Consider the following 139,690-nt stretch of genomic DNA (forward strand, 5'->3'; position numbering starts at 1 on the left):
CTCTCGCCAGGTAGACTGGTCAGACTCTATCCTGCGTGATTTGGGAGGTATAAGAGCTCAGTTGGTGACAAAAGAAATTCCCAAATATTTCTTTCTCTTACACAGCCTGGAAACAGGCCAAACATGTAGGAGTGGAAACTCTCTCCAGATAATTAATTATTGCAGATAGACAATTTGTTAAGCAAGAGAGGCTTTTAATTTGTAAGAGCTCATCTATTCTTATTGTAGCTTTTAAACTGAAGGAAGTAGGGTTGATCAAAATAGATTTGGAATAGAAGATTTTAATTTAGGGGCTATGTTTGATGCACTGAGAAAAATAGGAAACAGCCTTCTGAGAATAGCATGCTCTCCCCATAAGCCAACTGGAGTCTGCAGGGACTGCTCAAGAACAATTCAATTCATTACAAATATGCTTGAAAATCTTTTAGCAAAATTCAGCTGGACTTGTTCTGAAAAGGCAGAACTGTCCCTGTTTCTAATCACTGCCCAGGTGCTGATTCCCTGCCTGTGGGGCTCTCACTGTCGCAGCATGGGATGCTTGGCATGGAGTCAGGATGGCCAAGGTTTGGGACAGGGCAGGTGGTGGAGAGCTACAGCAGCTCCCAACAGTGCTGACTCCACTCCTATCTCTTTGCCATCCATGTCCCTGCTGGATACAGCCTTTGACTTTGTCTAGATTTCTGAGGTGAGACCTTTCTTTTTATTCTGTGCTTGTACAACATCCCACAGAGGATCCCGCTCCTGGCATGGGAGTTTGACAACGCAGATGACGCTCCCCAATTCAGGATGCTCCAGCTGGCTGGTGTGGGGAAAGCCCAAAGCTGCTTGTGCAGTGTTGCCGGTCACGATGTCATCAGAGTCCTGTTTCATGTGTATGAAACCAACTCTTATCTGTAAAGAGTAATGAACCTGCAGGCATAAATCTGGACCCAGACAAAATATTCTGCTTCCTCAGAAGCCCTGAAGCTGAGGAAGTCAGGTCAGTCTCTTAGCAAGAGAAAGGTTGCTAAATGTAAGTGTACCTTGTGCTTCCATAGTCCCGCTGGAGAAACCACAGTTGCGTGACCCGTCAAATTTGGGTTATGCAAAGGATGGTAGAAAGGAAGGTGCAACTGCAGCAGTGGCATGGCAGGAGATGGCGCGCACGCTGGTGCAGGGTGCCGACCAGCCTGCCCTGCTGTGTGTCCCCGCAGCCTGGCATAGCATCTTCTTTTGCCTTGGCCTATGCCTGGGCCCCACGGCTGGCCCCCAACGTACGAGGTGCTCAGCGAGGGAAGAGTAAGAGAGCCCAGGAAAGACACTCTGACAAAACTCTCGTGTTTTTCCCGGTGCTGAGTTGAGCGCAGAGATTTGAGGACTGCCGTTCGTGGTGGAGAGCAAGCAGCACTGGCAGAGAGCAAGCTGCAGCAGCGGGCATCAGTGCCAGGGGCAAGTCCTGTGCCCGTCCGGAAGTGTGTGCCCCAGAAGTGGCTGGACTTGAACAGCGGACGGAGCTGATTCCTGTGCATTGCTTTTGCAAACACCCAGGCTCAAGGTCACCCCTGCACTGCTTGTGTCCTGTTTTTGCAATGTGACGTGCAGAAGGGGCAGTGGCTCCCCGCAGCATCTCCCTGTGCGACTCTTGCCCAGGGCTGCCACAGCTCTGGTCTGTGCCGAGACGGGCACAGCACACGTGCCCCGCTGCTCTGCCAAGGGGAGGCCATCCTAGGGCTCATCGTGTCCTGCATTAACTTGGGAGGGTGCATGGGGCATGCCCGGCCCTGCTGCCCTGGTCAGCCATGTAGCCGCCGGCAGAGGAGCTGGAGCTCACATAACTGAGGAAATCGCACAGGAAACATTTCCACTTTAGCATCTTCTCATCAGAAAAACACAGGTTCCTCAAAGCTGACAGCCTGTGTAGAAAAGGATACGTTTTGACCGGATTTCCTTATTGCACTTGTTCTTTTGAGGTATCTATATTTAGAAATCTTTGTGAAGTCTCACACTGGCACTTTTCAAAGTAGAATGGTTCATTTTTTGCTTTGAAACAACTTATTTAGAAATTTGTGCTCATCTGCAGCATAACAAGTAGGTTGAGCGATAGAAAAGGCTGGAAACGGAAGTGAAATGACCCCTCCTGTCATTAAGAATACCTAATTTGCAAAATACATTGATATCCCAACTTTTTATCCCAGTTCAAGATGGGAATCACTTTTTTTATGGCTGTGCATGGAAGCCATTTCTCGTCTAGTTTAAAAACGACATGAAATAGTCACTAACTAGAAAGTAAATGCTGCTTTCTTTACAAGATGAGAGACTTTCCCAGAATGATGCATTGCTCCCCAGAGACTGCAGGTCTGTTGAGAATAAGCTTGTTGTGAAGATGGTATCAGAAGTCTTGAGGAGAGGAGCCAGCCCTTGGGCAATTCAATTGGAAGCAGAATCAACTTTGTTTACTTCAGTTTAAAAAATAATAATCTGCAATGAAGTGAAGACAAAAGGGAAAATGGATAGAGATTGAATTAGAGCTGTGCTTGTTCCAGTACTCCCCTGCGGCTCTCTACATGCTGAACCCCCAGCCAGGCCCAGCCTGCTTCCCTGCCACATCTGCAGCTGCCCTTGCAAGGCAGAGATGGGTGTTGGGGGGGGGGATTAGTGCTATGGGGGTGCAGGTTTCTTGGAAGGAGGCTGAGACATTCAAAATTAATTTGCTCCAAATAAACAAAACAGCACCATGGCTGGAATATGCAGCAACTGCCTGTTAGCAATGGGAGCTGTGTGTGCTGGCTCTGCGTACTGGCATTAGATTAGCATAGCTGATTAGGCACATTGCGGTCTCGGCTTTCGGCTTAATGGAGCTGGGGATTTTCCTAGAAATGTCTAGAAATCAGATGGCAAATCAAGCGCTTCAGTTATGGAAAGGAGAATTAACACTCACGCATACTCCAAAGGCAGGAAGGAGCTGAAGGGAATGGGATGTTTCTTAAGCATTTTTGGCTGGGACCAAAACTGGTCCCAAGTCATGAAGCTGGGATGCTCGCACAGTGGCACTCGAAGGCTCTTGCTTCAGGTGGGGTGGAGATGGCAATGCCCCTGTGCAGTAGGGGCATGCACAGCGGTCAGACCATGCCCATCCCCACTGGCACCGCTGGGGCTACATCCGCCCATCACAGGTGAGGGAGCTGCCACAGGGTTATTCCACCTTCTACCCTTTTTGCCATCCTAGGCAGGCAGAGGACTGCTGCATCCCCTTCAGTGGGGTCTGGGCACGTGAGACCCTTCCTTGACTCTGCCCCAGCATCATTCCTTTCAGTGGGGTATTGAGGTCTCAGCCACACGGTCCCAGGGCAGACATGTGGGCTGAGAGCAAGCCATGAACCAGGCATGACGATGGGAGCTGGGCTGACCAAGCACAGGTTGAAGGGGTCGACTGGATTTGTATTTTGCTGTGTTGAACGTCCTCTCTTTCTACTACACAGATCCTCAAGTCACCTGTTTTTTCTTGTATGAGATCCAGATCTCCATTTGCCTGGGACACTTCAGGCCAGCAAACATGCTGAGCACAGTCCTATTTTTGTGCCGAGATCATTCATGAAAATCTTTCCCAAGGCAGGTCTTAGACTCTGCTGTAGCCTTCCCAGCCCAGGCGCTGGCCATTGGCAGTGCTCTGTCCTGCTCCCTCCAGCAACACGTGGATCTGCCTCGCAGCCCTTGGACTGATCCCCATCTCTCCCAGGTTATCGGAGAGCTACTGGTGCGGCGCTCTAGTAAATGTTTTGCTGCAGTAGGGGTAGATTAGACCTCCTTCATTCCTCCCATTTACTGAGGCAGGTATCTTATCTGAGAACAGTATTAGGCTGTATCTGGCACTCTGGTGGTAATGGAAAACGGGCTGATATGCCCCAGAGCTCCAACTGCCCCTTTCCTTGGACTTTGCTCTGAGCCTGGCATGTGACATGGGACATCACAGTGGTCTGTAGCTGATCAAGTGGCATTTTGCCCTCTCTTGAGTCAAGGTGCTATGTTTTCTGTTCTCCTTTCCCTGTGCTTTGTGAGCACTTCCACGGGCAGATTTGCAGTTGTAAGGGTCAGTTTTCCAGCACGGGGGAATAGAAACCAGCCATCCCCCATGACTTGAGCTTGCTGCCCTCTGACTCTCGATCCCAGTGGGGATGTGACATTTTCCACTTCCATCTCCCCCTTCCTGTTACCTTTGTGCCCTCTGCACACCAACGGGACATTAGAAAGAGCTGTATCACACTTAGACTGACTTTAATCTGTACCCTACCAAATCTCTATTTCTTCTTTCCTTCTTTTCCTCTGAGGTATACGGCTAAAACTTCTCTTGTAATTTGTTTTACCATTTACCAGCCAATTCAGCCTGACCTTTGCCAGTTCTCACTTTATGTCTTGGGTGTCTCAAAACATAAGGGTAGTCTGTTTTTTCTTTGCAGTACAGTCCTTTTTTCCCCATTTCTTATCAGCTCTCTCTGTCCTTTTATGTAGTTATTTCCTCAGCCAGCACAAGAGTCCTTTCTGGGCTTAATATATATGTTTCAGAGATCAAAGGTGCAAAACCACTAAAAGAGACTCCAAGCTGTCTCTGTGTGTAAGTGCCTGGACTTGCAGCCCGCCCTGTTTCCATACTTGAGGCTGCACCATGACGGAGTCCATCTGAAGGGCAGCCCTGGGCATGGCGCTGGGCCAGGGCCAAGCAGCTGCACAGGGGTGGAAGAAGGACCACAGTGAAGGAAGCCCCTTACTTGGGACAGGATGAGAGACAATCCCAGTGGTCTATATTTATCTAGTTCTCTTCTATTTCTGGGGAGCCTCTGTGCACCAAGTGAGGCTCAGAGCTGCAGCTTGGCTACTGTTCTGTTTTTGTCCATCCACAGGCTTTGCCCTACCTTTGCATTGAAGGAGGGAACAAGAAGAAAGATCACCTGCCCTTCCTTGTATTGCTTTTTTTTTAAAGCTTGGAAATCTAACATAAAAATCAGCCATGGCCATCTCACAGGGCAGAACGAGAGCATGAGAGCTGTGCTGGATTTGGGGCATGCACATCCCAGAAGATTCATTAGGGAAGGAATGGTAACGCAAGGCTGAAGGCAGCTGGACAGCACTGTTTTCTTTGGACACATGCTAATGATAAAAAAAAAAGAAAAGTCCAAAGCTTTTGTCCAGACACCACCAGGGTTTCAGGAAGGCCAGCTCTGGGATTTGGAGCTGTGTCCTAACAGTTCATTAGTGAACCACCTGGGATCTCTTCTCTTTATAGCCAGAGGATAGTTTTCAGTTAACGCTACTGAGAGCACGCCAGGGTCTTCTTAAAAAGCCCACACCTGGTTGGATGTGTTGGTGGCTCAGAGCAGGGGCAGTGCTTCTTCTGAAGAGCTTCCCTCCTGGCTGTGAGATCAAAGTGGCTCCTGTGGCTTCCTTGGTGCTGAGGAGACTCGGGAGAGCCCTCTGCCGTGTGGACATGGCTAGAGAGGAGAGGCTGGCCAGGCCAGGAGGGATGGCAGGGACTCCTTGACAGCAACTCCAGCCTACCAGCAGCTGGCACACAGACTTGGCTCCAGCGTGGGTGGGAGGAAAATAGAGCCAGTTGGTTCGTCAGTGTTTATATTTGAAATGAAATCACTGGTGAGTTATTTTGATAATCAAAACAGTTGAACTAAAAAATTCTTAAAACTAAAGGAAATCATAATAATAAAAGTTTCATGCTGGAAAAGTCAAATGTTTCCTTTAGAAAATGTTGAAACTAGCTCACATGCATCGCTCTGAACTGCTCCTATGCAGTCACTGCTCCAAAAGAAGTTGCTCCAGAAGGGAATGGAGTTGATGGATCCCCCTGTTCACGGGGTATGTGGGACAGAGGGGCTGCAGCGGTGGGATGTGATATCTAGCCTTTGCTCTCAGGCAGCTGGGTCCTGGGAGTGATTTCCTAGGGGGTTTTGGGGCCGCCATCCCCTGGGGAGCTGAAGATGAAGCTGGAGAGGGCTTACTGAGATAGGGTGCTTCCAGCTCTCCTCTCCTAGGAGGGAGCAGGGCTGTGGACCTTCTCCGGCTGCACTGTCCCTGCTGCAGGATGGCTAGAGCCCTTCACCACTGCCCAGGCCATCACGAAATCCCTTTGCAACAGTGTCTCCTCCCTCCTGGGCTGGTCTGCTGCTGGCATCTGGCTCGCTCAGCTAACTCAGGCCTGTGAAGGGTGAGCTCCTTTCCTACAGCTGCTTCTCGTGCCTGTACTGGAGGCTAAATGCATCCATGGCAATGGAGAGATCTGCATGGGGTAAACTGGATCCTAGATGCCATGCAGAAAAAACCTTTGGCAGGAAAGCAAACAGCTGCTCTTTTCCTCCCATATCCTGGGCCTAGGGCTCTTTTCCAATTTTGAGCATGGTCATGGGCAGACAGAAGTTTCATTCTGGCCTGAGTCACCTGGAGCAAACTTCTAATTCTGGCATTTGTGCCAGGTGTCTGCAGATCCTCTCTCACCTCATCAGGCAGCTCTTGACTTTCATAGCCCAGCTTTAAAAATAACCCCTACATTGCCAAATGAGACCACTGCTGTCAAGCTGCACCCCAGGAAAGCAGTGGCTGCGGCCGTTGTGGTGTGCTGGAGCAGCCGATTCTCAGCCTGACCCCCTTGGCACTCCTCTGTTCCCCCAGCTCTGCAGAGAGAAGTGACAACTTAACGTTTGCTGCCTTCACATAAACTTCTCTTCCAGGCCCTTCTCATAGGAGTCGCTGGCTTTGACTCTCATCCTGTTGTCGGGGCTGTTCTTACTGAGTGCAAAGATCTTGGACAAGAAATTGCTGGAGTACCATGGGGTAGGAGACATGTTCCATCTGCCTTGAATCAGGCGACACAGCCACAGAGGCCAAAGGCTGCTCCAGCAAACAGGAGTCTTTCACTTTGCTGCCAGCATAACTGTTTTTTCAAGGCGTAACTGTTGCCAGAAATCTGTGGAGTCAAGACCTCGTATTTCTCCACTTCTAAATAGCACATACCCCGGTTTGCTTTCTGCCAAGGAGAAAAGCTCTTGGCTCAAAGAATAAAATCAGGCAGAAAGAGAGCCCTATGGTTTCCTCTCCTATTTGGTAATGATAAACTGGAGGAAGAATTACCTTGCAGCAGTTGGGAGGCTGGGGCATGGCTTGGATGTGCTCTGGTCTACACATGGGAGCCTAATCCATGCTTGCAAGGTGTTTCCAACCTGACTGCCCTTCTGAAGAGGCTAGGCTCCTTCCCCTGGTGCCTTAAGCATCGCTAACAGCATGAAGGGCTCGCTGCCACACTGCCTTTGCAGCTCAACACAGCGCTCATGCATAAAATCCCCCGGTAATTTACCCTAGTGGGATCCTGTGATTTGCTGACATTCCTCATAAACTGAAATGAACATAAAAGAAATGAATGCAGACTTGCTAATTTGGAAACTCATTTTGAATAACTTCTCACTGATGTGGTAACGGTTAGCAGGGAGCCTCAGTGATAAATAAGAGTAGCTGAAATACTGAATTGGCTGTAAATTGGCATGAAGAAGCGGAAACCCGTGTGTGAGGCTCTGCTCACTGAGTTACTCCACACGGCACTGTCATCAGCAGCCACAGGTGAAGACAGAGATTGCTTCGGCTGTATCGGGTCTTAGTAGCAGATGTCCTGACACACGCAGACTACAAGATCATGTGCATCCTCAAACACCGGGTCTGCTTTACATCGCTTACGCTTCTGGGAGCTGTAGGGCTTAACACCAGCAGATTATCTGCCTCCCTTCTCTGCCAGGCACTCCTCTATTCTAGCTGCTTGCTCTAATTGCTTATATAGTGGGAAGATCCCAAAGGGATCGTTACTTTTCTGCACAGAATGCTTTTCTTACTCATGTTTCACATCATGTCCTGAAGGCATCCCTGAGACCAAGCGCTGCTCCCTTACAGGGCATGGTAGTTTGCACCGCTTGCACGGCTGCTGCAGCAGTAGCAGGAGGAGAGCTGCCGTGGCCAAGGGCGATGCCAGATGGGATGTGATGTTTGATACCTTCGTGGTGGTACCTCCATGGCTGGACTGCCGGCTACTGTTACTGCAGGGGATGTGAGATGAGCTGACTCTGAGCAAACGCTAAAGGAGGCAGAGGGCTAGGTGCTGCGTTATAAGCAGCCAAAGGAGCCTCGCATCTCTTCAGAGGACATCAGAAAAAATAAACGTCATTAGGATAACAAAGCACCTAGTGGAGAGAAAACACCTTAGATAGTAGACTCTAGAAAATCTCTCCACACGTCTAATTTCTGATGCCCAGATCTTTATGGGGACGTTCCCTCTCACAGGAGAAGCTAGTTCACAAGCCTGGTCCATGGTGGGTGTCTGCCTTTCTCAGCCAGACGTGAGAGGGAGGAAGGCAACCGGGAGGCTGAGGGATGTGTAAATGCCGATGGTGAGAGCAAAGCGTGGACTCAGGCTTTCTCTGCCGAGCATGACTGTTTTTGGAAGCCATGAGTCTGAGCTGTAACGAGGATGAAATTAAGTTTCTTTTCATGACATTTTGTCTTTCAAAAGAGCTGCTGCTGCTGCTCACAGGTGGGTATGGTTGCAGCAACGTGCTTACAGAGCACAGGCCTTGCTTGTCGGGAGGGGAAACTGTGCTGTCAACACCATGAGTTTTGTTGATATAGGTAGCTAGTACATGACTCACCAACAACTTGCAAAGTTGTCTCCTTGGCGAGGACCTCAGCAAGGACCAAAGGCAGCCTCCACCAACGCTATCCTGCAAAGCTGTTGCAGTAGCAGACTGCAATTCTTTGTCACCAAAAACTTTGAAAAATAACATCTGTCTTTCAAAACCTTGTCCCCGCAGTGGTCAGGTGCTGTGTGTGCTGGGGATAACTCAGGACTCAGAGGACTGTTCAGCTTTCCAGGTAATGATCTGGCCACTGAGAAATCTGACTCAGCCCTATAAGTTAAGGCTCTCTCTTGAATTTCTTCTCTCTGTGGGACCTCAGGCAGCCCCATCCACTGAGAAGGTGAAAGCCTGGTTTTGTTTATCTGAAAAGGAAATTGTTGTACAGATTGTGAACTGTGGCAGTGAGACCACAAAAGCTAGGCAGCTCGTCTGGCACAGAGATATAGCAGGTCTTGCTTGACTATATGTGTGCTCAAGAAGGATGTATGGGAATTCAAGATTTCCTTTGGCTAAGGATGTTCTGAATTTGCCAAGTCCTTTGATTTATTGTGGCATCCTAATTGTGCGGTTTTGGCCCCATTAGACTAACCATACCAGCTGTGAGAAACCAATAGCTAGACTCCCCCCAGCATGTATTTTCTCCACATTGAGCTATTTCTAGGAGTGTGTTAAATCATAAAGGTTTCTTCTTTCTGCTCCTTCCCAGATAACGGGGGCTAGACCCCAGCAGAGACTGTGACTGATAATACACTTGCTGATAAACTATATGATAAACATCCTTGAAATATGTTACTCTAAGTGACTCCAGGGAGATAAACCTTGCTTCAGGGAGGTAGCTTTTGGCTGCACATCCTTCGAAAGGCACGACATGCTGTCTAAGAAACATCCCACATTAGGCAAACCGTTCATGGGCTGATGACATCCGACAGCAGCCAAAGATGAATGTTTCATGCACCAGAAGATATAAATATCATCTTAATCCTGCCTGTCTTGTGACCAGCTTGCTCTGTGCTGGCTCGTTGCAGTATCCTCTGGGTGCATCCCTCGCCACTTGCTGGGGAAGGAGGGTTGCACTCTCTTGCTCCGCACGAGTGGAGGGCTTCCGGCTTCCCCGTGCCCGAGGAAGCTCCCACAGGCTGGGGCAGAGGCAGATAGGGAAATGCTGATGGGGAAGGAGGGCAGCTGTGTGGCTGGCAGGTGCTGCACCCAGGACGGAGGCATGAATTCCCATGTGCTGCTGGGAGTGGAGTGACCCATTTCCCACAGCCTCCAGCTCTCCGAAGAGCAAAGGCAGTGGGAAGCTAAGCTCATGAGAGCTATGGTGTGGGACAGGGGGCTTCCAGCTCAAATAGACATTGTGAGGGGATACTGAATCCTCCTCTGACTGGAAGATCTTTATATTCCTTCTCCATGCTGGGTGGGTCCCCTTATCTGGGATTTTGGTATCTGTAAATTCAGCCAGCTATGAGCGATGCAGCTGTGAATATCACTGACTTGACCTTTCCAGACACTTTTCTTCCTAGAGCTGGAGCTGGAGCACAGCTCTCCAAGCCAGAAGGCTGATGTTAGGATTGCTTCATGCAACAATGTTAGGAATGGCTAATAAGCACCACTAAGAGCTTGTTAATGGCTCTAATTAGACTGCAGCTGATGCTTTATAAGTGGTTCTCTTGCCCCCTCCATCCCTTCCTTGCAGCTATTTCCTGGTGGAGTTCAGGAAGGTGAGATAGATTAATGATACTCTGGGAGACAAGCAAAAGCCCCAGCTGCAGAATTGCATTATCCTCTTGGCTTTGTTGCAGCAGGGTCTGGTAGAGGTTTCTCAGGACAGCTGTCTGCTTTTACCTAGACTGGGCACGGCTGGCTGAGATGCAGAAGGTGCACTGTCCTGGCGGCGTGGCACTGGCAGCAAGCCTAATTTGGGAGTTTGATAGAGATGCCAGAGATGGAATGAAAATGCAGCTCTGAAGAGCTATCCACACTGCTGCTGGGACCTTTCCTGGCTACCAGAGAATCAGCAAACTGTTTCCGGAAATGCATTAACACCTTCCCCCTGCTTTGGACCAAAGAAATTGTGAAAAAAGGGTCTGAAGTAGGAGTTAATTTAAAAAAATAAAGTTTGTCATGGCACATTTTGTTCTGTTTTTTAACATGGGAGTGCTTCCTGCTACAGGAGGAATCTGCATCTCAAGGATCTCTTGCTGTCCTATAGCATGCTGGACTGTTTCAAACTTCTGCTTTTTCTGGGCTAAGGATCCTGACCATGAAGGCCCGGGGGATGTCTAGCACCATTCAACATCTATTGCCAGCTACTTCGAAGTGGAGGTATGGGGCGCAAGATCCTGGGGCTCCCTCCTGGTCCTGATCCAGGGGTTGTGTTGCCTAAAACATGCAATGAGAAGTTCTCAGCCCTTGCCCTGGAGCATCCTGTGCTACGTTTCTCACCCAGCTCCTCTATTTACTGACCCTGGATTTCTTCTGTGGGCCTAAATTGCAGAATTACATGGGCTTCTACTGCAGCTTCCTGGAAAACACCATTCACTTCGTTATCAAACAAGGTTGATTTTAAAGTTGGGGATGGAGGCAGCAAAGCTGTGGGGTTCTGCATTCCTTGACTTGAGAATCCTAATTCTGGCACCTTTCTCCCGTGCCTTTGAGTCCAATTCCTATAATGCATATGAATACATGCTGTGCAACTTCCCTTCTTGGGGATTCATGTGCATGTTTTGAAAGCATCTTTACTTCAAACCCTCGCAAAAATCAAACCAAACATGCTTCAAATAAAACCGCTGAGCAGATGACTTGGAAATGGCTCTTGCATAGTGCTGGCATTGCATGCAGGCATATGTCCCCTGATTCTGTGGACTTAAAAGCAATCGAACACAGTGATCAAATTCGCAGATCTTGTTTCCTTCTTGTAGAGATCAAAGCAAGGAGCAGGCTGGATACTTGTGGCAGAGATGGCTTTTTGAGAGCTGCCCTCACTGAGGCCTCTTATGGAAAAAAACCCACACATCTGCAGCGCAGGAAAAGAAATAAACACTTCTCTTTCCACAGCCCTGAACAGTCACTTGCAAAATAGGGATTTGTTGTGCGCGTGCCTTGAGCTGAGGGGCAGGATCTCCCCATAGGTAATGTCTGAGAAGGAACCAGACCATTGCACCTAGTTAGCACCGCAAAATAAAGCCTGTGAGCATGGGAGACAGCATCTGCTGCTGTGTTTTTAAGCCTGTGCTGAGGTCTGGGGAGGTGGAGGAGGAGGCAAGACAAACACCTCGGGGCCTTGGGGGCAGCGAGATGCAGGTGTGAGGCTGGTGACCTGCTATCTGCTAGTTCAGCTGCAGTTGCTAAATTGCTACTTGTCAGAGGTGAGGAAGGTAGGCTAGGGCTGCAAGAGCAGGGAGCTGCATGCCTGCTACTGGGCTGCCTGCTTGGGCCAGCTCACCCATCCTAGCTTAGCTTGAAGCGGGGGGTTGTTTCAATCTCAATATCTCTCTGGCATGCAAGCGGTCTCCAACGGTAAGTATATTTCTCATGGTCCAAGGGAGGTGTGCAAAGAGGAAAAAGGAAGCTGTCTGACCAGCAGGACAGTGTTTTTGGGCAGGGATTTAGCCAGGTCTAGGACTAATACAGGATGACTGAAACCAGCCTAAGCTTTTTCTGCAATGGCAGGGCTAGGAACTTCAGGATTACTTTGGTTTCTAAGGAACATCAAAATCTTCACACTCAGCTTTTGGGACTCATGGGAAAAACATCCTTTAAAATATAGCCAGGCTCCTGGCACATGGCATGCTGATGACAGCACTGCTGAATGCAGTGGATCTGAGCGCGCCTTGTTCCTGGTATCCCTTCCTGCATTTCCCTGCTGGTGATGGTAGTGCAAAAGCTGCGTGGAGCTCAGCAAATGCTGTGTGTCAGTGCCTGGAAGATATCAGCTTTATTTGGAAACTCAGGGAAGTTCCCTGTGCTTCCTGGAAACCACGCCTCTGTGGCAGCCTGCCCTGCGTGTCCTTCCTGCGCCAGAGAGGCTGGGCCGCGATGGGGCAATTCCCAAATACCCAAGGATGCGTGCAGTTTGCTGGTAGTTTTATATGTCCAAAACCCTATCTATGCTAGGGGAAGTGAGTCTGCAGGTGTCAGCTGAGATGTTTCAGCAGCCACTTTCTGGAAAAGTTGGATATGGCAGGCAGAGGGATTTTGCAACATTCACTCCTTGTCCCTGAGACTGTGGAGGGATCTAAAATGCCCTGGCCCTGTGTCATGTCTACTGTGAAACAAGGAAGGTGGCCTGCACTGCACGAGTCTGGAGAAACGAGTGCTTCCTTCTGCATTTTGCACCAAATAAGCTGTCAGAAACATGGCTGATAGAGCGACTGTACTGACTTTAGGTGGAAAAAAAAACCCCACAAAATGGAAAGAGCAAGTTGATACATGAAACGGATGAAGCTTTTTAAAGTAAATACCAGGGAAAAAAGAGCACAGGGTGTGCTGTAAGTCATGTGCCTGCCTCCTGAGGTCTGGACCCATGCTGTCAGGAAAGGTCTTTGCTAGTGTGCAGAAACCCTACCCAGCTGCCACGTTTTGGGTTTCTTGCACCAGGTTTGCATTTCCCAGGAAGCCTATGCGTTGCACACGCTGGGCCAGACGCTGGTAGCACGACCTGGGAACTGATATCTGGCCCTTGAACGTTCCTACTATTAAAAATCGGTTTCAAGAGCCTCAGGAGAGCTCTCTGGAAACAAACGGAGCAGTTCAGTGCTGCTCCTGAATGGGTGCAAGGGGACACATCCGGGGCACATTGGCAGGCAGCCCTGCCACCATGCTCCCCTCCTGAACACAGTGAGGAGCTGAGCTCTCGGGGAAGGGGCTTCTCTTTCCCCTCCTTGGCCATGTGCTTTGCTCCCCTCTGGGTACCGTGAAGGGAAGAAAGAAGCGTTATGCAGGCTGTCTGTGGAGGCAGCGAGCTCCCGGCGCAGCCCCGGGTTCACTTCCTGCTCCTGCAAGGCCTGCAGGTGGGTTAGCTGGCTGTGTGCAGAGGGAGATGGGGTGCCCTCGGGACTCCTCCTGCGGGAACAGCGTCACCCTGTCTGGAAGGAGCTGCGGCAAGCAGCCAGCGTTTCCCTCCTGGCACCGACCCTCTGCCGGCTCGCTCCCAGAGTGCGGTTCTTTGCTCTTTGCTTGTCCTGTGCAGGGAGAGGCATTGCTCGGTGGCGCTGCTCGGAGGCCCCCAGGGTCCCTACGTGTGTTTGGGGACCTTCCAGCTTGATTTTCCAGGACTCTGAGATCTTTTGCCTTAAGGAATCCCGGCAGCCTGTGACGGTTTTAGAAATTGTCCTTTGCCCAACTCCTCAGCATCGAGATCCCCAAAGGGCCTGCTGCTTCCAGCCTTCCCAGGGCAGCAGTCTCAGTGGGTTGGGAGATTTGGCAGGGTGTCTTGCGTTGGAAAGCTTCAGTGTTTAATTTCACCATCTGCTTTCACTCGTCTAATGTTTTCTTGAAGGCTTTGGAAATGCAAACAAGGCCAAACGTTACAAATCCTCTGGAGCAATCCACATGAGTAAGCACTGCAAGAACAAGTTTTAGGATCATTGCAACTTCTGTGCTGCAAGTGCATAAAATAGTGTTCATGGACAGACTGCTTCAAAGTGCTGCCCTACATGTGCAGGGCAAATAGTTTGAGGGGTGTCTTTGGACATTTAGAAACAGAGCTACCATGCATGTTGTGCTGTGCCAGAGCAGCAGAGGAGCTGGGACACCTTCTGGTGGGAGATCTGGCGTGTCGATGTGTGTTTGGTGTGAAACGTCAGGAAATGTCGCGTGTTAGAACTTTCTGTGAAGTTCTTAAAAAGGAAAACCCAGACACCATTGACTGAGCCAACAGAACTGCTTACTTTAAAGAAATCTGGAATGTTTTGCTCTTACTCTTGACTTTTAAAATCTTTTAATTTATAGTACTGGTGAAATACATGACAGAATAATTTTGAAATGGAAAGCTCATGGGGAAAATTGATTTTTATGAACAAATTTCCGGGTAATTTCATGAAAAAAGTAATCAAAGCATTTCTATAGGAAAAGCTCTATTTCAATAAAATAGCTTTTCTGATGGAAAGACCTGCAGCTAGGGTCCTTCTGGGGGGGATGAGTCTGCAGGGTTTGCTACCAGACAAAGGGACATTTGGAAGGAGATGCTTTCATTGACATGTGACAGCTGAACTGCCATAAATCACAGCCCTACATTTTGCATCATGAAATCCTCTCTGTACATTTTAGACCAGAAGCAAACCAAATGAAAGGGGCTGGTTGAATTTTCCACCATTGTTCAAATGCCACCTTGTCAAAATCCCTTTGGATGCTTTGCTTTGTAGCTCAGATCACGTCCTTGCATGGGAGGGCTGCTCTCTTCCAGAGCCCCTTGCAGTGGGTTCTGGTATTAGAGGTGATGTCTGTTTTGCCTGGCACCAGCCAGGCCTGTCTGGTAATTTGGAGGAGAATTAGATGGCAGCGCTGAGCAATAGATATTAAGCTGGGCACCTGCGGATCCTGCTCAATATGCCTATGCGCTACAAGCCTGCACAGGTTTCCACAGTGTCTAATAACAGCAGGCAATATTGGTGTCATACCTTGGACTTGGACTTGGACAACCTAATTATCTTTAAACCCCACCCTCCTACCGCAGTGCAATTTCCTGCCAGTGTTGCATTAGCAAAAGAGAGGAGAAAAAAAAAAAAAAAGGCAGCAATGTTTCCAGTGTACAGATAGAGAGATGTTTGTATGGCAGTTGTGTCTGGTGTAATTTTGGTTATTAGACAGCTCTAAGTGGGGTTTAAAACAAAGATGCCCAAACAAATAGCAATGAGAGGTACAGCTCACTTCAAACTCTTGGTTCAGGAAATATTTTGCCTGGTTTGCCATCTGTTGGCAGTGCTAGACACGGGATAATGGGTATGGACCCTGAAAAGATACACGACCAGTGAACGGGCCAGTGCCAGATTTCAAGTATAGCACAAGATAGGCTTTTAAAGCAGATGTGTCTGCTGAGTGTTTCCTTGTCTGTTGGGGCTTGGACTTCACCCCATTTAGTGCCCACCGCAAAGAGAACATTCGGCCTTATGCTTTGAGCCTGGTGATCCAGCCGATTTTTCACTTATGTGTCCAATGAGCTAGAAAAAAATGACCTCAAAGCACTGATCTTTAGATTTTTATTTTTGGTTGATTGGGTGGCTGGTTTCTGTGCTTGATGTTTTTTTCCCAGAGAAGGAGCTTTGCCCTGTAATCAGCATTTCCACCTAAAGCTGGCAAGTACCAATGAAGAATCAGAGAAGTCCGTTCACCTTCTGTCCTGGCCCACCGGGCCTGGGCTATCATGATCCCCAAGCATCCAGGGGACCTGCTCCTTCCTGGAAACTGAGGTTTAAAGGTTGGGCTGCCGGATCCGAGATGCTATTCACCTCTGCCAGGCATACAGGCGGCAAGCAAGCTGCATTTCCAACAGCGCCGTGTTTCTCCCTTGTGGTCCCAGCGTGGACACTAGTAAGAGGGTGCACGGCCGCCGGGAGAAGGGGCCCGACGAAGGCAGTCAGAGGCAGGTGATGTCAGCGGAAGGACAAAGATATTTCCTATTCCAGTGAAGTCTGAAAAATGTGACCTGATTGCACGTCTCCCCGCCTCTTCTGGGAATAGACGCCCCTCTGCTGTCTCCAGCAGTGGCACATGTGATGTTCAACAGAGAAAGCCTTAATTGCATAAACTGCTGCCCTATGGAGCATGAACTTTCCCAAGGTTACGCAAAAACGGCTGGTCTTTGTCAGCGAAGGGCTGACAAGTAAAACAGAAGGTCCAGGGCCAGCTGGTTTATGTATTTTTGTTAAGTCATTCTGCCGCCAGTAAAGCTCTAATTGGCCAAGTCCTGCGTTGGGAGCCTCGACTGCGCAGGGGGCAGCTCCTTCCAGCCAGTCATTTGCCTTGGCTCCCACCTGTCTGCTGGAGCTGTTTTCTCTCCCACTCTCTTTCTGATAATTGTATTTTTGCCCTTGTGATTATTTATTCACTTAATTCCTAAAGAGAAAAGAACCCAAATGAGAAAGTTGGATGGAAAAGTGAAGAGCCTCTTCTGTACCAGTGATCATCAGGAATTAATTTCTGACATCCCCTCCTTGGTGCCGTCCAGCCTTCATGAGAGCATTTGCAAAGCTCCTCCTGGCAGCCAAGTGTGCAGCCGAATAATTTGCGTCTCCCTGTAGATGGAACCACTATCTGCCTCTGGGTTCAGGTGGGCTCATTTAGGAAATGATTGTGTTGCTTGCTGCTGCTCGGAAGGGACTCTTTGTACTATTTTTTGCATAACAAAACTGAGTAGCAACAGCATGCACCTTCAGCAGGGCACAGAGCAGCAAACCAGCTGAGGAGGCAGGGACTCCCCGCTGTGATTTGCTGAATAGATGGAGAAGTGGAGCAGGAAGGCAATGGGACAGTGCTCATGTCTGTAAAAATAGGATGTGACCTTAGTGCTTGTGTCTCTCTCATGAAGAGAATGATGCAATTCTTTCTGGAGCTGGACGTACAGCTGACTTTATCCTTAAATGGGCTGCGTGCACACACACACACAAACACACATGTGCACACACACATGTACACGTGCACGCTACCCTCGCAGGCCAGTGTCTTCCTTCTGTGTGTGATGCAGTGCTGCGATTACCAAAGGGGCCAAAGGCTGCAAAGTCGGGTTTTCTGTTCTTCATCAGACACACGGACGAGTTAGAGTTGCAGCAAAATAGCTGTGACTATCTGACCTGGGAAAACGTCTTTCTGCAAATGCATCCTGCTGCCAGCCATGTGTGCTCCCCCAGGAAGCAGCAGGGTTGAGGCACACGAACATGTGATTTAATTTCGTTTTCATTAAAAAAGGTGGGAGCCTGTTTGGCTCTCCAGAGATTGGCAAGATCAGCCAATCCTAATACACATTTCCAGGAATTTAGGTCTTCTGTGTCTCTTGAATGGATAATGCACTGGCGGGGTGGGTAATTACCTGCTAAAATTATACTGCAGTAAAATTTGTTCTAGTTTTGGTAATTATAGGAAGCACTTAATACATAGGCTTAATCTGGACTGATGACTAGAACATTCAGCTGAATAGTGAGGGATGGAGAGGACGGACAACTGACCAAATATGTTGCTGGAAACTTATATTTTCGGTCTGCAGCACACTGTGATCTTTAACCCTTTCAGCTCTGCTCTGGGAGAGCACAGATGGTCTCACTCGAGCATGCATGGAGTCCTGCAGTATTAGACGTGGCATTATTCTCACTTACACGTACGTAATTATATGTAGCAACTTATTTTAAATAGTTCAAGGCAATGTAATGACTGTAATTAGGCTGCCACATACTACAAAAAAAGAAAAAAAATCCCCCCAACACAGAACACAGTGAGCTGGGGCTTTATTAGTATGGGAATAAAGTTTAAAAAAACTGAGCATTTACCACATGTGCTTATAAAGCAATTGTCCAGGACTGGCTGTTTGTTTCCGCTTGTTCTGGGCATAGATGCCCCCCTATGCTGTCAGTGGTGCAGACGTGCAGGGTGCTGGGACTGTGGACGCCCCGTCCCAATCTTGCGGTCCGTCCCGGTCTCGCAGCCCCGGCGCGGCCTCTGCTGCGGAGAGCAGGAGTCAAGGCCACCTTGGTGTGGGGTGCTGCAGGAGTAACTGTGTATTCAGGGAAGGCATCTCGGCTGATGCTGTTGAAAGCCAGCCAAATTTTCTTCTTGAGCTCAAGCCTTTCTGCAGGGCAGCCTCGCTCTTCAGGCCAAATAAAATAAAATAAAATAAAACAAAATAAAATAAACAGTACACACAGTGGCACAGAAGTCTGCAAAGTGAGCACGCACGAGCTTCCCTGTCCCCTTTACCTCCTGCAGAGCAGCATGCTACTGCCCAGCTAAGTGCGGCAGCTAGTGCAGGCTTTAGCAAACCCTGCCTCCTGCACGCTGTTTATGCCGGAGTTCCCATAGTGCTGCACTCCCTGAGCACCCTCTTGTGCCCTGCTCTTGTTGGCATTTGATCCTCTTGAATGACTTACTGTCTGTGAGAGTACTGCTGAGTATTTAGAAATAGCTTAATTCCTATTTCAGTGGCCCTACGCCATAATGGAAACAGGAACATTAGTGAATCTTTAAGTAAACAGTCAGGAACCGGAGAAAGGAAGGCTATAAAAAATTTTGAAGTATAATGACTAAAAAGTCAGACATTTATTATTAAGCCAGTCTTGATGCTGACAGCTGAGACCATAAAAGCATTCTTGATCAAAAAAAAACCCCAAAATAAACAAAGATAAATCTGATTCTTAAATATCCCGGTTGTTCTTTTTGGCCTAGTTTTAAAATTCCTAAGAAGGAAGTAGAAGTTTAGGAAATATATATGGATATTAGAAATGCAGGCTTCTCCCCATGGCTGGTGTCTTCACAGGTCTGCAGAGAGGCAAGGATAATTTTTAAAGAACAGGAGGGCAAATGAATTCTGACATCTTCTTTGCAGGTGTATTGTCAATCTTAGAAGGCAAAACATGTGTCATTAGAGCCAGAAGAGCAAGAAGTCACCAGGACTGTGTGTGAGGCTTTCAGGAGCTCTGAAGGTTTAAAAATGGACAAAGTGTGAAAAGAGTATTTGTGAGTGAGACCATAGTTTGACAGACTGTGCTGTGAGCTACTAAGGTGAAATGATTGGTACTGTGCTGTTTGTCTGTGAAGTAGAAATACCAAAGAACTGTTACGAATAATGCATGATCTTTTCAGGTCAAAGTCTCCTATAAGAAGGATGGTAGAAAAGGCTCAACTGAGCTTGACCTAAGATGCAGCAATAGATCTCACGTTGGGATTAGGATAAGAATAGAGGACAGCAGTAGAAATAGTGAGAGAGAAAGAAAATATGAGCTAGCAGGAAAGACTGAAAGAAAGAAAATTGTTTACTGAAGAGTGAGGCAAAATAAGAGAAGAGTGAAGCTCTTCAAATGTGTGAAAGGCTACTGAAAAAAGGAAGAAAATGTTTTCTTCTCTCTGTCTCTTGTGGCTAGGACAAGATGTCATTAGCTTAGATCAAACCAGAAAGACACAGACACTGGGAAATGGTTTCTTGAGAGCAGAAATTCCATTAATGGAGGTCTTTGAAAAGAAGCTGTAAAAACATCTGATAGAGCCAATCGTAGTATGACCTCCTTAGGCTCTTTCAAGCCTTATTTTCTACGAATGCATTAATTTATGGTTATTAATATGATATTAGAGTGATTAATGGCACAGCTGTTCACAGCATTTTTGGAAGGATTGAGCTCCAGAGCTACAGCGTAGGATACTGCTAAAACCAGTTCTGAGGGCAAAATCCAGAGCTAAAATCACAGACTTTGGTGGCTGAGTGTTGACTAGAAAAGAAAAGTGAAGCTGTGAACAGAGAAAATATATCTCTTGCTATTTTACGCTCTTTGTAAATAAGCAGAAGCACACCAGAAACTTCACCACTTTCCCCTTTCCAAGAACAACCCAGGTGGCCATGGGATGCTGCTGACTCCTGGGTTCAGGAGGCATCACAGAGCGTGACCGAGGCCTCCAGTTCAGCTGAAATGATCCAGATGGGTCTCTGGGGACAGTTGAGCTCTTCTGCATTCAGCTATACAGATGGGGAAGTAATCCCCAGGCAGCGGCTCCATGTTGGAGATAACTCCCGCCTGGCTCTGCTGACGGGGCCGGGGTTCTCCCCTAATCTGTCCATCTGACACGACAGCGTTAGCCGAGACCTCGCATTTGGGCTGTTTGAGTAGTTCTGCTGGTGGATGGCAGTCGCTCATGCGGTAATTCACATTTCTTTGCATCTCTCATTTTCATAGTCCCCCAGGGAATTTGAAACATCTGCAGAACTATGTTCTCCTGATGAAGGACACGCTGTGCTGGAAGCACAGTACTTGGCTTTTGGGCCTAGAAGAGCAATCCTGTGTCCTTATTTAAATTTCACTGATTTTATGAAGAATTATGTCTCCCTTGATAGCCTAGAAATAAAAGCTCTTGCCCCAGCCTGGTGCACCAGCCAGATTTCTACATATTGACAAGGCGGTTTTCACACTCTGTTTTGACACAGGAAAGATATTCCTCAACATGCTGGATCGGAGAAAGAGAAAATTACATTTATGCACCTCCTGCTGCTTCTTGCTACATTTCCCCTCCTGGCTTTCCAGGGGCAGGTATTCGTGTGAGATCTGACCTGCGGTGTAGAGCTGAGAGGGGTCTAGCCAGTGAGTTACAGTTTTCACAGGAAAATCTCCTCCTGATGTGGGCAGTGCCCAATTAGGCTTATTGCCAGAGTACAAGTTTGCAGTGGTATTTTTAGTCTTTGACGTTTCTTTTTTGTCTCTAGATTTATCTTTGCAGAAAGAAAATAGTTTGCGTGGCTCTCCTTTGCACCCTAGTCCGATTTCCAGATTATTTCATCCAAATGCGTGAGGAGTAAGTTAGGGCACGATGTCGCACTGAGCCTTTTGTGCAGAGCTCACACATGCGAGGCCAGCAATCTAGAGTCAAGGGACTTACTCCACCCGCAGAAAGATTCCCAAACTCAACAGCTTTTAATAGCAGCAGCAGAGAGGGAGCCTGATGACCCACAGCTGTATTACCACAGGCTGGTTAGGCTCTCTGCTGATAGTGCCACAAATGAGGCCGTTTTCTACCTTTCACTTTGGTCAGGACCTTTCTGGCCGTTATGCGTGTTTTATATGCTATTGTACTTATGGCTCTGGATTTTGGATTAGGGAACCTTCCTAGGTTTCAGGATGGCAACCACACTGTTGTCAGCACAGATGGTCTCCAGCTGTGATCTTTGAGGAACATGTTCTGGAGCTCTTTTCTGCTGATATCTGTTTCCTCCTTGTATTGCGGTAGGTCATCCAGGCAGTGTTTTCCAGGGACATTTAAGAATTACAGACTTAGATTAGCCGCAAGGTGCTGGAAGTCATATATTATGTCACTCCTGGAAGCTGTACATACCATCCGCCATCCGCATTAATGGGAACTTGTTTGCATGAGAAGCTGCTGCTGTCAGGACTCGTTACTAAAGGAGATCTTACTCTCAAGAGCCTTACTTCTGAGACTGGTAGTTCAACTATGCAACTCTAAATATATGTTTCCTGGTCCAAATGCCCTATTTAGGCCAAAGCCTGCGCTTTGCCCATAAGAGAGCAAGAAAAGCATGGATTTGCTATTGCAGTGAATTAGCTGCCTCATAGGGAGGAATTGTCTTTAAAAGGAGCTGGATCACGGTGGGGGAAACGTGCCAGAGCTGAAGCCAGAAGACAATTGTGAGCTCTGATTCCTGTAAAGGTGAATTGAACTTTTCTTAATAGCTTCTTGGGAAGTTAGGTCATAGCCAGATAGCTTTTTAAATTGGCCAAGAACTTAGTGATATTTCTGACTCTGGAAACAGCAGAAACAATGGAGCCACGTATCCACTGAGTCCATTTGTCTTTAATCTTTTATCTAGTTTTCCAGAGAAAGACCTTGGCCTTGAAATCTTGCTTTGTTTATTTGCTATCATCACTCTTCACTTTTGAGGCGCACCCCCATGGTTGTGCGAGGAGCTCCATGCCCAGACAGGCGAGGCGCATTAGTGATTACTTCTGAGCCCCAAAATAAATTAGAAACTGCTTTTGAAGGGGGTGGCTGAGCTCAAAGCATGAGGGCTGTCAGTGGCAGGGGAAGGATTAGGGGGCAGAAATGTGGGGCTCTGTCCAAGGCTGGTTTTACCTGGTTTGCTTTAAGACACCCTGGCCTGAGCTGCACTTTCACTGAAGCTTTCCAGGCACTGTGGAAACCTGCGCTGTCCCATAAAACATTCAGCCTACACCAGCAGGGTCAGACCTTCGCGTCCCCCCTGCATTTCATCCGCTCGGTCTCTCCTGCCACTCAGAGGAGAGGAGCTAAACTCTGAAAAAGATGTTTTGCTGCATCGCGGCATTGCTGCTACCTGGCAGCATCCCTAATCAGCCAGAAAGGAGGCAAGGAACGCCACAGTCTAGGCAGCCTCTTGTTTCTGACAACAGGCGCTGAGTAATTCCTCTGGTTAACAAATTCCTGTGTGTTTGTGACTGAGAGCAGGGTGAAGAAAGAGGAATAACTCAGGCTTAAGTGATGGGGCAACCAGAAATGCTTTCAGCCCAATGTTAACTGCAGAGATGCTGCTGCAGCTGTATTTAGTGTCTTGCTGGGGCTGGATCCAAAATCCCACAGGACTCACTGGTTTCAGCGTGCTTTGAATTAGGTATTTGTGCCATCCCCCTGCCCCACGCATCAGCTTGTCCCCAGCTTCTGAGCCAGCACACCGCCAGCAATGCAAGGGCTCCTGAGCTCCTCTCACTGCCCCGGTTCTGCCTTAGCTACTGCTCCAGTCATGCCCCACCTCCTGGGCTCCTTCTCCCCACCCTGTCTCAGTCCCTGATGGGCCAAGCTCAAGGTCTCCTCACTGGCTGTAGCTTTCAGGACTTGGCATTTCATCCCTGGACTTAAACACCATCTGTGCCCATGAGGATCTCAGTGGGGACGTGTGCCCCAAAGTGTGCTGCTGGGAATATCTGCCCTCCCCAGGGAAGGCTGTTGTCCCTTCCCCTGTACCGATGCTGCCTTCAGGAAGCAAGGCTGGTAGGAGATCTGTGATTAATACATCACATCTAGTTCCCCTGAGAGCGACATTTACCACCTACAAGCTGGAGGTTTGCACTGACCTTGTGTCTTTGTGGCTTGAAGCCGCATTAGCACTGCCTGCCAGCAGAGGAGAGCTTCCTGGCTCGCGGTACAGCAGGCTTGGGGTGGGCATCCGACGCTGCTGTGCCAAGGTGGAATGGAAAGGACCTGACTTTCCCCCAGAGACCAGCAGCCCTTTTTGGGATTTGTGTCGCACATGTGGTTTCCTATTTGTGTTATTTCACTTTTAGTAATGAGCTTAAGTTTTCAGAAGGAGCCTGCAATCCGACCCTGCTGAACAATGTTACGACAACAGGTTATTGTTCAGCCTGAGGAGAAGGAAACGCTCCCTGCTTGGGAGCTTTCCAGGGGTTGTTGTGCTTAGCTGGGAGGAAGCAGAACTCTTCAGCATCGAATCTGTCTGCAGCGCTACTGCTGACTGCCGCAGCGGGATGTCCCTGACAGCACACACAGCACGAGGAATCCAGCTTCAGGCTCAGGCACCATGTAGAGCTGGTGCTTCCAGCCCCTCCTGTCTTATGTTATAAGCGGAGTGTGTCTGATGCAGGATGAAGGCCAGGAAACCAATGTAGAAACATTGGCAGGGCTGCCTTGCTGCTGCTCTGGCTTCAGAGTGCTTGGGATGCTCTGGAGTCCTGGAAGATTACTGGCTTTTCATCGGGAGAAATACAAACTGTTACTGTCATTTGACCAGTCTGTAACAGCTCAGAGACAGTACAAGGCAAAAACCAAGATACTGCTTCAAATTTGCAGCTCTTGTTCTGGACAGTTGCTCTGAGTGTTGCGTGTCTCTGAGTCTCTGAGTGAGCGACAGGTCTGCCAGCGAGAAGTGTCCACCCTCTAGTTAGTGATACCTGCAGCCGTATTGACAGCCTGGCTGCAGGTGTATTCGTTCACAGCGGCTCAGATGGCTACAGCTCATTCCCATACATTTGCCAAGGACAGCTTTTCTCCTGGATAGCCTGAGCTGTGGTTTAGATGACCACAGGGAATCCGCAGTTTAAAAGCACCCTTCTGTTTCAGTGAGGCTTTTGCCTTGCAGAGAATTAACACCACCACTTCCGGCTCAGGTGGGTCCATTCAGTACCTCCTTGCCTGACCTCAGGCTTGTCCGTGCAGCCCTCTAGGACAGTTTTGTGGCTGTGGTTTTCTAGGTAGCTGTCTCCTCATGATGACCTGGTGAAAAAATTGTTTGTATTTCCTACCTACGCTGCACAGCTGATATCTCTTGTTGAGGCTGTCACAGCAACAGAAGCGGTCATGGAAAAAACCTTAGTGTAGATTTAACTCCTAATGGAAAGCACACTCCATACCTCTGCTCTGCATCTGGGCCCGAGGACGCTGCTGTCTGCACCCTTTGCGAAAGCAAACGTGCTTTGCTCGGATTCACATCCCTCAGCCCCACGTCCCGGCAGCGGGGCCGGGCGCAAGGCCGGGTGCGGGATGTGGCGGGTGGCAGCATCGCTAACACGCACAGTGCCTTTCGCTGGGAGCAGGCAGGCTCCCACGAGGCGTCTGCCGAGCCGAGGAAGCATGGGGAGGCGGCGATCAGGAGCTCTCTTTGCCAGCTCCCTGAACTGGGTTTAATTTAGCTCCCCAAAAGAAAAGGTCACCTGGAACCGAACGCACCGCACAGAAAGTGCCCTCTGGCAGCAGCAGCGGATCCAAGGAAAGCTCTGCTTATTTTCAGGCAAGGAAAAACAAATCTGATGTTGCAAATGTGGTTTAAATAGAAGCCTTCTTAGTGGAGAGAGACTGGAGAAGGCTGCAGCAGGCCAAGAGGGTGCCAAGGCTGCCTCTTCCAGACGGGCCTGGAAGTAGGAACCATATGAAGCTTCCAAGAAAACAGAGCTTCTGTTCAACTGAGGCTTTACATTTCACTAAAATACCTCAGTCCAGCTTGAATCCTGACTTTGCAATTTATTATCATGACATTATAAAGTAAAATGCCATCAGTGATGAAACTAAATGTTCCCTCTCAGGCAGCAGCCTCAATAAGATGTTCCAGGACACTGAATGGGGAGGGCTCCCCCCAGCTGAATTTTGCCAGATTTTTGGCAGGCAAAAAACTTTCAGTCTTAAAGACACACGGTTTTCTGATCGGAAATCGCTCCCCTGTGACATTCCTGAGGTTTGGCAGCAGCCATGGGCTTCGGAGGCACCAAGCAGGGTATGGTCCTATCATGTGAAGAGTGAAACCTGAGTACATGCAGGAGAGAAGTCCCCCAGGGCAGGGGGAGGATGGTGAGGGAGAGGAGGATGACTTTAGACTCGCCCACGGTCCCTGGCGCTCGCCGGCAAGCAGTGGGTGCATGCTGGGCTCTGCTCGGCTGCCCGCTCTGCGCCGAGGAGAGGTGGCTGCAGCTGGCACCGTTTTTTCGGCATCTCCCCCTTTGTTGCTCAAACATGTATTATTCAGAGCAGCGTGGTGGGGCAGGCGCTGTGTTGCTCTGCACCCGCTCTCCGCCTGGCAGAGCTGGGAAAGGGAGTCTGCGGGGGACGCCGAGGCCCTCGGCTCACACCCTCCTCGCCCGTGGGGCAGCTGCAGACCCCACGGCCTTGCCCATCCACCCGGCTGAGCCCTCTGGAGCAGCCAGAAGGGGAGGAGGAGGAAGGCTGAGGGCTGAGCCCTTCCTGTGGCTTGACGAGTCCTGTTTGTCCCCATTTGCATCGTTCAAAACGCATTCAGGGCTCTCCCAAACACCTCTTGCCCTTGCAACACGGCACGAGAGGCTGCAGTGATTTAGGCAAGCAAAGAAAAGAAAACAAGAAGCTGTTCCTCGCCCTTCCTTCACGCTCCCTTTCTCCCTCCCTGTGCCAGCTCGCCAGCACTGGGGACAGCAGCAGGGAGAGGCGGAGGAGCAAGCCGGCGTGGCGGGGAAGCCGGCCTGTCCGCCGAGCGGTGCCAAGCAGCGCGCAGGGCCGGCGGCCGCCAGGAGCTGAGCTGAAGCGCTCCCTCCCTCGGCTCCGTGAGGGAGGAACCACTGCGGGGGCAGGAGACTGCATTTTGGGGATGTTTCCAATAAATAAACGGCTTGTTTAATCCCAAACTGCAATAGGGACAGGAGCTGTTCCCTCCTGGAAACTTGCCACTGAGCTTGCCTGTTGCGTTCCTGCTGTACGGTGCCCAGGCTGCGGTCCCTGACCCTCCGCTTCCCATAATCACGAGCCTCATAGGGATCTTGCTGCAGAACGGATGTGGGTGACATTTAGCAGGAATCCTAATTCTCATCAGAACAGCGCCTGGGGAGATGCAGCCCGTGCTCAGCCCGTGCTTGGCCATCCATTCAGCGTGACCTGCTGTTTTGCAGGCTTGGTCAGCACCTCAGTTCACTGAAAAATGCTCTTGGCTAGTTCTGGGCGATGTTTCCCAGAAACAGCAGGGGCAGGAAAAACGTTTTGCTTGGCATAAGCTGGCCTCAGTGCGAGCCCTCTGGCGTTGTCAAGGTGAAAGGGACCAATCTGCATTTCGCCGTGCCACAAAGCCCCGGAGCAGGCAGCGAGCTGCGCGAGGGGGCTCAGGCTCCCCTCCTGCCGCCCCAGCTGCGGAGACCCCTCCTGTTAGACAATACGCTCCGTTTCCTGTGATGCAGCAAAATGAGGAATATCGCAGTTATGGGAAGCGCACAGCCCATATCCCTTTTGTTCAAAGATGTCAAAGCAATCTACATTCACAGGCCCGTTTTTGGGGGGGGGGGTATAACCTTTATCACATTCATTTTAGATATGGGCAAAGAGAGAGGTTTTGCATCTCTCCCCCGACCACAGACTTGTTGGCAGACCTGGGAAGAGCAGCCAGTGCTGCTCCCCTTTTCCCAGCTGCGTGAGGCTGCGTTTGAAGTGTCGGGTGAACACCAGAGCTTTTTCTCAACTTGATCACACGTTTTTTGCGTAGCAGCTGCTTCTTCAGGGAATGCAGAGGCAGCAACCTCAGACACGTTTCTAACCAGAGTGAGGTTCAGGCTTCACTAAGAATGAAGCTGTTGGTTTTCCCAAAATACAAATTATTCCTTACTCAAGGGCTACAATAAAAAGTCGGGGAGCAGCCCAGAATACTGCTTTGGTAAATTGAGACATAAATTGAAACTCTTCTCCTGTTCGACGTCTACCTGAGGGTTTTGGGGCAGAACGATGCGCATCGTCATTGTCCCGTGGCAGGAGCAAAACCCCTCTCCGCCATCGCCCTGCCTACGCGCTCGAACCGCGCCGTCACGGGGAGCCCCAGCCCGCTGCGCCCCCCGCCCCGACCTCCGCTGCCTGCCCTCTTGCAAGCACTGCTCCGACCTGCTTTCCAAAGCCTGTCGGAGAACTGCTCTCGGTGGAGACAGGTATCTAAGAGCTGTTCCTGTTGCCAGCCGTAGCGGACGGCAATTTTCTCCGCCCGGAAGACTTGCATGGGATCTGCATTGCAGCTGGCCATCTCACAGCTTCTTAAAGGTATTGTCTGAAAACGCGAGGGAGACGCTGCGAGCAGGGCCGGCGCGGGCGCGTTGCCGGACCCCAGCGAGCCTCGGCCTCGGCGCGCCGGCGAGACCGCAGCTGCCCAACGCTCGCTGCCGGCACGGGGGGCAGCGGCACCCGGCTCTGCATGGCTGCGGGAGGGAAACGCTCCCCGTCCGGGCTGCGTTTGGGACGACTCGCTGCGGTCCTTTGGCCAAAGCAGCCGGGACGCCCCGCTCCCTCCGTGGGGAGACGCGGCCACTCGGATATGCCGTTTCAGCAGGGTTTATCCCCCTTGCAGGGCTGGAAAGAGAAGCCCTGAGCTCTTGCTGGCAGCCCAGGAACACCTGGCTCTGCTCCCCACCAGCCCCTGCCCGGCTGCGGGCTCTGGCGCCGGCCCCGGCTCCGACGGAGCAACAGCGGCCTCCAGTGCCTAAACCTCCTCCCTCTCTCCATCCAGGGAGCCGGCACCCTCGTCCTCCGCTGCTCCCGCTGCCGGACCTCACCCCGAGCAGGCCTGGCCCGGGGTCCCTGCCCCAAAGGAGAGCCTCAAAGAAGCTCTCCGAGGAAAAGAGAGGAGGCAGGAGGTCCTTCAGACCGGGCGGAAAGGCTGGACTCTTCCTGCCGGCAAGCAGCCTGGAGCATCGGCGCTCGTGCCCGGTACACTGAAAGTCATGAGGAGACCCACCTCCTGCTGCACCGGTGCTGGAAGTTTAGGAAAAGAAAACAAAATTCTCTGTGCAAAGCAGGGTCCCCTTGTTGTGCCAGAGCCTGGCTTTTTCCTTGGGAACGTCCCAACCTTTTTCCCTGGGGCTCTCTTAATAATTTGCTCACAGCTGTTTATGAATGTTACAAAAACAGCCCATATTTTACTGGAAGGTATTTTAAATGTCAGGGAAGGCAGGGGTGGGGAGGGACGGGGGTGGTATGTGAGAAATCCCAGTGCAAGATATTGAAATGCTTCCATTTTATTAGAGGTTTAATATAGGCTAAAGACATCTTTGTGCTGTCTTCTCCAGCACAGTGGTGGATTTTTAGTTTTGAGTGGAGTCGGAACGTGGGGAAGGCTCTTGACACGTTCCCCTTCTCTTTATGCGCACATTAGTTTTCCTTTGCCTAGAAAAGAGGTTAAAAATGCTAGAGAGTGCCTTAAAGTCCCTGATACACAGAGAAGCCTGACTCAGGTGATAAAGAAGGAATGGTAAACAGTATTAGTCGTAAGGAAGCCCATGCATTTTTGACAGCCAGCTCGGGGTTACCTTGCACATGAGTTAATTAATTCCAATAAGCCCAGGAGCTAGCACTTCCTGACACCTCCTGGCAGAATAATTCACCTCTTTGCTGTATGGCAGTTGCAAGACACCGCTAATGCTTGTCTGGCTGCAGATGATAAAAGTTATGACTTTGTTTGCGTGGGCTTTTACAGACAAATGCCACTATTGTGTCCCACTTAGGCTTGCCCTCAGCTTCCCTTCCTCACTGCTTCTGCCTCACTGCTCTTTTGTAGCCCCAAACCTTCCCTCCCACCACCACTGACATCTCCCTTCCGCTTTGGAGGCGTGCTCCTCTCCGGGGGACGCGGGGATTCCTCGTCCCTTCACCCTGCGGCCCAATGCCACCTTGCTCCCTGTGCACCTACTCCGAATGCTTCCTTGCTCTCCTTAACCAGCTCTTGGTTCCTGGACAAAGCCATGATGCTGCCAGGGCTGCTGCACCTCCAGCCCCATCTGTCACACGATGCAGGTGGCAGCTGGCATGGGGGTGCTCCCTGCGTGGCATTCCCTCCACCTGGTGCTGCGCGGGTTGCTGGCTGTGCTATCTTCTCTTGGGACACCCCTCTCAACACCTGGCTGCCGAACAGCATCCTCTTTGGCCTTAAAATGTAAAATTAGCCTTTGAACAGTCCAGAAGCAGAGTATGGGGCAGAAGCCTGCATTAACCTGGAAACGTGGATTAACGGAGGAAAGAGAGGATAGCCAGACCACGAATTGGTTTCCAGGGTTCTTTTTTGGTGACCCAGGCTCTGCTCTTTGTTACTCCAGCGCTAGCTTGGACTGACTCCTCCTAAAGGCAGAATTTGGCTCCACAATTCCTCCAGGAACAGGAAACCTGGAATTTCAGTGCCCATCGGAGATGTCTCTGCTGACGGCAGATGGGCACTCACACTACTGACAGCCTGATCACCAGAAAACCCTGCCTCCGCCAGGCAATATGAAGGGTAAAACTCCTTTAGCCCCCATAGACTGCAGTATCTGGTTACAGATCAGATTCAACCTTTCCAACAGAGATTTTTGAACCACTTAATAGCATTGAGTTGGAAGGAATTCCTTTGCTTGCCTGACACGAAGCACTTGCAGTGTAAAAATATATTCAGAATCACCTACAGCCCAAACCAGAGAAAATGAATCAAGTCTTGCCAGATATTTTGCTAGCATTTGGACCTGGCCTTCTGCTAAGGCGGTGGAATCTGGCATTAGCACAGACTAAACGAAAGATTCATTCGTAAAAATACCCAGAGAAAAAAATGACCTTGCATATCCAGAGAAAACTGAAAGCAGAGCTCAGCTGTGAACTCCCTGTCTGAAAACTATAGTTTTTCCTCAGCACCACGCATCTGAGGTCACCTGGAAGAATCTTTTTCTGCCTGGATCTGCTAGATCTGGGCAGATTGTGAGGATTTTGCCACTTGTCCAAGTTTCTGGCCACCCTCCAGTGCAGTCTCTGCACTTGCTACAGCATGGCTGTAAGTATTTGGAAATTTTGGCCATGCGGTCCCTGCTTGTGGGCAGATCAGTGCTGCATCCCATGTGCCATGAGTCAAACACAACAGACCTGTTTTGCAGATGGGTGCCACGTGCTCAGAGCAGCGGTTGCAGCAGCTGTGTGGGAGGCCAAATTTGTGCCAGATGTGCTGGGCTCGATGCCCACCCTCCACCCAGCTGCATGTGAACATCTTTCTTTCTAGGAATTCCCAGGCATACCTCATAGCCCTAGTCTGCATGGTATTTATACTTGCACAGGATCCAGATATCCAGATACTCACAGGTTCTGAAAGCACAACAAACACTCATTGCTGTATAAGATGTTGTCCGTGCCACAAACGGGGTCAAAGATCTTTGCACAGCCTTTCTTTAGGTCATAATTGCTGCAAGCTGCCTGGAGAAAGAAAAGGGTAATGAAAATATTAAATATTAAACACACCTGCAACTTACCAAAGGACCTTTGCCTTCACAGGGATGTGTATATTTTTGTATGTCTGGGTAACACATCTCAGTTTCCTTGGAGCTCTGCTATGAACTCTTGGAAACATTGGGATGCCTGTCATCACGTTGTCCCTCCACCAGCTAAATCCCACCTAGTGCTCCTGTGCGCCCTTAGGAGAGACAACGTTGAGCGGGTAACACTCCGTGGACACTGTCTGATCATGTTCTCCCCAGCTTTTATTTTCCATGGCCACAGGTATCCCTGGGGAGCGAGCTGCCCTCACATTTGCCCGCCACAAGGTGATGGGAGCTCTAATCTTGATTGCCTTTAACTTGGCATGCAACAGCAATAGTCAGCTCTTGTCTATCAGTTTTTCTCCACTGAGCGTGGGGAAATCCAAAGGGCATTTTACTGGGATTAGTAAAATCACTGGGATTTTACTGTGGCACAACAGGTGGAAGGATGTTCCCAGGCACCTGGCTCTCTGGACAGCCGACCCAGCAGCTCATATTCCTTGAGCAACACTGGCTCCCCAGTGTATAGGTTGGTGCTGTCTCACCAAAGCTGAGTATACCCTTGCACTGCATAGAAATAGGAGCCTTCACCTCTGTTCCTGTGTCAGCAGCACTATCCGGTTCAGCATTTCCTAGAATGGAGAGAAGAAAAAGACTTCTTAGCGTCTTTCACACAGGCTGCCTTGAAGAGACACCCAGACTAAAGATGCTTTAGGCTGAGGATTGTATGTCTTGGCTCACACAGCTTGGTCCTTTCAGGGGCCCAGCAAATAACTGCAGCTCTTTCTTGCTTGCACCTCTCCTGTCTTGCAGCAGTGTCCCTCACCTCTGCCGGGCCAGCCCCACTGCACCTGGCTCTTTCCCCAGCGGAAGCACCATGCCCGGTGGAAGCCTCTGCCAAGGCCAGGTGCACCCTAGTGACTTGCCCTGCCGCACATTCCAGCTGCCAGGGAGCAAAGGTGGCTTTCTTTATCTCTTATCACTCGTTCGCGGGTAACTGAAAAACTCCCGCTGGTGCTGGACTGATGCTTGTATAAGCCGAGGGTGATTGTTCTGGTCTCTGTGGGTGTATACCACAGAGAAGCAGAGCAAAAGACAAGTTCCCGAAGGCCTCTAAAAAAAGCAGAAATGGGGTATGTCTGTGCAGATCCTAAGGTTTCACACCAAAGCTGGTGGGAGTGAGCCCGGCATTGATGGACTTCTTGTCCATGGAAGAGCTGGCCCTGAACTGACAGCTGGGATCAGCATGGGCTGAACATGTGATGGCATATTTTGAAAAACAGTCTGAATTTTCTCAGCCAACAGCAGCACAGAAGAGAAGAGCTTAGGTTCCCTGTAGGTCCGAGAGTGATCTACAAGGAAGATTTAGGCTGCATCTACATTACCAGGCAGTGCGGCCCCAAGAGAAGTGGGTCTGTAGAGTGAAGCAGTTTGGTGCAAAGGACGTGATATCCACACTAGTCATGTTTCAGGGATTCTACTTTGGACTAGCTGTGGTCTGGTCCCAGGGATGAATACCCAAAAGCAGCTGTAGCTCACTGCATGCTTAGTCCATCTAAAAGGAATTCAGATTTTGCACTCAGAGTGTCTGCAACGGCAACTGCAGCACAGTAAATAGGATGACAGAGGACTTGCTTCAAAAGTGCCCTTCTGTCCTGAACAAATCCACTAATGCCGGCGCCTCCAGGGAGCAGGAAGTAAGACAGCATTAGCTCATGGTCTTATCCTTCTGCACCATATGGGATCTTGAAAACACAGTTAGCTTAAATATTGACTCTGGTAACAAAAGCTTCATTTTCCTCTCTGTAGGTATGTTTCATGTCTTCTTGGGTTTGTGTTTTTTTAATCCAGTATGCCATCTATTCGCCCTAGAAGAATTGGACTGTCCAAGAAATAACCGGCTCCCAGGCAGAATTCCAGCCCTGAAGGAAGAATGTCAGTCCGGGTCTGTTCATTTTGGTAGCAGGTGCAAAGCACCCTTTAAAAGCCGTTGCTTTAGGTCTGCTCACAGATGGCTGGTTTAATGCATACTGGCTTTGCAGCACTCTCCGGGGAGCGCTCCATTCTCCTGCCCAGGTCTCAGCAGCCAGGTGGCCTGTTCCCAGGCTCACTTTCCTCCATGGCAGATCCAGGAGTTTTAGCGAAGAGCTTCTAAGCAAAACGTAGCACTCACCTGGGTAGCTGCAGAGTGCCAGGCAGAGGAGCAGGAAAACACCAGTTGCTTTCATGGTAAAGGTGATGCTTTAGTAGGGTCAGCAGGACTCTTCTCTGACTTTCAGAGACCCCATTTCTGATGGTCCACATGAAGACCTTTATAGCTTTCCCCATCTCTGGCGCCACCCTGCACGGCCAGCTCCACCCTGGAATCTTGTGATGACAACATTCAAAATATGGGGATAACGCCAGGTGGCAAATGGCTCATTTGTGTGCGCAAGGATAAAAGCCTCTCAGAAGCCAGTGGAGGTAACCGCCCTTATCACTGGCAAGGGCTGGAGCTTTATCTCACAGATGGGAGACAGCCTTGGGTCTGCCCTGCAAAGCTGGGAAAATGGGGCTTTGTGCAAGAAGCAAATTGAAGAAAAAGGCTGGATGGCAAGCAAAATACATGCCTGAGCTGGCCTCCCCTCTAGCACAAGCAAACCTGATTTGCATAATTACCCTGCCACTGCCGTTCACCGGGCTCTGGGTGAAAATGGCCTCTGTCCACATGCATCCTTCCTAGCATGATTGACAGAGCAGAGCTAGGGTGTCACCGTCCCGAGGGCTCCCCTTCCCGCTCTGGACAGGGAGGCACAGCAGCCAGGACTCCTGGTGGGAGCAGGGGCCCGGCTGTGCCTTGGGCTTGCTTATGGCCACGTGTTGCCTGCTGTTATTTTGACTGCAATCTTTGTGACGGCAGGAAGGCCACTGAAATGGACTCACTGGGTCGGATGCTGCTCTCTTCCCCTCTCCCTGCCTCCAGCTTGGAGTAAGCTCTGGGGATTGCCTGCGTTTACTCCGCAGCGCCAACGGTGTGCTGTGGAGAGTGGATCTGTCCCTTGGGTATTACAGGGATTAATTAATGTTTCTAAAGCACTTTGATATCTCATCCATAAATCGCTGGAGAAATGCAAAGCAAATTATTACTAATGGGGGCTTATGACTCAAAGACAGATTTTTAATTAGCTGAACAGGAAGAAGTCAATGCCAACAGCAATTCAAGGAGGTGTTTGCGAGACTCAAATCTCAGTTCAAACTGGCAACTGCTCTGCCGTCCGCGGGAGACCCCAGCCCATGTGTGGCTCTTGCAGGATGCTGCCCTGGCAGAAGCAGCCCTCCTCCTCTCAGGCTGGCTTCGGTGGCAACGGAGACTTTCCCTGGTCCCCTAGTCTCATTTCCCTTTTGCTCTTTGCCCACTTCCCAAGCGCTCCGGAGCCACCTGCAACTCGAGGCTAGAAGAAATGCTTTTAATAGTGTCTTTCATTTTAATAACTTGGAGAGCAAAGGAAGGTTTGTGCATGACCCATGCAGCAGCCGTGAATACCTGGGTTAAGCCCTCTGACTTCTCTGGGAGGAAGAGTCAGGCGCTGTTATCACCCTCTGAGGAGCAAGGGAAGGAGGTATGATCATTTTTTATAGCTGAGCGAGGTTCACCTCAATCCAGCACTGTCCCTATTGCTCTTCCAACACACTGTTAGGTTACAGCACGAGTAAAGCAGGGAGTGCCAAAAGCTGCTTTGGTCTCACCCCTCAAAGCAAGCAGGAGCCTTAGCAATGACATTTTATGGTTATTTGCCAGCCCGGTTTGGGAAAAGATTTTCCTCTTCAATCTATAACACATGTAAAGAGAGCAGAAGAGGCAGTGCTGGAAAGAGTTTGTCCGACTACCCCTTGTCTAGGATGTGCCTACTCCTGTTAAAACACATTTGCATGTTTTCCGGTTTAGAGATCCTCACCAGAGCCAGGAAACGTGATGGGTTTTATTGTCCGGAAGCAGAAACGTCTTTACTCAGATTCCTTGGAAACATCCAGGCATATCTCCAAACTTGAGGTTGATGGGTAAATCCTCAGCGTTTATGGGAAACGCGCTGGCTCCTGGGACGTTTCAAGTGTGTACAATGCCATGATTTCTCACTTTTCCTTCCTCTGAAGTCAGAGACACCGAAGCCAAGACAGGCTGCCGACCGCCCCCTGCCTGCTGGACACTTCTCTCTTCATCTTTTATCACTTTGGCTCCTGTTAGGTTTACACTGCCTTCTTTCCATGTTCCTAAGCCCTCCCAGAGCTGTATGAGTTTGTTTAGGTGCTTTACTCCTGAAACAAGTTGAAGAAACTCCAGAATAAGCAGTATACAAGCTGAACTTAATGAATTGAGCCAAACCCACTGATTCAAAGGCGGTGTCATCTCTGCCAAAAGAGGACTCCAACACAGCCCGCTACTGGTGGAGCTCAACAGCAGCTGCAGTAGGTTTTTAACACAGTTTATCCGTCAGTAATTCCTCCTCCTTCCCCAGTGCCTCTGCTGACACCTGTCTGGTTATGAGACACCTTCCAAAGGAGGATTTCATGGGCTCCTCTATCCTGATTGACGTCTACTCTATGTCCTTCAGCAAAATTGGACAGAAATGCTTGGGGCTTCTCTGACTGGGGAGGAATAAAAAAGAGCCTTGAGCTCCTCTTGCACTGGGTAGAAAGGAGCAGGAAGATTTCCTCAGCAGTGGGGGCTTTCTTGGGATGTGTCACCTTGTCGAAGCAGCATGTTCCTCTGAACACATCAGCTGGAGGAGTAGGGAGAAATGACTCAGGCAGCTCTGCCAGCAAAAAGCAAAGCAAAAAAAACCCCACAAACCTCCACTTCTATCAGTCTCCATGAGGTAGCATCCTGCAAAGCCCCTGAGGCCTGAGCAGGTCAAGTGGCTCCTGTTACCTTTAAATGGAAACGCTGAAGGAGGAGAGCAAGCAACCGTGCGATAAGGTGAGAGGCATGCTGAACCCACATGTCTGCCTCTAGGTGGGTCAGTGGGGAGAGGTGCTCCTTCTCCTGCAGGAGAAACGTTTGCACCATCTTCGGGCCAAACCTGAACGCTTTAGCGTTTGTCATATTTTCTGAGAAGTAGTAAAATATCTCAAGGTAATGAAAACTTTAGGAAGTTAGCTACCTTCCTGCCATGGCCCAGCCAATATCCATAACAGGATGGAGGAGCACTTGTCCTACTAGGGCTGGGATTTGCTGTTTTTGAGGGCTTGATGAATGGGGAAAAGCTACCAGTGCCCCAGGGAAACTTCAACAGAGTCGTCAGTGAAAACCATTCAAAGATCACAAACCAGGCCCAGATGATCATGAATAACAGCTTTGAAAGCGCAAATGGTCCTTAAGCCGCTTCAGAATAATGGCACTTACCAACAGACTTGTTTGGAGTGGTTCCCAGGCCCTTAGGGAGTCCAAAGACACATTTTCCAGTCTCCTGATGAACCAAAGCAGAGCTACTCTCACAGACCCTGCTGCCAGGGAACAGGGCGATAAAAGGGAGACGTTGCAACTTTTGGCATTAGCTCATGCAAGCCAGTGATGCCGGGGCTGTGGGAAAGGCTGCATGGGAGCAAGTCTCCTGGGGTGGGTGAGCAAGAGGAGACACCGGAATTGGAGAAAGGCTGTTGCAAATAGGAAGCACAAGGATGTTATAGGAGATGTTTCTCACACATGGCCAAAGCCTTCTTGGGTCCAAAGTGCTGCCCATGTTGGATTTAAAGGCTAAAAATCCTTAGCACCCTGTTACCTCTGGGATGGCCAGCCCTGGAGGTGGTGCATGTGTCCAGCCAGCCTTGGCTGTGGTGTGCAGGATGGGTCCGAAAGAAATCAGGCTCGTTCCCCTTTCAGTGCAGCCCATGCAAGCCAGCTGAAGCAGCATGCCCCGGCAGGGAGGAGGCCACCTGGGCACAGGGACACAGTGGTGGTGATTCTGTCTAGGATTATTTCTCATTGACATTGGGAAAACTTTTTTGTTGCTCTGGATGCATGGAAGATACCAGCATTCAGGTGGTTTAGGAAAAGGGATCCTGTGACTATAGCTGGTGTGAAAACATCACTATTTTTTCCCTCTATAAGAGACACTTTGGAGCCCAGGACCGTATGTCAATCTGTTTTGTCTTCTTTCCTGCAAAAGTTGTCCCTGAGGCCTCTGGTTTGTGGGGAAGATGCTGAACATAGCCACAGGAGAGAATTAACAAATGATCATTTCCACTTTTATCAAAGCTTCTGTCTGTTATCCTTCAACAAGGGCAGTGCGGCCATGGTAGTGACCTTTGGAAATTGGCAGTCATCGGCAGCTTCGCCTGGGGACGGGGATGGCTGACAACAGTGTCTGAAAACAAAGCTGTCACATAAATCATAGCTTGGTGGCTTGTTCAGGGGAGGCAGTGCCAGTCAGATGCTTCCTGAGGAGGATGAACGTTCTGGGACAGGTGATGTGTTTGCAAGATTGCTGGATGCAACTGCCTGGGGGCAATTGCACAACTCCCTGGGGTGATGCTAAGCTCGCATGGTCAGCTCCTGGCCTATTCGTCTGCACTCTCCCACCACTGCGGTGACACCAAATCCGATGGACTCAGCCCCTGGAAACTTCCTCCTCGTGTTGTATTTGCTGGGTGAGAGCTCGTGGCTGGTGGAAATACCTCCATGGTGTGGTCACCTCTGGTCACACCGATGGTCCTAGCTCCAGTCTGGGCAGATATGACAGAGCAGAGACCTGGGCACCGGGGAGGGACCCCAGCTTGGGGACAGCACAGGGGGCTCCAGCTCCCAGCAAGGGTCTGCTTGCCCATGGCTTGTGCCCTCCTCCTTGGTCCTATGCAGGAACTCTGTGTTGCTCCTGGGCCGTTGGGAGCATGTGGTCACTTGCCAAGATGCTGAAACGGGGCGCTCTGCTGCTGTTCTTTTCCCTGGCTTTACTAGAGAGAAAGCGTCATTTCCTCCCTCTTATAGAAAATATGAAAAGCAAATTGCCTTACAAAGTTGCTTTTTATTAAACCCTACACATATATTTTTAATTTAAACCCTATTTATTACACCCTAAGGACTGCCTTTCTTGCTGAACTAAAAGCAGCCTCCCCTGCCCACTCCTTTCACACAGCTGAACAACACAGGAAGGCTCTGGTATATACCTTCCTTTAGGGGCCACAGAATCTCAAGATTATGATCTATCTGCTTGCCTCTATTGTTGCTCTTAGGCCCCTTTTTGCCAGGTAACTTGGAAATCATTATATCTGAAAACTGACTTTTTAGAGAAGTTAGATAAAGTCCAGATGAACTCTGACCAGCAAGTGGGAGGCAGCTGCTGTTGGTGCCAGACTGGGGAAGGGAAATCTGGCTGGAGAGCTGGCACCAAGTGGGTGAAAAATTGTCTGAGATGCCAGGAGAAGATGGAGACCGACCCCTGCTGGATCTGCCTGGTGAAAGAATGAGAGGCAATGGGCACAAACTGCAGGAGGAGTAATGCCAGCTGGATATAAGGAAAAAAATTCTCACCATGAGGATGGCCAAACATTGGCAAGGGGACCAGAAAAGCTGTGGAGGCCCCTGCCTTGGAGAGGTTTGTAACTCAGCTGAGCAAGTTGATATGGTCCACAGAAGCTTTCCAAAACCATCAGACGAGCATCCCTTCTGGGGTCCTTATGTGACCCAATGACTCCAAGACCAGGAGCTTTTTTAGGCAGTTTTCAATGGAGGTTTTAAACACAGAATATTTTCACGTTTTTCTTAATTTCTTGAGGCCAATTTGTCAAAGTTTTTGTCAAGTTTTTGTACTGATTTCAATCACTTTGCAAGCCTGCTGATAAAAAAAATTGCAAATGACTTTTATCCCAATCCCAGAAATATTTGGCATTTCTAGCTGTTTCCGTGGGTTCTGTTGGCAGTGCTAACCACTATTGAGACATGGCCTGCTCCCTGGCCCAGGGCTCAGAAAAAACATGTTGTACTTCTGATTGCAATGAAATATGTGGCTAGAGAGAGCTGAAGTTGTTAGGTCTGTCTCCCTGTACCGTTTCAGACGATTAGACGAGACGAGGCTTTTCTAGCAGAGAGCTCTCAGCCTGCTCAGCTCCTTGGGAAAGACTGACTGTTAAACAGAAAGGAAGATGCAGAAAGGAAGGAAAAAAGTATTTGAAATACAAACTGTGAAATAAGGCTTTCCTTTCTTACATTTCTTCCTCCCATTAGCTATGAAGAGATTTTAAAATGTGAGGTGCTCTTTTTACAGGCTGACAGAAATGAGGTTTTGGGAGGAAAGAGAAGGAAGGAGTGGATGTGGGTGAGAGCTGGCGATACTGTTCCTGTTGCTGCACTCTGATCTTGATCGTGCTGTAAAAGGGAAAGAAAGCTCAGCAGAGGACGGAAACACTGTGCCATTTGTGGAGAAGGCTTCTCCTCGAAGCCTCACCACCATGAGGTGCCACGAGGCCGGTGTTATTTCCAAAGAAGATTAATAAATTTGGATGTTACACGTTTTGAGCTCTTACCCTGCCAGCATCTAGCGCTAGCTCTGGTCTAGCCACAATAAGTGTGAGTTTATCACTGTGCTGACTGTTTGTATCTGGCCTTTGGCATGGGAAGACTGCGCTCCCTGACCTCTCCTTTGCGTCAGCGTGCCACACACCTGTCTGGGCAAACTCTCCCCAAAGCTGGCAAATGCTGATTAAACACTGCCGATAAACCTCGGCTAACTGCTGTTGACCTTGGGGTTGGCCTGAGATTAGATAAGACCCAATTAACTCTTTCTCCTTTTCCTAATGACTGCTCAAGCTCAATGACAGGAGCTGAAATTTTAAGGCAGCTAGAACAGGGGCACGGTGGCATGCTTTGGGCCTTAAGTGGTTGCTCATGCTTATTGTCCCCCAAAATTGTGCTTTTTTGGTGTCCTGGGAGCTGCTGTGCCAGGTGGCACTGGGAGGCTCAGACAGGGGTGTTGGAAGGGATGAGCTGCTGGAGCACAGCAGCACCCTCACCAGCGGCCCTGCTGCGATGGGAAACGTTGCAGCATTGCTGGCGGCACTGTGTGCTTTCTGCTTTGGTCAACGGCCTTGATTAAAGAGGGATTTTTGTCTTTGATTTAGAGAGTCTTTGAACATAGCGGCTAAACGTTGCCTTTCAATCAAGGGTTTCCCTTTGATTTCTGTGCGCAGACAGCTCCGTATGTCCCTCGGTGAGCTTTGCACTCAAATTGCTTCCCTAATAAATGTGACGTTACTTTTGATGCCACGTGCATTTTTAGTCTGGTTGTGACAGTGAGATGCTTTGCAGTGAAAGCACCATCTTCAGCCCGTTGGGGATGAGGGGCAGTCCTTCTGCTCTAGTAATGGAGATGAAATAAGCCACTGCTGAACCTCCATTTCCCAAGCAGGTTTTAACGCTGGGTGTTTTCCCCTGTGTGAGGAAGTGGCTGCCAAAGCCAGTGGCTGCTGCTTGCAGCGTGCTTTTCCTTCTTATCCTTATTCATCCCCCCTAGAGTCTTCCTTTCTTCGTTTCTTTCCTACTTTCTGAGCTTCTGGAGGCCCCTGGCTCATAGTTTCAAGCCTCCCTTTCACAAGAAATTTGTTTTTACTGCAAAAGGCAAGCTGAGATTCTCACGCTATGCTGCGTTATTCCCTTAGGAAATACGTGGAGATGTTGCATACCAAATTATTCCCTCTGTGCTTTACAAAGGGAGGAACTCAGCCTGCTTGCAAGCTCAAGGTAGTGCTGCAGTGCACAGGCCAGGGAATCTCTCTCCTCCAGCTCTGCAAGACACTGCCAGGGAGCCGACCTTGGCTGGCACGCTGGAGCAGCTGGTGACGCTGGTCACGCCGTCCCCCATCCGCCTACTTAGCCAGGAGGTCTCTGAGCTTCAGGCTTTGCTAGTGTCCTCATCAGATTGAGCTGCAGAGCTACCTCTTGGTAAAGCGGGCTTCAGGCAGCAATTGCCAGAGATCACGGTCCCCCTAAGCATCAGGGAATACTAAACAGAGGGTGATGAGACACTGCTGGCAAGGCTCTGCATGCAGCCGCCTTGCAGAGAGCCGGAGGGAGGTATGCCAGATGCCTGTGTCCCTCAACTGGGATACTCCGCTCTGCCACTCTCGTGGTGTCAGGGTATTGCCCATCTAGGGGCTCAGATCCAGAGACCTCCAACAGGTCATTTCCGTCGAGGGGCAGGCACAGACCTTCAGCTGCTACGAGTCCCTTTGACTGCAGGAACTACACTTCTACCCGCTGGAAAAAGTGCCTATTGCCTCAGTTTTTCATCTTGTGACCCTTTGACATTCATCTCCTTTAACCTGACCTGGTATTTTGTTGGTTAGGAGCAGCCTATCTCACTGTGTCCAGGTTCTGTAGCGTCCAGGATCCTATAATTTTAGTTTTCAGCCATACAGATCTCTGGGATTTTTTAAGGATGTGGAATAAAGATGCACAAATGACATAGCCTCTACAGAAGCAGCCAGTGCAGATCGGAAGTGTAAATCTTAAATAATTATCAAGATACCCAGCTATGTTATCTATCATATTATATTATTATAAACTAGAATTAATATCATGAGGCTTAGAAATATCAGCAGTGGACTAGAGAGGTAGAAAGGTCAGAGGAACTCCCTGGGTCCCTACTGAAGATGGGGTACTGGACTAGATGACCGTGCTCTCAGAGTGACTGTTTCTATGCTCTTCCACTATATTAATGTTTAAATCAGGGATTAAAACACCGATGACACCTAAAAGCATTACTGCGTGTATTTTACTGTGATGCAGGTCTTGCTCTGACCGTGCACATGCACTTAGCTCCGAGGAGAACAAAGGTGTTTCATCTTGTTAGTGCGTGCCACATCACCTATGTGTTCATTAGTGGAAAGCAAGGTAGCCATTGCCAAATAAAACTGCCCTGATATCCCTGGACTTCCAAATGCAAGTGCAGTGCCTGCCTTGCTGGTTCCTGCAGGTGGACGAGCCCAGAGGGAACCGGGTACCAGGTCAGCTCACAAGGGCCAGAGCTAGGCTCCATCTTCCCCTTCCCAGCCCTGCTGCAGACTCAAAAGATGGGTCAGATGCTGACGCCAGTGGACAGCCTTGGCCTGGAGATCCTTGTTTCTCCTTCTTAGCCAGCAATGCCAATTCGCAGGGTCTGAGAGCAGAGCCAGGAGCCCTCCTGGGGTCAGCGTGACCATCCCTCTCATGAGTCTGTGCTGCTTGGAGCCATCCTCATTCAAAGAGCAGTTTCGGATCTTGGAGCCTGGAGCCCAGACAAGCTCTGGAGCGGAGTCCAATCGTCCTGTTGACCCCGGTCATGAGGCGCTATGGACTTATGCCTGCAGCATGTGTGATGGGGTGCATTTGATGAGAGAAGCTCTCAGAAGCGGCATTGCTTTTGAGAGAGAACTGGCCCTTAACTCCAGCTACTGAGCCCCTGTGGAGACTGCACAAAGCATCCCTGCCACCTCCCGTGTACCCAGCCTCCGCATGCTGTGGAGCTTACACCAAGTGTCGCAACGTCACCCTTTTAATACTCCATTCCCAGGAAGCAGGGACAGTGAGAGGAGCTCGGCTTTGCCTTTAGCCTGTTCTTTCTCTCAGGGTTCACAAGGAGGCTGGAAAATGTGAACCACTCCAAACAAGTTTATTGGTGAGTGTCATTATTTTGAAGAGGCTTAAGGACCATTTGTGGTTTCCAAGCTGTGATTCATGATCATCTGGGCCTATTTTGTGATCTTTGAATGGTTTTCACTGGTGACTCTGTTGCAATTTCTCTGGGGCGGTGGCAGAGCATGCTGCTTCTTGCCTTTCTCTGGACTTCAAAACATTCAAGTCCTTGACAAAAGTAAATCCTAGCCAGCTGATGAGGACTTGGGCAGCTTTTTGTTGTGCAGATACCACCGTGGCTGGAGAGGAATTGCAGGCACCAGCCTCAGTGTTTTCCACTGGCAGCCCTCCTGCCCCTTTTCCATTTTCTTTAGTGGATGCATCATCTGCTGGCGCTGCAGTGGCTGCTGTGCCTGGCATCGGCCACTCACTGCGGCACACATGGCCCAGCAAGGGGAAGCCCTGCGGCTCCTGGCAGCAGCTCCACTCGTCGCTGGGAAACGTGCTCTGCCCCTCCACAGACGCGTGCCCTAGCGAGTTCCCAGCTCCACTGTGGCGCACATAGCCCACGGCGCTGCCAGCTTTCTTTTGTAAGGTAACACAGGAGAGAAAAGCTCAGGAGGCCCAAGAAGGCCACAAAGAACATGAAGCAATGCGTGGTGTGACTGCAGCTGACATCAGATGCAGCCTTTGCAGCTGTTTTATCCAGCATTTTACTGGGCTCATCCCTTCTTCCCCAGGATGCTTAACAAACAGGCATCAGATGGGCTACAATGCAGCACAGCGAGCATCTGCAAGTCCTTCTACAAGGCCAGCAGCTTGCGGCCCCTCCAGGCTCACCTGGACAGTAGAGGTGCCTTGGTGGACGCAACACACTGTGCATCTCAAGGGCCAGCCTCAGTGAGCCACTGCCATGTGTCTCCATGCTGGGTGGAGGTGCCTGGCATTGGGGCAGTGTCACCCTGTGCCACAACTGTGTCCCTTTCTTTGTAGCATCACATGCTGGGCAGCAGCAAATACACACTTGAAACGTCCCAGGAGCCAGCGCGTTTCCCATAAACGCTGAGGATTTACCCATCAACCTCAAGTTTGGAGATATGCCTGGATGTTTCCAAGGAATCTGAGTAAAGACGTTTCTGCTTCCGGACAATAAAACCCATCACGTTTCCTGGCTCTGGTGAGGATCTCTAAACCGGAAAACATGCAAATGTGTTTTAACAGGAGTAGGCACATCCTAGACAAGGGGTAGTCGGACAAACTCTTTCCAGCACTGCCTCTTCTGCTCTCTTTACATGTGTTATAGATTGAAGAGGAAAATCTTTTCCCAAACCGGGCTGGCAAATAACCATAAAATGTCATTGCTAAGGCTCCTGCTTGCTTTGAGGGGTGAGACCAAAGCAGCTTTTGGCACTCCCTGCTTTACTCGTGCTGTAACCTAACAGTGTGTTGGAAGAGCAATAGGGACAGTGCTGGATTGAGGTGAACCTCGCTCAGCTATAAAAAATGATCATACCTCCTTCCCTTGCTCCTCAGAGGGTGATAACAGCGCCTGACTCTTCCTCCCAGAGAAGTCAGAGGGCTTAACCCAGGTATTCACGGCTGCTGCATGGGTCATGCACAAACCTTCCTTTGCTCTCCAAGTTATTAAAATGAAAGACACTATTAAAAGCATTTCTTCTAGCCCTGAGTTGCAGGTGGCTCCGGAGCGCTTGGGAAGTGGGCAAAGAGCAAAAGGGAAATGAGACTAGGGGACCAGGGAAAGTCTCCGTTGCCACCGAAGCCAGCCTGAGAGGAGGAGGGCTGCTTCTGCCAGGGCAGCATCCTGCAAGAGCCACACAAAGGCCAAGGGCACACCTGTGGAAATCAATGCAACTTACACCCTCATCTCACCCAGTCCCAGTGCATCTGGGCTTAACCCTTGATTGCATCAGGCAAGAGCTGTCCTGTGTCCCTGAAAAGTCCCAGGGACCTTTGGAAATTGGCAGTCATCGGCAATTTCTCCTCGGAAATAAAAAGCCTCTGACATCACCTGCTTCTTATCTTGCTGCAGTGATATGTAGTTTCTTTCCAGACCTGAAGAGCTCAACTATTACTCCAATCTGGGCTTAATTGCCACTAATTCTGTTAACTGAATTGGGTTCTCCTGCACTACTTAGCACTCTGACTTTAAAGGAGGGAGGCAGAGGAAAAAAAAAAGTGGGAAACTTTTTATGGCAAAGCTCAGCTGATCCAAGGCATGTGACTTCTCCAGATGATATAAATGTGTGTTGGTGTTTTTTTTTGTTTTTGTTTTTTTTTTTTTTTTTTTGGGGGGGGGGGCGTGACAGTGGCTCTGGAGGGGTTGTGGGGTTTGTATGGTGGTTGGATGATAAGGAAAGGAAGCAAAGAGAGAGAGGTAGGAAGTGTTCTGGTGTGCTGCCTTGGAAAGATGCAGATCCTGGAGTAGCTGCTGATCTAGGCCTTGAGGGCTCTATAGGCTGCATGCTATTTCTGAAATTAAAATGACTTCTTTGTAATAGGTAGACTTGGGGAAGGAAGGGACTGAGTGTGCTCACAGGAAAGATCTAGCTCCTGCAAGGCTTTATCTGAAAGCTGATAGTATTTTTGGTTTAAAGACAAACACTTCTTTGGGCAGAAAAGGTGATTTTTTTTTTTTTTTTGAATAGGTAGTTCCCACCTGGAGGGGGACCTCTCTCTGATGGCTGAGAGGAACAAGTTCCTATGTCAGAGGTGTGCCTGCAGCTCCCTTTGCTTGTGGGCTGGTGGGTTTTAGCACAGTGATGGTACATGCCATCTCTTTGAGGGGACCTGCTGTGCTGGCACCTGCACTGGTTTCTGTGTCTGCTAATAAGTTGTGCCGCAAGAGAGGCAGAGCTAGGTTTTCAGAAATCAGTTGCTTTTTTTTCTTCCTTTTTGTGTTGCTAGTGTTTCTGGTTAAGCTAGGACTTTGAGAAGGAGTTCCTGGGCGACAGGATCCCTTCCCTTTTGCAAATGTAATCTGCCAAATCTCTGTAGTGTTTGGGGGTTTTGTTCACTCTGAGGCATGCAGAGACTGGCTGCAATCTCCAGCTGAATACTACATGGTGGGGTAGCAGTGGAAAGGTCTGGATGTTTTCCCAGTTTCCTGTTTGGGACCAGCCCATTGGCTAAATCCTTGGGTATCCCACCTGTGCTCGAGTCAGGGCAGGGCAATGTGTTCTGCTGGGTGCAGGCAGGCTGCGGCCGTGTGATGTGGCGGCTGCTTTTGTAGGAGAGGTCCTTGTTGTAGCTCTTGCCCTGTGTCATGTTCCTGAGGGCTGTTGATTGCTGGGCTGAGGCTAGAGGCAAAACAGGGTGTATTTGGGGGAGTGCTGTCCCCCAGCAGTGCTTTGTAGTAAGGATCACATAAGCCGAAGCTAGGGAGCTGAGGTGAGTCAGAGATTGAATTTAATTAGATCTAGAGCTGGAGAAAAGTCTCTGTAAGTGGGAGGTGGCAGAGGGGTTTGGGGATATGCTTTATAAGTGAGTTATGCAGGGTAGGCTGGTGCTGTTTATACACACTGACAACATAGTCTCGTGGGCTTTAATGTATTTAATAATCATGTTTTATATGCAGATTTAGTTGCACATCTCAGTACTGGCATTTACTTAGGTTGGTTGATTCCACATGAGAATGATACTTTCTTGTCTTTTCTTCTATCTCTTTATAGTTTCTGCGCAAGGAGGTTTATGTTTTAACGTGTGCGTTATCTAGGACCTGTACAGTGGTGCTAGGGCTTGTAGTAGCTGCTGCAGTGTAAATAATTAGTCATAATGGTAGTTCATGCATGAAGAATGTACCAACACTTTTATTCCTGGACATTTTTCCCTTTTTTAAATTTAGACTGGTTTATGAGAAAAGTTTAAATATCTGTCCTAGTGAAACACTAGTGAGAGCACTTGTTAAATAAAGCAGGTGAAGATTGATTGAACTATTGGTCAAGGAATGAAATAAAATGTAACCTGAGGGTCTTGTGGCCAATTAGTGGAGGAGCAAGTTCAGGCTTACAGGCTTATGAAATAGTTTTTTTTGAGGGGGTGTTTCTAATTTACAGCCATATATAGCTAAAAGATGAGTGGGTTAAAGACTTGTAAGTTTGTGAAAATGATAGAATCCAGCCATTAAGGAATGTCTTGTGATGCAAGTCAACAGCAGACCCATATCAAGCTGGGCTCCTAGGTTGTGCTGTTATCCAAGAGGTGGATTTGCCATGTTTTTTTTTTTTTTTTTTTTTTCTGGCTTGTCCCATGCTGTAAATGCTGCCTGGAGAAGTTCATAGGTGTTTTGTGGAGTGTTGCATCACTATAGGGTTAAGCTAAAACTTGCAAGCGTTAGCGAAGCGGTTTCAGCTGCTTGGATGTGTTGTCTGTTTGCAGTATCCAAATGCACCATCTAACCAGGGTGTGTGAATAGGGTGGGGGTGGTCTCCCTGCTTGTTCCCAAGGTGGTGCTGGGCGGCTCAGGCTCAGGAATAGGTGCTGACAATACTTGGGAAAGATATCTAAGAAAAAGGATTACAGCTGGGAAGTGCCCAGAGAAGGGAAGATGAAAGCACATCCAGAAATTGCTAGTTGCTGTAACCCACTGCAGGTGCCTGTTTTCTCCTCCCCTCACTGAAGAACAGACTGGACCTGTGGCAACAAATCCTGTGCTACAGTGACAGTGTTGGCCCAGGCGGCCCACGGCATGGGAGATCGGCATCTGTCCTGCACACCCACGCACAGAGAGGGAACGGCTCAAGGACCTGGAAAGGTCAAGAATATTATACAGAACTATTGCTCCTTTGGAGGTTTGACTAACATGTGAGATTTAAGTGTGTGGCTAGGCCTGGCTAAGGCTTTTTTTTTTTTTTTTTTTTGAAGTCTGCTAGTGCTCGTGTAAAAGCTTTGCTGAAACATTGGCTAGTGGAGGCCCTATAGATGCTTTGACTGATGGTTAAGCTCATTATATGGACTTATATGTGCCAAGGAGGTCAGAGGAATCCTGTCAACCGAGCAAGGAAGGAAGTTGGTTTGTTAAGCAGAGGATGGCCCATATCTGTGTGATGAAGATGGGGGATATGTCTGAGATCGGTCTGCAAACCAGCAATGAGGCGCAAAAATTTTGTTGCGATTACTGTGTAAAGGAGAGGCAGAAGCTAGGTAACTTTGCATTGGCCCAAGGAAAAGTTGGGATGTGTAGGCTATCTGACCCACTGGGAGGGCTGTGTTTGGGCTATGCCTTTGCTGTTGAAGTGACCTGAGGTGGAGTTCCCCACTGCCTTTGGCTCCTAGGAAATGAGGGATAATCTGGGATGCATTTCACATGGTGATGTCACCTAGACCCGTTTGCCATCACTGCAGACTTCCTGCTCGGGAGCAGGGGGCTTGCGAGATGCATGCAACAGCAGCAGCTTGGATGCTGCACATAGTGCAAGCGGGTGGCAGGGACCCTAAATCGTGAGCTCCTCAGTCGTGTTCCTGCCAGGCTGCAAACATTTCAGCCCTGGACCTCTTCTGCTACAAGGTCCCCACTGGGAGGTCAGGCCAGCCTGGCGGGAAGGGTCAGGGTGTCAGCAGGTGGCACTGTCTGCTGCAAGCCAGGCCAAAGGCACTGCTAGCACCTCTGGGTGCTGCGGCATAGCAGCCCGGCCAAGAGCTGGGAGAGCCCAAGCTTTGCCTCCCCTCTGAGGATGGTTTGCATCCAAACTGTTGGGGCAGGTGTGGCATCTCCTGTGTGGGTGGGCAGATCTGCTGTTTAAAGGTGCTAGTGTGGCTTAAGGTCTGTGCTTAGCAATAAATTTAAAGGCAAGCTGTATGTACTGTTTTTAACATGTATTCAGAGTGATTCTTGACATTGATAAGCATTCCCCTGGGACGGTATTGCATCTGTAATGGATGTAAGGTTTCTACCCCCGCTGCCTCCAAGCACTGCAGTGGAAGAACTGTCTTATCTGCCTGAAATTCTCCTGCTACTTCAGAGAGACACTGGACTAATTTCAGTTTTCTGATATTGATCTGATGTTGCTGTGTGTTGTTTAACAGCTGCCCCTTTCCATCCGAAAGGCTTTGTGAGCCCTACATCTTCACAGGGTTTAGTGAGCAATTTGGGACCTCGAGATGAGTGGTCATGCATAACTGTCAGTGATTAGGACTGGGATGCAGTCCTTGGAAATGATGAGAAAAATGCACCAGAGTTTCCTTGTGAGTGCTGCAATTGTGGGTTCTTCCTCACTGCCAGAATAGCACACAGGGGAGCAGGCATCCTGCTCTAGGTCGGTGGTGTTGCAAAAGCAGAAATACTCTCACTCACTTACTCAAAGAGAAACCGTGATGACAGAAATTGCTACTGAAGTAAAAGGGAGCTGGAAGCAATCTCCCAGCCCTGCCGGGTCTGTCCCAAGATGTCACAGGAAGAGCTGACATGCTCCTGTTCTAGCAGGTTGTTGGCCTGGGCAAATAGTTTAGTCCATGAAAAGGACATAAAAGTTCAGCAGCTCTGCCCTGGTGTGCAACTCCTCCTTGCATGCTGTGCAACCCCTTTTCCCTCTCTGCAGCCCCCTGGCACTCGGGGCTATTTCTCCCCTTCCCAGGGAGTGACCAGGGTGTTTTCCTCTTTCCTCGCAAGCAGGCCTGGACCTCCTGGTGCTGGAGAGTTCTAGCTTACTTGAGTTGTGGGTGAAGGTGTGCTTAAGTTTTAAGACTTCTGTACAGTCTTCAACAAAAATATTCATTTCAAAGGGGAATGTGGAAGTTTACCATAGGTGAAAGGGGTGACAGGGTCACAGCCCACAGTTATGCTGTAAAAAGAGTGAGCAGGGAGGGGGCGCTCTCTCTGGGTGACAACAAAAAACTACTTGGGTTGGCTGCGACCTGGAGGAGCTATGTGATGGACCTGGGATCTTGTACTGCTGTGAATGTGAGGCTGTGCTTGCTGCAGGGATTGGCTGGGTCCTGCCAGACGTGAAGGATGAGTGGAGGCATCTCTGCAGGTTCTATCCTGGGTGAGCCACTGCCATGTTGGTGTAACACACTGCCTTCTGCACGCTCTTGTTAGGAGGCTGGGACCCTTTCCCGCTCTGCCCTGGCTCATGGCTCACCAAGGCTGTGGTGTTCCCTAGCCCAAGTCCTGCCTGAGCTGAAGAAAATCCTTCTGGAGGGAAGAAAAAGTGCAATTTTGAGTGCAGAGTGTGCTGGGAGAGAGTCTACCCCAGATCTCAGCAGAAGTTAAGCACTGCTAACAGCTTATGTCATGCATGTCTGTCAGTCTAGCTTCAGTCTTGTTGAAGTTGGTCCATGCACCCTGGTACCATCCCCACTGGCCTGCACTTTTTACTGCAGAATATTGGACTTTTGGCCTATTAAAAACACTTACTGCTTGCATGCCCCCGGGTAGCCAGCTGATCCCAACTGCTCTCATTGGTGGCCTGCTCTGTCACTTGTGTCTTGGATCATTTTCCTTCCAGGTCATTGACTGGAATGATGAGCAGAAGATGCCCAAGAAGCCATTTCATACAGGGCATGAAGTAAAACAAAAGCACTTGGTGATGGCTCTGCTTAGCCAGCTGTAACTCTTGATGTGGCATTTCTACCATTTCAGGTGTACTGTGTTTATCTAATGGACTGAGCCTGGGGCTGGGAGTCAAACAGCACTCAGCTGTGTAGTCAGTGGAGGATGGCCTTGGGAGAGGCACTTAACTCTCTCCTTCTGACTGATGGGGAAATGGATAAAAATAAAAATGCACCACCCTCACAGGGAGGTGAGAAAATTAATTGGTTAATGTTTGTGAAGCGCTTTGAAGTTGAAATAGAGCAGATGAATGCTAACCATGATTGCGAAAGCTAGATGTGTCATGTGGTGGTAAAGGCTGTGCTGAGAAGGCTCTGTGAGCCTCAAACCTTCTGTCATTCAGGTGTCAGGAGCTTTGCTGCTTGACCTGTGCTCAGAAGCCCTCAAGTACAGGGATTAGAGGAATCTGTTAATGGCAGTTGCAACACCGAGGCCTTTCCCTCCCCACTGAGTCCTGGGCTCAACTGTTCTCCTGCTCTCAGAAATGGGCTTGCTGTGACTTGGACGACCTGGCAGGATGCAGCATGGCTCTTGCTGTAATGGCAGCCCTGTCCTGTAGTGTCACTAGGACAGAGCTGTGTGGGTGAAAACAACCGGCACGTTTTGTGATGAGTGAAATCTGGTTCCGGGTTCAGAGTAGGGGAAACCAGAGCTAGAGCAGGGCAGGCAGCATGCACGGTTGTGCAACTAGATGCCCTCCCAGGGAGGGGTGTGAGAAGCAGTGCACCCAAAGCAAGAATGTTTGGTGACATGGGTAAGCCATAGCAGATGAGGGTGACGTTACTGGAATTGTTTAGCCTGGGTGTGTGTCCTCCCACTTGTGGTTGCTCAACAGGCTGGAGGAGGAGGAGGCGGCAATGTTTGCTCAGCTGCTTACAGTGGTATGCACCTGCCCTTGGGCTGAGCATGGTGGGGAGGCCTAGCAGTGACAGGGCATCGTATCCCTAGGGAAAGGGGAGCTGCAGTGGGGCTGTGGGGTGACCAGCACTTTGGGTTTGGAGCAGAGCACTCCTGGAGGTCTGCATCTCAGTCCTTGGGGAACAAACCCTCCAGATGCTATGCATGGGGTATACATATTACGTTCAGGGCATCCATACTGGACAAAGGAGTTCCAAAAAAAAAAATTTTTCTTACTAAAATAGTGGACAGGGCAAGATAGGTCTTGTCCAGCAGGATGAGGAGCACCTGCCAAAGCCAGCAAGAAAGCTGGTGTCAGCACCTCGGAGAAGGCACCCCAGAGCTGTACTGAACGAAGCCGGAAGACTTGGGACTTGCTCCAGATGGACAGTGTGTGGAGGTGGGCTAGCTTTTATCTGCTACCTCTTGTGGACCCTGTTGTCTAGCTCTAGCGGCACAAAGTTGCTGGGAGATTGCTGGATGTGGTGTGGTGTGAGTCTGGCCTCCATTATCCCATTTCTCCACAGCTTATTGTCCTTGCAGGCAGACCTCCTCTGTGGTCCTCCTAGTTTCATCCCCTTGCAGGACAGATGTAGAGAGAACTGGTGATGGAGCTGGCCTCTGGGGATGGTTTGGGTTGCAAATGTGGCATTTAGGGGGCTGGCAGGTGGGGCAAGGCTAGTGCTGGGATGGGCAGACCTGTGGACCTCTGGATGTTTGTGAAAAAGCAAGGGAAGACCAAGCCCAGGCCACCTGGCCCTGTGGTAGCACAGAACTAAGCTGCAGCCTGTGATAATTGGCTGCAATATATGGGCAGCCAGGGCCTCCTGGAGTGGGCTGGATTTTGGCAAGAAGATCAAGGGATTGGAGTGGGAGAGGATAAAACAGCCTCCTGGGGAGCAGGAGCAGCCTGGCAGGGAAGAGGAAGGCTAGGCAGCATGGTAGTGTCTGGAGGTGGCACAAGTATCTTTCACTTTCATTAGCTTTTCCTACAAACCTGTGACGGCAAGCCGGGAGGCAGCACTGTGGCCAGGCACCATGATCTTTGCAAGGACCTGCTGCTTCCCCCTTGCCTCAGAGGGTAGATGAGAGAGCTCTGTTCATGCTTGCTCTGGTCCTTGGTGTGGGCTGTGTGTGCTGCTCACCCAGGGGTTACCTGTGGCTTCTCTGCACTGCTCCTACCCTCCCAGGAAGGATCAAACTGCTGTGGCAGACTGTGAATAGCATGCCTCCAAGTGGGGAAGAGTCTGGGTCGAACAAATGTAAATGGCTTGTCTACAAAGATTTCTGCTCTGGTTCCTCTGTCTCGAGTATGATAGCCCCTGAGGAGGCTGCTTTTTGCTTTGGTTACTGTACCCTGCTGAGGATTCAGCACACACAGACAGTTTTGGGCTCTCCAAGGTTTCTTCAAGAAACCAGCTAAATGTTTGTTTTTATGGACACTGTCATAGTGCGTATGGGCTTCCCAAGGAACAGGTGAACTGAAAAAACTGAGGAACTCTTCCTCTGAGTTGACTCACATTTATTGCTTGGAACGGATTGTTTATTTATCATGTGCTCATTATTGCCTGGGGCCTGCTTAGCTCTATGCTCAGTAAAGTCTTTTGGCCTAAACAGCATCAATGCAGAGCTGTTGAGCCCCTGTTTGCTGTTGCCGTATGTGCCTTCACTTCAAAGGTCTGGGATCATGCAGGAGCTAACTAACTTTCTTCTCTGTAGAAAATGTTGTTCCTGGACAGCCCTACCCAGCCTAGACAGAGTAACCCTCCCTCCCAGCAGAAAAACTATAGTACAAAGTTAAATGGGATGTGAATACGATGATTCTTATTTTTAGGTCTTTGTAAGTGCTGGTAACAAAGGGGAAGCTCGAAGTTTTGTCTACAAGGCTTTGTCCAGAGCATTAGCTGGATGGAGGATGATTAAACGAGCAAAACTCTTCTTGTTTGAATTTGGCGATTGCACATTTTCCAGAGCTGCTGTTGCCTGTGAACAAGCACTCCCTTGCATGGATCCTGCATGCTCTCTGTAACCTAGAAAGCTAGCTTCTCCAGGGGTCTGCAGTGCCTGGTGCAGGATGTGGGCAAGGTGCTGGAGATGGCAATGCTGTCTGAGTTACGCTGCTTGGAAGCCAGCCATGCCATTAGGGCTTTTCCACTAAGCCCATCTAGAGAGTCATCAGAATCACTGCACAGGTATCCACTGTGGGGTCAAGAGGTCCTGAAGGAGGAAAAACTAGCAGTCCTAGCCCTGGGACAGGCAGACCTGCAGAGATCCTTCTTAGTGAGAGATGGTGGATGGGCAGAAAAATGTCAAGGGCTCCTGAGGAGCCATAATGACCAATCTGCTACAGTACACCTGAAATGCTGGAACTGGAGTTTTTGGACTAGGAATTTCTATCAGCGAAACCTCCTTGTTACAGAAATAATATCCAGTGAAGAGACTAAACTTACTGGAGCAGAGTGAAATAACCGTGCAGTGTAAACTCTCCCTCGCCTCCCAGACGTCAGTGTTATTGCCAGCCTCAGCAGCATATGAAGTCATGTACTGAGAGATAATGGATGGTGGAATGAACCCCAGGCACAGCTCCAGGATATGTCACGAGTTAATCTTGCCTTAGCCACTGACTCATTCTGTGGCCAATGGCAAATCTCTCCTTTCTCCATAGCCCAGCTGATGAGGAAAGGATATTGCTCCCAGGTCAGCTTTTTCAGGCTATTGTAAGAATTATTCAGTGGGTGTACAGCCCTTGGGAGGTGATGGTCAAACTGTTATATCAAGGGCAGATATTTTCTGCCCTAGGGAAAGGGACTGCACCTGGGACTATGGGTGGAAAGCTGGTCAGGGAGCACGGCCCCAGCCTAGCCTTTAACAGGAGGCTTGGCTTAATTCCAAAACCAACTGCTCAAACAGAAGCCAGAGGAACAAGGCAGTGCAAAACAGCATTTTGGGGGTGTGATGCTTGGGGTTAAGACAATTGACAAAGGACAGGTCACTTCTGTTTTCTTGCCACTAAATTTCTTATATCCTCTGCTCACCAAGTGTGCCCTCTTGTCTGCAAAGCAAATGGCCTAGTTTGAATGGATAAGTTAAATCTTTGAGCTATGGTGCTGAATTGCAACATAATCTAAGATGGAGCAAAGCATTTTTCACTTACCTCCACTTAAATTAAGTGCTGAGGCTAAACGTGAAAAAATAAAACCCATAATAGAAAAATCAAGTCTGTGGATGTTCCCAAGTTATTCCAGTGTCTGGTGAGCTGTTCTTTATTCAGGGCAGGGGCTCTGACTTTCCCACATTCTCTCTTCAGTTTCCTCTCTGTTTTTTGGTGCTTTTGAAAGCTGCCTTTTATTAATCCTGTTTGCTGTGACACTGCCACAGGGAGCCATGCCTCAGGCATGAAGAGCTTTCAGTCTAATTTGAAACAAGGTGCAACAAGGGAACACCTCCCCAAATGAGAGGCAGAGGGAGTAATGAGATTCCGGGTTCGATAGCCTGCCTGTTGCACAACCTGGTGTGTTTGAGTGCTTTGTTTGCAAACCTTGGGTGACTTTTCGTAAGTTTTAGAGAACAATATCAGCCTCAAGGTTGAGGACAATACGCAAAGAATAACTGAGCTTTTTGGTCCCAACTGACCCTAAATTGTTAATTTGCATGCATTTGTGCAGAAGCTCAGAGTTGATTCTTCAGAAAGACCTAGAGCACAAAGGGTTTGATGGTGATGCCTGTGGGAGAAGATACTGAAATGAGCATCCAGGTTGTCAGTGGTGTTGAGGCAAAAACTCAGTATAATGCAAAGCCAAGGAAACAAGCAGTCAAGGCAGGAGGCCACAGCTCTGAGGAAAGTCAGAGGTGAGGAGGGCAACACTAGCCTTAACTGTAACGCAGGGAGTCATTAAAGGAAGGACAAGGGTAAGCAAGGATGGAGCTCACCAGCTGTCTTTAAAATGTAGGATGTGGGAAAGCTGGGGAAAGATTGTTTGTAGGTGGCCCAGGCTGCACTGATTTATTTTTAGACAAGGAATCTATCATTGTGAGATGGAAAGGCACATACAGCAGCTGTTCTCTGCACAAGGATGTGAAAATCCTTGGGCATCCTGGGAGCGAAGTGAAAGTGGACCTCTCTTCTCTGACACTCCTCCTTTTTTCTCAACAGTAAAAGTTGATCGGCTCTTCCCTACTGGAAGAGAAGCGTCAAATATTTCACCTTGCTTTATTCCTTTTACTATTAGTGTCCTGCTCTTGCAGCTTGTTCTGGTTCAAAATGTCTGCAGTTGTTGCAGTCTTGGGGAATTGGCTATGGTGTTGCAATTGCTGAAGCTTGACTTTATCAGTTCAAGGCAGTCGGCCAGCAAAAAGGATCCTGTTAGCTCAGTTTGCATTTATCAGAAAGCACGGGCTGTATTTGTGCTGTCCTTCTATAGGGGTGTCTTTGGGTTCTCTGCTTTAATTTGTAAAGCACGTAGGAGGGGAATCATAGGAGAGCAAAGGCATCCCCTGTGGTGACATGAAACCTGCCTGAATCTCCCTGCAGAGGCCTGGCTTGGAGAGAGCTGATGGGCTCTCGGGTTTGATCTGTGCATCCTTCCGACCTTTGGCACAAGATCACAGCTGGGGCTCAGATCAAAGCAGAGCATGTGGTGTTGGTTGGCTGCAGAAAGAAGATGCTGGGCTGCTGGCTCTGCTTCAGCTCCCAAGTGCCAGCCCATCAGCTCCGCATGTGGATGGTGGGGTTCAGCTCTCCCAGGCACTGGGCAAAGGGGTTATTTCTACCACACACGAAATGAGACAGCAGGGTTTGGGTCTGCTTTAAGGCTCTCACTGCCAGGCTTAGGAATGCTCAAACCAGGAAAATAAATCGGCTGCATCTCTTATCAAAATAATGGACATTGTGCTTTGAAGAAGGAGGAAAATCTGTTCGATGGACTGCATGTGTCCAGTCTCACTGGTTTTCAGACTTCTGTCCTTGCACTAGTATTACAGTCAGTGGGAAAATAAATAGAAACCAATATGTCCAGGAATAGATCTAGTAAGTGGGTGAGATGCCTCCAACACTGGCCTGCGGAGGCTCCTCAAAGCGAGGAAGCAGCAGTCTCCACCTGGGCTGCTACTGCGGGCTGCCAAGGGGCAGGGCTGTGGCTCTGTGTTCACTGGGATTGCATGTGGCTGGCTGAGGTGGACTTTATGGAGCAATCACTGTAATTAGCAAGCACGAGTTTTACCACGTACCAAACATTGGGACTAAATTACTGCCCTTGACATGCTTGTTATTGCAGTGAGTGTTGGGCAGGAGTGTCCTGGGAATTTGTCACGTCCTATGGGGGGGAGCCCATCAAAGTGTCCTTGATGTGCTGATGTTGGCTTGCCACCCTGAGACAAAGGACTGATGAAACAGCATTAGCCAAGCTGGTCACTAATGATGGCAGAAGAACATCTGGAGCCAGACTTTGTTTATAGCGTTTGTTTTGTTTCTGTTGGGGAGACAGAAGAGGAAGTGTCACTTAGACTATAAATCACAGCATCCAAACAAAGGGCTGACATCTGGGTATGATTTTGGATTTCATGTCCTGGGAGTCTCCTGAGCCCAAAACTTTAGCCCGAGATGTTGGCAATCCATCTATTTTCAGAAGGCTTAGGGTCACTTTAGGCCAGGGACTAAAGGACAGTCCAGATCTCTAGAATGGAGCTGGCACGTGCTCAGACCCAGGCATGTCCATGTGAACTTGGAGTGACTGTGCTGGCTCAGGCTAATGACTCCATTCCTGGAGGCTGGCTGGCCAGCACGGATACGGAGGGAAGAGCAAGATAAATGGGGCAAGCACAAAGTGCTGCTTCCTGTGATAAAACCTTCCCTGCTTCTGGCAGCCTATGGCTTTGGGACTCACCAGCCAGAGGCTGTTTCTCCATGTTTCGCAGCCATGGATGGACCAGCCCATAGATCTAACTGACTTGTGAATCTATTGATGTGTTTGGCATCCCCAACATCTTGGGGCGATGAGTTCTGCAATTTAATTACAAGGGGGAGGAGGGGGGAGGAAGCTTCCTTTTGTCTGCTTAAGCCTGCTATATGATGATTTCATTTGGTATCCCTTTGTTCTAGTGCTATGAGTAATACTGAATGCTGCCTCCTGTTCATTTTCTCCAGGCCACTCCTGGCTTTATGGACTCTGTTGTACCCCCTCCATAGCCTGTTTTCCACAGCAGCAGTTCCAGTGAGAGTAGTGTTTTCTTGGACAAAAGCAGTTCCTACCTCTGCTGCAGCCAGAGAGGGGCTTTGTGCCCTCTGGCTCTGCACCTCCCCTGTGTGGTGAGGAGGAGGAAGGCAGAGGGTGAAGCACCGGGGCAGACCCAGCAGCTGCACAGCAGTATGATAGTAATCACTTCTAGTTTACCCTCTCCCTGTTTCTTAACAGTTCTTATCATGTAATAAGCCTTTCTGATAGCTGCTGAACACTGAGCTGACATTTATCTATGACCTTACCCACAATGCCGTCATGATTTTTTTTTCCTAGCAGTGATTGTTGATTTAGAGCTGTAATATGCAGGTATAGTATAGCTAGTTATTTTTTCTCTCATTTACGTTTGTCAATATTGCAATTCATCTGCCATTTCCTCGCTCAGTCACTGTGTCATGACTTCTGCTGTTTTTTTGCAGTTGATCTTAAATTTAAACTCTTCTGAATCATTCCATTTTTCCTTCATTGGTTCCCTTTTCCAAATCATTCAGAAGTAACTTGAGCTGCAGAATCCCTGTTGGACTAACCTCTCTCCGCTAGGAAGACTGACCTCTTGTTACTGTTTCCTATTGTTTAGCCACTTCTAACCTACCAGAAAATCTTCTCCTTTTTGCTCTCCGGTACCTTAGTTTCTTCAGAAGCCTTTAAAAAAGGGATTTTTAAACTGGTTCTTTAGGGGGGAAAAAAAACCTCACTGTATCAAGCAGCTCCATTTCTTGGCCACACTTGAAGGAGCTCTACTGGACTGATGACTTCCCTCCCAAAACCTGTGTGTTAAACTTATACAATTTTGGAGGCAAGGAGGAGCACTTGTAGTGTAGAGCTTGAGCTGGGTGACTGTATATTTGAGCTCATCCAGAGCTACTGGGGGAATAGTTCCTGACCTCAGCCCTGTGTTGCTGGCGCTTATCGGCTTATGGTAACTGAGTTTTCCTGCTGTAGTGCTATCTTCCCTGGATGCTCCTTTTGTCCTGTGACTTTGAACTCTCCTACATGCGTCATTATTCTGACTTGGAAAAAATCAGTTCAGAATCTTTGCTGTGTTTTGGCAAGGTTTAATATTTAATATTTTCTTTATATTTTGCTGCCTTGGACAGAGCTTTCACTTTTTAGAAAGCATCATCTTGCTGCTGACTGTCCTATTTTCTGCTAAACATACTAGCTTTTCTTTTAAAGTTTCCTTTTTTCCCCTTAGGAGGTACATGTTTAATGGTCTCTTCACAGGGTCTTCCTGCCTCCTGAATGTGTTCTTCCCTACTGGCTTTTCCTTTTCAATTTTCTTTGAACAAGTGTCTGCATTTCTAGGCAGCTACCTCTTTTCAAGCTAAGCTTGCAGTAGCAGATTAGTGAGGTGTCTCCTTCAAGATTGCCAGTTTTGAGTATGTTATTAGGGGTTCTTTGGTTGCATCTTGAATTCAAACCCCACTAGTTCCTAGGTGTGGCTCATGATTTGTTGAAGAGTGGCTTTTCCACTTCAGGGGTCTCTAATTAGCTGCTGGAGGAGCAGTAGCTTCCCATCTTGGTCTGCTTCCCAACCTGCTGTGTCATTTACCCCACCTGGTTGAGGAGATGGATGTCTCCTGTTGCTGTGCTTGTGTCCTCTTGTTTCTGTCATAGCCTCTTTCAGATTTTGCAGTTGTTGCCCTGTTCTGCATGGGTGGATGACAGCATAACCTAATACTATAACAGCCGGACACGGGACGGCAATCCTCAGGATTCTTCATGCTTGTTCATACAACAGACTCTGTTATGCTCTCTGATAAGTGGCTCTTAATGTGTAGTCCCATTCCTCTGCCTGCACAGCCTACTCTTATTCCTGTATAACTTGTAGCTGCTCCTTACCATGTCCCGCTGCTTATCTTCCTTTCACCAAGTTTGAGATGCTGGTTAATATTGCTATCTGAAACCAGGGCGCTGCCATTCACTCATCTCACTTTCAGACTCCTGGCACTTGGATGTAATGCATGTATGGAGTTGTCTTGTTCTGTTCTCAAGCTTCCCATGCCTAAATGGGATCTTCCCCACTGTTTCTTCCCTGCTGTTTCTTTCTTGACTGTTTTTTGGCTTCTTCCCCTAGCCTTTCACTCAAGGATGCAACATTTTCATGACTTCTCCATTGGAGACTGTTTTTCCCCATCCCCGCCCCACAAACAATGTGCCTTGTCAGAGCTGTTGGTTTTCCTGTGATATTTAGAGATCTCCTTTTTGTGCCAGCAGCTTTGATCCATTTTCATTTGGACTTAATCTTTAGATTCTTGCTATATAATGTCTATCTTTTCAAGCACCTAGAGTCTGCAGCTCTGACTGCTCCTTGTTATCCTTGGATGTCCCACTGCTGTGTCTGTCTGGTCTGGCCGCTCTTGCTGCTTTGTCTGAGGTCCACAAGTGTTCTGCACAGTCTACAGACATGAGTGACCTGTCCACAGGTCACATGGGCTGTGCCTTTCAGTTGTGTGTGCAACAAGTCCAACATAGAGCTCAGTTCCTCTGCATGGGTGTGCATCCACTGTCAGGGCTTCTGATCCCCCTTAAGATGGCTTAGGTGGGTGATCCTCTGGAAAGAGGGTAGACGGAATAGGTTATCCACTTGAAGAGTATCATAGTCAGATGTAAATACTTGTACCTTCTTTCTTCTTTTACTAAGGTTTTGGCACTGTTGCTTTTGGAAAGGTCCTACAAACATCCAGTGTGAAGTTACAGGGATGTCTTCCATTCGTGGACAAACTTGAACTGTTCCTCCTGCTCCTTGGAGGCAAGGAGAATTAATGTGCTGTTGCTTAGTGTTTCAAATCCTGTCCTCCCCTTCTCCTTTCCCCCTCCTCCCCAAAACAGCAACAAAAAACCCCTCATGCTGCTTGCCACAAATTCAGGATCCCTTGAGCAGAATATGCTGTGAATTCTGGACAATTCTGCTAAATCAGATAGTCTAAGCACCCAGCACAGGCTTGAAGCATACCTCCACGCAATGCAAGCATTTGTTCTAAATACACTGGAGCCTTTGTAGTGATTTCAGCTCTAAACTGCATTTCAAATCAGAACAACTTGGTTTTGTTCTAAATGTGGAATACAGAAAAGCTTGATAATGAAGCAGAGCATTTTATTTGGCCTAAAAATTATTTATGCCCTCACTCAAGTGTTTTTTTTTTCTGGAATTGTCAATGGAGTAGGGGTATTTGCACCACAAGTATGACAGTGTTTATCTGTTCAGTTAGGAAAAAAATAAAACTCCCCAGGTTTCTCAGTAGATGAGACTTATTTGTTATTAACTAAATCTCCATCAGACATGCTAATGTCATTCTAATCTTTGGGATAGTATCTTTAAAAGCATATGAACAAAAGCCTATGGCATGGGATTATGGCATTTTGGGATTTTATGCTATAGCTTGAAAACAAATACTCTGTTTAACTGCTTGCTTTTGTAAGCCTGGTGATGGGTCTAGTTCTTAGCTTTTCTTATTTGAATGTCACTCTAATGGCTGAGTAGGTCAGCTTGAAACAATGTCTTATAGTATGGGAAAAACATGGCAGAGAAGCTGTGGGCTGCAAGCTTGGTAGACTACTGTAGGAGGTGGTGTGGGAAATGCAGCCCTACAAGGTATGTTTGAGATCTGCTGTCTGGATCTTGCAGGGCAGTGGCAATGCAGACCTCTTGAGGGTCATTTCCTGCTGCCAGCTGGAGCTGTCATGTCCTTGGTGATATGGATCCAATTAGAGAAATCCACTGGTGGCTGGTAAGGCTGCAACAAGCCAGTGTTATCTTTTAACTTAATCTGTTAAGCGCAGCCAGAGGATTTCTCAATTGGTTTTTTTTTTTTTAGTTTTTTCAACTTTTTCTTCCGGCTTATGGAAACATCCTACAGATGTTTCCTAATGAAGGTGCAAATCCATTTTAAAAAAATTTCCTATCAGCTGTGTAATAATATACTTACTGGGAATGTTTTTCTTTGTTACCGTCAAATCCATGAATCTCTGGTTTGTAAAAGGTAAAATGCCACTGAATGAAAGCATCTTGGCAAAGCATTCAGGGTAGGCTGAAAAACTGCCAGTGATGTAGAAGCCCCTGGAACACTGTTTCCCTGCTTGAACACGGGCCCTGTTAAACTTTTATCCCCCGTTTTGAGCCCGATGCTGCCTCGTTCCATCTTCTACCCTTCAGATCCTGTTACTCCTCTGCCAGACCAAGGAGCCCATTAGTTGTGACAGGCAATCAAATGTTTCCTAATTGATCTACTGATGTGGTTACTAGTAACAAGAAGCAGATGAACTTGATGGCCTAGGAGGTCCTTTTCACTCCAGTTCTGTGACGGTTGTACAGTGTTCACACTTGCGTGAATTACAGATGTATCTGTCCTACATCTTTGGAAGCAGACTGCATTGGTATCGCCAATGGCTACTAACAAGGCAAAGCATGTCCCCCAAAGCCAGCACATAAGGCAAACAGCCTATGGAGCCAGACAGGGTAAAGAATACAAGAAAATCATATCTGGATACTGAGTACTGTACTGCAGCTGGTTCTGAGTCAATCTGCAGCCTGTGATGGTAGACAGACCTTCTGGAGATGCAGTAACTTGCACAATAATGAACCTCTGCACCGCAGGCATCTGGATGGTGTAGCAGGGCTGCAGGAGGGACAGACAGTAGTGGAGAAGGGGTAACAGGGATTCAAAGGGGAGAGAAATGAAAAAGACTCTAAATGCTGGAGATGTACCTTGCTACAAGCACAGACTGTCATTGGAATGAAGAGAGAGTTCCTGAGGCAGCAGCTCGACCTCTGCTTGCTGGCCTCAGGGCTCTTTCTATCATTATGCTCCCCATTTCTGCCCTTCAGTGAGGCTGTCTGTTTTGGTCCATGTCCTCGCTGTGTAAAGTGCGGTCAGCCGTACAGAAACATGAGCAGAGGTGGAGGACCAAGTAGCAATATGGCTGGGCTCACATCACAACAATGGCTGCTGTGTGGCATCCTTTGCCTCATGCCCTGCTCCCACAAAAGGTGTAAGTGCAAGCTTATGAAATCCCACTCAGAAGGCTTCACTCTCCTAGCGTGAAATTGGGAGCAAATACAACCCCGGCCTTGGAAGGGACCCAAGGCTGGAAGACTCCATCAGGAAAGGCAGTATCACCATTGATCTTGCACTATCATTCATGCACGGAAAAAACCTTGGAGCATGTTTAGCCAAGACACCAGATCTTTTAAGATAAAGTGAATGTTCACAGGAGCTGGGCTTCTTCCCTCTATACTACCTGTGTGATGTTGGTGGTGCTGACCAGTGGAGGAAAGGGCCAAGTTATGGTTTGAGATGTTTCTAGTAAAACCAGAATTAGCACTGATCCTGAGTCTTTCCCTGGACTCATTTCTGCTCTAAGATGCTGCTACTGGTGTCTGCCATGTGCTGCTCCTGCTAGCCAATTTGCTAATCAATTGCCACTGCTGAGCACACTGCTTCCAAACTGCTGTCATTAGGTGTTTGTTAGCTAATCTGCTCCATGTCAAACTGGTGACCTGACTACAATGGGGTGCTTATTAGGTTGGCTGTGGGTGCACCAGCCAGTATGGTGTGTGAAGCAGTGTTATTAAACACAAGAGAAGCCACACATAGTTAAAGGTAATCAGGTAAACCTCAGGGCTTCCTGTGGTGAGCACGTTCCTGCTATAGGGATAACAGAACTCTGCACATGGATGAGTGCCTATGGAAAAGACATGGTTTACAACAGTCCTAGGGAAAACTGGTTGAGTTAAACACGTGCTGAACTATCATGAAGTACAGGTACTTGAGAGGTGAACAAAAGGACTTGGAGGATATTTTCCAGTAGTGGGCAGAGTGCTTCACACAGCATGAAACAGGATGGAGAAAGCCCAGATGACCCACACATTCTTTAGAATTTTTTTTCTCCTCTTTGAAGTGTAAATGGGAGGCCAGAGAAATGAGGAACAAAAAGAGGGGCCAACAGCACAGGTGCAGTCCCTGATGATGTAGAGAAAGATGACAGCTCATCCTCTTCCCTATTCTCCAGAATAAAAGCTGGGGGGAGGGGGGAAAGGGAGAGGGGAGAAAAACACTTCCATAGCAATCAGTTGGCTCTGCTGGTGGCCTTCAGGCAATGCTGAAGGTGCCTTTAGCCTGGCAGAAGACCAGTCTTTGTGTGTTTAGTGCTCCCTTTGAGAGATGTGATCCATGCCTGTCCTGGGTGTCAAATACCTAAAGAGTGCTTTGCTATTGGATGCTAATGTCAGTCTCATGTTTGCATGTAAGAGAAGCCAGGTTGATTGTAACCTGGTCATGGTGTCCTATAGCTGTTGCCAAAAAAGGCCTGGCAAACACTCCCACCAGAGCATAGGGATTATTAGTTCAATAGTAAGTGTATTATCTGGAAATCAGGTGCAAACTTGCAAGGAATTTGATGACTTTGATGGAATTTGATGAACTTACTCTCTGGAGTATTTGACCAGAACACAGAGGAAGAAGACTCGAGTTATGCTTTGGATGCTGCAGTGAAACTTGCATTTCTACACGAGTAGAGGCAACTGAGCAGTGAGGACCAAACAAAGTTTCTTCAGCAACATTAGACCTAACACGATTCCTGAAAATCTGGGTATGTGTCTGGTGGCTCCTCTTCTTGAAGCATCAGGGAGTGACTGCGCCATTAGCTCTGATAAGGCTAATCTATTCTATTAGCAACCAAACTGATGCTGTTGAAGATGATGCTACTGACAGCAGGCCTCTCATTCTGGATGAGTTTAAGCCTTTCTGCATCGCATGTGCCTCTTATCCGGGTACTACCACATCAATAGCAAATTGGGGGAAGATTGCACAGTGGCTGCAGTGTAACTGTTATGGATGGCGTGAAGGTGTTCTGTGGCATTGAAGTTAAAAACTGAATTTTTGACCAAATGCAAATCTTCATTGATGTTATCAACTGCTTCCTGAATTTGAGGGGTGCAGAAGGAGAGGCAGAGAAGCTTATGGAAAACCCACAATTCTCACCAAAACATATTCCACTTTCAGTTATGGCAATTTAATTTTTTAGTGGTAAGTTGATACTTTTCAATGGAAAATATCCTCATTGGCTTAAAAGCAATTATACTCGCAATTCATGGCAGCAGACTCTCCAGTAATGTCACTGTTGTCGTCTTTCCCTGCAGACTTTCAGGTACGTGCATAGAAAATGCCTATTCTCAATTATCCTCAAATTTGTAAGTAAAGGCTGAATCTTCCCGTGGGATCCTCCAGAGGGACAGCTGGTGCTGTGATAGGTCCCATGCATGGCTGATGGCACTTGCCGTCAGGCTGGCAGCGGGGGTATGGTAGAGGCCAGAGTTTCACGGTTCAATTAGCAGAGTAGGGCGTGGTGATACTATGGTCTAAGAGCAGCCAACACCCACAGAGGGCATGTTTTGGCCTCCTGCTGTGACTGCAGAAATGGGGACTGGCACCTGTGCCACCACGCCCTGTGGCCAATTCCAACATTATAGAGCCTTTGCCCCTGGAAAACATAAATAATAATTTGATAGGGAAAAACATTACACTCTCGTCCCTCACTGTTAGATGGGGATGGCTGGTGAGGAGGGTTGTTGGATTACGTGGAACGGACTAGTTTTGAGGACTGGTTGTCGGTACCCTTCAACTGAACTATGCTGCTGGGGACCAGCTGGCAGCAAAGGACAGGGCTGTTTCTTGAACAGGTCAGTTCCTTGTGCATAATCTTCCTTTGCGCTCTGAGCTCATGGGCTTGTCAGGTGTTCTTCCTGCTGGTCATGGTAATTGGTTTCAGGACAGATTTTTTTTTTTTTCCCCTCTAAAGTTCTGCTGTTTCAGTAGCCTGGTGACAGTCATTGCTTTTTATTTTCATGTTTTAGTCAAAGCCAGGGTCAGAAACATTCTGCTTTGTCCTCAAACAATAGGACTGATATTTTTTTTTTTTTTTTTTTTTTTGCATGATGACTTTGCCTTTTCAGCCAGTGTGCCATGCTTCACTAGCTGTGGCCTATGGCTGGTGCTCAGCAGAAGCTGGAAAATACTCACAGTGAATCCAGGCAGTTACGCAATGCTGCATGTGAAGTAAAATTCCTTTCTAACCCCTGCAGGCGATCAGTTTACGCCCTGAAAGATGAGATTTTGATTACCCTTATCTAAGCTACAAATACTGTTAACGGCTGTGAAATCAGCTAGTTCTTGTCACAGTACAGATCTTGGTGGCCTTCTGAGGCTACAGGTGTTCTACAGCTCAGTGGGATATCATGGTGGTTTGCTGTGGAAATCTCTCACTATGCAGATGTTACTTGCTGAGGCCTTGTAGATCCAAACCCAGCTCCTATCATCTCCAGTTTAACAACCTTTAAAGAGCAAAGCATTGATATTAGGAATGGCAGGATGCCCCGAAGTCAGTGGCGAGAGTTCATTGCTCTGACAGGCTGCTTGTAAGGTGGTTCTCTGTGTGAATGCAGAGAGCGGTTCCAGCATCCCAGCTTTACAAGTCCCACATGGCATTGGTCACAGCTTGGGGAGCGACTTGCTCTCCCACTGAGTGCAGTTTCCCAGGGCAGCCACATTCTTCTGAAAACAAAAGCTGTCAAGCTGGGGGGAGGTCAGACCTTTTCATGAGACTGAGACAGCCGGGTGAAACAGGACTAGATGGTTAGTGTGTCAGATAATCACAGATGGGTCTGTCCCCTGATTTCCTCTGTCTTATATTTCATATCTAGCAAAATATAAATATAAAAAGACCCAACTCGGTAACAAGCCATAGCCCCCATATACCCTTCAGCCTGGTGGGAGGGAAGAATTTATAAGTCAATAGTTTTTTGAGGCCTGAGGAGATAATAGCATGTGCACTGTGCAAACCAGACCATTGATGATACTAGTGATTCCTGTACCGAGCTTGCCTGAGAGACAGTGTTGTTGTTTTGACTCACGCAAGGCTCTCACACCACAGGGATGACTTGCAGCATAAGAGCAGGGATGAATAGACTGAAATAGGTGTGACCCAAAGGATAATGTGGCTTTCTGCATCTTAATGTGCCCATCTGTGAAATGCAAATAATGACAAGGAAACCTCATAGGGATTCATTAGTGCTTTGAAGATGGGCTGTGTTGCACACTGTTAACGTGATCTTCCAAAGTTGGCCTCATCCCTGCCTTTTGGACATACACCTCTCACTGTTGCTCACTTCCTGATTCATTTTCCCCCTCCTCCCTGGGCACCTTCCAGCTAAGTCAGCACTGGCAAAGGCTTATCCAGAACAGTCAGTCACGTGTCATGGTGACTCCCAGCCTGCTCATGGCCTGGGAAAGATGAGAAAGGTGAGGCCTATGCTGTGGCTCCAGCAAAAGGTGTTGGAAATTGCTATGACTAGATTGCCGAGGTGACAAGGAGACTCAGTATAGATCAGAGCCCTTTTGTGCTGGAAATTATGCAAATGCAGTGTAAAACAGTCCACAACCCAAGACGCTTTTTGCAATTTTAGTAATAGATCGGAGCAACATATGGATTTGGGCAGGAAAGGAAATGGTAACAGAGAAGGGCATGACCCTAAAAATGCCAGATCTAGAGGAAGCTATTGGAAGCTTTCTGTGTGTAGAGATTCACAAAATCAGTAATCTAAACTAAGTTTGTTCACGTTCTTTCCTTTTGGAGAAGTGATTCCACGTGAAAGATTTTTTGGGGGTTGTTTTGTTTTTCAGTGAAGCTTTTTACCATGTTCTGGATGTGTTTCTGTAGTGCTCTATCTGCTAAGGCTTCGCCTGCTCTAGGACACACACGACTCAGTGCCTCTGAAATTCATAGAGGTGAATGAAATCGGGAAATTCCTATCATTCCTCTCCTGGCCTCCAGCAATTCACCCTCTTTGTAAGTCAGCAGAGAGGGAACAAGGCTATGCTCCAGGACACTGAGAGTTAACGTACTCAGCTGCTATGTTTGCAGCGATGCAGCCAGGTGGCGTAAAGAGCCAGCTGCTGGGCTGCTTAGTGGGGTTGCATACCCAACAGACAAAGGCTGGAAATGAGCAGCCACTTGGGAAGGACTTTTTAACTGGGTCAGGCTGGTGGAGCTCTGCTTTGGGCTCAGGAAGTTCACTGTGGCCTAAGGGAAAGGACTGTGGTGCAGACCTTGGCCAATTGCAATGACAGTGGAATTTCAGGATGACCAGGATCTGCTTTCCTGGAGACCTGGGCAGAGCTTACCTGAGAGCTGCTGCAGCAGTAGGTACTGACAGGGGAGCTCTAAGGCATGTGGTTAGCACAGTCCAGAAGCTCACAAATTTGTTTCCATTTGCTTGGGGCTGATGGCTTGTTGGCTGGTCAGCTATTAAGGCTTTGACTGGAGGAGGGCCTGTGCAGAAGAGTATGGTCCAGCGTCATAAGCCTTGTTCTTGCATTGGATGTGCATAGGTGATGTATCCTGAGCTGCACTGAGGAGATGGATGAGACTCATGCCTATTCTCTGCAGCAGGGTCCCACCCGAGATAGGTGTGTAACTGGGCAGCTCTGAGGGGAGGAAGTCACCCTGAGATGGTTAGTGACAACAGAAATGAGCCCTTTTCAGAGGCGCTGGACAAGCCAACAAGATGCACCGAATGGACCCTCCGTTTCTCTGTGGGCAACACCCACACAGGCACAGCCCAAGAGGCTGTGTTAGCTTGCAGTGTTAGTGCAGCACCAGGATACGCTCTTCAACTGATATTTTGTATTTGCTGGCTTCAGGTGAGCCCAAAACATGTTGCAAAGGGACTTCTGTACCTCTTCTTCTGAACCTAAAGTGTTAAGTGTTGAGGAACTTATTAAAAATGGGTGAGTGTTTTTTGAAGTCTCTGCATTTTGAAATGCCTCACTCTGGAGGTGTGACTCACGAAGCATTGCTGAAGTTAAGAGCTTAGGACTCTGCTTTGACTGTGAAGCAAAATACCATTTATTGTGAGTTTTCCTTCTATGTCTACTGCTTTGTTAAATACGCTAAGCAACTATATCTCTCATCTTTTGGCCCTGAGGGTTGTTGCATTGTGAGAGCATGTCGTGGTGAATTGGAAAAGAAAGGAGAAGTTTCAATATTTCAGAGAAATAGGTGTTAAGTGTAAGCTCTGCTGGTGCAGATGAGGTTTCTTTGGGAAAAATGGAGATGGTGGTGAAGTAAAAAGTGTGCAAATTGGGACAGGAAAGAACAGCTCTGGTGGACTATGGGCACACCTGTATTTTTATTAAAAAATGCAAGATTTAGTTTCCCTACTCATGTTGTTATTTCCTACTGGGAATGAAGTAGTTCTGTTCCTGGAACAGGAGAACAGGGGGTGGGGACTGGTCTCACAGGCTGCCTATGTTGATGAGAACAGGGTGCCTGGAGAAACAGCAGAGCACAAACTGCCCAAGGGAGCACGCTGGGACTAGTGAGATCCATGGGCAAGCAGTGCCGGCAGCGCAGAGATACATGCACGTGTTGCCTTTCCCATCTGGAAACCATCTAAGGACCCAGCAATGGTGCTAGGTAAAGTCCCTAGGAGGGTCTAGAGCCGCTTTGTTCTGAGACTCACAGTGATAGCGCTGAAGACAGAGCACCGATCAGCAGAGATGTGAGATTTCCTGTATAAAAATTGGAGTCCCAGAGCTCAGTGCTGCTAAGGGGACCATCTCTGGGAGCTGAACCAAAGCAAGCACAGAAGAGGTGAAGCACAGTCTGTAAATCCTTGTGAGGGCTCATTTTGTCCAGCCATGGAAGCTATGGAGATTTTGAACAAAACACTGTTGTTCAGCGGTGAGAATGGTGCTGTACAGCTCACGGTATCAAGAGCAGGCACTGCAGAGCAATGTCTGGGAGGGAGACTGGCATTAGACCTGGCTGGCAAAGGTGCCCAGAGCATATTTCCTCAGGTGCATGGATTTGTCCCTTCGACACTGAGTGAGGTGTCTGTGTTGGGAGACCCTGGTTCTGGGCATCCCTGTATGATGGTGGAAGCCTCCGGAGGAAACTGCTGCCCAAGTACACAGGGCTGGGAGCCCCAGCCAGGAACCTGTCCCTGCTCCTGTTTGATGACTGTATTGCCCACCCAGCCCCACACGGGGGCAGGTACTGATGTGGAGAAGAGCATATTGCTCTGGCATGAATAGCCACCATTGAAAACCCCTCAGCTGCATGTCAAAACAGAGATGTGGCGTTAGCTGGGTACAGTCCTGGGGTGCATCTTTACATAGACTGCAAGTTTTAGTGCAAAGCAATACAGAGTGTGAAGAGTTACCAAAGTGGAAAAGCTAAAAGCCAGTTACACTCCCAGGAGGCTTTCCTTGGGCATCATCCCCAGAGGATGCTATTCCCTTTAGAAAGGGGGACATGGGGAAGCGGAAGAGTTAAGGTGGGAAAGGGAGCCAAGTATTTACCACTAATTTAGTTGTCAGCCGTTTAGCTGCTCATTGGACTCCTTTTCCAGTTCTCTCCGGGGCTCTGAAGAGGAAAGTGGTGAGTGTCCCCTGTGCCTGTAGTATCCTGCCCACCCCTATATTGGCCCTGGGTCTCCTCGCAGCCTCTTAGGCTTCTACCTCACAGGCTTTTTGCCTAAATTTCAGGCTATGTTCCATCTTTTCCCTGCGTTTTCCCAGTTGCTCCTCAGAGATTATTTTTTTAACCCATTTCCTAGTCTTTCTAGCGGTGGATGCTGGAAAAAGGACCTAGTGAGAGCCATCTTAATTGGGACAGAATCACTTATATGCTGTTTACTTTTCTTCCAAAATACAAACTAAGGCATGAACAAAAGGGTCTTTGTAGCACCTCTTTCCTCTCAGCAGCTTTCCTCAGTGGCGCATTGCTCCATCTTGCTGTCTTCCCTTGGTATTCTGCTCGGGATTCCTCTTGTAACTCAACTAGACAGGAGCAATTCCTTCAAACGCTATGGCTATGCAGGGTTCTCGCTGTCTCCTTACTTCCCGTTTTCTTGTTTTTTAGGAAGCTGTATTTACAGGGTAGTAATTGGCAGAAAAATCCTTCTTTCTGTTTTTCGAAGAGTTGGTACTGAGCATAGTTCTGTTTTTGGTCATGAAGAGCATTTGGTGCATTCTGACTTTCTCCCATATGTTGGTGTGAATGTGCTTGATGCACAGATCGGAGGATGGGAGCGAGACACGGCGGTGGCAGGGTCAGCTGGTGTCTGGGCCTGGGTCTTTGTCCTTCCACCTGCTCGATGTGGACTAGGCTGCCAGTGCCCAGAGGTGCTGTCACCCAGCAGGTCTGACTGGATCTGGTACCTGCGGTGCTCCTTTCAGGGACAGGGTGGCCAGCCAGTTGTTTTGAAGGAAGGAATTATTTCCCTTGACTATAGAATAGAGCTCTTAGAGGAAAAGGAGATTTTAAAACAAAACCTGCAAACAAAAGTGCCTCCCCTACTTGTCGTTTTGTCACTTATTTTGTGACGGGGACGAGGAAGACACATCAGCAACTGAGAACATCTCTTGTTTTGTCCATCAAATAGACTTCCAACTCTTATACCCCTTTTAAACTACCAAACGTCTATATCTATATTTATATATTCTTTTCCCCTTCCCAGGCCTCTTCAATTCTCACTTTCAATTTCTCAATTAATCCCGAGGATTTACTAAGAATTATCTTCTCAGGGGAGTTTCCCCTCTCTTCCTGCTGGCTTTCCTGCTAATTCCAAGCTAAAATATGAATGCAGAAATTATCTTGGAATTCAGGACACTACACAGCTCTTCACTGCCACTAGCCATCTGTATGACCTTAGGCTGTTTACTTTTTTGTTTTGAGTTCACCACTGTGAACCTGTATGCGCCTTCATTTTGACATGAGAAGAAACGTTAGGGATCAGCCCAGACCAAATTAGGACTTTCACTTACTTTACTTGGCTTTGGATCTACCTGTAAATACTAACAAATACTCTGATCTGGGGAACGTGTGGCACCTATTTATTATGAGGGTTAATATTTGGAACTGAGTTGTGCTGGCCCATCTGCACACATCACGCCAAAGCATGCTTTCTCTCTTCCTGGGAGGGCACTGACCTGCCTCTCCTCTGTGCAGCTGCAGCCCGCTTACTTGTTGCTGTGGTCTGTTTGACTCTTTCTCTTTTATTCACCTATTTCTAACCTCGCATATGAAACTTCCCTCTGAATTCTTCTATTCCCCAGAGAACAAGACATCCTGTTTCTTCCCACATAACTTGCATTCCAAAACTTTGGAATCATCTTTGTTTTCCTCTTGCATCTTCTGAGCAACATCACACAGAGCAACAACTCTTTTTTTTTTTTAATCTTTTCTTTTGGAAGCCCTGAGCAGGGTACTTTTGCTGGATCCTGTAGCACTGGTAATGTTACACTTCTGTGGGTACTGATCTGCTTGAAGAGCAGTACTCTTGTGGCCTGTAAAGTCCCATGTGGATGGAGAAAAGGTCTTCCGTAATAACGTTACCCTTTTTTCTGAAGTTAACAGGGAGAGATAGGGAAGGGATGAGGATTCTGCAACGTGCTTATCTCGCTAGCACTGCTGCTATGTAAACTTTAGGAACAAACTCAGAGGGTTTCAACAAAGCATCAAACCTGGCTTACTCATAATGGGGTGCTTTAATAAAAATAGACTGGCTTCCAGAGGTCTTGAGTGACCCGGCTCTCCTTTTTTTTCTGCTGGGACCAAGTTACTAAAATAAAACCCTTTCAGCTATTGTGCTGGGATATGAAAAGAAGATAGTGATATGCCAACTGAAGTACCTCTGTCCTACAAACCACCCTGAAGTCAGCATGAATTCCTCCAGCACTGTGGGGAAATTGAAATGATCCATTTGTAATTTTCTTCCCTGACAAAATGCAGGGAGTGACTCAAATATGTGCCATCCTTATGGAAATTAATTGTGTTAATGGGATCATTAGACTTTAGAGCTACTGTCATCAGACTGGTTTTTGTGGCTAATGATCGTTCTTGGGTAGGTTATGTCATAATGGAGGCGGAGAATCTGGTCATCTATATATACATGATCTGACCTGAGCCCTTCCTTTGGGTTCATTGAGCAATGCCCTAGTAGAGTCAACGTAGGCAAACAACTGCCACCCTCACCATGAAAATAGAAGGTGCCTCGGTGGTCCTTCTTCTGGCATTTTTCTGCTTCTTCTCAGGTCAGTAACTTCTGATGTTCTCTGTGCTGAAAGCTGGGACTGGCATGGCACGCAGCCTGGGAGCTCCCTTAAAAGCAGTGAGATAGCAAGAGATAACCATTGATAACCATTGAGATAACAAGACCACCACCATTTTTACTGTAGTACTTATGGTATTGATTTTATATAGCACTGTTAATAGCGGCCTTTTCTCTTGCATGTGAAAATGGTGAAGTTCCACCAATTGGTGAAAAATATCTATTCTTAGTGGAGTTTAGTAACAGTAACCCCCCGCCCCCACCTCCAAAGCAGTCTATGCGGAGGAATACTAATTTCCAGCTGGACTGAATTTTTGCATAAAAGTAGTTTAACGTTTTGCAAAAAGGTGTAATACGCTTTTTGGTGAATGCAGGAAAATGAAAATTTCTTGTCAACTCTCTCATTAATGAATACGTTTTTGTATAGCTACTATAAAGAGACTTCAGGAGACATTTAGATTTGATGTAAAGGTCTTTCACATTAATACCTATCTATATTGAAAAAGAGCTAATGGAGGATTTGGTAGTTCCCTGTGATGCCACAGATGATGCAAGAGAAAAGGATGAAACATATATTATACTGACTCTAAACGGCTTAGCAGAAAGAAATAGATAGTAGCTACCCATCTACTGAATCATTATTAATCTGGTAATTTATGTAAAGTGTGGCAAATGGAATGAGCCTTGAAAAGGAATTTGAAAATTTGGACAAGCAACAACATTATGGGCCCGCTCTGGAACCCCAATTTTAAGTGAAGATAAAGAAAGCCAAAAATGTTTGGGTACAAAATTGATACCAATAGCAAGACAGTGGGAGAAAACAGTTAAGAAACAGTTGTTGAACCATCCTTGAAACTTTGATTTCTAAGACTGAGAAAAGTAACACAGTAAAGGAAGGAATAAAGATGCAAAAAATGGATATGCTTTTGCATTTGGATGACAAAAAAATGCAATGTTCCAGGAAAAGAATCTCTTACACAGTCCTTTCTACCAACGTGCCGTAATGTATTAGATTAGCTTTTATCTAGAGGTATTTGGGTCGATTAGGAAACTGCATCAAGTGTTTAATTAAATGGTTTTGATTTAAAATTTTCCTTCAAAGATTCTGTATGGTTTCATTGTTTGTTTTTTGTCGTAGATGTTGCCAGCCAAGCTTCGATTAAGGCGAGTCCAACCTTTTCTATTCCAATTCTCCTTGTGTTTTGCCATCTGCACTGCTTAATGCATACCCTGAGCAAAGTTAAGCGAACAGACCGAGCTGAAAGATTGTAATATTTCTCAGTGGCAGGAAAAAAGGGAGTGAATTTTTCCTTCTTTGGAGATGATACATTTATAATGAGCAGTGGGTCTAGCTGGCAGTCTGTATGTTTGGTGTACTGTGCTGAGTAAGCGCCTGAACAGCTCTAGTCTAGAAATCTCGTGAGAAGTTAGAAATAGCGTGAGTTGTGTTTCTAATGGTATTTACAACTTTGGCTTCTGATCCAGCAGAAACTCTTGTTTTTAACAATTTCTGACCTTGATAATTTAAAAAAAAAAAAATTAAGCCAAATCTGTTTGAGTGTCAGAAAATGATTGACTCAATGACAGAAAAGTCAATTCGGTTCATATTTTATTCAAATGATTTTCTTTCTCCTTAGTAAAGATGCTTTTAGAAAACATGGTAGCCAGAAATAACTGAATGGTTCATTGATTTTTTTTTTTTTTTCCCCATAATCTGTACTTGCATTTACCCCAGAGAAGAGAGAATTGGTTGATACAGTGTTAGAGACGATTAACGCTCTGCTTCTTAAGAGAATAATGCTCTTCTGAAATTCATCTCTTGCACCTGAAGCACTCTTCAGTTGGATTCATCACTTTTGCATCCAGCTGGCAATTTTAGGGCTATGTTTTCTGCTCTTGGCTAACTTAGAGAACTCCCCTGCAGTGGGTAGCAATTTGTAGCTGTGGGCAAATTAAACCTATATTCCTTTTCTCATGAGTAACGGCCCTCCCGATGAGTTCTGAACTTTCTCGTTGCCTTTTCCACCCTGGGAGCCGTGTAGCTCCTGGTGCAGCATGCTTAGTGTGCCCCACGCGCATCGTGGGACGGGGAGGGGGTGAGGGGGCCTGGCAGCAACAGACCGTCACTGCCAATAGCGCAGAGCCCACCGAAAAAAACAGTCTTAAATTCGGACAGGTGGTTCTTAAACTCCCAGCAACAGCGTTGGAGGAAGGTCTCTGCTGACCTGCCTCCTGTGTGTTTTTCAGAATGAGTGCAGAAAAATTTGGTCACTCCTACGCAGCGGGAAGTTTTCCTGTCCCAATGACAACAAGCCTGTTAGTGGCCCCAATGGGAAAACCGGCCTCAACAAATGTCTGATGTGCAAACGGCTGCTGTGAGTATTGGCCGCCAGCCCTGCTCCACAGCAGGCAGTGCGTCGGTTTGGGCTGCCGTCCTGGCTTTCAGCGGCATGTCTCTTCCTCCTGCAGTGATGGTCTCACTGTGGTCTGGGGTCAGACAGACCAGTCTATAGGTCTTCAGCAAACCCGTGAACCCTGCCAGCTCTCCTCAGCTAGTCGCATGTTGTGGGGGACATGAGGAGCAAGCCCAGGATGAAAACACACATGGATTTAGTTTGTCTTGCTTCCCTAGATGATGCTTAATAGAGTGGAAACACCTGGCTCTTAGGCAGAGCGAAAGGATGGCAAAATGCCCTGGTGAAGAGATGCTAAATAGCTGGGGCATGTCTCACTGAGCTGGAGCCCCAAGTCCCAATCCCTCCCACCACGTTGCACAAGGAGGAGGTGGGGTTGGCGGGACTGGCCTTTAATCACTAGCTATTTTGGTTTTATGTCTGAGGACTGTGCACTGCTCTGTTGCTCACGCCTCCCTCTCTTGCAGGGAAAGATACTCGAAAAACAAAGGGAGTGGTGGAGAGGCAAACAGGAACGTGAACTCCTCAAGAGAGGTGAGGTGAAACGTCGCTGCCAAAGCCAGTTTTATCGGCGCGTTGGGAGGAGGGTGGCGTTGCGGCGCGCATCTCCTGCGTCTGCCCCGCTGGCTGAGCGCGCTTCCCTACCGCAGCGGGGGAGCGCGAGTTCGGCTGACGCGAGAGGGCCAGAGCTGATAAACACCCTCTGCCTCGGCAAGACCGTCTGAAGGAACGTGACGTTTTGTGCTGTCCACTGGCGTAAAAGAAACCGGAATTCCTCCCAGCTCCTCCCAGGCAATCTAGTCCCTATCAGGGAATTACCAGTGTGGCGTGCATGGTCTGCGCCTGAGCCACGGGGTAGGCTAAGGGAGATACCTGCTTGTTTATAAAGCACACCATTGGCATCTAATAATTAATAGCAATAATGGTGTCCTGATGAGGGCAGGGCGTGGGAGCAGGTTAACTCTAATTGTGCCTTGTTTATCTTGTTGATGTACCTGGCTAGTTTCTTTTACCTGCAGCTGTTTTTCTAGATAGCATGTCTTTTTGTGGAGGGACTTGTCCTTTTCAGTCTTAGTCCCTTATCCTGTATAGGAGCAAAATGGTTTGCATCAGATATTGTCATTTGCAGTGACTTGTTTTTTTTACACCTCCTGGTTAAATGACATAGCTCACTAGCTCTTGTGTGCCCAAACAACTTAAAGGATTTGTAAAGCACAGCTGTTCTAGAGAAAATCTTTTTTTTAAACATCTGGCTTACCAAAGTATGGTCCCAAGAGAAGAGGAAGTCCATGGTGCCAGGCAGACACTTGCACTGGATGTCTTTTTCAATCACAGATTTTCTGTCTGGCTTTTGGCTACCATTTTTCTGGGCCTGACTTCCCCATCCGCAGAACTGGAATAAGTCATAAAACTATCTCCTCCACACAGTGTGAGTCAGAAAAAACGCATTACAGATCATCACAGGGCAGATAACCTTGAAAAGGGGCCCAGAGAAGTGCTGTGGAAAGGATCCTAAAAGACTTGGCACAGAACATATGCACAGAACCTGTGCTATAGACCTGCTAACGTGCCCTGAAAGCTGTAGAAAAGCTGCTCAGAGGAAAGCAAAGGCAAAACTGAAATGCTTAAGCAGGCTTTGCCATGGAAGTCTCCTGCAAAAAAAGGGCACTTTGCTTAAATTAATTTATAGAATTATGTTTTATGGAAGGTAAAAATGGTCACCTTTTACTCTCACATATCAGGAAATATGAGGTGTGCAAGGATTTTTTTTTTTTTTTAATGCCTACACTTCTTCTCTTTATTGGGCACAGCTTTTTAAATTTCTTATTAGCATGTTCACTCACTAGAGATGGGAAAACTAATTTCTTCCTAATTCAGAATTCACTACGAAATTGTTGCTTTTATACTTCGAGCAGAACCTAGGTCCTTCTGGCGGGGTCTTGCATATGCCTTAGAGAAATAAGACTATTTTGGATGCAAAGGAGAATTATGTTCTGCTAAACTTACTGACTTGTTTGCTATATGTTGTATGCTATAGTTTAAAAGTCAACATATCAAGCAAACAATTTCTGGCTTGCCACTTACTTATGCCTAAAGGAAACAAAATCGTGTTCGACGTGTAATTCAGTGGATGGATAATCCTTTGTGGACTAGTGGGATTTATATCTCTGTCGAACACATCTATATCAAGTCTTGTATTTGCCCCTTCCACAGGATGACTGCCGAGAATTTCGGGATCTGTTCCAAAAAGGGAAACTTTCCTGCACAAGAGAAAATGACCCTGTCCGGGATTCCTCTGGGAAGCAACACAGCAATAAGTGCATCATGTGTGCAGAGAAGTTGTGAGTAGAGAAAAATACCTTTTCTGTTAGATTGACAAAGCCGTTGTTGGACAACCTGGCTGCTGACACCAGACAGGACGGATTTGCTTACCCCTCGTATAGCTGTCAGCAGAGCAAGCCTCTCCCTCCCTGAGAGCAATATTTTACTCACTTTTTCATCTTGCTTCTCTTCCAGCAAAAAGGAGAATGAGCAGAAGTTATCTAAAAACAGACAAGAAAAAGATAAGGTGAGATTAAAGTATTAGGCAGGTCGATATACAACTTTATTGGATTTTCGCTCAAGATGAGACGGGGCAACAGTATTCTACTCGGTTGCTTTGTCTGTACTGATTTCATTTTGAGATCCACTTTCCTTTCTCTGCTCGTTTCTTGTTCATGCTCCTGAAGGCCCCAAGTGAACAAATTACATGTCTTTCATTTTCGGCAATCAAAACCACCTCCAAGCGGCAGTGCCGGTCCATAGCTGCCACCAGGGTTAGTGAGCAATGAGCCCTGCGCTGGTCCTGTGAGCTCCTGAGGTTACCAGCTGGGAGGCAGGAATTTGGATAGGTTTTGTTGAATGTTACATCTGTCTCACTGACCCATGGCTCCAGCCACAGACCGGGGCAAATCCCATCAGAGAAAGAAACTAAATATGCTGTACTGTCTTGAAATCTGGCACAAGGATGGTGAAGCCAGACTTGCTGGGGGTGCTGTTTAGGGTAAAAAGAAAAATCTTTGAGAAAAGCTCCAAATCTGAGCTCTGGGAAGCTCAAAAGACTGCTATATCCTGGGAGGAGAGCACAGCCGTGCACTGTCCCCAGGGGCCCATGGTACCTTGCTCGCACCACGCAGCCGTGCCCGCTGTGCGTTGCCGGTCCGGGCTGTGCCCGGTGTGGTCCAGGACACTGACGCTTCACTGACAAAAACAATTCTTTAGGGAAAAAAGTCACTTTCCAACCTTTCTCTTGTGCAGGGGACTGGCAGAGTCCCCTTAAGCCTCAGCCTTGGGGCCAATCTCATTTTGGTGCTATTCCTAACTCCCTTGGCACAAAAAGCCAGAAGAGTGAGTGAAGTTTACTGATGGCAAAGCTGGGCGGCAGAGGAGGATTAGCAGATCACACAGGACTAATTGGATAGCGCTGAGGCCTGGAGTAATAGAAGCAAGATAAAATGCAGTAACAGAGTGCAAGATCACACAGTCAGTGATTAACAAGAATCCCTGCTTATCAATTAGAAGCGACAAAGGATAAGAAATCCCTGCATTTATTAGCAGGTCAGTGGTGATAGGCCCATGAGAAAGGCAAATGCAAGTCTTGGATCTACTCAGGGAGGTTTGTGTAATAGAGGTCAGGAAGTTAACAAGGCCCCAGAAATACTAAATCAAAGGGAGATGGTTTGAGAAAGGCTGTTAGGACGATCGGGGAAAGGCAAATCTGTCTTGCAGGCTGAGGCTCAGAGCGCTTAGCCGGGCTGATCCTGGGCGAGGAGGCTGGCAGGGGCCAGGAGAGCTTTCCCAGAGCACACCAGGCAGGGAAAACACTGCTTAAACTGCGTAAGGACAAGTGAGCACCAACAAGCAGTGCGAAAAAGCAGTGCGTTTTTTGGGTGGCTCCTCCAAAGCGGAGTTTGACATGTTTCTGATGGGAGCAATGTGATGCAGCTGCCAGCCAGAGCAGGGTGAGGATCTGCCCGGTCTCTTGTCTTGTCCTGTGCATCCCTCAGGTCTCATTTCCTCTTGGTGGCCAGTTTGAGAGTAGGAAGATGTGGGTGTTGGGAATCTGAACACCTTGCTCGGTGGCTGGCAGTGTGTGTTCAGCAGCAAAGCTGAGAGCCCTGAGGCTGAGGTCTCCAGGGGTGAGATGCAGGAACATGCTGATGAGGAAATCCTCTTCTAGCCAGAGAGGACGAGGTGTTGAAGGCTTTTAAGGTGAGCAAAAGATGAGACCACTGTCCTGCTGAGGGCCTCAATGCAACCTAGCCAAAATCTTGTAATACAGAAAGTAGGCACAAAGTAGCAAATGTTAAACCTATTTATAAAAAAGGGTAACTGAGATCCGGGTACTTATCTTCAATATCTGCTACTGAAATCAGCTATTGCAGTATCTGAAATACTTGAAGTTAGAAGGATTGAATGTTTACATCTGTGTTACAGAATGGGTCAAATTAACATGGTTTCTGTACAGTGATTTTGAGCAGGGAACAAAGCAGTCATCTGCTCTCCAAAGAACCTTCTGCTACTCGTGGACTTTTAAGTATGTTTGCATTGTGCCTTTATGTTTTATCTATCGCTTCTTGATCCATGTATACCAAACTGATTGATTTTGGGGGTACTCCTTGCTCTGTAAATTAAACTATTAACTGAGCTATGATCTCAGAAAAGGCTGTAACTTGTGTTTTAAGGATGTTGGGAGTAGTGGGAGGGACTTCATTACCTTACCAGCCACGTTGCTAGCATGCTTTGGATAGCCCAGCACGGAGCATAATAATTAGTCAGATCATACTAGAAAACTCCCAGCACATGTGGTGCTGGCAGAGGGACCTATAATCTTTCTGACTCACTCCTCTGTTTAGATGTAAGTGGCTGGTGCTGCACACCCTCTTCTCTCACTCACACCCAGGCTCTTCTGCACTTGTGACTGTTTGATACTTTCCTGGCAGGAAACCCCAAGTTCCTAGGAATCAGATCACTAAGGCAAGGAAGACAGGTTGCCCTAAACGCTGCCCTCCCTTCTGCAGGATGACTGCAGTGAGTATCGCTCCCAGTTCGAGGCTGGCGGGAGGCTGTCCTGCACGAGGGAGAATGACCCTGTTCGTGATTCTTCGGGCAAGCAGCACAGCAACAAATGTCTCATGTGCGCTGAGAAGTTGTGAGTACAGCTTCCTCTGAGCAACGACAGCAAAGAGGGAAACCCCTGCCGCAAAACTGCGGTTTCTGCCTGTGGAGCTGCAGCTAGGCAGCGCCTGGGAGAGAGTCCTGAACCCCAGTGGCCTCCAAGAGATGGTCCCACAGTAGGGCTCCATCACTGCCCCTCTTCCCACTTTCCCTTTGGTGCGAGAGGCCTGGGAGAGGTGAGAAGCGACATGGAGTAGAGGATAAGCAGGGTTGATAGCTAGCAACCTCCTTCCCGAGGGGACTGTCTCTGCTGTGGCAGTTCCTGAGGAGTTTCCCATGCGTGTACTTTGCCTTCCAGATGCGCTCTCTCTACTCCCATAGTGCATCTGCAGAAGCAGCCCTGATATGAAAGCAGCCACCCGGATCCAGGATGTAGCATACAGTGGGAATGGTGAGGAGAAGGGAGAAGGTTTAGGGGTGGGGATTAGGAGCAGAGCCAGCAGGAGCATGGACCATGGAAGGGGAGGGTGGTGCATGGTGCTGGGTGCTAGGGCAGCCTCGGGTCTGGGCACTGCTCACACGGCCATAGCGCTCCCTGTTTCTCCTCTCCTTCCAGCAAAAAGGAAGCCCAAAGAGGAGGCCAGTCTGGGGCAACTGCCCAGCACAGCCAAGCGCTCACTTCAGAGAGGAAAACTGAGGTGAGACCAGGTTTGCTTGCCTTGGTGGTGGGTGCCTCACCTGAGCACAGAGACAAGGCTGGTGAGAATGTCTGTGTGATACTGATGCCAGGGACCATCTGTGGTCAGCCTGGTATGACGCTGGTGCAGCTAATGATGAGGGAGAAGCAGGTCACATTATAAAGCCGCATATGTTTGTGGGCTGTGCTCATATGTGAACGTACAAAATGGGCATGTTTGGACCTGGCAGAGTAACTCCGCTTGCTTTCTCAGTGGTGTGATGCCATACCCAAGATAAAAGGCAGATTCGGATGCCCTGCAGTCCTGCCTGCCCTCAAATGATAATCTTTAGTGGTTATTAAAACCTGTTTGGAACAGGCATCAAATGTGCTTTTCCAGGAACAGCCTCCCACTTCCTTGGATCTGGGAGCAGGAGTTGGGAAGGACAGGAAATGCTTTAGCTTTGCTTATTGTCTAGTAGTACAAGAGTTTCTTCTACGCTCATAAACGTGCTCCTGCCCCTTTTGCAGAAGAGCTGCAGCGGCTTGGGGTCACAGCAGGGAGCGAGTGGGCAGCGTCCCTTCTCAGCAAGCAGAGGGTGAGTACGGCAGCGGCTGGTGCGGCAGCCTGGCCCGTTGCGTCGGCCCTTGCTCTGGCTTCTGCAGCCTTCTGCATGCGACCTGATTTCTCTAGAAACCGTCAGGAATTAATCATAGCAGGAATGGCTCACTAGCACACAGACAGCAGTATCTGGGATAGAGAATTGAACACTGCAGCGTGCTGGGTGTTTAATATAGCATTTCTCCCCTCTGGCTGGGAGGGGACCGTGTTGTTGCCGTTTCCTGGGAAGGGCACATGGGGCTGGGTTGTCATTCTTGGCAAAGATGTGACTGCAGTGATGCTGGCGCCTGTAGTTTCTCCTGCAGACACGGGGCTGCACAGCCCTGCGCACCCCTCAGGCCTATGCAGAGGAACGGGGCTGTGCGAGGAGCTTAGTGCCATGTCGTGCATGCATGGGCTCTCGGAGGAGTGTCCCCAGCTGGGCTCTGCCAAGGCTCTTTTCTGTGACAAGAGACACTAAGAGCCAGGCACGTTTCTAGTGCCTCTAGTGTCTCCTCCCATTCAAGAATGTCCTCGCCTTTCCTCTGTGCAAAGCACTGGGTGATTTCTGTGTTCAAAAATGCCTCTCATGATGCCTTTGCCCAGCAAACTCTGCCTCTTGGCTTGTCACGGCTGTGTCCTGCCTGCTGCGCGTCCTCCCCATGCCCGTGTGCAGACGCGGTGCCTGGTGCACCGCATGCCTCTGGGCCCTGCTCAGGGCCTCCTGTGTTTTAGAGCTCTCCAACCCATGCAGGGCTGCTCTTGCTGCTTTTCTGGAGCCTGGAGGAGGGCTGGCACAGTCTTTGCTGTGGAGCTCTGCCACCACTTGCTTGAGGGTGCCTGATGCAGCCCCTTCACCCCCGCAGTGATGCCTGGGGACGGGCAGGGGTGCAGAGCTTTCGCCGTGTCCCTGATGGCTATAGAAACTTGTCCTCTGATTACGGGATAATCTCTGTAACAGGGATCTTCCGCTGATCTCCCTGCAGACTCAAAGACCCTGGGTAAAGGGTTGAAGGTTAAAGACAAGCAAGGCAAGCTCTCTGTTTAAAAAAAGCTGCAAACGAATGCCATCGCCCCTGAAAGCGGTGTCACTCTGCCCCGGGGCAGCGATGCGCTCCGGATGAGCACAGGGCTCCGTCAGGTGTGCTTTCGCCTGAGCTTCTTGCCTGTTCAGTCCCTGCTGTCGAGTGTACGGCTCCCCAAGGTGGGGGTCTGCAGGGGTCCATGGTCGTGGGTGGTCTACGCTATCCTCCCGTGCCCGCAGGGACCTGAGATGAGCTCACTCTCCTCCTCTCTCCCTGCCAGCCCACAAGGAGACCCAGCTCAGAGAGGTGGAAGCTATGACCCTGGCCTTGACCACAAAGGACAGAGCCGAGACATGGACACCTACCAGCCGGTAAACCCGCCTGCGCGGCAGGCGAGCTGCACCGGGGAGCTTTCGCGCGGGTCCTGCGGGATGGTGCTGGGGCCAAGCCGCCCTCTCAGCTCCCTCCCCAGCAGATGTTCCTGCGGCAGCTCAGAGCCTAAAACTGCTTCCTGGGCTCTGTGTCCTGGGAAGGGTCTGGATGAGAGATAGCATCTGTACCCTGTCACTGCCCCCTGCATCCCCCACCCCGGCACCAAGGCGGAGGGGGGCTGGGTGTGCAGATTTGGGAGCCCCCTCAGCCAGATTGACTGCTGGAGTTGGCTCCTTGTGCATTGGCTACAGGGGGTGCTGGCCTTGAGCTGGACACCTGCCCCAAAAATATCCAAAGGGAGGCAAGGGGCATACCCCACAGATGTCGGAGAGGTACAGAGTCGAGGGCTGCAGCCCAGAGCAGGGTGATGTGGTGACCGAGGGCCTAGGGAAAGGCCAGCAAAGGGTGCTAAGGGCGAAACGCCGAATGAGAGGTGATGGCTGTATATGGAGTTAAGAGGGGGGATCGGGGCTCTTGTCTCTACAAAATGAAAAAGCAAAAGTTTTAATGAGGTCAAACAGTGGAAAATGCAAAACTGATAAGAGAAAATAATTTACCATTAAATGTGTGACTGAGCTGTGGAACTCGCTGCCACAGAGTGTTGCCAAAAGCTAAGATGATATTAAAAAAAGAAAAAAGATGCCACTTAGAGTTCCTCCAGCTTTTTCATGCAGTAATTTAAAAACATTTTGGAAGGGATAGGAGACCTTTCCATGGGGCTTGGGGGGAGCTTTACTGCAAATCACATTAACCCTCTGCGAAGCCTCTATCATTGACTGCTCTTGAAGTGGGATGTTGAAGTAAAAAAAAAAAAAAAAAAAAAAAAAAAAAAAAAAAAAGAGGAGGTGGTTCGAGTACGGCAATTTTAATGCATTCCATAGGGAGCATTAGGCTGTAATAACGACAGGCTGCTTGAGGGCTTAGTGGTGTTTCCTGGTGGTATCAGAGGAGTGGATGCCGATTAGCCCAGCTAATGCGAGGTGATTCAGCGCGCAAGCCTGACCCTCTCCGCGCTGGGGCCACCGGTGGGTTTTGGCGCAGGAAGCCCCTCGGCAGGCACCGGAGGAACATCCCGCCGCCGGCAAAGTCTCTGCTGCCCTGGGCTCGAAAGCTGTGGCAGGCAGCATCGTCTGGCGCGTGGGAAGGAGTCTGGCAGGGAGCTGCAAAGGTCAGCACTGTTTGCCTTAATGTCATCATCGATTACGCAGATGAGGGAGGAAACGGCACATTAATGAAATGAGTGAGTGATGTTGAAGCGGCAGGTGCTATCACAGCAGCCTGGCGTCACCATGCTCGCCCCATGCCGCTGGGCACGAGGCCGTCCTCCTCTGCGTGGTGGCTCTGTCCTGCTGGCAGCGCCGCTGACCCCGGTGAGCAGCAATAAAACGTTGCTCTGTGCTAAAAGGGGCGGGGGTCTGCGGGTGGGACAGGAGGTGAAACATCCTCACTGCTGCTCTCCTCCAGTTGCACCTCCTGTAGTTGTTGCAACACGTTTTATGGCATGTAGAGAAGGGAAGGGGAACCCATTAGTCGCTCCTTCATCTTGACCTTTTTTTGAATGCCTGCAGCCAAGGAGGGCAGCGAGGCTGAGAAAGTGTGTGTGTGTGTACGTGGGTGTGCGGTGGGGAACGGGCTGCGCTATCTCCAACCTCTGCTGCTTGATGCTTGCGCTGGCAGGTCTGTAGGACGAAGACCTAAGTATGGGAGGCCCTTTGGGATCCCTGGAGAGGCAAGGTGAAGGCCGCTTTCTGCGGTGTTTTTTTCTCCCCCTTGTTCTGCCACGCGTTGTTTATAGGAGACTGGGCATAAATGCTCCCGTTCTTACGCTTGAGAGGAAATAAGGCGCACTTTAGTCATAGCTCTTAACATGTTTGTGTCTCTTAATTTGGCGAGTGTCAGAAGTTGTGCTGCCTGTTGCACCACACTCAGGCAGCTGGAGTTGGCTGTAGAGGTTTTTCTTTAATTTTTGCCAACGGGTGCCTGCTATTTTGCAGATAAAACAGCTATCAGGGCGCCAATAAAGAACTAGTGGCAGGTAGCAGAAGCTTTTGTCTTCTCGCTGACCCAGGCAGAGAAATAAATCTCCCCTGACCAAAGATGTCGAGGCAGATTGGGCAAGTGGGTCTAGGTGTGTGCCCGGCGCTGCCCTGCGGCACCTCGGCCGCGGGCTGGGAGGGCTTTGCCCTGTGGGCCTGGCTGCTCGGTCCAGCAGGGGGCTTTATCTCCCTTTACGACCCTGGCTCTGCTGCAGGCATGATGGAGATGTCGCAGGGCAGAGGGGTCCTGTGGCAACATTTGGATTTTACGTACTGTTAAGTTGCCCTTTTTAAAAAAGGGGTCTTGCAAGAGAATTGGCACCAAATGTGATTTCTTTCTCTCTTCAGCTGGACTGTGATCGAATTCTGCACGGGGTAAAGGGTGGAAGGATTTTCTGCAGCAAATCCTCACAACCCGTCTGTGGCACTGATGGGAAAACATACAAAAATGAATGTGACTTGTGTTCAGCTGCCATGTGAGTAGGCGGAGAGATTTCAGTAATACAGGGCCATCCACCATTCCCGAGTGTCTTTTGCAGCACTGTGTTTGTTTTGATATATCATGACTCACTATCAAGTGTGTCCTTGGAGCCTTGCTGTTAAGCAAACATAGATCAAAATGCCTGAGATGAATCTGATGACAGCTAATTAAGATACACAAGTTTCCAGAGTCCCATATCCCTCTTCTGCCTTTTCATAAGATTATTTTGGGAGTAATAAATGCCATCCTATTGGAAGCAGCATCAAAGTATTAAGGAGTCCACAGAGGATGGCTCTACTGATGTCAGAGAGCTGCGGCATTGCAAGTGAATAACAGGCAATGTCTTGTCCTCCCTTTGCAGGAGAGCTTCAGACTACATCACAGTAAACTACCAAGGTGAATGCCGAAAGCCTGTCCCAGAAGTGGTAAGGAGGATGTCATTCCCAGGCTGGGAATGCTTGGGCTTTCCCTCTGCATTGAGAAAAACCCCTGTTGGCACCACGTGGGCTTGTGGGGGCTGACCGAGCAGGCCTGCACAGATTTGAAGCGGAAAGGTTGCCCCTTCCCATGGGGCATGGGAACAGCATGGAAACAGAGGGAGAGAGTAAGGAATGAGAAGCAGTGTCTGCCGGCTGCCGCCAGCCGCGCTGCTTCGGCAGTAGCCAAGAGTCAACGTCTTGATCCTGCAGGCAGGTTAACTAGCAGGTTAACTGAAACGGAACAAACAGGGTAATCAACGTCACGTTCGCGCTGCCTTGGGGAGTCGGGAGGTCTCAGCTGTGCTGCTGAGGTCCCCTCCATCACGGCAAGTCCGCTCTGCCCAGGGCCTGACATGGGGCAGAAGGCCGAGGTAAAACGCTTGGCTGTCTGCCTCCCAGCCTGGCTGTGGGCCTGGAAGGCAGGGAGCGCTGCCGAGGAAGAGGGATATCGGAGCCCTTGAGCTCCTCCTCTTTATTCCCACAGAGGGGATTGCTGGGAGTCGGAGAGCGCGCTGCCCAAAGTGCTTCCTGGCCGTGGCGTCCCCTATCCTGCTCCAAGCACGTGCCAGGGACCCTTCTGCCACCCCGTGTCCGCCTCAGGAGCGTGAGAGGCTCAGAAGTAGGGTGTTTGAGGTCTGGGTGGGAGATGAGATGGGTTTAAATATAGGTTCAGACTTAAATTTAATATTTAACTTAGGCATAGCCTCTGTATTTTTACCTAGGCTGTCCATTCGGAGAGTGACACAGTTGGGAAAACATCTGGCTTTCCTCCTGAGATTTTAGAGAGTGAGTGAGGACAGGAAAACCAGAACTGCATAAACTGTAAAGGCCTTATTTCCCAAATAATATCCGGGGATAAAGTTGGGAAATGATAATTCACTAAGTTGCACATCATAAATCTTTTTGGGAAAGGTCTTGAGCCTTGACATTCTTGTGTGATCCCACGCAGCGAATGAGTTGAGCATTTCTCGGTTGCCCTTTGTGTCTTCTCCATCAGTAGCAGCTCTGCAGTCTACAGTGCTTCGCTGTGTAGCCAGGCCCTCCCGGTTTGTGTCTCTTGGATGTGTGTGTGTGGGGGGGGGGGGGGGGGGGGGGACAGATGCCACATAGTGCCCAGAGGGGAGGTGACCTTGGTATTGACACAGACTGGAACTCTTGAGACACTGAACATTCATCCTCAGGAAAACGCTGAGATTTGTTCCCGCTCCAAGCCTGGAGAGAATCAAAACGTTCAAACAGCCAAAACAAGAAGTTCTGTGAAGTTTTGCGTGGGAGCTTTGGTTCTGGAGCATGAATTTGGTTTCTGAATGTGTTCTGAATTATTGGCCTACAATATTTTTGCAGGCAAAAAGTATTGTCCATCCTCCATGGTAGAAAGACCTTTACTGCGAAATAGATATCATGCTGTAGCTGATTGCCCCTCCTTCGTTTAGTGCTAGGATGCCAGCAGCTCGCTAAAACACTTAAAAATTATACATTCCAGTTCCTCTTCCCCCTCATCCCCCCTGATGCTTCTGTAAAGCATCAGGATACTCTTAACTCTCTTTAAAGGTGAAGAAACCACAGTGCAGAGAAAGATGATTTTGCCTGTGATCACACTGGAGGTCTTCTGACTTCTTGTCTTGGCCTTCAGTGTTTTTGTAAGTTAAGATGAAGCCGCTATGGGCTGGTGTATGCTGGGAGCGCAGAGAGAGGAGGCGCTGTCGCTAACCTGCCTGTGACGCTGCTCAGGCTGTCTGGGGCTAGTGAGAGTGGGTACATCACGTGCAGCTGAAAAATAGAGAGGATTCCCTCAACACTGTGCCAAGGTCGGGATTGTTTTCTGGTTTGCTCCTTTCCTGAGCTGTTACAGCTTTCAAGCCTTTGCAACTAGGGGAATATGCCATTTACTGAAAATCAAACAAGCTTCATAATTCGTAGCCAAGTTAAAAGTATTCCAAGGAGAGGGGGAATCAATTGAAAAGGAAAGCGATAAGCACCCACAATGACTTATTCTCTTTCTTACCCTGTGTATTGTATCATCTGAAGAATCAGATTGGACATTTATGGAAGTCCGTTTCCTTGAAACCTGTGGAGTCCAGCAAGGGCTTCTCTTATTTCTGAATTGGAAGCCTATAAATGAGAAAAATTCCTCTCATGTACTGAGCAATGTTATTTTCAGGCACTGAAACTGATGGTAACCTGCAGTGTAATGAATCCTTCCTTCCTTCTACTGAAGAGCCAGATGCTAGGTATTTGCTATTAAAATGGGGAGGAGACCAGCTCCAGCAGCACCTTTGGCATTTGAAATGATTTTAGACAGCAGTCATGTGCAGAACAAAAATGCAAAGGACCAAAGAATCTTCTTCAAACTTCAAGATCATATTTTTGGATCATATTTTGAAGTTAGTCGTGGAGGCGCTGGCTCGGATGACGAAATATGTCCAGCCTGCCTCATCTCTTTCCCTACGTAGGTCGGTGCCCTCATCCACTCCTGGCAGTAAAGTTCCCACTGAATTTGCAAGAGCTTCTGGAAATTCTGATCGGTGGCCAGATTCTCAAGAGGAAGGCATTCCCGTAGAGGGGAACGAGAAGGGAGGGTTGAGAGGGATTTGACGTTAAAAGGTGCGTCTAGACAGTGTGCGTTGCTGTAGTGGAAAACCTTTTCATGGAGAGAGTCTTGCCCTGCGCCTCAGGCTGGCCAGCCTCCAGGCTCGCTGCCTCCCCAGTGAACACTGCGGCAAAACCAAGTTCCTTTGGTCCCGCCTGACGCGTGCTCTCTCCTGCTCCACTTTACTCTGAGTGAACGTAGCTCTGATTCTGTGTTTTTTGCTGTTGTTTTTGTTTTATTTTTATTTTTTTGACAAGCTTGCTTGCCACTGGGTTCTGCAATGCTATAGATGTCATAAGGACTGGGATGAATTAATTGTGCGTCCCTGCAGTACCTTTCACTTTTAATGATACATCTCTTATGGTTCCTTTTCTTGTTTGAAGGCTTTTTTTTGCAAGTCCCCCATATGATATTCATCATTCTGTCCATTTTAGTCAACAGGTCAGGCAAAAAAAAAAAAAAAAAGTGGGGGCGTATATCCAATTTCTCCTTCTTTTTAATCTGTTTCTTAAAGCGCAAACAGACAACTCTCAGGTTTGCAATGAGCCTGTCCTAGTTTTCTTACAAAGCTGGTGGTTTTGTCAGTTTGTCACTGTCTAAGAAGGCAGAAGAAGGAAAATGAAAATAGCAGCACCTTTCCCAGATAGGTATTAGGTGTGAAAAGCACCTAGCTTCAGGCTGAAATTAGTGCTGTTTTCCTGGGCTGGCAGCTTCCCAGCCTGCCTGCCCTGGTGCCACACTCGGCAGCCTCTGCTTCGTGCAGAGGCTGAGCAGACACTGGTGGGACAGAGGGGTTGTTGCATAAATACAAATGTTCTACCAGCAAAACACAGCAGTGGACACACTTGGGGATGGACTTATTTTTTGCTCTTTCTTTCCAGCAGTAATGGAGTTCAGACTGCCAGCTGATATCAGGGATCGGCTGTGACCAAAGGTAAAGAGAGAAGCACTGTGATTTATTCCCTTTTGGCCAGCCTGTCCTTTGGAGGCAGCGTTTCACAAGGGTTTGATTGTCAAACCTTACCCAGGCAGGCTGCAGGGCTGGGGCAAAGGGCTCTGCCATGTGCTCTTCCCTCTGGTGGCAGCCCAGGGCTGGGGTGCCACTGTGCTGGGTGTTTTGCAGAGCGCTGGGACGTAGCAGGAAATTGTAGGACTTCAGGACTATAGGAATAAGCTCTCCATCTCCCTCCCTCTTTCCCTCTCTCTAGGGCAAGTAACGGAAGATTGATTTTAAGCACCAAGGGAATGGACAAGTCCTCGGTGTTGTCAAAGCTGCCTTTATCCCCCCACTGCGTGGAGGACAGCCCCATCCTTGCTCAGGTGGAGGGAGGAGTGCTCAGGGGACCCAGCTCGTGTTTCCCCAGGTCTGGTTCACGGGTGCTGGTCCAGGCTTAGCTCTGCTCAGGCTCTTTGCCACATCACTGTGTCTTGGTGTGCTTCTACAATAAAGATAACTCAGCAGAATCCTGTCACTGTCCTTCACTAAACCTCCCTGGGGGACCTGCCAGGCTCCCTCTGTCTTTACACTAAGCATCTGTTAGACAATAAATGCAGAAGACCCTTGGGTGCATCAGCCGCTGTAAATATGTGGTGAAGATCTCAGGCCAGAAGAGGAAGAGTGTGGTCCAGGGCTTTATGATAAGGGCCTGGGAGGGTCAGGTTTTCTCTCTGACTCATTGCAGGGTCTTGGGTAAATCACTTCACCTCCCTTCAGCCCTTTTCTCTTTGCCTGTAAAACGGACATTAAAAGATATTTACCTACCTCAGAGGGTTGTTTTGAGATTTAATTGATGTATGTTTGGAAACCGACAGATGAAAATCTCTTTTAAAGCACCAAAAGTATTCCAGTACCCGTTTAACTGTTGTGGTAAGTGTCCTCCTCCAGCCAGCTCATCTGAGGCACTGGGAAATCCAGGCTGCTTTGCTCTGAGGGGCTGTAGAAAGCAAATATTTCTGAGAGGTCATGTGAGACAGTGCCATGAGCCACGATGCACCAAATCTGGAGTGGTGCCTCAGAAATGCTGCAGCGTTTCTAGCCCTGCAAGCGCAGAGCGGTTGAAGGCGCCTCTGGCACGGCCCTCGGCTGGCCCTGCTGGCGTCAGCAGGCTGGACTGGACGTATGGCGCCAGCAGAGTCCTGGGAGCAGGAAGCCCAGTGGCTGCCCTCAGTGACCTGTAGACCAGCACTGCACTCTTTTGGATTGCCTTTCTGCCTTGGCCCGACCTGCCTGCCTGAAGCAGAGGCTGTGCAGCCCTCTCGCCTCCCTGGCAGCGGGCATCGGCAGAGCCCATCTCCTGGGCAGTCTCCTGAAGCGAAAGGAATGGCAAAGTGCAAACGCAGCTTTGCGTTTAACCCCTGCTATGAGCAACCCTGCTGGTGCTTCCCAGCAGGCTGCTGTGGGCCACCTGGGCAGAGCTGTGGGAATGGGAGATTCTCTGCGGAGTCGGTAGGGGAGTGACTGTGGAATGGTTTAAGCTGTTTAGGGAAAAGTGCTGTTGTTTTGAGATGTAGCTGATTTATAGATATATTTAGCTGATTTGTATTTGGAAGTCTATTTTAAGATGAAGTCAGGTCTTTCAGCTAAATGCTCCTCTAGCTAGCTGGGACCTATCAGTACAGCACACCTGAAAATAGTGGGGGATATGCAAAGGAGGAATACGTGGTGTGGGGTAACAGAAATCTGTTGGCAATGTCCATGTACTTCTTTTATAGCTGTTACTTAAAGCAAATACATTCCTTATTTGTATAAACTTCATTACAGGAAATTTCCAGAAGACCTTGAGTGAACACACACAGTGTTTGAGTCCATTTTAGCTGTGACCTGGTCTGTAAATATTCTCTGCTGCAGATAAGGATTGAGTGATATTACGTTAACTTTTGGCAGGATTTCACCTAATGCCATTTCGTTTGGTTCTCTCTAGACATTTGTATTTTTTCAGTTAAGCTTTCAAGACCTGTTTTCTTCTGGTGCAGCCATTGAGAACAGGATGTAAACTCTCATAAGCTATTTTCCCATGCATCATATTTATCAGTTTATGAGTCGTTATTATCAGTAGACTCTGACACAAATAGTAGTTAATATTTTGCATGCTGAATTTTAATGTGAGCAAACATTATGAGTTAGAAATTGTCATGACTTATTTCTACGTGGAACCAAAAACCCCATCACCACATATGGTTACACAGGGCGAAAGTCACCGGTTTGGTCCTATTTAGTTTTTGCTGGAGATGCAAAATTCACGTCTGCCTTCGAGCTGATACAGCAGGTGAATTCTTGACTGTTATTTACGCCGCTTGAGAAAGATGAATATCAGACAGTGCAAATGTTCACTGATGACATCCACTCAATAATTCCAGCTAAAATCATGTGCAGTGACATGTACCTGATTTTTATAAAAGCAGTACATAATCTGAGGCTTAAAATAAATTCTTGGAAATGAAAATCAGTGCACTTGAGAAAGCTATTATAAATTGTGGTGGATTTCAAGTATTTAACTTTTGAAACAATCACCAGTAAAACCTGCGTTAACTGTGCTGCTAAAGCAGTGAGCTGAGGAGCAAGTTGTCCTCAGTAGGCTCTTCTATCAATATTTGAGCACCTTCTGAATTTCTCCCTGCTGCCAGCAGAAATAATCAGCCACAAATAAAATCCTTAACCACTGAGAAGAGATTATTAATCAGATTTTAAAACTCTGTCTGCCAGAACGGCACACGACAGTGATTGAGCAGCACTGCCTGTGATGCAGCCAGCAAACCTCCTAGAGGCAGCAGCGCTAACTCGGGCATGCTTTCAGCTGCCTCCCCAGTCGTTCCTGTCTTTCTCTCAACGTCCTTCTGCAGATAGCTTTAAGGGCCTCCCAAAGCTCTCTCTGCCCCAGCAGGTACCCACGTGAGGGAGGCCACACGCTGCTTCCATGAGGTTTCTGGAGAGCAGGAGGCAAAGGCTCAGGAAGTGCTGGGAATTCTTTACCGTTTCCTTTGTATTTTCTCTTGGTTATCCTTTGTGTTGCTCTCAAACACTGTAATGAGGTCAAAGCAGTCCTCTGCAAACCTGCAAAGGTAACAGCACTCTGGGAAGTCTAAAATTTGCTGAAAATCATAACCTGATTAAGGGTGTCTCTTTTGCCAAGATTCAGAGACCCCCCCCCCCCAATGTGATTCATAGTATTTTCTGAGGCTTTACAGAATTGGCAGCTTCAACCCACAGGCCTCTAACTAGCCTCCTCCTTCTCTCAGCCTTTCATCAAGTTGTCCCAAACACAGTCAGGTCTTGAGCTAAACTGTTCTCTGCTGGGGCTTTGTCTCTCTCATTTTTTTCATAAAAGGTGTCAGAGATACCTATGCAATTCTTAGGGGGGTGCCAGTGCTGCTCTCTGTATGTCCTGAGGACTGTTGGCTCTGGTAGATGCCTTAGCTGGCCTTTTACTCGCAGGGGTGTTTCCCAGGCCGCCGCAGCCTGTCGTTTTGCAGCCTCGCAGTTGTGCGCGTTTTACTCCTGTTTCCTCTTACAGCCTGCCGCGGCGGGAGAACCTCGTGCGTGGCGCGCTTCGGAGATGCTCCCTTTGCAGCCAGCGCCTGCAGACAATGCCAGAAATCCTGCAGCTGGGGGTGTTTGCTCCCTCACAAACTGAGTGAGTCATGATGTGGAAAGCCTGATGCTACGTGGCAGCGCCTTTTTACAAGCATCACACCATTTGCGCAATGACCCCCTCTGGATTTTTTGGAGACCTTTCTCTTCCGGCTGTCCTTACAGCCCTCAGGTACTCTCAGTCCTTCCAAGCAACCGCTGCAAGTTGGTACCTGAGGGTTTCAGCTTTATTTCCCTCAATTAGCGCAAATTCTGCTGCCTATCCCATTTGCTTTATCCTGGGGACTGGTGTATGAGCCTTTCTCTTTCCTCTCTTTGGGGCTCTTCCTTGATAACTGTTTGCCTTGTTTGTCCTTTCCTGCAAGGGCCTCTCTACTACAAGGAGCCCTTGTTTAGGTTATTTCCTTGGGATTTCTCCTGCTCTGCCACCTGCTACAGGAGCTCTCCTGCTACCCAGCCCTCCCATTAAAACACTCAATTCATGAGACGTGAGCTGAAAGAAGTCTTCAGAGCTTTCCCCTGCAGGAAAGCACAAGTAGCTCCACTCATAGTTAACTGCAAATAATCACATATGAGTGCAACAAGTTGCAAATTGCAAATCCAGGTGAAAATTCACAATTCTCCTTAATGCTGAAGGCCCCAGAAAAAAAACGCTTTTGTGTCTTAGAGAATGGAGGCACTCTGTGTTTGTCACAAATGCCTCCTAATTCACAGTAGTAGGAAAAGAAAGAAATGCAGGAAAGAAATGGGACTCTTCCATTTCTTTCTGTCTGTCTGTCTGTCTCTCTCTCTCTCACACACACACACACACACGCGCGTGCACAGTGGCTTGTGTTGGAGTAAGCCAGAGCGAGCTGGGTGTTCAGGGAGCAGCCGCATTGCCCTGTGCTTTTGGTTTCAGACTCAAGCTCTCGTATTCACAACGCTTCACCCATGTGCGGTCAGTTCATGTTCAGCGCTCCAAAGTGCTCTTTAAGTGCCGCCCCGGGGCCCTGCTGGCGTGCCTTGTACCGCAGCTAGCTCTGCAGGCTGGCAGGTCCATGCTGAGCACCCAGCACTGGGCCTGAGCACAGGCTAGCCACAGCCACGCACCTGGTTTGCAGATGGAGCACAGGAAATTTCTGCTTATGTTTATGAAGAAGAGGTGACTGGGCTTTATTGCCTTCTGGCCTCAAAGGGGCCACTTTCTTTCTTTGCCTGTGTCAATGAAGCTCTGTCAACGCTTCAGACTGCTTCACGGCTGTGGCTACAGGTAACCTGGAAAGGAAGCAGAAGAAAGGACCTTATCCACGCTCATGTCCATGGCTGCCAGGCCAGATAGGCTTCTCGCGACGAAGGGGAGTGAGGGGGCTTACACCGACACAGGGGTGTAACCAGTCAGGGACCACCACCAGTCTCTCCCTCTGGCAGGTCCCTGCTCAGGCCGGGTGGGACATGCTGCTGTCATGCATCTAGGTTGGCTTTTGTCTTCTGCTCTAACCTGGAGGCTCTGAAAGGCTCCGTACTGACAGACTGCTGAATCCACTGATGAAGCAGCTGGCTCCCTAAGGGAGTTGTGTCGTGGGGCTTCCTTGTGCAGAAGGCAAAGCCCAGCACTGCAAGGGCTGGCTGAGGCTGGGGACAAGGGACACGTGCTATAGCTGCAGTGATGATTTCTATATCTTGATTCCTGCTCTAGATTCCTGGCAGATGTTTGCTGTTCTTTGCCTTTGAACTGTCTCCTATTGCCAACATTCCCTGAATTTGAATAACTTAGTTGGAGAGAGAATTGCTGTGATCTTGACAGAACATGCTGACTCAATCTATTTCAGTTGCAGGTCTGGTTTGCAAATAATATATCCTTGCTGATAAGATTTTAGGTGTCATCTTTGTGAACATTGGCAGAAGTTCACTTGACTGGGGTTCTAGTAATAAAATTGTCAAGATACATTTTCTTCTGCCAGGATGCACTAACTGATGATGGTCTTGACTGAAATAAAGCACTGAGAGACAGATATCGTAATCAGGATAAACAGGGGTCACTGTAGTGGAGACCTGCATTGGTCTAAAGGTCTGGAGTCTTTGACACTTGGTGGAACTGAGATAAGGGACAGGCAGGAGAAATCAGAGCTGAATATTAGGGGGAAGGAATGAAAACAAGATACATGGTTAGAGACCTCTGTAATGTTACTAGAGATTAATGCAGCTGGGAATGCTGACATTTGGAGAGACTTTAACTTTGCAGATGTACACTGCCAACTACTAATATTATCAGATCTCAGACACTCCTGATTCTGAGAGCAAACAGAATTTTCCATTAGGTAACGTTTCCCCCCACCACCAAGTGTTATTTTAAATTTGCATTTGATGTGTGAATGATATTGGAGATGTCCTTCTCTTAGAAAGTAAAACCAGGGTGATTCGACCTGAGTTCGCTCTGTTTAAATTATGTCAAAAACAGATCTGAAAATAAGGATTTTGATTACCAAGTAGAGAATTTGAGAGATTAAGAGAAAAAGTTAATGAAAAATCTGGACCGAAGAATTTAGAATCCCAATTTAGAAGTCTCGGCTTGAGATCAATGCAGAAAATTGCCAAAAATGAAGGTGAACAAGACTGCAGAGGAAATTCACGCATGCAACAGAGGTCACCTGTGTGAGTGCAGAGAGAAAGAGTGGCTGCCTCTGCTCTGCAAAGATATGGTAGAAATGAAGCATAGTGTATCTAGGGTTCCAAATTCAGAGAAATGCGTGCTCAACACGTGTTGGCAGACTGACTTATGAGAACAAGATCAAGGAAAAATAATCACCGCATCTAAAGTTGGAAGCAAAACTCTGCTCGATACACTCAAGGTGGGAAAAGCAGATGCTCTTCATTGTGAAGCTCTGGAAGAACTAGCACACAAACCTGCAGGTCCAGTAGGTATGCTATTTCATAAATGTCTGCTTGGTACACGGGCAGTACAAGGTGACTACAGACTGCCAAATGGCATAACTGTTTACACAAAGAAGAAAAAGTGTTCAGGACCAATTTCAACTCTGTCATTTTAATACTGAGCAAGCCTTCAGGGGGATTTGAAGAAAAATAAATACATGAAGTGCAAAGGGATAATGTGCACTGTGAATTTTCCTGAAGGAAATCATGCATGGGCTGATATCAGTCTTTACAAAGTTGGCTGGCTTCCTAGATGAAAGGAGTACAGTAGATCTAGAGTACCTGAGCTTCAAAGCATTTGACCTGCTGCCCTGTGGGATGCTGTCAGGCCGGCTTGGAGAGGTGAATGAGGAACTGGCTACAGGAGAGATGACAGCGTAGGAGCAGGGGGTACTATGGGTCTGGATGGAAGTTGTGAGTGAACAACCAAAGGGATGATTCTTCCAAACTTAATATTTTTGCTACTTGCCTTAGCAGAGAAAAAGTTAGCGCACAGAACAGACGACTGCTGAGTTTGTAAAACAGAAGAACAGAATTTCTCCCGCAGAGAACTGGGTGACCTTCTGGACTGAAATTGTCTGGACTCAAACTGGGATGAAATACAGTGGTGAAAAGTACACAATCACGCTGTGAGGTTTAATAATGAGGATTTCAGCTATCAGCTGGGAGCTCAATGGAAAACTACACAGGAGGGGAAAGATCTAATTGCATTTAGTGAGCCCCAGGGGAAACGTAAGCCTGGGACGTGCTGTGGCCGGGCAAGCGGGAGTGCAGTCGCGAGGCACGGCAGGCAGAGCTGGGAGCAAGGTGGCCTGGCACTGCGTCTGGTTCCCCTCGAGCATCTGGCCACGCAGAAGGCCCCTTCCTGGCATTTACTCCTGTGTGAATCATTAGCCAGAAATCCAGATCTGGGTAAATTTATTCTGGCTTCCAGTGCTGATGACAGATTTGGAGTGTTACATAACAAGGTGGGACTGTTTGATAGTACAGGGTGTTATATATTCCTGCTTGTGACTTTCGCCTCCTACACGGAGCGCTCGCAGCCTGCACGGACGCGGCACCGCTGTCAGCCATGAAGCTAACGGGGGGCTTTGTGCGGGTGGCTGTAGCCCTATGCTGCTGCCTAGGTGAGTAATTCCCGTGGTGCTGCTCAGATCTCTGCAGCTGAGTCAGAGGTCAGGTTATTAGCAAAGTGTTTGAGTCTCAAAAAGTGGAGGAGAGTCTTATTCCGTGAAGAAATATTCTGCCTGAGAAAGCATAGCAAAAAGTCAGACTGAAATTTCAGCAAGCCTCGTACAGACAACTGTTTTCATCTCCGTTTATAGGAGCAAAAGCCTGAAGGAGCAGTTCTAGTGTAGGGCAGGAACTTATATATGGAAGTAATGCATGTAAGGGCAAAATAAAACAGTTAGAAATGTTATCTCTGTCTGAATGAGCAATGAAAATGAAAACTTTAACTCCTAGGATTACTCTGTAAGGTTGCTGCGCTGTTCCCTGTAGCTGAGAAGCACGTGACTGGAGATGGACAGTTCCAGTGGTCAGCAGTCTTCTTAAATATGCATGTCCTCCAACTCTTAACGTCAGATACGAACTGTTTTAGAAAAGGTTAAACTATACAAATGCACAATTTAAATTACTTTTATCACTTCCCTGTAACAGCTTAGGAATGGATTAATTTATTGTCTTTTCCATTCTATCTCCCCTCAAAAGTGCAATGAAACTTTATTTATTAGTACACCCTAGGACCATCTACTGGCATGATACAAAACTTCATATTTTCCTAAACCAAATAAACGTGTCGTCAGTGGTCGCTGGATTTAACTGTTTCATGAAATTTACATATTGCATCTCTGCATATCAATATTTTTTTCTTTTGTGTTTCTATTTTTTTTTTTAGGCACTGTCTTTGGAGTTGAGGTGAGTTATAGATCTTTCTATTTATTCTGTTGCATTCCTAGTCTCGGGTAAAATAGCAACAGTGTGTAACCACCTGATGACCAAGTGGATTAAATCTAACGAAAGCTTAGCTGTTTGAATAATATTTGCCAGTGCCTGATTGAAAGATATTGCCAATTTCATGAGAAAATAAAACACCCACTATTTTATGCTATTTTCAGTTCATTACATAAAAGGAGGAAGCAATTAGTAATTATATGATTCTATTATTATATTAATTCTTAGACATAATTGACCTACTCCTGCAGTCAAAGGAAGTAGCTTACCGCCTCAGAAGGAAAACTAACCTAAGATGATATGCTTGAAAGCATCAAAGACTTGAAAGCATTCAGATAATTTTTCTGTATAGTAATATCCATAGAATTGTGTCCCTTGAATAGGTTTTACATACGTATATTTAGCGACGAAAACAGCAGGGTATGTGCGATAGATTTGTCTGCAGGTTCTGCCCATGCTACTGTGAATGCTGAGGCTCCGGTAGCTGACCAGGGACTGTGATGTGATTGGGAAACCTATTAGATTTGGCGCTTAGGGGCACTGGGGGAAGGCCAGGCTCCCAATTACCAGCCGCCTTCATTCGGCTGGTACCTCACCCACAGCGAGCCTTCCTCCGTGCCCCCCTGGATCCCAGCGGGAAAGCCTCATCAGAAACTGCTGTAGGCAAGATTCGCTCCTCCTGGCTGCCTGGAGAGATTCACAATAATTCCTCTAATTTATCTTGTGGCCGGAGCTGCAGGGGCTGTTGCTGCGGCACGGGGGAGCTTGCATGGGGTGGGGGGTTCTTTCGGCCCGGCAGCTTGCAGCGGGGCTGACAGCGGCCTGCCGCTTGCACAGGTCAATTGCAGCAAGTATAAGAGCGGCGTTGCTAAGGACGGCACCGTCTGGGTAGCCTGCCCCAGGCACTTTGCACCGGTGTGCGGCACAGACGGCACCACATACAGCAACGAATGTGGCATCTGCCTCTACAACAGGTGAGTCTTGCCCCACGGGCCCTTGAAATACCGGCATTTCTTTGTAAACTTTCTAAAGTCCCTCAGGAGTGGGTTTGCGCTGAGCTCCTGCAGAGCTTGCTCCTCCACCTCCGGGCGCAGGCTACTGCGGCAGGTCGGCAGCTCTGAGTGTGCCACTGGGGCTGGAGGTCCTTACAGCCAAGGAGCAGACCAGCTGCTTCCCGCTCAGCTGCTGGAGACCAGCAGATACTGGCAGAAGTAGCAGGGCAAGAGATTAGAGGTAAGAGTGGCAGCTACATGCCCCAAAAGGCACAGAGGAGCACGTGAGTTGGCACCGACACATCCAGCCTGGAGGCAATGGCTGCTCTCCACAATCGCTGACACAAGTCTCCTTCTAGGGAACACATGAGCCATGTCGGTAAACAGCACGATGGAGAATGCAAGCAGAAACTTATTCAGGTAAGTGCAATAGCAAGGCAAAAGACTACCCTGCTGGTGTCCATGGAAGACTTCTATTGGCTGTAAAAGTGGACAGTCCAGCCACCATATGAGAGGGACACAATCCAAATGGAAATAAAACATTGGTCTGGACAGCGCAAAGGGAATTAAAAAATGATCATAGCTAAGGCCCCAAGGGTTTTCTGTGGCATATAGTACCATGTCTCTGTTTTTCTAGTGCTGATTCCTAGTCTCTGGAATCAGGAATAAAATGGAAATGTCATGTTGTCTGAAGGCTGGCTCTCACAGCCTAGTTAGTTCCAGTAAGTCCTCGCAAAGGACCTCATAAAGCCAGAATGAACAGTCCTTCTTTCCATGCCATTTTCTTCAGCATTGGAGAATTCCCACAGAATTGGCTCCAACTGCTTTTGGAGCCCCAAAGGCTGAGATAGAATATGGATACTATGAAGAGCGTTATTTCTTTATAGCAAAAGTGAATTGTGTTCTATTACTGCTATTTTTATAGGTTGACTGCAGTAAATACCATAAAGCTACAAAAGATGGCGAAGTCCTGGTAGCCTGTCCAAGGATACTGAAACCAGTTTGTGGCTCTGACAGCTTCACTTATGACAACGAATGTGGGATATGTGCCCATAACGCGTAAGTGGTGTGCGTAAAACCTCTTCTCTGGACAATTAGCAATATTTAAGGCTCTGAGAAGCATTCCTTTAAAATACTAGTCTTTCTTCAGTCTGGGGTCTCAGTAGGTCCCTCTGGAACAGTCTATTTGCAATTTCTCCAGCCAGCCTGAGCTTTCTTCCCCAACCTCTGTGCTTATGCATGGAATCGCAAAAGAGCCAGACGACAACACAGAGCAGAGCCATGAGCCCATCAGAGAGGTATTCCTAATACCGCAGGATAAGGAAATACTGAGTTTGCTGCTCAAAGAGTGACTGCTACCACCCTCTGAACACATTCAGATTAAACTCAGCCGGTTCTAGTGTCCCATGTAGTGGGTAGGACCTTGCTTTCTTGTCCCACTGTCTAGACTGTAACGACAAAAGTTATTCTCAGAGCTCCCTAACCAAAGTAATTCTTTTTTTCCAGAGAACATCACACCAACATTAGTAAAAAGTATGATGGAGAATGCAAGCATGAGATTGTCTCGGTAAGTGGAACAGAAGTCAAAATCCATCTCGTACTGTTGTTAATAGAGACTTCCCTAGGAAAGTCCCACTGATTTCCCCAGGAAATTGCAAAAGTACCATATGGCAGGGTTTACGATGTCTCAGCCCAGGCTCTGGCTTTCTGCACAGTGAGAGTGGATTTTGCATCTTCCCTGCCCCAGAAGAGTCACCTCACTCGTACCACACCAAAGGGACAAAGGAGACAGGAGATGGGTATGAAATAAGAAGCTGTAGTCACACAGTGCTGTAGAGTCCTCTTCCCTTCATACTAAGCTAGCTTTTGCGCCCAGGGAAAGGAGAGGCCCAAGAGACCAGCATACTCAGTTCTTTGGATGCTGGCTTTTCCTTGCCAGTGTGCTGTGCGGGCTGGCAGTTTTCTTTCTGAAGATCATAAGCTTCTCCACCCTTTGCAACAGGGATTCAAAACTCCCATGCTAGTTTTCACAGACACAGTGAAACTCATAAGAGCACTAAGCATACATATTTATAGGGTTTAGCTTATTGTATATTTATAATTAGTTCTACATGAGGCAGAACAGTCTGGTACCTCAGGAGGAAAAGCTTATATGTTTCATAAAAAAAATTTGGCGATGTAGAAAGTCCATTCCCCAACTGATAGATAACCATTTCTTCTTTATCCTTTCAAATCCCATTGCTTAGCTATATTAAATCTAAACCAGTAAGTAATCATAGCACTGGAAAGAGGTGAGAAAAACATCACAAACCACAACAATACTAGTCAGATTCCCAGCTGGTTAAAAATGGTTCCCACCAAACTGAAGGGAGTTTTGTTGATGAGAATGGGCCCAAAGTTTTGTACGTTCCTTCTATCAGAAGGATTCTTTCTCCAAGACAAGTCCTTTCTTTCCACTCCTAGATAACTAGGATAATATTCAGAAATCTCATTTCTGATAGAAGATTTAGTTTAGTGTACCAGGGCTTTGTCCTGTTGCAGAAACTCTGAAGAGCGGGATGCAGAAAAGAAAGGTTTTGAGTGGACTTTTCTCACATAACAGTGGCTCCACCAGATCTAAATCTCTTTATTTTGACAGATTGACTGCAGCAAGTACCCAGCAAAAGTCACTGAAGATGGCAAAACATTAGTATCCTGTCCAAGGATCCTGGATCCAGTTTGTGGCACAGATGGTTTTACATATGATAATGAATGTGTGATCTGTGCCCATAATGGGTAAGTGCCGTACATAGAGCATTCCTTCTAAGTTACCAGCAACACTTAGCAGTCCTGGTAACAGTCCTTTTACATTTTTGCGTATGCCTATTGCATCAGGCCTCTTAGAAACTGGCTTATTTTTGGGTCTATCTTGAGTTTCCTTCTGATTTCCTTTTTGTGCTATGAAGGGAAACTTGGAAGAGTCAGATGACAGATCCTTGGATTAATCTGTAGGCTGGCCAGTGACTGAGCAGATGAAGGAATAGTTCAGAATATCACTTTAAATTATATGTTTTTAGAAGATGTGACGAGCTTGTTAACAAGTAGAATAATGTAGCTATTTTGAGACACTCCTGCAGAGGCTGAAACCTTAATTTGCCAGGTATCTGCTCTATGCTGTGTCTGATTCATTTTGCATCTGAACGTGACCAGGAGTTTAAGCGTTAAGTTCCTCAACTTCATTGTCTTCGTCTTCCAGAGAACACGGGACCCACGTTAGCAAAAAGCATGATGGAAAATGCAAACAGGACATTCCCGCAGTGAGTACGATATAAGGCATATTTCTCCTCTTGCCTATATCAACTGAAAGATTCCCTGTAGCTAGCTCTGCTCTGGAAGTGAGCTGGCCTGAAGCCTGGCTTTCTCCACATGTCCACTAAACCTTGTGAGCCCTGTGTTCAGGACACCTACAGCTCCCATCTGTCTTGAGGCAGGTGTCATCTGGGTCCTCCTTGCCGACACAGCCCTGGCAGATGGGCTGCATGTGAGCCTCTGTGCTAGGCACAGAGTCTACATTACAAATTCACGCCTACGCCAACCTTTGGACTGGGGCTGTATTCTGGTATTTAGAGCACCCCTGAAGTTTTGCTCCAGGTATATCAGCCAAAAGGTCTCAGAGCTGGCTTCTAGGACACACCACCACATAAATGTGGAAGTCAGTCAGCTTGATCGCATGTCTTTCTTTGAGGATGATCTTCAACTGCATTATCAGCAAAGTCCAATTTGCTTGACTATGTTTTTTTTTTTTTTTTAATTTATTTCTGTAGTACAGAAGGACAAGGGACACAGGACAGTTTCTTCCTGGTTTTCTGAGCTACTTTTCAAACCGTTTTGCTCAGGTGGTCACCTTCTGTAGTCAGCAGTAAAGTTGGACGGCATTTGGGATTGACCTAGCTGGTTGCACTAGCCGTTGAATGTCTTGCAAATTATGCAGTGCTGTGTAGTTCCTTGTGTGCGTGAGGGGATTCATGCAGCGGTGATTCAGGCTGGTTTTGAGAGAGCTGAAATGCAACACCAGTGTTGTCTCAGCATCCAAGCATAGAAGACAAGGAGACAAATGGGAGATTATGCTAGATTTTGTCTCAGAAAACACATGCTTCCCCAGTGCTGATACTCCTGCTTTTTGCAGCTTGACTGCAGTCAATACACATCAAAAGCAACTAAGGATGGTACAGCCCGGGTACTCTGTCCAAGGATCTTGCTCCCAGTCTGTGGCACAGACGGGTTTACTTACGACAACGTGTGTGGTATCTGTGCCCATAACATGTAAGTGCTGTACAGTAGAACTTCCCTTTCGAGTCACATAGCCCCATACAGCTCTTCTCTTAATATCAATGTGTCTGTAAATGTATTTCTGTTAATCTTTCAATCTCCTGAAGCCCCATCACCTTCATTTTCTTCCCTGACCCCCTGTTTGTGCTCATCAGGGGAGCTGTGGAAGAGGCAAATGTCAATCTGCGCCTACTGTGAGGGCTGTGGAATCTGGGCAGAGGAAAGGGTGGATGGGACTGCTACCTCGCACAGTGTGAGGAGACCTGATATATCTGTTACTGCTTAGGATTATGCTTGCTAAGGACAGGGAGAAGATAGCTAATTAGGCAGTGAGATGCTTCCCTTATCATGTATATTGACTATGAATTAGGTCCACTCTCTGTGGTGCCTAAGAGTCCCGAGGCTTACATGGTGAGCATGCTAATGTGTGAGCATGCTAATGCCAACCTCTCCTCTTTCAGAAAACATGGAACTGATGTTAAGAAGAGCCATGATGGAAGATGTAAGGAGAAAAGTCTCCCGGTAAGTCTAAATAGATGTAAAATAAATGCTATATCCTGCCAAAGCCCTACAGTCTCCAGAAACACTCCAGCTGGCTTTGCTGAGCTATCTGTCTTCCCAAATGCGCAGAGGGTTGCTGCACAGCCCTTGTGCTGGCACTGCATTGCTCCCTAGCTGCTCACAGCAGCTGCTGCCAATGTACTGTACATCAGGGCGAGGGAGAACGAGAATAGCCCAGGACTTCAGAAACAAAATGTCCCAGTACTGCAGATCTCTGAACTGAAGTTGTTAGAAGCAGCCCAAGAACCAGGCAGCCTATTTTAGGATGGTAGGAAAAGAAGGCAGAAGACCCTGTTAGATATCAGCGTATTCTTTCAGTATTAAGATTTCCATTGCAATACATAGGCAGGTTAGAAAACCCTCATGCTCCAGTTAGTCAGGAAACCTCTGCTCCTAGCTACAGATACAGAAATAGCTTTATAAACATCCACAGTAACAATACATGCTGATAATATCTCTATGCATTTACTCTGCATACGCAGAGCAGCTCTAAAGGACTGAGAATAACTTCATGCACCCGGAGGGAATGTAATATGATTTGAATAATAAAGACACTGTTATCTTTGCTTTAATTCACCCTTGGACCATGTGAGAAATTTGGGTAGTAAGAAACACTGCACTGGGAAAACTATACAAAATGACAATGAAGGGTCAGATGCTTAGCTAATGTAGACCGACTTCCACTGCTATCAGTAGGAGTTTGCCTATTTATCCTCCAAGATTTGAATTGCCAGTTTTTATATATTGTAAAGATTTTTTACAATAGAACTGGGTGAAATGGTCCTTGCTGCTATTTGAAAATGCTGAAACTAAATCTCAGATTTAGTTAACTCTATGTTAGACGATGGACTTAATGTAAAACCCTTTAAAACTGATTCCTTGAGTGAAGTGTTTACTTTAAAACCTGGTTAAGTTTCTTGAAGACAAGGAAACCTTGCATACATACTTGTGTAGGAATATGATCCTTCTTGTCAGCTGTTCTTTTCTTCCCTCTTTTAGCAGACAATACCAAAGCCAACTAAAATTGCTTACTTCATTTCTAAAGGAAGACTAAAATTAAAATACAACCCTAATTTTTCTCTTGCTGAAGCTTTTAACATCTGGAGGAATAGAGCAGGCAGACTGCAGATGAGACACATTTTTGTTTCACAGCAGTTGACCTGGCTCCGTTACTTTATCTCCTCAGGTTGACTGCAGCAGATACCTGACTGGTACTACCAAATCCGGTGAAGCCATCACAGCCTGCCCCTTCATCCTGCATGGATGGTCTGTGGAACAGACAATGTCACCTACAGCAATGACTGCGCCTTGTGTGCCCATAACTTGTAAGTCCTGGAGATCCTCTGCTGAGCGATCAACAGTCCTTCACAGCACCTGCTGCCTGGACCAAGAGGTGGAGAGTTACACGCTGAGCTGTCTTAACTCCACTTTATCTCTCTTTTAGAGAATTAGGGACCAATGTAGGCAAAAAACATGATGGAAAATGCATAGAAGAAGTTCCTCAAGTAAGTGAAACTTGAAAAAAAACAGGAGCTTGAGGTGATGCTGAGTGCATAGCTTGAATAAGTGCTGGCTGGTTTTGATAGCCTGGCCTCCACTGGGTCACATAGCTCATGCTCCCCTTCCTTCCATGGGTGAATACCCACCTCCTGACAACAGGAACATTGTGCACTTCCCACACACAGTCTTAAGAAGAAAGAAAGGAGGACAGATGAGGACTGAGTTATGAGACAGGTAACAAATGATTTAAGGTGCTATGAGAAAAAATCCCTTTCCCACAGCAGTCTATCATAGTGGTAGCAAGAACTCAGCAGCCTGCTTTGGCAATATGGAAAGGGGACGCAGAGGACCGCAGGGTGCCTCTGTGCTTTCTTCTTTCTGGAGGCCTAAGTTTTACAAAAAGATGTTCTGTAAAGATTAGAAAATCAGTGTGCCTGTGTTTTGAATGTTGATTCCTAATGTCCCAGGGGTTTCAAACCCCTCTCTGCTTTTCTTGCAAATTTAATGTAATATAATGTATACCAACAATAATTCTTGTAAAAATACCAAATTAGCCGTATTTGACCAGCTCTGAATGGTTTACACCCACTGGGGAATAGAAAAACAAAGCTGTCTCATTAGCATGTGTTTGAAAGACTCAACATCCTGAGTCAGATATTTCATTTCTATGCAGAGTATGAAATGTCATCCTTTGTTTCCCTAGTACACCCTGTGCTCAGACCGGGTGAGACACATAAATCAGTAAGGAAGAGCTCACACTGGAGAAACTAGGAGTGCAAAATGCCAGTTCTTCAACCGGTGTAAATCAGCCTCCAATGCTGTCAGTCCTTCTGGCAGATTTCAATGCTCGGAGCTGGCCCATTGGAACAAAAGGCCCTGTTGGCACGTCCCCCTGCCAACTCTTCTGGGCCATGAAAAACTCCTTGATCGTGGTCAGCTCTCTAGTAGGGACCGGATAAATCATTCCGTTTTGATTTGCAGACTGTTGTTAAGCTGCATTTTGTATCATCACAGTAGGCTCAGCGAGGTGTCAGGGCGTCACAAAGCTGAAGGAGTGATATGTCCCTTCAGCCTTGGTTCAGTCTTCTCCAGCTGAAGGTTCTGAAAGGAAATTGCCATGTTACTACCGCTCGGGTTTCAGTGGAAGAATGAGTTAATATATAACCCTAATTTATCCTATGGCAGACCCCAAAAGGCAGAGGCGTAAATGAGGATGTTGTGCTGGGGCACTGTTTCACAGAGCAGAGGCCATACCACAGCTTTTGCTGTGTTTGCTTCCCAGCTCGACTGCAGCAAGTACCAAACAGTCACTACAGATGAAGGCAAGCAGCTGATGCTCTGCACCATGATCTACGATCCCGTCTGTGCTACCAATGGTGTCACTTACGCTAGCGAATGCACACTGTGCGCCCACAATCTGTAAGTATGCGCTCTTCTCCTAGGGGGAACTGACAGAGGCTATGGTTTGGTAGGTGTCCACGAAAGCCGAGTGGCGTGCCAAGGCTTGCATTTGAAACCCTCTGTAGGACGAGGGAGCCGAACACCATCGGGACCTGCCAATCCCCTTCTCGATCCCTTCAGCCTCCCTCATTTCCCTGTTGCCTGGGTTAGTGTTTGAGATGGGCATTCAGCAAGGACCAGGCCGCTGCTCCGAGTCCTGCAAAGGGGCCTGTGCCGGCTGGCAAGAACACTAGTCCCAAAGACATGGCCCCAAGATCACATGCTAACATGGCACAGGCCATGCTAAGCTAATTTGTCTGAAAATCGCTTGTATGCTACATGTGAGTTAGGTTGTGCTCTTGCACTGCGGTTGTAACGGCGAAGTTTGCCACTAACGTCAGCGTCTCTTTCCTCTAGAGAGCATCAGAGCAATCTTGGCAAAAGAAATAATGGAAGATGTGCAGAAGATGTTACAAAAGTGAGTGAGAACAGATGGAAAAAAGGAGCCAGGGCCCATGTCTGTTACAGTCATGGGGACTGTGCCCTGCTCTGGGATACAAATTGGGGGACTGGTGTTCAGACCTGAGGAGATCACCTGGGAATATCATGCTGGTCATAAAACAGCCATCATCCATCCCATTTCTCCTTAACAGGGCAAGGAAGAGTGTGGTATAGTATGAGATCACACCTGCCACCAGCAAGAAGCTTTTTGAGACATTTATTATCATGGTCTTAGAGACAGAGTCTCATTTCTCCAGGGGGGTGTCATTCCTGTTGCTGGGGAGCACAGTTTGCTCACAGGTAGCCCACAAAATCCCCATCATTCCTGTCTGTAGGATTATTGCAGCAGCTTCCAAGAACCCTCTCCTATCTGCACCATGGAATATATACCCCACTGTGGCTCCGACGGCAAAACATATGGCAACAAATGTGTTTTCTGCAATGCATACCTGTACGTACAGAAATAAATCCCCTGTTTTCCATCGTCATTTCCTGTACCTGCTGAAAACGCAGGCCTGTTTCCTTAACATGGTTTTGACTGGCTGGTTATGGGCATATGCTGGACATTTCTGGTGCATCGTTTAAGTGACACAAGGAGGTGGGGGGGGGTTATTTTTAAAGGAAAATGTGAAGGACCCATTTCTGTGGACCTGTACATGGCTTCCTGGTTTTTAACTTCAAAGCCATTTTACTTATGCTAACCAGCACACAATTTGTTCCAGAAGCCCACCAGGGCATGGGAAAAGCATTTCATGAAACAGTTGGACTGTATGAAATGTGTGAAATCTTTCATCTTTCCTTTAGTGATAATAATAAAAGGAAGTAGCTGAGATTTTGAGAATATTCTTTATCTCTAGGCAAGATTAAGTCAACATTTCTTTTGCTAGCGAAGGGAGGGACAGAGCTTCTGGGTCAGATGTACTCTGTGTCTAATCCATCTCTTCTCCTTTTCTCACCAGGGAGAGCAACAGGACTCTCACACTCTACGCTCAGGCCGAATGCTAACTGCACTAGTCTCCAGCCCAGGAAGAAAAACTCTCTTCTGCATGACTCCCCATGGGCTGATCTTCCCTAACAGCTTTCCTTCGGCTTGTCTTGTTTCCTCCTATCTGCTGAAACACTTTTTGTTCAATAAACTCACTTGGCAATGTTTCTCTGTCTTGTTTTAATGCCACATTCTTCCACCCCTCATGTGGTACCTCCAGAGGTACAGATTCATTCTTCTATTTATGTCCTGCTTCACCAGATACGTGGACAAACCTTTTTTTCCTGCCATCTGTCAGTGCTGACCCCCCTCCTAGAAGGGACCTGGCCTCTCCTTGGAGCTCCCAGGCACTTTCTGACTCCTTACAGTCTCCTTGGCAGGATAGTCTCATCTGGCCTTTGATGTCTGCATGCGATTTCATCATCTGGACTCGCTTTTTATAGCCAGTGCAGGGAAATGGGCACCCTGAAGGCATGGTCCAGCTCCCTCAAGGGGCAATATCCAAAACTGGGTGGATGGCCTGCTCTCAAGAAGAGTGCTTTCTCGCTGTTGACTAGGAAGAGAAGCTGGCTGCCTAGAGGAGAGGTGCCCCATCCTGGCTTCTGCTGCCAGCACTGTCTGTGCAGCCTATCATTTGGAAGAGGCAGCAATTGCTGTCAGCAAAGATGATGTAAGTCTGTCTCCACTGAATTGATGTCAGTGCCATGTACTGTTATAGGATATAAACTACAGGAGGGGAACATCGAGCTCCCTTCAGGGTCACAGAGAGCAGAAAAATCCACTCACAAAAGACCTTGATTTATTAATGCAACAGAATAGCTCCAGGCCTCATGGGAGCGGAGCAGAAATGACACCTGCGGTGTGGGACCACCCTGGAAAAACACTGCAGCCACCTCACTTCCAAAGTCATATAAGAAGAAAAAGGATGCAGAGGAGGACTTGTGACTAGTTTTAACAAAATATATAGCGAACCATAGGAAAGTGGCTCTGAATGATGGTAATGTTTTGGCCTATATAGGAGACCAAAGAGTTCAGGACCTGGTGATTATACTTTGTGCCATTTTTTCTCCCTATGGATGGCAGTATGGAAGGGGGAGCTGGGGTCACTCTCTGGCTGCTGGTAATAGAGTTACAGCCACTACATCTAGGTTCCCTCCCAAGCTAAGACTATTTCTAGGCCAATATTTAGGGGTTAAAGGACTTCCGGACTACAGCTATAGCCTCCCTTATTCAATGTCCTATTGTAGTTCACCAGAGAGAAACAATTATTTGGACCCATTTGGAAAGTCACTCTTTGAATTGTCAGGCTAGATTAATAGGCTGAAGGCAAATGTTCCAGACTTGGAGTTATTGTGGGTATTGTATCAGGGAATTAGGCCTTAGTATCTCCATGCTATTAGATTTTGTGGCTGGCATGTACTTTCCAAGATGATTTGTAGCTAACAATGGCTTATTGTCTTTTTTCTTGAATCTGTGTCCTAATGTAAATGTTCCTTTGGTTTATATAACCTTCCTGCCATTTGCTGTTAAGGTGTTTTTTGCAGAACATGCTGGTTTATTCTAGTTTGATGTCACTTGGTTTTCAAATAAACTCTACTTACGGATAAGACCTGAATAACATTTTTGTGGACTTTGGCGTAATGTCACTTAGACTTAGCTCTGATCGCTGGCTTTTGTAGGCTTTTGTAGTAAAGCTATTAAGATCGGCACTGAGTGACATTAGCCGGACACAGACTTGCCCAAGCCTCTTCTGCAGAGCTCATTGTCTAATGACACCAAAGACAAAACATGAACTCAAAGAGGCACATCTCAAAGCTGACATTAAATCATAGCAACCCAGGGAAGAAGCTGAAGCAGTCACTTACCACAGTTTCCATGCAGCATTCATCAATAGGGTTCATGTGAAAGTACATAACGGGATAAGTCATCAAACTAGGCCAGAAAATGGGAAAAGCTTGACATGGGAGTTTATATATTCACCCAGGCGCAGGGGGTGTTTTATGAAGCTATATAAATCTATAGAAGTAGGGCAGCCTTCTCGCTGACGGAGTTGTCTTCTGTCCCTCAGAGTTGCTTTTCAGCTGTTCCAGGGTTCTTACTGAGCATTTGTTAATCGGACAATTTTTTTTCTGCCTCATGTTGATGAGGAAGCAACCAGCAGACCAAGACTGGCACATTCAGGAGGAAGCATTGAACTCTTGTGGCTTAGGGGAGAGGTAGAACAGTATCAGGGTTAAGTGTCACTAAGAAATCTGAAGGGTGGTTTTAAGGTACAGCTGGCTGAGCTGGATGCCTGCTTGGTGATAGATATATATGCAAATTCTTGTGCTGGGGAGCACCAAGGTGTCATCGCACCAGCTCAGTGCTTGACAGACTGCAAGCATATTCAGTAACCATCTCCTCCACGACGGTGGCAGATGCTTTGGTGCTACCCAGCTACCTGCTCTGTTGCTTTTCAGATGTGTAATGCTGCAAAGCCCTGTGGCTGACTTCCTTCCCCAGCTTGGTCAAAAGCTGGAGCAGCTTCCAAATCGTCAGGCTGCTCTCAAAGACCATTAGACTGGCATGCTAGGAAAAGCATTTTTTTTTTTTTTTTCAGAAAAGGGCACTAAAAGGATCAGATACAAGGGCAGGTTTTTAGGACTGCTTCTACGGACTATTATTTTAGCGCTCTCTCCATGAATGGAAACAGTTGCAGATGCAGCCTTATACCCTCAGTCAAGGATGAAGTGAAGAAATAGTGACTTACCAGTGCCTGTTATGAAGGCACAGTATGATGTTCAGACATCTAAAATTTACTGGTGAAATGCAACGGGTGCAGCTCCGTATTTGGCCCTGCAGCCCCCCTGCTGCATCCCTCCTGCTCCAAAGGCCATGAACTGAGATCCTGAACAGCCCCAGGGCCTGACAAACTTCCACGTATTTCACATGGTGCATGTTTGACCCTCAGGAATTCCGACTTGTAAATGCACTGGTGCCTATCACAGAGGCAATATTTCAGAAATATAAATGCCATCTCCACTTCCTTGTTTGTCCAATTTATCTTTATAGCCTTACCAATGTTTTCTAAGCCTACAGTCATTTTTCTTACAACACAAAGAAAAGGAAAAGTGAGGTGAATCATTTAATTTCTTGATTGATAAGTGGGATTTAGAAAACAATACTTTTAAAATAGTCTTTTTATCTGAGGCTGAAAGATTTTTTTCATCATTTATCAGCATGGTATATAGCAGCGCTCATCCATCTGTGACTTTAACAAGCCTATCACTGACAATTTTGTATCTAAACTTCATTCAAAAGCTTCACCAAAAAAAGCTATGAGTTTCAACATGATGTCTCCTCATTATTTGTCTTTTTGTTAGCTTTTCTTTCAGATGTTGCATTTACTCGAGGAGCACTGGATGGGCCTAGATACTGTGTCACTCTCTTGGGTAGTGCGTGGTAATGACATGGCTCACCTCACTGATTTCTGAAACTATTAAAAATATTCAAGAGAGAGATTAATGTAGGACTGTCACTCTTTCCAAAGGAATATTTTAATGGTCTTGCTATATAACTATATATTCCTCAAATAAATGAAATCCAGAAAAACTTATATGAACTCATGGTATCAGTTCCACAGGTATATTTGACTGGCTAGAAACAGAGGAAATTGTTTAGGGTCTGAAGATTAAAAAATTACCTTAGACCTCTATACTTAAAATAATATAATCCTGCTATCCACCAATTTCATCCCTCTCAATACGTTCACATTCAGGTATTGTCATTCGCTTTTTGTTATTGTCTGACACAACTTTATTTGATTGTTTGCCATACTCTGGGCTTCTATTGCGTGCTCACCACTGATCAACGAGTAGATATGAAAGAGGCAAAAAGAAATAACGAGAGGGGGCCGGTCTCCAGCTGGCACACATCCACTTAGCCTAGAAGGCTTCTCCTGATTTGCATCAGTTGAGGTGCAGCCCCATAAGTTTAAACACAGTGTGGCTTTGCAAACAAGGAGAGTTCATACAGTATGTTTCTTCCTGCATAATTTTTCATTCATAGAAGCAAAACCCTAGTTTCATTCAAGCCCACTGAGGAATGAAGACTATTTGGAAATTTATTGCTTTACCGCTTGTCTCTGTTCCCTTTACGGCTTAGCTGCAGCACATCGCGCAGGGGCACCGCTGAGAACAGCAGTCAGGGCCCCCTGGTCAAGCTCCCGACCAGATCTGTGGCACAGATGGTTTCACTTACGTCGCGAATGTGGGATCAGTGCCTGTAATGTGTCAATCCAACAGAAAGAACATGCTTTCCAAGTGACAGTCCCCCCTAGCCCCTGGCCTCTCCTCGTGCTTTCCAGTTCATCCTCTGTTTTCCTCTCCACTTGTTGTTTGTGCTCAGGGGGAAATTGTGAAGATTTAGCAGAGAAAAGAAAATAGCCAGAGTGGAAATCCAAATAATGCAGCATATTCAGATGTCATAGGTTTGTTGATTGATAGGATTATAATATCAGAGATGCTAAAACCACTTCGTTGTTGGTGGTTAACTCAGATGCACTCTCCTTCACTTGCATCATCTATGAGTTTATTTATATTCCCAGTATCTGTCCTTCTTCAGGAAAATGGATGTACTGAGCCTCTAATGGCAGACTCCCCCTCCTTCAGAGGATGTGGGACATGCTCTGAGAAGAAACATCAGGGGATACAGGAACAGCAGTTATTCCAGTGAATAGGAATGAAGGCAAACCAAGACACCGCCCGAGCTCCCGTTGCTGTCTGTGACAGCATCCCAAACGGTGTCGGCTGGATGCTGAGCAGGCAGCATAGGAATGAACATAAGTGGTGCATATACCTTCTGTTGGCATTTTATTCAGCAGTAATTTAACACTAGCTGCCTAATATTGCTGTTCACCACAGGCTGCATTCAAATATATGAGGAGAAAGATGGCAAAAAGATACAAAATATGAGACAAGTAGCAGAAATATTTCTTTGCTGCCAAAGTGTGAGCAAACAATCTTTTCTGACACCATCAGGAAAGCAAAGCGCATCCTGTTTTAGGACTAGAAAAGGAGACTTACAAAATCCCTGCAGATATCAGTGCATTCAGTTCTTTTGACGGTAGAAGTTATGCAAACGCGGCATGGTGCCAAGCCACAAGCCATATAATCAGAAGCAGCATAGCAGTCATCACACACAAACTAACATATTAAGTCAATAACTGCATTACTTTGCCAGTGCGATAGTTTATAGCTGGTAAAAGTCCTGCTACATACCTCACTATCATAACTGTGAAATAGTAAAATCCTGTAATTCTACATGTTCCTCTCTGTCAGCACTAATGGTGCTTCCCTACAAGCAGCTGCAAAGAATCAGCCCATGTTCCCACTAAAGTTCAACCCTGCTGAACAAATTAAGTTGTTCCCCTATCTTTTGATGTTAATACTGGAGGAAATAATATTTGGAGGTTGTGACTCTAACAGTTTTGCAGCTATGGGAACCCTCTCCATCCAGTTCTGCCTATTTCAGCCAAGTGATGGTTCAGGCTGTAGCACCATGATGCATCCTGTTTCTCACCCTGTTCTCCTTCTCTTTCCCAACAGGGATAGCAGTGGATTTTTATTTTTAGCCATTCTGGAGAATGTTAAATTGCTATTGTACCCCATCCCTCACAGAGAACTCTCCCTCCCTTTCTTTTTCACAAGATCTCCCTTAGAAAACAAACCTTCATTCATCCCACATCTCAAAGGTTCCTGGTTTTCTTTCCCTAAATGAGAGCAACCTCCTTTGTCTCTCTTGTTCAAACATTGTGTCGCATGTGAATTTTTGCTAGTGTGCTGAGTGATAAGGTCAGATCCGTGGGTGCATTTTTGTTTGACATTCTGCTCACTCCTATTCTGCATAGCCTTTTTTGTGGTTTCACCTGGAAAGAAAGCTTTTTCTGTGGGTGTGATACAGCCTCCTTTGGGTGGTTACAGAGCAGAGTGATGCCTCCAGGTTGCTGTGGCACCGATGGACTGGTCCCTCCAGAAGCTGCCACCTCTTTGTACTCCCGGTTACTTTCTCCCGTATAGAATTTGTGCATGGGGACAGGGGACACTCTTGAAATTTTATCTAACTTAAATGACACCTCAGGATAATTCCTCTCTCATTCATGTCATTATCTGCGTATAACCTTCTGCACTTCTAGCTCCCTCAGAAGAATACAGAACCTCAGCTCACCCTCTCCTGAGCTTGCATGAAGCAGAGCACAGAGACCCTGGCCCAAAGGGCTTGAGGTCCAGGTGGAAAGCTGGCAACTCTCAGTCCAAACTTACCTTTTGCAGAGCAGCACCTGAAAGTTGAGAGTCACAGACTAACGGGGGGATCTCACTAGCAGAGCTGGGGCTGATCTGAAAGCCTTGAGTATAAAGCCTTGGCTATTTCCCCAGTAGTTATTCCAGCCCTCCTGTCCCTCTGATCAAGAGTATATCTGCACCCTGCCAGCATGGGGGGGTATCAAAAAGGAATCTGCCACTCGTTTACAGCCAGTCCTCCCCAAAATGCACAAACTTGTATGTTATTTAGCAAGGGGAGGGGAAGGTAAACATAGAAGGGTAATTACTCGCTCGTTGAAAACACTTTGTGGTCCGTAGACATTTCTGTCAATCTTAAGAAATAGAACTGAGGGGGCACCGGCACTGAAGGCATGTTCCTGTGATAAATGAATGACTGCTGGCAGCTCCCTGTGGAGAGATGATCTGTTTCGTGGGAGACTGTAATCTGTCTCTGCAGCCGGCCCTGCCATAGCCTTCCTAATGTAGTCATATCTGGGTTACATATCCCTCTGTAAACAAGCGCTAGGATGCAGCCATCCGGGTATCAAGGGATTTTCCTCAAGGACTTAGTACTCCTCTTTGCTGCTTAGTAGGGGGGGTAACACAATTACTCAGCCCAGCTATACCGAATTACTTTTTCCTACCCTACTCATTAGTCCATTAAAATCTCTTTTTCTGCCCGTGGGACTTTCTTGGCAATGACACTCAGCTACTCTTTGGTGACTTGGGTAGCTGTTTGAAATCCGAGGGATGCAGCCACAATCCCTGTCCTGTGTGCTATTCTGATGATGTGCGCGCTGCTAGGTGACTGGTGGCTAGCAAATGCCTCATCCGCTGTCCTTTGGAGATGTGTTCAAATATTCCCTTGGTTTGCATAACTTCAAAGCAATTTGCTTTCATAGCAGAACATGCTTATTCATTCTGTTTTCACTGTGCATTGGTCTATAAATAATGCCTTCTTGCAGATAAGAATCTGTTGAATTTTTTTTACTCTTGGAAGAATTTCTCCTGACCCAAACTTCTGAAGGAGACATTGTCAGCTTTAGCAGTGAAGCTGCCAAAGTCACTTTCTTCTGCCACACATCCATAAATGATGTTTAATCCAGGTTTACAGCCACCTTTTCATTGTTACTATTTGGGTTGAGGCAAAGATGAAATGAGCAGTCAGGAACACACAGCTGAGATCACTGAAGTGTCAGGAAAACTGATTAAACCAATGATTTCCACTTCCTCTGACCAGCTGCCCGATAACATCTCCTGCTAGACTTCCAAGCCACCTGCCCTGCAGTATGTTTACTCCAAAGAGTAAAACCCTGGGCTGTTGTCCAACCAAACGTGCTGCTATTTAGTGCTGCCTTTTTCTGCTGTTCATTGTAGTGTTTTCCTGAATCTTATGTGAGCAACTCTTACTGTGTGGCATAGAGCCCTGACCTGATGGCCTCACCACCCAGAAACCTGACCGAAGCCAGAGCATCATGTGAGCTAGTGAGGTGAGGAGTGGTGGTATGTTCTCTGAGAGAGAGCTGATACTGTCTTCTCCAGCCCAAGCAACTGTTCTGGTAGGCTGGCAGCCATACTGCTTCAATGTGTGCAGAAGAGCTGTGCCTGGTGTGCAATCATCAGTTGAGACAACCACTTCTCACCTGGTCATTTACTATAGGTTCAAAGGCTGTTGCACCTCTGTGTAAGCACGGTGGTGGCAGGAGGCCTGGGCCTTTCCTGAAAGAGAGAGATCTGTAATTATTGAAATAATAGTAGTCTGAAGTTTAATTTTTTTTTTTTTTAATAGTGATTGAAATCTACTCTTTCTGCTGTGCATAGTCTTCCTGGCCATCCTCTGAAAACGTGTTGGGAACTCAATGTCATTTACCTGTTGCCCTTATCGAGGATATAGGAAAACTCTGAGATGGTTCTCCTGGGTTATAGAGATACAGTATATTCTTCCATTAATAAAAACCATTTGTAGGAGAGAACGTTATATAACTATTGTATTTATAGAATAGTTTAGGTTGGAAGGGCTCTCTGGAGGTCTCTAGTTCAGTACTTGCTCAGAGCAGATCCAACCTCAAAGTCATATCAGGATGCTCATGGTGTTCCTGGTCCGGTCAAGTTTTGAGTATCTCCAAGGAGGGAGACTCCACAGCCTCTCTGGTCCCTGCACCACTGTGGGACCAACTTTGTGGTAAATAATATTTTTCTTCTACTCAGTTAGAATTTCATCCCTTTGCTGTGTAACTCTGAGAAGAGTCTGGCTTGGCCTTCTGTGTAACCCTCATTAGGGAGTTACAATTAGAGCCTTCATAACCTTCTCTTCTCCAGGCTGACTGACCTCAGCTCCTTCAACCTCCCCTCATACACCCTGTGCTCCAGTTCCTGACCTGCTGGTGGCCTCTGCTGGACTCCTTCCAGCATGTCAACATCTGCCCTTGTTTTGGGGGCCAGTACATTAAACTCATCACATAAGTAATGTGAAACCATATTAGCCTTCATCCACAGGGTACAAAGCTCTGCCCATGTTCTTGTTAGTTCAGGAAAACATTCACTGGCATTACCTGAATCAAACTCTATTTATGAGTTCATAAACACAAAACATATCAGTAGGAAAACGTATCCTTAACTGTATCGGTGATTTTGTTTGTTTTTTTTTTTTTTTAGATTAGTTCAAATGCTGCCTTCATGCCTATCAATTTTTCCAGGTGTGTGGCTCAGTGTAAATAGTTTTTGGTCACACTGTGGCCGAGTGAAGAGCAAAGATGGAAACTGCAGTTTGAATTATACTTAACAGGCCTTCTGGAGTGAGTATAGGCAATTTCATGAAACAACTGCAACTAATTATTGTTATTTCCCGCTTTGATAGCAATTATTTGTTAACTAAATAAAGTGACAAAGCCCAGGAATGTTTGGAAAAGCGTATTAAATCATTAATGTCATTTATTTATCAGTGAATTACAGTAAGAAGTCATATTATTTGCTAAGAAAGTGTCCTAACTTCAGTTTTGATTCTTGCAGAGAATATGGCATCAATACTGGCAAAAACTGTAATGGAAAATGCAAAACAAGAAATTCCTTGGGTAAGTAAGAGAGGAAGTCATGCCAATGGCCAAATCCTGCCCTGGTGTCAGCCCAGAGACCCTCTAGAGTTCAGGACCTTATATAAAATGTGGCACTGCCTTTTCTTGCTTACAGGTCTTTGCCTTTGTGCTGGCCTCTGCACACATGGGGATTTTCCTCTAGCCAAGTGGTCATTAGCCATATGCAGCAACTGACTTCAAAGATTAGAAGGGGGAGAGGCCATAATGCAGAGGATTATAGCATAAGATCGGCAGCAGGATTGCTCTTTCTAGCTGTCCTTCTAGGAGTAGCTAAGAACTGAGCAACTTGTCTCTCTATGACAAAGTCTTGACTAGCTGGGGGATTTCCACCCTGTGGAAGGATACCAGATGTGGAAGCTGAAGATATTGGCTGGGTGGAGGAAGGAGGCTACAAAGTGACTCCACTCCATACGCTGAAGCCTGGTGATTGCTGGGGGTTGTTTTTGTGGCTTGCCTGAAGCTTCTCAAGGGAGGCTGACTTTCCTCAGTCAGCACTTAACCATCATATAGACTTCAGTCTCCCTAGCAACCCTGTGAGGTGAGCAGCAAAAGTGATCTCCCAAACAAGAGAAGGGCACTGTGGTGGTGCAAGGAAATCTATGGGTTGCTCAGGGCCAGAAAGTGCCAGGTCTAGTACTGAATCAGGCAATTGCAGTGGTAAAAGCTCTGTCCTGAGCACTTCCTGTACCCCTCAGCAAGGCCTGACTGTGGGGATGAGGTATGCGCATGTGGGTGTACCGCCTTAGATCTAGGTGGGTGGTGAAGGCTCAGTGATCTGCTTAGGAGGCAACCCTGTGGTGTCTTCTCACATGTGCACTTTTCCCCAGTATTTATGGACAACCATGTGCCCATCTTTGATAGGAAGGTGCCTTCCACTTATCAGTAGTGGGTGCATCCTGCCTAGAGGACAGCACTGTCCAGGGTGGAGAGCAGCCTGGAGCAGCAGAGTAGACACCAGGCAGAAGAACCTGCTGCAGGCTGAAAATTATCAGGTCCAGGCCTAGAAAGCTAATTAGGATGACTTGCAGAGATCTCACTGGATTGCTACAGAAGGCAGTGACAATATTCCTACTTGAGGCACAAAGAAGTATCTACCTCTGCTGTGCTAGGTGATTGACAGCTTGTACTTATGAACCAATGAAGGCAACAAGCATGGCACATGGCAGGAGCTTCACTGAGCTCCTATCAACGCTAAGGGAAAAAGTCACTGGTTTCCACAGTCAGAACAGGCAAATACCCACAATGTACGTAAGGGCAATATGCATTGAAGATGTGCTAATTCTGTTGAAAATATTCATACATGCTTCCAGTAATTTCTTTGAATAAAACCCAGCAGAGTACCTATTCTAATGCTTCTTCCTGTGAGGAAACAAATCTTTTTATGTAGAAACGTAACCTATATCTCTATACAGCCATGCTATGACTTTCATAACGTGCCAGTGTCCAAGATGTATGATTCTACACACTACAGTGCAACTTATATGTTTAGGGATCAGAGTATACCCTTTAGACCACGACAAAGTATCAGGCACCAACACAATTGCTTAGGCTAAATTTCAATTTTTTCGGTCGTGTTTCAGTTGAATAATGGATGGTGCGTCTTTTGTTCAAGGAAACGCCTGCAAAGCATCTCTTGCTCTGTAGCTCCCACAATGCCAAACTCTATGCTAAGCATAATGCTTAGAGTTCATGAACTTAAACAGGTAGGCTTGCCATTTCAGACCTGTCAGAGAAATCATGGTGAGATATTTAGGTTAAAGGCAGAACCCACTGCTGCAAAGTTAAATTCACTAAAATAGTGAAGGCCAAGGCCTCCTCCTAGGGAGGAGAAACTTGGAGAGAGACAGTACTGAGGCTGGAGGTGAGAGACAGACTGGGAAATTGGAACAGGCTCTGTTTTAAGTATCATTCTCTAGAATATCTGTATAGGAAAAGGATCTACTGTACTTCCAAATCTAGCTGTGCCCATGTTGCTAAAGCTTCACTGTTGTTTGTTCTTGAGATGTCTTGGCAGAACATCTTGAATCAATTCATTTAACTGTGACTTGGTCTGTAAATAAGTACTCTCTGCTGATAAGGTTCAAGTGACATTTTTAGTGGAGTTTGACAGACTCTAACCTGCTTTCAAGTCTTCTGCTGAGCTTTTCTATACCTCTGCAGTGAAGCTGCCAAAAAACCCTTTCTTTTATCAAACCAGCACTGAATACCAATAGCTGCTCAGGCCAGATACAGCCTAGCAGAGTCACCTGGCAATGTTTAACTAGTTCCGCTGATGGCAAAGCCACACCTGACCCATGTTCATGCCTTGCCTAGTGGTGGATATCTGCGAATGCAGAAAATAGCCAGGAAGCAGAATGGAAATCAGAGCTTCTCAGGCTAATTTGCAAACAGGGTAGTACCTCATACCTGTACTGCTCCTGGGAGGAGGGCATCCTACTGGGAGATTTTATGCTGCAGAGAAGAATGACAAATCTGTCGTTTAATCCCCTCAATATTTTGCACTACGTACATTTCCACCAGAATACTAACACATTTTCTTTGTCAAAAAGTTGTTTGCCCACAGAACAAGTGATACTTGTCTCAAGCTATTAACCAAATGTCCAGCCAAAATCAATTGCCTAGTAGAGGCAGACCATTACCTGAAAGTCAAGATCTCAATAAATATTACCAGCTGCATTGTACCAGTGACAGATTCGGCTGGTTGTTTTATGTTACAGTTGAACAGTTTAGACACCTGCATTTGTATATATTCGCTGTCTGCCTTGTGGAGGCCATCTCATGAGCAGAGCACTAGCAGGTAGCCTGCAGACTCAAGAAATACTTCCACCATGACCATGGCAATTGTTTTTGTGCTACTCTCTTTCACGCTTTGCTGCTTCCCAGGTGAGTAACTCTCAAAGCCCTGTAGAGGCTTTGTATCTGAGAGACAACCTGGCTATCTTTTTTTAAAAAAAAAAAAAAAAAACAGGATAGCCGGTCTGTCTCGGTTATGTTGGTGTTGCACAGAATATAGGATCAGATTTCTGGACAGTCTTAAGCAGATTACTGTTGTAACTTGTTGTCTGTCAAAAATACAAATAACCACAAGTAGAGTTCTGTGCTTGTAATTAATGTTGTGTACAGTTAAGGTAAATGGGTAAGTACTTGAAACAAGGCCATAATGAGGTGATCAGACCTCCAATAACTACTCATGGAATATATAGTAATGGCACAAGCAAGTTCTGTGCATAAGCCTGACAACTTACCTGCAATGCTCTCACTGCAAGTGGAGCAACAAGGCATGAAAACAAGCCAGAGTTTGTTTTCTCTGCATTTTCAGATCTGAAGAAAGACTTTTTTTTTTTTTTTAATACATTCAGCTCTTTTGAAATGCATATTCTTGACAACAGGTGCTGTATATGTTTGTTTATCCTGTTGGTGACTATTTGCATTTATCTATATTGACTTGGATACCTTTTCAGATAAGCAATAGCTATTCTTTAGGATCAAAAATAATGTATAAAAGATAAGGAAGGGAAAGCTATTCTATTGAATTAATAAGTCTATCTCAAAATAAAAAAGAAGAAAGCTATTTAAAAGCATATTTCTTCACAATCAGCAGTAAGAAACACTATTATATTTGTCAACTTAGAAAAAAAATTCCTCCTGATTTATTAATTCAGGAAACCATTCGGTAAAAGCCATAAAATTTGATACAGCATGTAGGAATGCTACATCCAGATTCCCAAGTGTAACTGAGGTCTTAGTGATCATACTGGCTTTGTTTCGTATTTTCTGCCTCCTTTTTCTCTTTTCCAGATGCTGCCTTTGGGGTTGAGGTGAGCAGAAGATTTTTCTTTCACTTTTTTCAGATATCTGGCCCGATATAGCCAGTTAGTAAATGCACAATAATCAAAAGAATGAAAAATCTAAAGCCTGCAGATGCTTAACTATTTTTCTCCAAACATGAGATTGGTGTCATTTTAATCAGATGATTTTAAAAAAAGAATATTGTCTTTCTGTTAATGCTATAGTATAAAATAGTATATTATACTATTAGCTCTACATGTATGCTGTATGTTAATAATGTAGTAGTAGTAATAGCATAAACTTATTGGGTGAATTCATTTCTGACTAGCTCTAACCTGATCTTAGCTCTAAGCTGGCCATATATGACCAGCACTAAACTGATCGCCATAGTCTGTAGCATCAGAAACCTGATGAAAAAATAAAACTGAATAAAGCACTCCAGCTTCCACACATCACATGTGGATACTCATGAGAGTTGTTCTTCTGATAAAACCACCCATGCTTTGAAAATGAATGAGTAATAGTGGAACCTCACTGGAAATGCCACATGAAGGTAAGAACGAGGGACCAGAGCTCAGTCTTTATAAAAATGACATCTACTGAGTATAAGAGACTGCCACTGATTTACGCCAGATGGTGGCTGCGTGGGTGCAACCCTGTCATCCCCCTCACCCACTGCGTTGGGATGTAGGGTATCTCTGCAGGAAGGATCCACCCGTTACTAGAGTAACACGCTTGCACAAGTTTCTTCTTGCAACAACAGAGTGAAAAACCCAGTGCAGGAAGGTTTTATCTGGTCCTTCTCTCATATAAAATGAGAGATGTAAATGTAAAATATTTTCACTGCCCAGTTGTACATTCCTTTGACAGGTTGACTGCAGTAAATATCCGAACACTACAAATGAGGAAGGCAAAGAGGTGGTACTCTGCCCCAAAATCCTCAGCCCCATCTGTGGTTCCGATGGAGTCACTTACAGTAATGAATGCTTGCTGTGTGCCTACAACATGTACGTACTGGATAGGGGAACTCTCCTTGTGAGCAGACAAACTCAAATGAGTCTGATTTCCATTATATGAGAGACATTCTCAGCGCTTAGGATGCAGTAAGAACTCTTTTCTGAACTTCCTAATGCTTGTCTTTCCCTATCCAGTGAATATGGAACCAATGTCAGCAAAGACTACGATGGAGAATGCAAAGTTGCTCCTGTAAGTGAAATGAAGGGAAAGGCAAGGGGTCAGCTCAAACTTCTGAGTGGTCAAAGCTGCTTATCGACTTTCCCAAGAGACGATTCAAACACTAGATGAGAGGATGTATGAGATGCCAGGATCTTGTATTGGCCTTCTTATGGCAAAATTTCATCCTAGTGACACAAAGGCATTTTTTTTCTACTGTGGTGGACCCTCAAAAGACCAAAGGCACAAACCCGCCAGATATATTTGCTCCCTATAAATAAGCCTTCACCAGTGTTTTGTTGTATGTTCCTCCCACAGCTCGACTGCAGTAAATATTCCAACACTACAAATGAGGAAGGCAAAGAGGTGCCGCTCTGCACCGATAGCCTCAGCCCTGTCTGCGGTACTGATGGAATCACTTACGGCAATGAATGCCTGCTGTGCGCTCACAATGTGTAAGTACTGTGTATGCAGAGCTCTCCTTATGAGTAGGCAACAAGTGCTTTGGATTCCTGGCAGCTGCACTTTTAAATAGCAGAATTTTCTACTGAGGCCTTTTCTGTAAGGCTGGTGGACTTTGACCTTCCTCCTTGCCTGATAAGTAGACCCTGTTTTCCTTTGTGCTTAGAAGGAAAACCGTGCCTTTCATCTCAAAAGAGAAATAGAAGGCTGAGTGGGAATTTAATGCAGGAGAGAATGCTTCTCTTAACTAAGTTAAAAGGGTCTGTGTGGCCGATGTTGCCTTGCAGAGAACAGCAGCTAACTTAAGGTGCATCTACATTGTCAAATGACCTAGCTCCTATTTCCCCCAACACCTTGTCCCCTCTCTTGTCCTTCTCATCATGCGTTATAAAACGGAGCTCTGGCAGGCTGTGGCACCACCTCACGTTATATCTGGCACTTTGAACAAAAATGCCTCCAAGCATTTGCCTTCAAGTGCATGTCTTCAACGCCATTGGGTACCAGCTGCGTGCCAGGAAGACCCAGGAAGGTGAACAAAGATCCCCTCTCATGGAGAGGGCTAGCCCTGAGCTGTTTAGATGTGAGTCACAGTGGCCCATCTTGCTGGGGAGACAGGGGCTGATGCCTGAGCTGGTGTCTAGAGCAGAGCAGACACAGCCTAAGGCTGCATGTATCTTGTATCCCGTATGCTACACCTGAGGCCAGTTAGTATCGCTGGGACATGGAGTTTAACAGAGCAGGTTGCTCAAAGAGTTCCCTAACACTTGCTTCTCCTTTTCCAGAGAGCAAGGTACCAGCGTTGGCAAGAAGTACGACGGTGAATGCAGAAGAGAATTTGCTACAGTAAGTGTGAATTATGTAATGAAGGACCAGGTGTTAGCCCTGCTGATGTCAGTGGAAAGAGCGCCAGTGTCTGTAGCAGCCTGCAGACTAGTAGCAGACTATGGGAGTATAGCTTCAACACAGGGAAAGATTTTTGCTTTCTCCACACATAATACACATTATCCACACTATTCACATCAGAAAAAGAAGAGAGTGATTGCACAGGAAGGTGTCAGTAAAAAATCAGGAGCAAAAAAAGCCATCAGGGCAGAACTAAGAATAAGTGCAGAGAACGGCTTTTGAAGTCAGGCTGATGGTCCACCAAGCCCATGGTGGCTACGTGCAGAGCCCAACCTTCAGCAGTGGTCGAAAGGACTGTACAGGAGAGAGTAGGAACAGAGTGAATGTGTACAGCTCTTACTAAATGGTCTTCCAGCCTCCAGGTCTTCTCGGCTGATGGACTTCTTAAACTAGATGTGCTTTCTATGTACTCAGTGAACCTCGATGGCTTTGTCTTCCATGAAAATGTCTAGCCCCTTCCTGGACCCATATAAATTTTTTGCACTACAATATCCCTCAGTAAGTGTAGTGCCCATTGCACAAAGAAATAAAATCCCACTCTCATAGCATCTAGACAGACGCTAATCTTCCCATTGTAAGACTATGGGAGAGACACTGGACCCTTACATATTTATCAATGCTTCCACCTCTCTAGACACTAGGGTTTTTCCAGTTAATTTCCTGAACAGGCTGGGAGCGTGATGCAATCTGATCACAAGCACGGCACATTCACTGAGTGAACTGCTGCTGCTTAGAAATGCTGTGGTCAGATTATGGTATAGATCTCTTTAAACAGGAAATTATGTTCTATTTTTATTTTATTAAATTTTTCTGGCGTAGGAGAAACTGACACCTCAGCTTACGTCAGACTGTGCGAGGAAGTTAATTATTCTGTTTAGGAAACAGATTGTTATCTTTATCATTGAAGCTGTAGCCAGGGGTTCGAGCCCATCTGCTACCGACTCCTTCGTATCTTTCACATCAGACTTCTTTTTTGCAGGTTGACTGCAGTGACTACCCAAAGCCTGTCTGCCCGCTTGACTATATGCCTCTGTGTGGCTCTGACAGCAAAACGTACAGCAATAAGTGCAACTTCTGCAATGCAGTTGTGTATGTACAAACATGGATTGCATTTGTGTTATTTGCTACCTCCTACAGGCGCAAGTTTGCACAGCTACTGTTTTCCTGCTTACTGACCAGTGTCGACTAGGGATTTGAGGCAGAAGAGAATACCAGGCACCATGCCAACCATTCAGTTTTTTCATCTGAGCACACAAAGAGCTATGCCTGGTTTGTTAGTGTGAATGGTCTGAAGACCATTAGCCTTAATGGAGTTTTCTCACTTATTGCAAAGAAAATTAAATTTAAAGTTTCGTTATAGTTTCCCAAAATATTTTCAGTCTTAAGAACGAGTTAAATCATTGCACTCATTTCTTAATAATGAAATGAAATGGCTAATGAGATTCTCTGAGTCTGAGATCCTCCGGCTCTGGGGCAGGATCCTATCTAATGCCTTCTATAGGAGCCAAGCAAAAGGATAGATTACAGTAGGCAGTAGTCTGTGTCTAATCCATTTTTTCCTCCCCTCACTTTCAGGGAGAGCAGTGGCACTCTCACTTTAAGGCATTTTGGAAAATGCTGAATATCAGTGCTGAGAGAATTTCCACGAGATCCCCGCTGGTGACCCCAACTGAAGATCTCGCCTCAGTTCATCTTGCTCTCTGGGGGACTCAGCTCACCCTTGATTTTCTTTCTCAATAAACTCAAATCAGCAACATTTTTTGTCTTGGTTAGTGCTCTGTCTCATGCAATGTTTTCTTCTGATTTGTTGATGCCTGGCTGTGAATAGGTTATGTGCTCATAGCTCCGGTATACAACAAGAACAACATCTTGCTCCCCTCCCTGTCATAAAAGGCGAAAATTAAAAACAGATGCTTAAACGATACTTGGCCTACATTAGTAATCAAGCACTTTCAGATATTTGACATTACAAGGGGATGACAGACTGCTCTGAACTGATGATGCTAGCTGAGGTATAGCTAAAGTATTTCTGGTGCTGTTTCCCTGTGTAGGCGTCATCAGCAAAAGCGGTTGAGGCGGTGCTGTTGCCTGAACCAAGAGCTGATCCCTGGCCTCCTGAGTACAGTTCTCACCAAGAGTGTAGCATTCTGCAAGGCAGTCTGCCAACAAGGCCCATACTTTTCAGGCATGTGAGTATGCCCTGCCTGTTTGTCTGGGTCTTCCAAGTGACTTGTTTCTAGGCTTTTCTCATCTTGGAATTGTCCATTAATAACACTCAAGTATTTTCAGATAAGTGCCCTCCTAGGGATGCTTCCTGTCTCCTTGTCTTCTCTTTTAATCCTTAATAACAGTATCACTTGCCAGCCAAGGAACTATTTGAGCGCTATTTCACAATCCAAAGGCAAAATGTCCTTCTGTTTTTGAGTCTTTCATTAGCTCCTTGTCCATTAAATTTATTTTCCTTTTGTCCTTTGCTGGTGTATTGAATTGGTGGAGTCTTTTGATCCACATAAGAGAAACATAAATAAATTAGACATATCCCTTCTAAAAAGTAATGTCTTCCATATGTATTCCTTTTGGGAGCTAAAGAGAGAGGGGAGTTTGCTTTTTCTTCATGGAATGAAATAATCCAAGAAAAGGATGCCTCAGAGTAGCTTATGTTGAGACTGGTAGATGGATGAAGCAGTGATTTCCAAGTTGAATTCAACTTTTCTGGGATCTAAGCTATCGAGTCATGTCACTGTGAGATCATCAAACTATCAGGCTACTAATGCAATCTAATCCATAATGCTAATGCTCTTTAGGGAAAATCAACAGTTTGTAAATTCTCTGCAAATGCCCATAAAAGCTGTTCCATCTCTAGCCCAGTCCAAGGACTCTCTTCAGCATTTGAGACACCCTGTTGCTTGCTTTGCCAGTCTGCTGTTTTTCTGATTTTGCTAAAATTTAATGATGCCTTATTGGAATGAAGCATGGGACTAAAAGTAAAGAAGTTCCACTCTGGAAGCCATTCATTTCAGATCTGCAACATCTTGCTCATGAAAAAGCACTGACTGTAAATAAACACTGACACATGCACATAGAGAAAATTTGGCAGTATACATTGTTCAGATTCGTAAAGTTGGCCTTTTGCGTGCGGGACTTTTTTGTGGTTCTTCAGAAGCTATCGATCACATATTTCACTTGAAATAATGACACATAGGGTGTATTTAACATAAACTTCTTGTGATTCTTGTTGATGAAGACGCATTCTTCCTGGCTTGGAACATGGCTTACCTCAGTAAATACCATCAAGATTACCGCCCTGACAACAGATCTGGAACGTTATATCAGAATAAGGGTGGATAAACCAAATACAAATACACAGACAGACATGCACGCACGCATGCGCGTGCTCATATATATGCATGATCACCATCTGAGGAGAGTATTAGGACCACATTTATTGAGCTAAACCAGGGCTGTGTGCAGACACTTCAGCCGCCATGAAGACAGCAGGTGTGTTGATGCTGTTTGCTCTAGCCCTTTGCTGCCTCCCAGGTGAGTAACTTCGCTGCCTAGCGCCTATTGCTCTGTGTTTGAGTAACTTCTGGCTGTCTTAAAACTACAAAAACATCGTCAGACTGGGAAGAGTTTCATTCTACAAGGACTTATTTACTCCTAGAAGGATGGTGTTGAAAAGACTTGACATCAGAGACTATCACTTATGGGGTAATATTTTAGCAACAAAACTGAGTGGGTAAGAACAACTGTGGGAACAGCGCTATGCTCAACGCTAGTTTATGCATAATGAAAGAAGTGACATGTATGTGGTACAACCAGGGGACTCAGACATCCAGTATTTAAGCTCTGAAATGTTGCAGAAACACAAATTAGTTTACTGAAAGGAACTGAACTTTTCTTGCAGTCATCACAAACTGAGAGATGTGATTTGAGAGCCTAAACAGTTGTAGAAGCTTTATAAACATTACTTCTCACAGAATACTTCCGTTATTTAAGTACTTCTGTGGAAATGCATATAAGAAGCTGCCCCAGGATATTGAACAGCTGTACGGCCCTGTTCTTCTCACTAACCTGTTTATCTCTGAGAACATGTCCTGCTTCATCCTCTGAGCCATAGAAAATATATTTCTCTTCTTTTCCTTCATTTTATGGACCCTTTTGCATCTTGGCTGTAATTCTCATGATGTGCACTGTGCAGAGTCAGTGCTGTAACATGCAATATGACACAAAATTTTGTGTAGCGTTATTTTTGTCTAAGAAGGTATTTGCTAACAGTGAATTGAAAGTTGTAAATTCAGGACATACATTTGCAGATTTTAACTACACCAGTACCCAGGACCTGTATTTGTGTCAGTTTCTACAGTTTTTCTTTCTACTGTTTTTCTACTTTTCAATTTTTTTTTCTTTATTTTTCAGATACCATTGCCCTGAAGATGAAGGTAAGAGATAGTTCTTTCTGGTTATTCTCCATTACTTCAGTCCTGAAAGCAATTTCAATAGAAATGTTTGTTAATCGCATTGTGATTGAGCATTTGAAGATTCTGAGTCCTCCAGCTGTTTGAGCAATATTTGCCACACATATTATGGGGTGAAATTTTCATTTCCATCTGATAGTTTCAACAAGCAGTGCAGGATTCAGTGAGTGCCCACGTTATTGTCGCAGTTACTGCAGCAGCATTTATGACATTTACGCATGCTCTACATTGCTAGAGGCTGGAAGGGCGCTCCAGCAACACACCACTGTACTCCTGCCCTGTGCCTAGGCTCTTCCTAGGCATATGCTACTGGCCAGTAGCAGAGGAAGCCCAGGTGGATCTCCGGTCTCTCCTAACATCACCCATCAGTAGTTGAGAGATCTTTTGTGAACATGATATTGCATCTATCTACAGGGCTACTGCAGTGACTATGTCATACCCAGCTCTTTCTGCACTCTGGAATACATCCCACACTGCGGGTCTGACGGCGTAACATATGGCAATAAATGTTTATTCTGCAATGCGTTTCTGTATGTATGAAAATAAATCTTTTCACTAACTAAACAGCTAAGCTTAAACCAACTAATCCATCTGCCCTTCGCTGTGAGAAGTGAAGTTCTTTTATTTTGTGTTTACCTGTTTACTTACCAGTAAGGGCTGATGATTTTTATGGGGAGATTTCACCAGGGATTCCTTTCTTTCGGGTAGAAAGAGGTAAGAGTAGTAAAGTAATTTGCTGAAGAGCTTTCTTCCAGCATACAAAGTCTACTTCCTACAGCCTATTTGTTCTTCCTTCAAATTAAGTCTTCATCTTGTCTTTGAATGTTAGCAATAAAAGCAAATGGCTGTAATAGCTTTCAGAAGTTTTCTGTTTTGGTAATGTTCCTCTATGATATGCCCTTCACTGGAGGGACAGACCAACATTAAAAGCCCAGATGTTCTATCTCTGAGGTACCTATTTCCTCCTCCTCAGAAGAAGTCGTCGTACTCTTGCCTTGCTACATCTTCGAGAGTGTTAACTCTTCGAAGGGCTTCAGCTCAGAAAGAGGAACCCTCCCTTGCAAAGTTTTCTGTGGCAGATGCTGCCCGAAGACCTTGTCCTGCACCTTGAAAGCTCCTGATGAATCCTGAAATCTCTGCTAAATAAAAAACCAGCATTCATACCTTATGTTAATAGTATGCCTCATGCTGTTTTTTTCCTAAGCTATTGTGCGATTATATCACAGCAACAATCCCAGGGTGCAGGTATTAACAGTGAATTAAGGAAGAGAAAATACATTGTTCTGACTTACAAAGAAACCAACTCCGTCTACAAAGGCAGCAGGGCACTATGGAGGGCATCTTATTTCATCCAGGTTTCTGAAATTAAACCAGCAATAGACATGTAACCTGGTGCAATGCTCTTATTGATTTGTTTCACTATGAGTATCCCGGACAGATATTGTCCGCTTAACCAAGGAGGAATTGTCCGCCTCACTAATTGCTACTGTTAAATACTGGCTGCCTCACCCCTTTATTACTGTTAGTATATTATGCATATTCTGGCAGCCTGTAGAGGCCCCGAGCAAAGCTGAACATACACATAATTAGAGACAAACCCAGTCCAAAGATTTTTACAGCTGGGAGTGTTTTGAGGCTGCTCTGCAGAAAGCAACTGAGGCACAGACTGGCTCTCAGGCACTGGGAGCTGCTCCCCCCCATTTCAGTTTCCAGGCTTAGCCACGCTTTCTCATGAGGACAAGAGAAGTGTGTCAGCTCGGTTCACAGCTGAATCTTTTCTCCTTGGGAGCTGGGTAGGGAGCACACCTTTCAGTGGAGAAAGCCCTTTTGCAATCTGCTCTGCCGCCCAAAGCAAGGGGACAGCATGTTTTCTCTAGGCAGGCGGCTACCTGGCTGCCCGCCTGCATGCTTGCAACGTGCATCAGTGCAGGGTACTGCAGAAACCAGTGGGCAGAGTCGGACCTAACAGACGAGCTGTTTGGAAGAGTGCTAGCAATAGTTACCACAGCCCTTTCCTGAACCTCGCCCACCACTTTGCTGCTTCTTGTAGGTAATTACATCGACTGTCGCTTGTAAAGGATCCTCCGAGATTCTTCAGCCTCTGGAAATCTTGTCTGATGAAAGGAAGGGCTCAGAGTCCTAGTGTTAATTTATTATTCATTAACCGTTAGTGAACTGCCGGCAGTGTGGCATATTGTGCATGCAGCAGTCTCACAGTCAAATAGTTAATGATTTTAAGTGACAATATGTCACTTTCCAGAGACTGAAGAGAGTAGCTCTCTAAAGAGAGACAGTTTATTTCCAGAAGACATGACTATGTGTAAGCATTTAGTGCCAAGTCCCTTCCTGGAGCTGGAATGTCCCTCCTGTGAGAGGGAGGTCTGTGTCCTGGAAGGTGTTTCAGTGGCACATGCAATTTCTTAGGGCCGAGACAAAGTGAGGCTCTGGGATGCGGTGCTGGGGATGTGCAGCTCGTGGGCTCCACGCTCGTTCTCGTCCCCCTCCACTGCGCAAGAGGGGAACACCAGCCCCATCACGTATTTTCTTTCTTAGGGAGGATGGCGAGGATGAAGAAGGCCCCAGAGGAGCCTTGCTGCCTCAAAGATCCCAGTCGCACTCAAGCTCCCAGCGATTCTCGGAGTGCAGCTTGCAAGGGCCATTTCTGCTGAACAGGAAAATCTGCGAGGCAATTCAGGGGAAACTGTGAGTAGAAATGTATGGGGCTGAATCCTCCTCCCTGATGCAGAGCCCGGGGGCCCAGCGGTACTCGGGAGGTAACTGAGGGCAAAGTGCAACCCCAGCAGGATCTCCCTGATGCTTCTGCGCCGGGTGGCCAGCTCCTCGGGTCGGAGAAGACGACAATATTCTTTTAGGAAAGCCTTGTTGGAAATTATTTTTTGTTGCTGCTCAATAAAATCCTGCCGCAGCAACGCAAAAATCTTCTCACTAATCTAACTCTCCCTCCAGGAAATTCAAGGCAGGAAACATTGCCTGCCTGCTGAGGTATTTTATGGCACAATTCTTTAAGCGGTACCTCAGCACCGTATATCGTTATCTACTGTTTACGAATTTAGGAAATGCCATGCAATAAGCCCCAAACTGACTAGCACGTTACATGTGATCATTTTGTTCTGCTCTATTTTATAGCAATGCTTCTGTTTTAGTATATTGTTCTACTTGTTGCTGGCCAAAATGTACCTCAAATGTACCAGCCTAGACCTTTCTGTTAATACAGTTTCTCTCTGAGGCTTCATTCAGGATAAACAGTTTGTCACTGCGTTCTTCCCCAATGTAGAGAAAAATAAAATGATGTTTTAAAGGAAAATTACTTGGAGATGTCATTTCTGGGGGATGGTCACGTCAGAGCTGCTGCAATGAGACAGAGCTGAGACTCGTTGCGGGATTTGGATGTGTGGGGCCAGATCCTCAGCGTTTTGCTGTAAGTTTGTGGCTTCCAGACAGCCAAATCATTCCAGATGCCCTTGCCTGTGGTATCATCTGTGGTTAAATGACAGGAGATACATAGGCAGCAGTCAGATAGCTGAACTGCAAGGAGAACTATTACATGAACGCAGCTCAGAGCAGAGGTTTTACTTGCTCTAAACTGAATTCATGTTCTCACAGAAAATCTAGTTCTGCCCCCCTGTGCATAGGTCTGGTAATAACAATCATCTGCTTTATATGATCTTGCAGGGTGTCACATCACTGATCAGTGGAAAAGAAATGCATTTTGTATTTTTCTGTACTGTAGCAGAGTATATAGGAATATAATACCATTTTATTCTTGATAACTATGTGTGTTGCATGACAGTATTATAAGGCAGCAAGGGCAGTGGTATTGCTGCGGGAATGAAAACACGCTATACTACATGCATACATCCAGCTTTTTCCAAACGCTTGAAAAGTATCATTTCTCTTTGTAGCCAAATGAAGCATGTGACAAGTTTTAAACTAAAGCAAGGAAAATGAATAAGGAATTTCTTAGGCTGCGGCAGATTATGGACTTGCCTGAGGTAGGGAATCTCAAGGCAGGAGGAAAAGATTCCCAAGAAAAAAACAGTGTTATGGAAAGAAATAATTCTAGACTAGAAATCAGTAGAATTTTCAGGATTGCGGGAAATTTACCCTAACAGAAGAGGATGCATCTTGTGGCTACCCATATTTATCCTATTTATGTGGCCTTCTCAAAGGAAAAAGTTCATCTTCTAAAAACGTGAAATAGCAGGAAGACTTTTAATAAACTGTTCTATGGATCATACACCTCCAGAAGAACAAGCTAAAAACAATCCTATACACATCTCAGTTTACTGAACACACCATCACGAGATTCTTGAATATTACAGCAATGGCTTTGGCAAGTGAGTTCATTTCCTCCTTCCCCATTCCCAATGTGTGTATGACTGTTCCTGAAACTCACTCATCCAAGTGTGTTAGGGCAGTCGATTTTGACCCTTCCCAATGCCTATGTTCTCTCCTGCCCAGCAATTACTTGTGTCTCATTCCCTTTAGTCCGGCTCCTGATGTAACGTCACATCACACCTAGCCCAACAGCTCTGCCCAGACTGCTTCCATTTATCTCCTATCCTTTCTCCTAGGCCTTGTAGCAAGACCTTTTCCTTGTTTCCCTTTTTATCCCTCCTGCCCTACAAAATGCCATTATTACTGGAAGAAGAGGGGAAAGTGCTGCTTTTGGAGCAGTCCTGGCTGGCTACCCGGACTCTCAGAGGCAGCAAGCACATCAGAGGGGGATCACCCGAAGAAGAGTTAATTAATCAAAGGGTTGATGCTGGCCAAGCATGAGAATGATGCCATTCTCTATCAGATATCTTCTTCCTCACAGAAGATCCTGAGAGACCAACAGGATTTCAGTCAGGGAGGAGAGGAAAACGGAGATGCAGCACAACTTCTGATAAATGAAGATCCCCAGTCTACAGTGGATATGCAGAAACTTAAGTCATCAGGCTGAATAGGAGACACACTACATTCCTAACCTCCTCAAAGCCAGCAAGCAGCATCTCCTCTGATGGCTGGTACAAGTTCTGAGGAAACCTTGTTGTCAGGCTTAGGCATTCTCGTCCCTGGAGAATAATCAATACTAATGCTTCTGTGATTACTGCTTCCCTTCCAAATATGCTTATGATCAGTTAAGGAATCTGACGGTCACGTCATTCAAGATGCTAAGAATACAACAAAAACAGCTTCGAAAGGAACCCTTTAACTCCTGATATTTGTGAATGAGATCCAAAGAACATTACTCATTTATTTTTCAGAAAAAAAGCTTTCATTGACATGAACAAGCCAAATCCTGCAAGCTCTATTTTGTGACTACAGTATACTTTCAGCTATGATTTTATGATTTATCTGCCCATGCCAAGACTTGAACATCTCCCAGGATAATAAGAAAAATACTTTTGATTTTCTATTTAAAAATCAGGCTGCCTCTAAACCACACATACAGCTCAAGCTGCTTCTAAAGCACAAACGTGTTGTTCTGTCCCTCACTTTCTTCCTTGACTACCTTAGTACAAAGACGTTTTACTTTATGCAATATCCCGTATTTGTTTTTCCATATACCTGGCGCAGAATTGAACCATTTAACAGAGGCTAACACATTTTTCTTTACTTACCTTCTCTAAAAAATGGCTTCCAGCTGACACTCTAAGTTTAATGACAAGTAATAGAGGGGGAACAGGTGGGGAACTAAGGACTTGCCTTATGCTTGCAGCTGCTGCAAATTTTTAATGAACCTCTTATATGTTACGACCTGCACGAGGAAAGTTTATCTCAGTCCAAATTTAAGGCTAGTTATTCTCGTCATTTCTTAATGAGATCCATTCCCATTGCCAACAGTTGGATAATTCCTGTTCCTACGTGAAAAGATCTTTTAAACTTCTGAAGTTGTAGGTAATGATTTCCTGTCATGATGACTTATTCCTTCCCATTGGTGAGAAATTCAGTGTACCAGGAAAAAAAAGAAGGGAGATTAACTGTGCCCTCAACACCTTTAAATTACACTGACATCTGCAGAACCCCACATTTTATGCCTATAAAAACTTAGGCTGTCCCATGCTGCTCTCCCACCACCCCGCTGTACCTTGCAAATCTCCTGGTGCCCAGCTACTGTATAGCGTATATAATACGCTATGCACAAGTTTAAATGCTTTTGCCAAATTGTTACTTTTGCTTCACCAGCTTCCATATGGAATTTCACCAAATCTACGGTTGGTATGATGTTCTTCCTCTATGGACAGTACAGACCGCTCGTAGTACAGCAGGGCGCCTTTGTTAACAAGGTGGGCGTAGCTCACATTTTTATTCAATTCTTCTGGGCATCTCTCTGACAAAGAAGCATTCTTTAGGGCTCAATTCAATAATCAATACAATTCTGTTGGTTTACACAGCAAATAATTACTTTATGCAATGACTTTACAAGCAAGGTCAGGGAGATGTATATACAGAGAAGTCAACATATAGTCCTGCCAGTGAAGGCTGAGAAACATCTCTGCTGAATACAGCAGCAACAGATTTGCAAGTAACAGACTGTCCAGCCCTCTCCACTATGAAGACAACAAGAACTGTTGCCCTTCTTGGGCTAGTGCTTCTCAGCTGTCTTTCTGGTAAGTTGCTTTTGCTGTAGCCTATGCTAATATCTCTAGCCCCCCCTGAATCTTTGCCTATTGAAAGATGGGGCTATATATGCATCCTAAAAAAAAGAGGTTAGCCTTCTGGAGAAGAGGTAGTTCAGTCATATCTGATTTCTCTTTTGATGAAATTCATCCTTGTGCAAATAGTACAGGTCTAGAGACACATCTGTCTGATTTACACTTAAGAGACTTAATGGGGACAATACTGCCGCAAGAGGGGAAAAGTCCATATCTTACTTCTTTAGTGAGTCAAAATTTCTATTTTCACAAACAATTGAAATGTTTTATCTTAGGATATTACTTTTGGTTTATTCAGACTAGAAAACAACTTTGGGGAAAAAAATCACTTTTCAGTAGTAAGAAAGTGAATTTGGTGACTGACGGGAAATTGATGATTCCAAAAGAATTTTAATCAAGGACATTGTAAAATTTTTACATTTAAAATCTCTATTTTTTACTGTAGGTATTGTTGCTGGTGGTCAACGGGTGAGTAGTAGATCTTCTTTGGCATTTAGTCTTGATTTCTAAGTCCAGATAAATAATTCATAATCTCACTGTGTCCCAGAGAAGCCTTGAGAGAGACAGAGAGACAGAAAGTGAAAAAGTGAGAGAGAGAGAAAGAAAGAAAGAAAGAAAAGTTCCCCTAAGAATTAAGGATCTCTTTTTCAAAAAATAAGAAAATATCTGTTAGAGAAAGATGATAAAAGATGGCAATTAATAATGTAAAGCGGGATTCTGCACAGTGCAGAGAGACAGCAGAAAACCTATGCCTTTTTAAAAATAACTACACTGTCTTGATAAAATATCTTCACTGTCTTGATTGCCTTAGGAATGACCATTTTTTGTCAGCAATGCATGTCTACAGTACTGCATACCTTAACAGTGAAAATGAGCCCATGCATACTGTAGGAGACATGGTGTATTTTGCTCCCTTTCTTCACCATGGAGGAACAATAGAGGAAAAAAAAGATCAACAGTAGTATCCCTATGCAGGAAAACATGATTAACACAACACACCTTTTTCCTGCTGGAGAAATTATACTTTCTGTTCTTAACAGGCCTTCTGCAGCACGTACTTGTTGTCTTCAGGCGAAGATTTTGCCTGTCCCAGGACCTTTGAACCAGTCTGTGGGACTGATGGTGTGACTTACCCCAACAACTGCTCACTCTGTAGAGAAATCTGGTGAGTGTGAGATCTCCTGATTACCCAAAAAGACAATTCAAGTAGCAGACAGCTTCTTTCGTACTGTGACTAATCACAGGGTGGCCTAGAAGACTTTTCAGAAGTTTCTGTCTTCCCTAGGGATCTCTTCAATGACAAAACTCCTAAGTTTGATTAATTACTGGGGATTTACAAGTGGAGAGACTTAATGAGTGAGATAACTATATGCTATCAACAGATTCATGCTTCCTTTCCTTCTCTTTATCCCTTTAGGCGTTGCAAAGCAGTTGACAAAAAGCACGATGGAAGATGCGTTCAGGTATCGTCTGAACCTGACGATTCAGACGATCTGTTCCACTCCTTCTTGTACTGCCCTTAGCCGCAGTGTAAAGTGATGGCAGCAAGCTAGGCAGGAAAAGCTGTTCTTCTTCATCAAAAATATACAATTTCAAAACTGTCTGAAATGGAATCAAAATGAAGAATTTAAGATTTGAAAGAATTTATTTTTTAATCTGTTTTGAACAATCGAAACCTTCTTCTTATATTATGTATAACACAACTTAAAATTTGAAACTTTTGATTTCAATTATGTTTCAGCATTTTCAAAATACTTCCCTTTAGGCTTAAAAAAAATTGTTGAAATTAAGAAATTCCCAGAGGAAATTTGAATTTTGACTAAATCATCCCTTTATTATGGAAAAAGTAGTCTATCAGAACATTTATCATAAGGCTTGTTTATCAATATGTAGAGCTACCATGCAGTGGAGAAGTGTCTATTTTTAGAATAGAGAGATTATGTAAAGCACTCTGGGCTGTGCAATTTAACATAATACTACAATTTTCATCTCAGTACTCTCACAGTAAGTAATGTTTGCAGAAATACTTAGGCAAACGTAAACTCCATTTTCAGAAGTTGTGTAGACATTTCACAGCAAAAGTTCCTGTCCCATCACTGGCTTTTTAGTCAAAGGTCCTGCACAGTGGAGTTCACAGTGAAAAACCCCAAGCTGACACTGACTGAGCCAATTTCAAGACAGGAAAACAGAGATATTCCAGGACTGTGCTGTCCTCAGAGGCTGAATTTCAGCTAATCATGCTACTTTAACTGTACTGTGCTGGGGCTAGGAAACTCATGTCTCCATTCAGCTCAATATGTTTACTGCTAGCTTGAGGAGAAGGGGAAATGTCTCTTGCACCATGCTCCATTACACAGGACTGATGTAATGGAAGGCAGAGCTTAAAACTATTGTTCTGTGGCTTTTTCAGATCAACTGCGCTGGCTACCTGAGAGCCACTGATGGTCAGGACACTGCTTGCACCCTGGAGTACAACCCAATCTGTGCGACCAATGGGCTTACCTATGGCAACCAGTGTGACTTCTGCACTGCAGTGGCGTGAGTGAAGGGGCTGGGTTACTGAAGTGATTTTTGGATCAGTAGATGCTTGGGTTGATATTTAGAGTGTAACGAGGTAGTTTGATTCCTGAAATGGCTGCCCTGTGCTCATTCATTCTCAACTCACTTTCTTCCTAAAGGAATGGAGCTGACATACACCTCTTCAGAGCTGGAGAACGTTTGCAGGTAAAGCTCAGAAATCTGCACTCTTAACTGTTGTTGTATTACTTTATATAGCATAAATTAAATGAATCATAACTGCGTAATGGAAACACTTGCATTGTGCTGGCACTAAACTCATGGAATATGGCCTGGAAATGGGATATGAGGAAAACAGGAAAAGTGTGCCAGGTTTAAAGGATATGGAACCAAACCCACGGCTCAGATGTGCAGTCCCCATGTGCAGGACTCTTAACCAGCATTCAGCTGGTGCTGAGACCTTCATTCACTGGGAAAAGCGGCTCAGCAGGTGATGCTGCCTGTTTCTTCAGGAGAGCAGGGGGATCATTTATTACCAGAAGTACTCATGGACAGTAGCTATGATTCCTTGGGTGTGGAACACTTTCTGCCGCAAGGCTTGCAACAATCCACTTTCTGTAAACCTATCTTTTCTAGACTGCACAACCAGAGTAGAGCAGCCAGTGGGAAGACCAGCCTGGAAACACTGACCTGGCCGTTTCACTATTTACAATAGTATTCATGAGATTTTTTTTGCCCTGTCTTCTGCACCTCTTGGAATCTGACTTCAGGTTCCTCCGGGCAAGCACGTTCTCTGCCTCTGACTTTACAGAGTTGCTAGAACAGAATCCCACCCATAAAAAGTGGTTTTAGTCTTTGCCGTTTCACAAACATTAAATAAATATAAAGCACTCATGTAGGAAAATACTAGGCACAAAAGGTTTAAAATGTGTTGTCACTCCATTACCTGCAGGTTGACTGCAGTGACTACCTGCATGCCAATGGCCTCTGCACCTTTGAGTATGAGCCTGTCTGTGGCTTTGATGGCAAAACATATGGAAACAAATGCCAGTTCTGTTATTCAGTTCAGTAAGTATGGGGTTCACCACGTAGCCATAAAACTACTGCTGCGTTAGAAGAGCAGAAATGCACATGCAGCAGCAGCAGCAGCTGGTAACGGAAGTCCCAGAGCTCCCCTTTAGGCCCTAGGTAAATCCATCCTGCTGCATGCTCCTCTCCTGACACTCACTCTTCCATGACTCCTAGGCACTGCAGATCCTTAGCCCAAGTGAGTTTCAGTTCTTTTCTGCTTCCCTTACAATTGAAGCCAGATTCTCATTTGCAGTCTTGCTGTGTCCCTCCCTGAAAGAGTAATTTAAGCTCTATCTGTAGAAGGAGGTGTCCAAAATTACTGGGTTTGTCCAAATCTCTTTCACATGAGAAAACATGTAACTTGGGGAATCAGGAAAGAGGTAAAACATTAAGTGGAGTACTCTATAACTTGGACAGCATGGGAGCATCAACTTATTTTGGTAAATAGCAACTGTGCCACTGGGTCTGTAGAGCTGAATTCCATGTTTGTAATTTTGGTCTCCCTCTTTCTGTTCAGACAGAGTAATAAGCCTCTTTTCATTAAACATCCTGGGAAGTGCTGAGCACTGGAGTAGTGGTCTTCACAGTCTTTTTTTCCTTGAAAAGTCTGCAATCAAACATGCTCTTCCTTGCTACAGAAGACTACTGTGTGTTGGTCCCTGCTTTGTCTAATCAATAAATTAAATTCAGCAGCTCTCTGCCATGGACAGGTTTTTTTTCAGGGTGGGGGTAATGGTCTCTAGGGTTTTAGGAGCTTATCTGTCAGGCAGGAGGAGTTGTGAAATAAACCACAATAAAGAACAAAGCATAGCGTCCGTCACCCAACTGCCTGAGCCCTGACGGGAGTACGTCACTCCATACCAAACTACCGTCTGTCAAAAGAGAAGATAAACTCCTATAAAATACTGCCACTTTCCTCATTTCTGTTTCTCATATTGTGTAAATGGATTTGTCTTAAATGCACAAGACCTGGCTTGGTAGCTGCAACAGCGCTGGGTCTTGGAGGAGCCAACCCTTTTAGGAGCCCTGGTAGGGAATATGAAACGGCCATGGTGAGCCCTAACTGGTCACACCTGGGCCAGGGACAGGTCTGGCAGTGTGTTATGAAGAGGAATCTTATGGCAAAGGGAAGAAACTATCTCATAAGGAAGAAAATTAGGAAATTCTGCTTCCT

The 139,690-nt window shown here is 46.9% G+C and overlaps 6 protein-coding genes and 1 long non-coding RNA gene across 17 annotated transcripts; 5 read left to right on the plus strand and 2 right to left on the minus strand.

Annotated features, from left to right (window-relative positions):
• Positions 1-28,779: 28,779 nt before the first annotated feature.
• Positions 28,780-33,369, minus strand: SPINK1 (serine peptidase inhibitor Kazal type 1). The gene is made up of 4 exons (XM_068959651.1): positions 33,219-33,369; positions 31,637-31,677; positions 30,871-30,983; positions 28,780-28,943 (listed from the first exon to the last, which is right to left on the minus strand). The coding sequence occupies exons 1-4, from the start codon at positions 33,271-33,273 to the stop codon at positions 28,862-28,864; spliced, it is 291 nt and encodes a 96-aa protein (XP_068815752.1). The 5' UTR covers positions 33,274-33,369; the 3' UTR covers positions 28,780-28,861.
• A 17,800-nt stretch (positions 33,370-51,169) lies between these two features.
• Positions 51,170-90,094, plus strand: LOC104151087 (serine protease inhibitor Kazal-type 5-like). Of its 9 annotated transcripts, none has more exons than XM_068959853.1 (14): positions 72,116-72,421; positions 73,577-73,602; positions 74,686-74,813; positions 75,320-75,386; positions 77,067-77,194; positions 77,370-77,421; positions 79,913-80,043; positions 80,626-80,707; positions 81,217-81,284; positions 82,592-82,682; positions 85,128-85,255; positions 85,622-85,685; positions 89,214-89,263; positions 89,538-90,094. In XM_068959853.1, exons 1-13 carry the CDS (start codon positions 72,364-72,366, stop codon positions 89,214-89,216), a joined length of 1,026 nt encoding a protein of 341 aa, XP_068815954.1. In that variant the 5' UTR covers positions 72,116-72,363; the 3' UTR covers positions 89,217-89,263; positions 89,538-90,094. The 9 variants fall into 9 exon arrangements, with proteins under 9 accessions (XP_009683974.1, XP_009683973.1, XP_068815952.1 ...); XM_068959852.1 differs by having other exon boundaries at positions 89,211-89,263; positions 89,538-90,082; XM_068959855.1 differs by lacking the exons at positions 72,116-72,421; positions 89,214-89,263; positions 89,538-90,094 and adding an exon at positions 64,925-65,004 and having other exon boundaries at positions 85,622-85,785.
• On the minus strand, positions 70,540-90,384 carry LOC104151088 (uncharacterized). Of its 3 annotated transcripts, none has more exons than XR_695726.2 (5): positions 90,092-90,384; positions 87,745-87,851; positions 77,346-77,395; positions 72,363-72,488; positions 70,540-70,614 (listed from the first exon to the last, which is right to left on the minus strand). It is a non-coding gene; the product is annotated as an uncharacterized lncRNA (long non-coding RNA). The 3 variants fall into 3 exon arrangements; XR_695727.2 differs by lacking the exon at positions 70,540-70,614 and adding an exon at positions 71,607-71,731; XR_695725.2 differs by lacking the exons at positions 70,540-70,614; positions 72,363-72,488; positions 77,346-77,395 and adding an exon at positions 86,863-86,951.
• Positions 90,385-96,802: 6,418 nt separating this feature from the next.
• On the plus strand, positions 96,803-108,237 carry LOC104151085 (ovoinhibitor). The gene is given in 17 exon segments (XM_009685676.2): positions 96,803-96,957; positions 97,728-97,747; positions 98,621-98,757; positions 99,135-99,195; positions 99,701-99,834; positions 100,282-100,342; positions 101,414-101,550; positions 102,011-102,071; positions 102,941-103,077; positions 103,545-103,605; positions 104,831-104,905; positions 104,908-104,969; positions 105,089-105,149; positions 106,427-106,563; positions 107,002-107,062; positions 107,421-107,536; positions 108,045-108,237. Coding segments are annotated over 17 exon segments (1,422 nt in total). The 5' UTR covers positions 96,803-96,902; the 3' UTR covers positions 108,091-108,237.
• A 12,037-nt stretch (positions 108,238-120,274) lies between these two features.
• On the plus strand, positions 120,275-125,448 carry LOC104151086 (ovomucoid). The gene is made up of 8 exons (XM_009685677.2): positions 120,275-120,344; positions 121,260-121,279; positions 122,121-122,257; positions 122,402-122,456; positions 122,742-122,878; positions 123,668-123,728; positions 124,768-124,877; positions 125,364-125,448. The coding sequence occupies exons 1-8, from the start codon at positions 120,290-120,292 to the stop codon at positions 125,407-125,409; spliced, it is 621 nt and encodes a 206-aa protein (XP_009683972.1). The 5' UTR covers positions 120,275-120,289; the 3' UTR covers positions 125,410-125,448.
• A 1,786-nt stretch (positions 125,449-127,234) lies between these two features.
• On the plus strand, positions 127,235-129,415 carry LOC138069178 (ovomucoid-like). The gene is made up of 4 exons (XM_068960086.1): positions 127,235-127,328; positions 128,208-128,230; positions 128,681-128,796; positions 129,240-129,415. The coding sequence occupies exons 1-4, from the start codon at positions 127,274-127,276 to the stop codon at positions 129,283-129,285; spliced, it is 240 nt and encodes a 79-aa protein (XP_068816187.1). The 5' UTR covers positions 127,235-127,273; the 3' UTR covers positions 129,286-129,415.
• Positions 129,416-134,713: 5,298 nt separating this feature from the next.
• On the plus strand, positions 134,714-139,168 carry LOC138069170 (double-headed protease inhibitor, submandibular gland-like). Its single transcript, XM_068959965.1, has 8 exons — positions 134,714-134,883; positions 135,374-135,396; positions 135,969-136,093; positions 136,346-136,391; positions 137,339-137,466; positions 137,607-137,652; positions 138,398-138,513; positions 139,034-139,168. Exons 1-8 carry the CDS (start codon positions 134,826-134,828, stop codon positions 139,077-139,079), a joined length of 588 nt encoding a protein of 195 aa, XP_068816066.1. The 5' UTR covers positions 134,714-134,825; the 3' UTR covers positions 139,080-139,168.
• The last annotated feature ends 522 nt before the right edge of the window (positions 139,169-139,690 follow it).

This window comes from Struthio camelus, chromosome 13 (genome assembly GCF_040807025.1).
Source record: "Struthio camelus isolate bStrCam1 chromosome 13, bStrCam1.hap1, whole genome shotgun sequence".
Taxonomy (NCBI): Eukaryota; Metazoa; Chordata; class Aves; order Struthioniformes; family Struthionidae; genus Struthio; species Struthio camelus.

Excerpts from the sequence above, each read along its gene's own strand:
- SPINK1 (XM_068959651.1), bottom strand. The coding sequence starts at position 33,273 with ATGAAAGCAACTGGTGTTTTCCTGCTCCTCTGCCTGGCACTCTGCAGC. Across the intron at positions 31,678-33,218 it reads GGCACTCTGCAGCTACCCAG|GAAATGCTGAACCGGATAGT; the intron begins GTGAGTGCTACG and ends TCTCCATTCTAG. Across the intron at positions 30,984-31,636 it reads CTGCTGACACAGGAACAGAG|GCAGCTTGCAGCAATTATGA; the intron begins GTGAAGGCTCCT and ends TTCTTTCTCCAG.
- LOC104151087 (XM_068959850.1), top strand. The coding sequence starts at position 72,364 with ATGAAAATAGAAGGTGCCTCGGTGGTCCTTCTTCTGGCATTTTTCTGC. Across the intron at positions 74,814-75,319 it reads CTGATGTGCAAACGGCTGCT|GGAAAGATACTCGAAAAACA; the intron begins GTGAGTATTGGC and ends CCTCTCTTGCAG. Across the intron at positions 75,387-77,066 it reads ACGTGAACTCCTCAAGAGAG|GATGACTGCCGAGAATTTCG; the intron begins GTGAGGTGAAAC and ends CCCCTTCCACAG.
- LOC104151086 (XM_009685677.2), top strand. The coding sequence starts at position 120,290 with ATGACCATGGCAATTGTTTTTGTGCTACTCTCTTTCACGCTTTGCTGC. Across the intron at positions 121,280-122,120 it reads ATGCTGCCTTTGGGGTTGAG|GTTGACTGCAGTAAATATCC; the intron begins GTGAGCAGAAGA and ends TTCCTTTGACAG. Across the intron at positions 122,879-123,667 it reads CTGCTGTGCGCTCACAATGT|AGAGCAAGGTACCAGCGTTG; the intron begins GTAAGTACTGTG and ends CTCCTTTTCCAG.
- LOC138069178 (XM_068960086.1), top strand. The coding sequence starts at position 127,274 with ATGAAGACAGCAGGTGTGTTGATGCTGTTTGCTCTAGCCCTTTGCTGC. Across the intron at positions 127,329-128,207 it reads AGCCCTTTGCTGCCTCCCAG|ATACCATTGCCCTGAAGATG; the intron begins GTGAGTAACTTC and ends TTTATTTTTCAG. Across the intron at positions 128,797-129,239 it reads TTATTCTGCAATGCGTTTCT|AAGAAGTCGTCGTACTCTTG; the intron begins GTATGTATGAAA and ends CCTCCTCCTCAG.
- LOC138069170 (XM_068959965.1), top strand. The coding sequence starts at position 134,826 with ATGAAGACAACAAGAACTGTTGCCCTTCTTGGGCTAGTGCTTCTCAGC. Across the intron at positions 135,397-135,968 it reads TTGTTGCTGGTGGTCAACGG|GCCTTCTGCAGCACGTACTT; the intron begins GTGAGTAGTAGA and ends TGTTCTTAACAG. Across the intron at positions 136,392-137,338 it reads ACGATGGAAGATGCGTTCAG|ATCAACTGCGCTGGCTACCT; the intron begins GTATCGTCTGAA and ends TGGCTTTTTCAG.